The 144,179-nt window shown below is 40.2% G+C and overlaps 2 protein-coding genes across 4 annotated transcripts; both read right to left on the bottom strand.

Moving 5' to 3' along the window:
• Nucleotides 1-75,741: 75,741 nt before the first annotated feature.
• On the bottom strand, nt 75,742-91,390 carry prdm13 (PR domain containing 13). 2 transcript variants are annotated; one of them, XM_043685656.2, is made up of 4 exons: nt 91,279-91,390; nt 83,099-83,230; nt 82,851-82,971; nt 75,742-78,130 (listed from the first exon to the last, which is right to left on the bottom strand). In XM_043685656.2, the coding sequence occupies exons 1-4, from the start codon at nt 91,300-91,302 to the stop codon at nt 76,647-76,649; spliced, it is 1,761 nt and encodes a 586-aa protein (XP_043541591.2). In that variant the 5' UTR covers nt 91,303-91,390; the 3' UTR covers nt 75,742-76,646. The 2 variants fall into 2 exon arrangements, with proteins under 2 accessions (XP_043541591.2, XP_043541584.2); XM_043685649.2 differs by lacking the exon at nt 91,279-91,390 and adding an exon at nt 85,237-85,466.
• A 9,318-nt stretch (nt 91,391-100,708) lies between these two features.
• LOC122547043 (desmin) lies at nt 100,709-143,472 on the bottom strand. Of its 2 annotated transcripts, none has more exons than XM_043685644.2 (11): nt 143,162-143,472; nt 136,232-136,382; nt 128,200-128,349; nt 121,105-121,224; nt 120,590-120,685; nt 119,831-119,965; nt 115,394-115,504; nt 111,912-112,022; nt 108,722-108,846; nt 104,237-104,380; nt 100,709-100,987 (listed from the first exon to the last, which is right to left on the bottom strand). In XM_043685644.2, the coding sequence occupies exons 1-11, from the start codon at nt 143,386-143,388 to the stop codon at nt 100,984-100,986; spliced, it is 1,374 nt and encodes a 457-aa protein (XP_043541579.2). In that variant the 5' UTR covers nt 143,389-143,472; the 3' UTR covers nt 100,709-100,983. The 2 variants fall into 2 exon arrangements, with proteins under 2 accessions (XP_043541579.2, XP_043541574.2); XM_043685639.2 differs by having other exon boundaries at nt 100,709-100,992; nt 143,162-143,471.
• Between the last annotated feature and the right edge of the window lie 707 nt (nt 143,473-144,179).

Below are 144,179 nucleotides of genomic sequence, written 5' to 3'. Positions count from 1 at the left end.
CATCCACCCACCCACCAGTTCCTACAGCCGAACCTAACAGCCCCATCCTCCTGAACCACCAGACATGGCTTTTCTGACATCCTCCTTCTCCCTTCTTCACCACCTGATGAAGAGGCAGCACTTCATAAGATAGGGCCTCCAAATAAACCTGTTTGATTATAGCCTGGTATTGTGTGATTTTTAACTTTGTCCAACACCAGCTCTTCCAAATCAGGTCAAAAGAGGTGGCAGTGTGTTAGAACTGGTTGTTGTCAGTCTTCATATGAAACATGACTGTGTGTTTTTGAATGATGTCATTGAGAGACATTATGTGTATGAGAAATAGGAATAGGAATCAAAGATAGATCCTTGGGAACACCAGAACTGAGTGTCTGTGGTGGAAAAGCAAACCATTGGTAATTGTGGCATTAGTAATTCTTTTCATATTGGTGGTGAGCCATGTAAGGCTATTTGGTCGTACCATTTCACACAAATGCACTTTTCACAAAGAATTCATAGGACAGCAAGCAGGAGCAGGAAATGGAATATGGTTCTTGGCTGTGGTGCACAACTACCTGACCACATACCACCTTTTGTTCAAAGCTTAGTTTAGCAATCCAGGGCAGTACTGAGGAGTATTTCCTTTTCAATGTTACTTGTATACTGCCTGTGCTCTCAGGTGGATGTGAAAGGTGCTATATTATAAGTTAAATAAAACCCCTCGAGTAATGAGAAGCAATTCCCATTTACTACTTGTGCTGGCCTCTGCCGGGCTGACTGCTGAACAGGTCCCTGACTGTATTCGGTAAGATCTTCTGGCCTTGTACTCCCAAATAGACAAATAAATGGACCCCTGGACCGTGGTGAACTGTGCCTATAACTCACTGATAGACAGCACCCCTCCTTTGACTAAATGACTGTCTCCTACTAGGTCCTGACATGATAATTTGTTTGAGCGAATATATGGTGAATTTGTTGCTCAGACAGCTGACACATTGCCATCTTGGTGTGCCATATAGCAAGCTGTCCTGCTCAGGATATTCTAACACTGACAAGTATGATGAGAAACCTGTCTGTGTGTCTATGCTAAAGAGTCCCTTAAAACAGCAGAAATGTCTTTAGCTCAGGCTGAAGCACCAATATGCTAATAGGCATGGCATGGCAAAGCAAGGCAAGGGTGGTATGAGCATTCAGGTGGGCACAAAATGAGCGAGCACTAAGAGACTGAGCAACAGCCTGAGATGCATCCTAGGCCATTCTGTGAACTGTGTCCCTGTCTATGCACAAGACGTCCCTGCTGCAGTCTTCCCTATGATATTTGCTGGTGTGTGTCCTACAATGTATATCTGTGCCTCATGAGTGGCCTGACAGTGTCATAGAGAGGGGCCATGATGGTCATGATGGGTTGACAGAAGTCAGATGCCAATAATCGTACATGCAACAAGTGCCTGTGAATCATGGCCTGAGCTGTTGCTGCCCACTGTCCAAGATAGACGTCACTCAGAACAAGTAGTGAGTTGAATCTGCCACATACTCATTCTCATTTCCTTGTTGAGTTTTCCCATTGTCTCACTTATTTAGTCAAATATAGAAGTCTGAATGTTAATGAGGAGAGCTGTGGTGTGAACAAGGCAGTTAGCCAATAATGATTGTCAATTGCCATCTCAACACTGTCTTGCAAGAACCTCACTACACCACTTACTAAAGCATAAAAAAGGAGCAAGATGGTCATGGCATCCACGTGAGCCATGCTAGACTTGTTGTCACTTCTGTCACACATCTCACCATAGGCCACATCGCTCAGACCACTATAAGGTTCACCCCAAGTCCTTCTTTCTTTTCACATCCCACAATTTAGCTGCAGGCTGCTTTTACCATCAAACCATTTGGCCTGCACAAATTTACGAGTTTCCCCAATACTCCAAAAATGTTCAGTTTTGAAGGTGCACAGAAGAATCCTAAATGCAGCTTTACCATCTCTGAGGCTATTAACAGGGATATTTTAATGTTACAAATATTACATTCACATTTGGACCTTTTGTATGCATTGCTCACAATATTTATATTGAATGTCTTCTTGTATCTATGTAGTAAAAACTCAATGCAAACATAGCCTCTAGCAATTAGGCTTCTTCCATTATTAAGCAAATAAATAAAGCTGCTCCAATATAAAAAGACTAATATTTGGTAATATTTGTAGTGGTTATGTAAAACGCAATCATTTTAAATAAATGTGATCATTGTTACACCTCCATTTCTTAGTATCTTGGAGGAAGCAATTTAGTTTTAGTGCAAAATTATTCATGCTTCACGTTGAAGTGGCATGTTGGAGATTTATGTATTAATTTGTGAAAAACAGAATGTTCTTTTCAGTTAGCCTTCAGCTTGACTTCTGAATGCAAGCTTTAAGCCTGGTCTTTTGTCAGAAGTAAATGAAGAGCCTTGTTACAACAGGCTGCATTGTTCAGTTCAAGATATAACTCCTACTGCGAATGATTTTCATAGTCTATTTGTTCTTGACAGAAGAGTCGCAGGAAAAGCTGAACTTTCTGCTATAAGCTACCACAGGAGAAATGAGCTGAACAATATAGTCCCTTAACAATTCTTCTGTGGCTAATAAAGGCATTAAAAATACAAGAACTAAACTAACCAATTAAGCTACTCCCTGCAATCACAGCCGTGACAACTGAAAAACGGCTAAACGCTGTACAGGTTCTACATTACTGACATGGGAGCTGATAATCGATATGTTTTGATCCCTCCAGGAGTTTTTTTTTGCAAGGTTAGAATTTCATAAAATAAAATTCCAAAGAGCAAAACATACAGATTATTGTTTAGTTCTCACTTATCTTTTCAACCAAAGATAATTCAACAACTTACCTTTATAAGGTTTCGTGAAAACCGTAAAACGTCATAGATGTATAATTGGCAAACAATGACACCCAGCCGAAGAAATAGACATTAGAGCCGGTTGGTCAAATAGATGGATTCCAGGGAACTTTCTGAAGGAGGAGGCAGGAAGAGAGCTGGCAAGATTCACCAAGGGAATTGCACCTGAGAGGTTGAAGTTACAGCCCAACAGAGTGAGAAAAGCAATGGTGAGTACGTAAGTTCAAAGTTTTTTTTCAGAGCATTCAATTAAAGCAAGGATAAGAATCACCCTGAGAAGGTGTCCATTGGATTGTCTGCCACCTCCAGCGAGATGCCACCAACAGACACATTCTCCTCCCCTCCTATGTCAGACTTCTGCGGGACACTCTGGTCCATTCTTCCTTCACTCTCAACACCCTCCACAGCCCCTGCAATCGCCGAAGGTGTAACACTTGCCCATTTACCTCCTCCCTCCTCAGTATCTAAGGGCCCAAACATACATATACACTTTTTGGGGTACAGGGAAATTTGGCTGTCTGGATACAGAATTAGCTAACCCATAGAAGACAGAGGGTGGTAGTAGATGTAAAGTATTCAGCCTGGAACTCGGTGACCAGTGGTGTTCCACAGGGATCGGTTCTGGTACCTCTGCTCTTTGTGATTTTTATCAATAATTTGGATGAGGAAGTGGAAATGTGGGTTAGTAAATTTGCTGATGACAAGAAGATTGGTGGAGTTTTGGATCATGTGGTGGGCCATTGTAGGCTGCAATGGGACATTGACAGGATGCAGAGCTGGACTGAGAAGTGGCAGACGGAGTTCAACCTGGAAAAGTGTGAAGTGTTTCATTTTGGAAGGTTGAATTTGAATGCAGATTGCCAAGAATCCTGCCTTTAACTTTGTAATGTGGAGGAATAGAGGAATCTTGGGGTCCACGTCCATAGATTCCTCAAAGTTGCCACCCAAGTTGATTGGATTGTTAAGAAAGCATACGGTGTGTGGGCTTTCTTTAGCAGGGGGATTGAGTTTAAGAGACATGAGGTTATGCTGCAGCTCTATAAAGCCCTGGTCAGACCACTCTCGGAATATTGTGTTCAATTTTGGTCCCCTTATTATGGGAAGGATGTGAAAGCTTTAGAAAGGGTGCAGAGAAGATTCATCAGGATGCTGCCTGGACTGGAAGGCATGTCTTATGAAGAAAGGTTGAGAGAGCTTGGGCTTTTCGCATTGGAGCAAAGATAGATAAGAGGTGACTTTATAGAGGTGTACAAGATGGTGAGAGGCATAGAGTGGATAGCCAGACAGTTTTTCCCGGAGTGGAAATGGCGGTCATGAGGGGGCATAATTTTAAGGTGATTGGAGGAAGATTTAGGGGAGATGTCAGAGGTAGGTTCTTTACACATCGAGTGGTGGGTGCATGGAATGCACCACCAGCGGTGGCAGTAGAGTCAGATACATTAGGGACATTTAAGTGACTCTTGGATAGGCACATGGATGATAGTAAAACGAAGAGGATGTAGGTTAGTTTGATCTTAGAATAGGATAAACGGTCGGTGCAACATCGAGGGCCAAAGGGCCTGTACTGTGCTGTACTGTTCTATGTTAATGTTCTTCCAGGTGAAGCAGTGCTTTACACAATCTAATCTATTGCATTCGCTGCTCACAATGTGGTCTCCTTAACGTTGGGGAAACAAAGCATAGACTGGGTGACCTCTTCACAGAACACCTATGTTCTGTTCACAAAACAGACCTTGAGTTTCCAGTTGCCTGCCACTTCAACCCCCCACCCTGTTCCCTGGCCAATACCTCTATCTCAGGCTTGCTGCAGTGCTCCAGTGAAGCTCAGCATAAACTGGAAGAATAGCACCCTATTTTCCACTTGGGGACCCTGCAGCCTTGTGGACTCAATATTAAGTTCAGCACCTTACGGTTTGAACTCTCCTTTGTCCTAGCCCCCTCCTCCACACATCAGGCCTTGGAATCACATAATCTGCTATTACACACAACCCATTGTTAACCATTGACAGTCTCCGTTAACAGCTATTCACCCTCCCAGCCAGATCGTTATCTACTCCTTTGTCAGTCAACGGTTCTTCTCTCTCTCTTTGGGCTATATCCCTACCTATTGTTTACTTCTTCCCTCCTCCCCTCACCTTATTTTCTGCATTAAATACCGACATTTTCCTAGCAACCATCAGTTCTGAGGCAGGGTTACCGGACCTGAAACGTTAACTCTGAATTTTCTACACAGATACTGCCAGACCCACTGAGGACTTTCAGTAATTTTTGTGTTTGTAAGGGAAAAAGAGTAACTAGGGATAGAATAAGTCCTTTTAAAGAGCAACGAGGAACCACAGAAGATGGATGAGATACTAAATGAGTATTTCGTGTCAGTCTTCACTGTGGAGAAGGATATGGAAGCTAGAGAACTTGGAGAAATAAATTGTGATATCTTGAAAAGTGTCCATATTACAGAAGAGGAGATGCTGGATGTCTTAAAATGCATAAAGCTGGATAAATCCCAGGACCTGATTAGATATATCCCAAAACTTTGTGGGAATAGGGTGTAGATTTGCTCGCTGAGCTGTAGGTTTGATATCCAGATGTTTCATTACCTGGCTAGGTAACATCATCAGTAGTGACCTCCAAGTGAAGCGAAGCTGTTGTCTCCTGCTTTCTATTTATATGTTTGTCCTGGATGGGGTTCCTGGGGTTTGTGGTGATGTCATTTCCTGTTCGTTTTCTGAGGGGTTGATAGATGGTATCTAGATCTATGTGTTTGTTTATGACGTTGTGGTTGGAGAGCCAGGCCTCTAGGAATTCTCTGGCATATCTTTGCTTGGAAACCTTCACAAACCTTGCAAAACCTTTGTGGGAAGCGAGGGAGGAGATTGCTGGGCCCCTTGCTGAGATATTTGTAACATCGGTAGTTACAGGTGAGATCCTGGAGGACTGGAGGTTAGCTAATGTGGTTATGTAAGAAAAGTGGTAAAGAAAAGCCAGGGAACTATAGACTGGTGAGCTTTGTGCATGGGAAATTGTGTCTCACTAAGTTGATTGAGTTTTTTTGAAGAAGTGACAAAGAAAATTGATCAAGGCAGAGCAGTAGACATTGTCTACGTAAATTCAACAAGGCGCTTGACAATGTTCTACGTGGTAAACTGGTTAGCAAGGTTAGATCACATGGAATCTAGGGGGAGCTAGCCAATTGGATACAAAACTGACCTGAAGGTAGGAGACAGAGAGTGGCGGTGAAGGGTTGTTTTCAGACTGGAGGCATGTGGCCAGCAATATGTCGCAAGGATCAGCGTTGGGTCCACTGCTTTTTGACATTTGTGTAAATGATTTGTATGTGAATATAGGTAGTACAGTTAGTAAGTTTGTAGATGATACTAAAATTGCTGGTGTAGTGGACAGTGAAGAAGGTTATCTCAGAATACAACAGGACCTTTGTCAAATGGGCTGATGGGCCGATGGGCTGCAGAGGGGCATATGGAGTTTAATTTAAATAAGTGCTGCATTTTGGTAAGGCAAATCAGGACAGGACTTATACAGTTAATGGTAGAGGCCTGGGGAATGTTGCCAGACAAAGAGATGTAGGGGTACATATGCATAGTTCCATGAAAGAGGAGTCGCAGTTAGAGAGGGTGGTGAAGAAAGCATTTGGCGTGCTTGCCTCCATTGGTTAGTGAAGAGAGTATAGGAGTTGGGAGATCATGATGCAGCTGACAGTACATTAGTGAGGCCACTTTTGGAATACTGCATTCAATTCTGGTCTCCCTGCTAAAGGAAATATGTTGTTAAACTTGAAAGGGTTCAGAAAACGTTTACAAGGATGTTGCAGGGATTGAGGGTTTGAGCTATAGGAAGAGGCTGAATAGGCTGGGTTTTTTTCCCCAGAGTGTCAGAGGCTGAGGGATGACCTTATAGACGTTTATAAAATCATGAAGGGCATAAATAGGGTGAAAAGGTCTTTTCACAGGGTACGGGAATCCAAAACTAGAGGGCATAGGTTTAAGGCGAGAGAGGAATGATTTAAAAGGGATCTTTTTTCATGAGAGGGTAGTACATGTATGGAATGAGTTGACAGAGGAAACGGTGGAGGCTGGTACAATTACAGTTAAAAGGCATCTGGATGGGTATATGAATAGGAAGGATTTTGAGGGATATGGGCCAAATGCTGGCAAATAGGACTAGATCAGTTTAGGATATCTGGTCAGCATGGATGAGTTGGATCAAAGGATCTGTTTCCATGCTGTATAACTCTATGACTCTTTGGCCCATTCAAGTCTGTTCCTTTAATCTTCAGTTCTACCATCCAACATAGAATTCCGACCTGTCTGACACACTGTCACTTGTGACTGGTTTCAAATGGGAGATTTCTGCAGATGGATCAAAGGAAGGATCATTACTGAGAGCCACTGAGGTGGAGAAGCCCGGGTGGAAGTTCTCTCAGGTTCTGCTGAATTTAACAGCAGGGCCTGAAGAACATTTCTGACTGTCTGTTTCCTGGCCACAATTAACCAGGTCAATAACATTGCTGTCTGTTGAGCAGGTGATACCAGGCCACAGCTGGAAAGTGAAGAAGATGGAAGAAATGATTGGAGTTGGACAGTGTGGAAGATTGAATTTTGAGGTGGAAGTGTCTACAGGTCTTCAGTGTGTGGGACGGTTGAATATCAGCAGCTAGGAGAGGACAGTGGGAGGCAGCAGATCTCAGTGGGAGAGATCAGAGTGCTTTGGGGCTTAGTGTGGATGTCAGTGAGTGTGACCAGAGATTGTGTCTGATCAGACATTACTGGTGGGCCAAGTATTCTGAGCTCAGTAGTTCAGTGAAAATACAATTACTTTGTCCTCCCCTTCCCTCCAGTTTCCATCTTGAAGCGAGGCAAATCTGGCTGATCAGGACTGAATTTAGAACTTTGGACCATACCAGACTACCAGCCTCATTATGAATATTTAAATTGACAAGTCACCTCTTTTATACGGGTTGTTTTCCTATTGCCTCAGTTCCTGACTTGTTAAATTTTGAGCTTGTTGGGTTGTAGGAAGCTTGGGGTTAGGATTCAGATATTTAACATTACACCTTCATCTGACTCAAATTAGTCCTCATTTTAAAATTACCTACAAATCTGCATGACGTCCTCTACGAAGGTTAAAATGGCTTTCCACCCAACTCCCACCTCATGTCAAAACCAGGGCAGTGAAGTCATGAAATTTCCCTTATAAGCTTTTTCCTCACAACTATATTTCCAGGAATCCATAAGCTGTTTCAATTCTATATGCCTACTGCACTGATTTGGAATGTCATTCTGTTGTTAAACAATTGTTACAAAGTATCACTGACAGCAGTGCTTCTAGGTGAAGATCCCCTATCAATTGCTGAGGACAACACTTTAACTCCCCCACCCACTCCACCAAGGACATGCAAGTCCTTGGCCTCCCCCACGGCCAAACTCTAGCCACCCGACGCCTGGAGGAAGAGCGCGTCATCTTCCACCTTGGGACCCTCCAACCACACGGGATCAATGTTGATTTCACCATTTTCCTCATTTGCCATGCCCCAATCTTATCCCGGTTCCAACCCTCTAACTCAGCACTGTCCTCTTGAACTGTCCTAGCTGTCCACCTCCCTTCCCACCTATCCGCTCCAATCGTCTCTCCGACCTATCACCTCCACCCCCACCCGACCTTCACCTATCTATCGCATTCCCAGCTACCTTCCCCCCAGCCCCATCCCCCCCCCTCCCATTTGCCTCTCAGCCCCCTTGGGCAGCCCCCCCCCCCCCCCACCCCCATTCCTGATGAAGAGCTCATGCTCGAAACATCGACTCTCCTGCTCTTCGGATGCTACCTGACCTGCTGTGCTTTTCCAAGACCACACGTTTCAACTCTGATCTCAAGCATCTGCAGTCCTCACCTTCTCCAACTAGGATGACAGTCAAACAAGGCCTTTCCTGATTGTTCACATTGTGGGAACAAAATCAGATACACCAATAGACCATATATCCATCTGAAAATTTGATCCTTTCAACAGTGTTTCAATATTGTAGTATGCCACTAGTCTGTTACTGTCTAAAAGTAAAGAGCATATTTTAATATAATTATGTCACAGAGAAATAAAGGCAGAATTCAAATCTTTGTACTCAGATGACATTCATACATAATAGCATAGATGAAATTACTTTATTATAAGGGACCGTGAAATCCTCCCAGATAGCTGAAATCTCTTTCATGAATTGATAAGTGAATGACTTTAATGAACAGTTACATCTACAAGATACATGTTTGGGAAACTTTTAAGAAGATATTTATGTTCTTTCATTGCTGTTAATGGAATTCATTGTCTTTGAACTACCAAGCTGCTTTTTTTTTGTTTCTTCAATACTTAACAGTCAATCTAATAAGCCTCCTGAATTCAAAATGTATTAATAAAACACTCAGTAAAAAAAGCTTTTCAAACTAAGAAGAAGCAAGATCTAGAGTGAAAGGTGATACATTCAAAGAATGCTTTTTAATTATAGTTTGAGCATAATGCACTCAAACTCGAGGATGTGCAGACAGAACCACTAGAAAACAAAAGGTGTTTATTAATTAAGGGAATGTTACAAGAGAACTAGAGAAAAACAAATGTACTGTCTATAAAGGACTTTAGGGAGCTGTCATTGAAGGTCAGACCGGATAATCCCATATTAGGATAAAGAAAAATCCTTGAATGATTGCTCGAGAAAAGCAGGTGGGAAATTTAGTAAAATATTAAATAATTGGCATGGGTCTGCAAAGATTTGAGAGGTGAGGCCAAGTTCATTAAATTTTCTGACAACCTAACTATAGCTGGTGATCTGGCAACAGATTTATGTAGGTTTGTTTTAGTTTTAGTAACATTTTTGCGAGTTTTGTGGAAAGTTCATTGATAACATTTTCAGATCTGTATTATCAGTCACTTCTAGAACTGAGCAACTCGCAAGGTCACGTCAAAGGCATTAGGAGTTGGTCAAAAATTATGTGGATGGAATCCTGTGTAGACAAGACCAGTGAGAAGTGACAGGTTGCAGTGGCTATATAGTTGATTCGATGGCTGATTTGCAATGCAGAGTGATGTCAACAGCGTGGGTTCAATTCCCACACTGGCTGAGGTTACTATGAAGGACTCTCCTTCTCAATCTCTTCCCTCACCTGAGGTGTTGGGTTAAAACACCTCCAGTCATGTCTCGCTCTCTCTGATGAGAGAGCAGCCCTATGGTCTGGTATAATAATGGTGACTTGACCATTATATATACGCTAACACACACTTGACTAAATCTATTCTTTTCCTCATAGAAAACATGCAACAATGCAATAATGGTCCCAGGTTTCACTGTACTCATAGAGTCATAGAGTCAGAATGAAAACAGACCCTTCAGTCCAACTCAAACATGCTGACCAGATATCCTAAATTAATTTAGTCCCATTTTCCAGCACTTGACCTATATCCCTCCAAACCCTTCCTATTCATACACCAGATGCCTTTTACATGTTAAAAATCACAGAACACAGGTTATAGTCCAACAGGTTTATTTGGAAGCACTAGCTTTTGGAGTGCAGCTCCTTCATCAGGTGATTGTGGAGCAGCGCTCCGAAAGCTAGTGCTTCCATTAAACCTATTGAACTATAACCTGGTGTTGTGTCATTTTTAACTTTGTACACCCCAGTCCAACACCAGCATGTCCAAATCATGACTTTAAAATGTTGTAATTGTACCAGCCTCCACTAATTCATCTGGCAGCTCATTCCATGCACATACCACCCCTTTTATGAAACGTTGCCCCTTAGCTCCCTTTTAAATTTTTTCCCTCTCACTCTAAACCTCTAGTATTGGACTCCCCCACCCCAGGGAAAAGACCTTGTCTATTCACCATATCCATGCCCCTCATGATGTTATAAAGCTCTATAAGGTCATCCCTCAGCCTCCGACGCTTCAGAGAAAACAACTTCTCCCTATAGCTCAAATCCTCTGGCAACATCCTTTCTGAGCCCTTTCAATTTTCACAACATACTTGTGATAGGAGGGAGGCCAGAATTGTATACAATATTCTAAAAGAGGCCTTATCATTGCCCTGTACAGCCACAACATGGCCTTCCAACTCCTACACTCGATGCTCTGACCAATAAACGAAAGCATATCAAATGCCTTCTTCTCTATCCTATCTACCGCAACTCCACTTTCACGGAACTATGAACCTGCACTCCAAAGTCTCTATGCTCAGTAATACTCCCCAGGGCCTTACCATTAAATGTATAAGCCCTGCCTTGATTTGCTTTTCCGAAATGCAGCACCTCACTTTATCTAAATTAAACTCCACTTGCCGCTCCTCAGCCCAGTGCCCCATCTGATCAAGATCCCATTGTACTCTGAGGTAACCTTCTTCGCTCTCCACTATACCTCCAACTTTGGTTTCATCTGCAAACCTACTAACTATAAACCTTCAATGTTTATATCCAAATCATTTACATAAATGATGAAAAGCAGTGGACCCAGCACTGATCATGTACTGTAAAGCATTATTAGTTGTGCATGTGTTGTTATACGGGATATTTTTAATGCTGTATCATCATGATCAAGGATGGACTATACTGCATGAATGTGCAACTAATTTTGATCATTCGTACAAAAGAATTCAGATGTACCTGCTACTGTGCCTTTCAGTTTATGACAATGCCTGCTCCATTCTTACTTAATAGGGACAAGGAACTGGACAACTAATGGTTAGAAAATTACTGCAACCAGATTTGTTCCCAGCATTCGGAACATCTCTCATTGGAACTTCTGTGCCTTGGAACAACAAACAGAGTTAGGCTTAGGATTTAAATGCTTGCATCTTATCATATATAACAAGTACTTGCACAAAAGATGCATGAGAAATTCATTGCAGGGCCCAAAACTCTGACTTTGTTGATTTGGATGTGACAGTACCTGCCAGGTGTCAAGCACCAAAGAACAAGTTGCTGTCTAGTAAGTTTAGAATAAGCCAGGAGGTGTTGCTGCATGGCACTCCATGGGGTGATAACAACCCCATTTATAAGAAGGTTTATTTTACAGGGGTTAAACACTTGCTTCTAAGTGTCTTCTAAGCTCTGATCTCTGAATCCAACCACTCCCCCTACCGTCTCCACTGGACCCAAGAACCCATGTTAACCTGCCTGATGGGCCCTACACCCCTAACCTCCAGCTGGATCCTGACCCAAAATTCTCTTACCCCACACTCACCAGATCCAACAATCTCTGATGCAAACCGACATTCCCCTGACATATTCCCCACAAGGCCACTCTATCCCTCATTCACCCCACTTTACCCAACACACAACCCTCTTGCCACCCTTCATAACTGATCTGACGCCTAGGCCCAAAAACTCCTAGTTCCAAGTTGGACCACAATGGCATTTCCCATTCCAACTTCAAACCAATGCATCTGACCAAACCTACCCTCAACCTAAAAATCCAACAAATCCAACATCCATTTCCCCCCAACTGTCTGATCCCATCCTTGATCCAAATTTCCTCCTCCCCCTTCCAAACTGACCAATTCCCCCAATGCTGAACCGAAGAACCTTCCCATCCGTTAGAACCGATGCACTCTGCCCCTGACACTCGACCCAAGCCGCAACCTACCCCAAGCACTCATTCATTTTCCTGGCACTGGAAACCTAGCACCCAAACCATCTGATACACTAATCCCCTCACACACCTGACACTCAAGCTCATCAACCTACCTTATATACCTTTCACAGGATCCATCAATGTGTCAGGCTGTATTACTAGACATTTAAATCCTCCAACGATCAGAACCATCTTCCTTGACTCCAACCAGCAGAGATTTTCCCAATTTGCGTTGACTCCAGTTTTGCTGGAGCTCTTCAATGTCACGCTCAGTAAACTGCTGCCTTGATATCTCATTTAACCTCAAGAGTTCAGGTGTTTGTCCATGTTCAGACTAGGGCTGTAATAAGGTCAGGAGCTGAGTGGCCCTGACAGAATCCAAACTGTACATCAGTGAACAGGTCATTCCTTATGCTGGAATCCAGTTGTGCTGCTGATCAAGATCCACAGAATTTCAAGAATCCTCAGTTTTGAACTCTTCTGAATCTGTCACATTCAGCAAAGTGGTGCTGGTATTCAACATGAAGGAGGATGTCCTAGCTGAGAAGGCAGGGTTTCCCTTCCATGGTGATCGCTCCTTCTAATCTGTGACAGGTAGATCAGTGGCCGAACTGGGGATTTATCCGCATGCTTGTTTTTCTTACCACTCCCACAAGTCCCAGTCTGGCATCTACGTTCTCTCAGATTTGGCTACCACTGTCGGTAGTGGTGCTATCCTGCTGATGGACATTTGAATGCCACAGTACATTCTATGCCTTCAGTACTTATTTGAAATGATGTTCAACATGAAAGCATGGCAATTCATCAGCTGAGGGAGAGTGTGAAGTAGAAATCAGCAGAATTCATTCAAAAGAGGACCAAAGTGCTACTGAGCACTGATAACTTAGCACCGTAAATTAGAATTTAAAAAAAAATTATCAGGAAAAGAAAAGCTTCTGTTAATTTCAGGTTTATATTATTGTGCACTATGTATTCATTGTAGGTCTGCCATACCAGTAATCACCCAAGATAAATTAAGAACAGGATTCTGATCACCTACAGCAGCAAAAGAAGGCTATAAGCACATACATTTAGCCACAATCAAGTCATCTCAAACTGGCAGACTTCCCATATGCTATCCCGCCATTCTTCTGTTCAAGGGAACTGGATTTGACAGCAAGAGAATATGCCAGCTGGCTTACAAAGGACTATCATTCATTAGCGTTATGAAGAGTTGTATAACGTGTCAGAAGATGTCGGCTCATATCTTCACAACCAGCACTGAAAGTGCAAGAAAGAACAAAAACCCAAATGAAAACACCTAGAATTTCCAGCAGACACAAAAGGCGGTCATTATGGGTACTGAGAAAGTTCATTCATAGCTATAATTACATGAAAATTGGACATGGATGTAACAGTGTAACAAATTCATTTATTTCTTCTGTTGGTCAAAATGCAATTGCTGCAACTATTATCCAATTACAGGTCCTCTTCAAAGAAAGTAGTTAAAAACTTAACCCAAGAATGAATCGCATTGCACATTGCTTGGACATTAACTCACAAAATAATATGCTGATCATTCAAAAAATTGAACTCGAGGTTTCTTCTTTTACTTTCAAAATCTTTGGGTGTCATTTACGGTAGCAAAAGCAGCCATATAACAGCTAAGCAACCATTCGGTCTATCAAACCTATACTGTCTTTCACAGAGAAATCCACTCAGTCCCAATTCCCTATTCAGTTACTGTAACCCTTACTTTCTTAAGATGGCCATTCAATTTTGTTTAGAAATCATTGATTACTTCTGCTTCTACCATCCTCGTAGGCCATGGGTTCCAGCTCATTACCATTCTGAATGTGAAACCATACTTTGTCGGATTCCTACTTCATTTCTTACCCAAAATCTTGAAATGTGCCCTCCAATCCTTGTACAATTAGCTGATTGGAATAGGAACTTGGGCCTTATTAATGGGGCACAGTGTACAAGAGTAAACAGTTTATGCTAAACGTGTATAAGATATTAGTTAGACCTTAGCTGGACTATTGTGTCTCGTTGTGGGTGCCACACTACAGGCAGGATGTGAATGTATTCGAGTGGAGAAAATATGTTCAAAAATTATTCCAGTGATGAAAATTTGTGATGCTATGACAGTAGATTATAGAAGTTGGGACTGTTTTTTATGGAGAGGAGAAGGATAAGCAGAGATTTGATAGAAGTTTCCAAAATCATAAAGGGTGACACAGTCGACAGAGAGAAATAATTTTTTACTTGTAAAATGATTAAGAACAAGAGGGAACAGTGTTTTGCAAAGTAAGCAAACAGGCAATGAGACAACAAATTGCATAAGTAATTAGTGTCAAGAATGCACAGCCTGGAAATGTGGCGGAGGCAGCTTAAATCTAGTTAATAGTGAGGGCCACTGGATGATTATTTGAATAGAAACAATATTAAGGGTTACAATTGCAGAGAATGGCACTACGTCATAATGCTCACTTGGAGGGCTGGCGCAGAGAAAATGCAATGAATGGCTTCTTTCTACTATATAACATTTCTGTGATTCTGAGTTTTTCCTTGTAAATTTATTGAAGCCTGTTCTAACCCCTACACCTCCCTCAGATCTCCGCTCATTGTCCTTTACTCCAACAATGAAATTCCCAGCATTCCAACCTATTCTACAACCAAAATTCTTCACTCCAGAAACCATTTTGTTCAATCTCTACAATCTCTCTCTCAAAGGCCCTCAAATGCTTGTTAAATTGGCTGCACACTGTAATTGAAGCCTGGCTCAGTGCTGTATAAAGGTTCAGCATAACTTCCCATTCTTTAACTAAAGTAAAATTTCCATCAAAAACCTAATCTGTCTATTTTCAAGCGTCCACTAAATTCCAAAAGCATTATTCGTTAATGTTCTATAGCTTACTCTCAAATACACTCAGCAAAACTAGGATTGATGCTTACCCATGCCCAACATTAATTAAGTTAACATTATCTGGAATGCTTACTTGATGGTAATATTGAAGGTGCCGGGAGTGGAGGTCCTTCCATATCCACCACAAATTCACCTGCTACCTCTACTCCCGGCACCTTCCCCTTCAACCGCAAGAAATTCAAAACGTGCGCCCACACCTCCTCCCTTACTTCCCTCCAAGGCCCCAAGGGATCCTTCCATATCCGCCACAAATTCACCTGCACCTCCACACACATCATTTACTGCATCCGCTGCACCCGATGTGGCCTCCTCTATATTGGGGAGACAGGCTGCCTACTTGCAGAACGTTTCAGAGAACACCCCTGGGACACCCGGACCAACCAATCCAACCACCCCGTGGCTCAACACTTCAACTCCCCCTCCCACTCCACCAAGAACATGCAGGTCCTTTGACTCCTCCATCGCCAGACCACAGCAACACGACGGTTGGAGGAAGAGCGCCTCATCTTCCGCCTAGGAACCCTCCAACCACAAGGGATGAACTCAGATTTCTCCAGTTTCCTCATTTCCCCTCCCCCCACCTTGTCTCAGTCCCAACCCTCGAACTCAGCACCACCTTCCTAACCTGCAATCTTCTTCCTGACCTCTCCGCCCCCACCCCCACTCCGGCCTATCACCCTCACCTTATCATCCTCACCTTAACCTCCTTCCACCTATCGCATTTCCAACGTCCTTCCTGCAAGTCCCTCCTCCCTACCTTTTATCTTAGCCTGCTTGGCACACTTCCCTCATTCCTGAAGAAGGGCTCATGCCCGAAACGTCGATTCTCCTGCTCCTTGGATGCTGCCTGACCTGCTGCGCTTTTCCAGCACCACATTTTCAGCTCTGATCTCCAGCATCTGCAGTCCTGACTTTTTCCACTCAAGATTAGTCAGACAGTAAATCATTATTTGTCTCCCATCTTTTTCACACTGAATTGTTGATGGAAGAACAATTGGGCATCTATTTGGATGTTGTATCTGAATTCCGTGAGCACATCATTTGTTCCTCTTTTTCAACAAAAGAAGCTTGGGCAGAGATTGGGGAAATTAAGAAAATGCTCCTCAGAATGTTGAGTCATGCAGTCAAACTCCAAAGCAACAGCATATGTCAACTGGCTCATGTAGACTCTCAGTTGGTGAAAACAGGAATAAAGACAAGAAGAGTCTTGTTTTTCAAAGAACAATGATGTTATGACAAATAAATATTGCTGTCATCATTGGACAGCATATCTTTTGGTTTTCAGCACTCAAGACTAAAATAACAGAATTCCTTAGCCACAGACAGGGTTGTGTTAGTGCAGTGAATTAAAAGTACTAAATTCACAATGTCACATTGTGATATCGATCATTATATTATAATTTTTGTGCATTGTTATTAAAACCATTTGTTTGCAAAACAGGAATCATTTGCATCAAATTGAGAATCTGAATCTTACGATTGTGCATTTTAGACCTCCGTGGTCAACAAATTTAATCAGCTCCTAAATGAAAGAGAATTGGATTTTTTTTTGTCAGAGACAGAAAGAAGCAGCACTGTGAAGCAGCAAGTAAAATGAATGCAGAACCAACAGTAATAATGATATAAGATTTCTGAACCATTGAAGTGACTGTGAGAAAAATAACTCCAGAAGCTAAATCAAGAATTAGCTGAAAGGAGCACAGGATTTCAATAAGCATTAGTTCATATGCCAGCTTGGTTGGCAGCTGGCAGCAGGAACTGGCAGAGACCAAAAGGCTGTTGGGTCCAAGTGACATCACTTACCTTTATTTGCATGACACTGTAGCCCAGAAGTCAGCAACTCCCCATTTTGGAGCAGAGTGAAGCTCTTGAACATCTCATCTACATTGTCCTACCTTTTCCAGTTGTATCACACTATCTTGTAAAAGGTTTAAAATAACTAAGTCAAGAAAATAAGTATCCATTCTGACAGACCTTGTAGGTTTCTGCTATGGGATGAAGGTTTAATGTCAACAAAAAAAAACAAATTCTCCCCAATAATTGCTGTCAAATCTCAAAACCTTTGCTGTGAAATATCCACCAAGAAATGAGAGAATGTGCCTTTGTGGTTCTTCAGGATAAACCTTTGAAAGCAGCACCAAGTTTCTTCAACTTTGAATAATGGTTTTTGCCTATTGCAGATGAAATAACTCGACAGCGGTCAGTATCCTATCACCAAATCACCCTTTACACATTAAAAGTCCTTGACTCCAGTACTGCCTATACAGAGTCAGCTCTGAGAGTCCTAGAATCTCTGATACTCCTCTTTCATTTGTTATGAGTGTGGCATTGGAAAAGCACAGCAGGTTAGGCAGCATCTGAGGAGCAGGAATATCTGCCTGACCTGCTGTGCTTTTCCAGCACCACACTCTCAACTCTAATCTCCAGCATCTGCAATCCTTACTTTCTCCTCTTTTTTTCTTTCTTTTTTTTAAACCCCCACACTACCGCCTAACCGCAGTATTTTTTCCCCAGCACCCATAGTGTGTGTGTGCAGGTGTGAGACACAGTGAAAGACACAAGGTGCACAAATCATTATTCAGTTTCCACCACCAGGAAGACAGGAAAACACCCGAGTGGCCAGTGACAAGCAGTGCCCTTCACATCAAAGGGCACACACTTTCTCCTCTTTTATCTGTCAGCCAGGGCTACATGGTTGGACTGGATTAACTGCACCAATCAGTGAACTCATATTGTATGTGGTCCAATTGGCTGACCTCATTACAATCATTACACCCTCCCCGTCTGTGTCTGAGGACATAGGCCAGTCCTTTCTCTTGGAGAACCTCCTGGGGCATTTTAACATTGCATTAGGTTCCTCCAACTCGGCATCTGATATGGGTAACATATAATGTATGGAAGCTCGCCTCTTAAGCCAGAAGTGCCTGGCACAAGAATTTTACTTTCTCCTTCCAGAGGCAAAGGTATCGAGGCAGCTACAGCCATCTTGATCATCCTTGATACAGAGGACAAATCAACGCTTGACAGAGAGGCTGGACCCATGGGTTCTAGCAGCCTTACTCACTGTTCCGAAGGGAAGGACGTGTTTTGCTCTGGCACTGTTTGCGAATTTGCGATTTTAAGTGGTTCACATGCCTATTCAGAACCATCACTCCTCCCCGAATCTTATATGTCACTAGTGCCAATGTTGCTTTGAACATGACTCTTACCCATGTGGGTCCATTTCCATGGTTCTTACAACAAGCTTCATCCCGTGTCACACTGTCTCTCACTTGGTGGAGTCTTCTGTCTGGCATTGACAGTCCTGATGCCGTTTCACCCTCCCCGCTCCCCCCCCACCCCGTTAGGGGTATTAATAGGAGAATACTTCTGGGAATCCTCATCTAATCACAATTGCTAGTAAGCATAGCTCATGTCCCCCTGCCAGCTTTGCATATAAATCTGAGGTATTGTGTATTTATCCAGCTGTGCAAAGCAGTTTACTATTTGTTTAAAATCCCAAAAAAGGCGAACAAACACATCGGGCTTCAAAATTGATCTGACTGGTGCTGCCTGCAAATTGGACTGGTTTGATGATTTCTTTACTTTCCAGCCTTCTGATTTCTGTCTCTACTTAAGTGGCACCAGGTGGTCCTTGCAAAATTGTGGAATTGCTTCCTGTTCAACATGCAGGGTGAAATTAGCTCCTCTGAAAGTCCCTAAAACTTCCTCGAGGGCCTACAGGTTTTACTAAGTACTTCACTCAAGCAGCCATGTTCTAATTGAAAAATGTTGAAACAATCTAGGTGAATCTCTTGCAATCTATTTTGCCCCATGAAACTTGGGCCCAAGCCTTTTATTACAGTCACTAGTAACTGAACCAGCTGTTTCTCATAAGAGACATTTTGACACTTTGAGAACTGTACCCATAATTTGTAAAGGTTCCACGGTATAGGTTCTCAGTCTAGTTGAGGTATGCAAAAACTAAATGCTGGAGTCCAGAGAGAGTTTTGTTGAAAACTGGTTCTGCAATCACTGATACGGGTATTGACCTCCATTAGAACTAGGTGACCATTTAACCAGATGTTTATTTTGATTGGCTCTGATTTGGATGTAGCTAAGCAATTTAACTGTTCCAAACCAGATATAAGTGAACTTTCCAGGGTGTGAACTCCTCTGAATACCTATGAGTCATCTTACTCAACATAGGTCTGACAAGACTGATAAGCTGTCTTGAATCTGCACACTGTCAGCAACTACAACGGCTTGCTGGCCAAGATCCTGAAGAAAGATTCAACCATTTGGCTGAGGCCTGGTTTTTTTGGGGGGTTTTGCTGTGGGCTAACCGAGAGTCCCTCTAATCAGGATATGTCCTGAGTGAGGCTTTGCAATTATCTACATTGAAGTGGTGTTCCCCAAGCTCAGCAAGACTGCCGAGGATGTCCACTCCCTTTGGAATACCTTACAACTCATATGCTCCACTTGCCACATTTTCCAATGATAAAACTAGTTGTGGTACCTTTTTGCGGTCTAGTTGGGATTCAACTAGTAGGTGCTTTTGCACAGTTGCATTATTAATCTCAAATACCAAATGGTCTCTAACATTCCATTAAGGGCTACATTTTTCTGCCAGCCATCTTAGCCTAGCCAAAAATCCTGATATGGACTCCCCTGGTTCTTGAGTTGCCAAGTAAAAATGATAGCATCTCAGAAATAGAAGAGGCTTTGGGGTTGCCATACCCCCTAACTATGTCCATCTATTCTTGAAATGTGACAGTATCTGGTGCCTCAAGGAAAGTTAAGCTCCTAATAACAGAAAATGTTGCAGCCCCACAGGCTGTCAGGAGAATTACTCACCACTTTTCATCTGTCACAATATCCAGAAAAGAATAAAAAAACGCATCTCTCTACACACTGGGCCTAGTCTTCAATGGCAGGTGAACGAGTTAAGCTTGCTAAACAAAGGCACAAAACAAAAAATGCTTACCCCAACTTAAAGGTGGTTGTTTCAAGCAGGTTTCTTCAGGAATATGATTTACTCTCATTGCCACTAAAATAATTCCACAGAAGTTGATATCCAATCACCAAGTCACCCTTTATCTACACATTGGAAGGCCTTGACACTGGTCCAGTTCCCTTTAAGCCAGCTCTCAAAGTGTCAAAATGTCTAACACTCCTCTTTTTATCTGTCAGCCAGGAATCCCTGATTGGACCAGATTAACATCCCCAATTAGGGAACTCATATTCTATGAAGTCCAGCTGGCTGGCCTCATTATAATCACTACAACAGACATGTAGAACCTGAATGTTTTGCCCAACCTCTTATCAATATTGAAGTTTATTCTTATAAGTATTAAAGAGGAATTAAAGCAAATAATATATCATCAGATCAGTGCCTAATGTTCTTTCAATTCATAATGAACAACATTTTCCTCTTGAGGTATGCTTATGCAATTTTCTTTTCTCTCATCGTATTATGTCCTTTGGCTCCCAATAGGTTTTATTGTTGGCATTTTTCTTTTTATAAATTCATCTTCAGGTAAAATGTTGTTCACCCTTGCTATGATTGTTCAGGCTTATCTGGGTTGAATATCCAAAACCCAGAAAACATGCGAAAGCAGCAGATATCAGCAGGACTGACATTCACTTCATTCTGGTTCCATTGTTTCTGTGCATTTTTAAAGATTTCATTTAAGCTAAAAACACATGATTTATCATGAAACTTCAATGGTCCAGCATCAATAATAAAATTGACTTGATCTTTCATATTACAGTTTATTCTATGAGGCGTCACAGGGATGAAATTAAGCGTCAGAGAGGGTGCCAAATGAGCATTTCCTGATTACCATTCAATTTGCACTGTGCCCAATTTTCCTTTCATTCAGGGGGTGTGTAGCTGGCAGTCAATTCATTAGCAGCAGTCCTGTGCTCCTTCCTAAGTTGCATCTCTCACTAATTCTTTATATAAACATGCTAGCTGCTGAATTAAGTCATGAATCATTAACAGGAATGAAACATCAAAGTCAATTACATTAATTCCATTATGTTAATATAATGAAAGTTTATGTGCTGAGTTTCAATTATAACATTTTAGAATGCATGTGTATTTATTAAACATTTGCACAAATAAAATTTTTTCACATTCAATTATGTGTCGTCAAGTGAGAAAATGTGTAAACTGCCCTAATTGTTAGCTATGGAGTCTGCAATATACGTTTTAGACATACACTTTGTTAATACGAGCATCGAAGAGTTACAAATGTTCTTGTTTCTTTGACCTCAAGATGTTAAGAACTATAATTAAATGGATTCCCTCCGCAAATAGTTTGTTTTTTTTCTCTCAAGCCCTATTAATTATAAAACAATTGTAAACAGATGTCCAATCAGACAATGGTGAATTAAAGTGGTCAATAAATCCTTGCCTTAACTGATTTGAAATCCTTTTCTGTTAAGTCTTTCTCATGCTGCTAGTTCCTTTGATCTGGCTGCCATAGAATTCAGACAACTTCTGTTTAAAGTGTTCCAAATACAGCTAGAGAGTTTCATTTTTTTAGGTTCTAACTGCATTGTAACTGATGCACTTATGTTAAATATCATGGGATAGATAATTTTCTTACCTTCAGCACCAAAATTGTCATTTTCCACCCTAGCATTTCTGGCAAAGAGGAGCCGGATGGGGAAGAAATGCACATCAAGAACTTGGGCCCATGCTGTGTGTGAATTTCAGCCATTTAAATTAATGACTACAAAGGCAAAGACAGCAATGCCAAATTTCCATCACATGCTCTAATTGTAACTCGGGTAGAGAGGTTCAATTTACTCTTTCTTACCAAATTTTCCTGTTCACTACTCCAAGACAGTTATTATCAGGTTTATTGGTTTAACTCTTAACAATTAAAGCATGGGCATGGAAATTTGGACCAAATCTATTAAGTAATCATAAGTAGTGAAATGTGCTATTTATAACAGATGTTTATGATTTTACTACAAATAGTGCACAGAGAAAAATGCCCAGTTCATGTTCATCAGATTTTAAACAAGTTAATGTGGGGCTCATCATCTTTTATTTTACAGTACGGTTATGGGATCATTGTCATAAATTTGTACAGTACAGAAGAGAACTATTTGGTTATCATGTCTGTGCTCCACTTTGATATAGCTTCCTTATTAATCTAATTCCCTTACTCTCAACTCATAACCTCTCAATTTTCATTTCAAGCTTGTATCCAATGCGTGTTTGAAAATTACTGTTGAATTTACTTTGCCCATTCTTTTGGTTAATGAATTCCAGATTGTAATGGAGAGCAAAGAGGTTTTTAGTCAGCATGGACCATACGGCTGCTCTCTAATAGAAAGAGAGATAACTGGTGGTAGATTACCCTGAGGGTCATCACAGAGACCCGGGTTCAATTCCCAACTCAGGCGACTGACTGTGTGGAGTTTGCACATTCTCCCCGTGTCTGTGTGGGTTTCCTCCGGGTGCTCCGGTTTCCTCCCACAGTCCAAAGATGTGCAGGTCAGGTGAATTGGCCATGCTAAATTGCCCGTAGTGTTAGGTAAAGGGGTAAATGTAGGGGAATGGGTGGGTTGCACTTCGGCGGGTCGGTGTGCACTTTTTGGGCCGAAGGACCTGTTTCCACACTGTAAGTAATCTAATCTAATCTAATCTAATCTCAGGTGAGGGAAAAGGTTGAGAAGGAGAGTCCTTCATGTTAACCTCAGCAGGTACAGGAAGGAACTACATTGTTGGTGTCACTCTGCATCACAAACCAAGCATCCAGCCAACTGACCTAAGTATCTCCCTGTCAAGTGCATTTAACAAATGAATATTTTGTGGAAAATTTTGTTTTTATTATTCTCTAGTGGGACATGGAATCACTGGCTGGGCCAGCATTTATTTCTCATCTCTGGATGCCCCTGAGAGAGTGGTGGTGAACTGCCTTCTTGAAACACTGTAGTCCAGGTGCTGTAGAAAGAGCCACAATGCCCTTAGGGAGGGAATTTTTTTGTGCAGCATACATTTACTGTTAGTATTGTATTAATAAAGATGTTCATAAGAACAAAAAAAAAGTAGATAACATGGCCCCGTGAGCTTGCTCCTCCATACAATGCAGTCATCGATCATTTTTGTGCCTCAGCTCCAATGTTCCCTCTAAGCTGCACAGCTGCACATACACACAGGCATTCCTATGTTCTGCCCATAGTGATCAACAACAGCACAGCATTGATTTCCAGTTCTGGAAGTCATTGCCACACATGGGCCTCAGAGGTGGACACAGCCAGTAAGAAACTTAGAGGAAATGCTGCTCAACTCTATTTTCCTGCCGTCTCCCCATGTCATGTGATTATCTCAGGAATCAGAGAACTACCTACCCTTGCATGGAATATGCTCAATGGTAGAGCATCCACAACCCTCCGGGGTACAACATTGCAAAGATTCATAAGTCAATGAGTGAAGACATTTTTCTTCATCTCAGTCTCAAATGATCGTCCCCTTATCCAGAGACCATGTCCCCATTCTAGATTCTTCAGTCAGGAATAAAAAGGGTGAAATTTAACATCCTCCTCCAAAGCATGTTTGGAGGAATGGGGCACTTAATCAGTCTGGTTGGTGTTATCAGCACATTTCCACAATACATTAAGAACAAAAGGGTAACTAAAGAGAGAGGGTAGGGCCTCTTTAAGATCAAGGAGGTCACCTTTGCGTTGAACCGCAGGAAACAGGAGAGATACTAAATGAATATTTCACATTAGTTTTTATTGTGGAGAAAGAAATGCAGTTGAGAGAACGAAGAGAAATAAACTTGGATATTTTAAAAACAGTTCACATGACAGAAGAGGACATTCAGGAGGTCTTAAAGAATATGAAAGTGGATAAATCTCCAAGATCTGATCTAATGTATCCCAGAACATTGTGGGAAGTAAGGGAGGAAATTTGTAACCCTTTGCAGAAATATTTGCATTATCTATAACTATTGGAGAGGTGCCTGATGACTGGAGGTGACTAATGTTGTAACTTTTTTTAAGAAAGGTTGTAATGTGAAAACTGAGAACTATAGACCTGAGTGTGTGAGTTTGGTTGTGAGTAAATTGTTGGAGGTGATTATAAAAGATAGGCTTTATGGACATTTAGAGAGGTAAAAATTGATTAGGGATAGTCAGCATGGTTTTGTGCAAGGAAAACCATGTCTTACAAATCTGAGTATTTTTTTGATGAAGTTACCAAAAAGATTGATGATTACAGAGCAGTGGACATTGTTTATTTGGATTTTAGTAAAGCCTTTGACAAGGTTCTGCATGGTTGACTAATTAGTAAAGTTAGGTCACATGGGATTCAGTGTGAACTTGCCAATTGGATACAAACTTGGCACAATGGCAGGTGACAGAGAGTAATGGTGCTGAGTCACTTTTAGGACTGGAGACCTGTCACCAGTGGTGTTCAACAGGGCCTGGTTCTGAGTCCTCTTTTGTTTGTCATTTATATAAATGATTTGGATGAGAATATAGAAGGTATGGTTAGTAAATTTGTGGATGACACCAAAATTGGTGGCATAATAGACAGTGAAGAAGATTTTCTAAGATTACAAAGGGATCTTGATCAAATGGATCAATGGGCTGAAAAATAGCAGATGGAGTTCAGTCTGGATAAATGCGAGGTATTGCATTTTGGTACAACAACAAAAGTAAGGGCTTATATAATTGATGGTATGGCTTTTGGGTAGTGTTGAGAGTATGGTGCTAAAAATGCATAGCAGGTCAGGCAGTCCTTGGTCCTTCTGTTCTACAATATTACCCAAAGAGGAGAAAGTGAGGACTGCAGTTGCTTGAATCAGAGTCAAGAGTGTGGCTGGAAATGTGATAGGTAGATGAAAGTGTGGGGGGGTGGGGGCAGCGAGAGGCTATAAGTTCGACAGGTTTGGCAATGGAGGAGGCCCAGGACCTGCATACCCTTGTGGAATGGGAGGGGGAGTTAAAGTGTTCGGCCATGGGGTATTGGGATTGATTGGTGTGGGTTTCCCAGAGATGTTCTCTGACCAAGGACATGCAGATTCTGGTCTCCTCCATGGCCAAATCCTAACCACCCAATGCCTGGAGGAAGAACACCTCATCTTCCACCTTGGGGCCCTGCAACTACATGGAATCAATGTGGATTACACCACTTCCCTCATTTCCCCTCCCTCCACCTTATCACAGCCGCAGGCCTCCACCTCGACACCGCCCTCTTGACCTGTCCACCTTCCTTCCCACATATCCGCTCCACCCTCCTCTCTGATCCATCACCTTTCCTCCCCACCTTCATCTATCATTCCCAGCTACCTTCCAACCACACGCCCTCTCCCATTTATCTCTCAGTCCCCCTGGCCACAAGCCTCATTCCTGATTAAAGGCTTATGCTCGAAACATCAATTCTCCTGCTCCTCTGATGCCACCTGAACTGCTGTGCTTTTCCAGCACCATGCTCTAGACACTGATCTCCAGCATCTGCATTCCTCACCTTCTCCTCTTTAGGTAGTGTTGTAGAACAGAGGGACCTAGGGGTGCAGATAAATAATTCTTTGAAGTTTGTGTCACATATATACAGGGTGGTTAAAAAGGCATTTGGCATGCTTGCCTTCATTGTTCAGTCCTCTGTGTATAGTAGTTGAGAAGTCATGTTGAGATTGTACAGGATATTGGTGAGGCATCTTCTGGAATACTGTGTCCAGTTCTGTTCACCCAGTTATAGAAAGGATATTATCAAGATGGAGAGGGCTCAGAAGAGATTTACCAGGATTTTGCCAGTGGTGGAAGATTTGAATTACCATACATACACTTGTAGAAGTCGAGTTTTGAAGACTGTGTGTTAAGCAGAAATTAAGGGATCGACTTATACATGAGATATTGTTTTCGAGGTGATGAAGTTCATGCTTGGCATGAGTCAACAAATGGATAAACAAGAGCCAATAATAAACAACAAAAGGAAAAAGAATTATGGCCATTATTGAATTTGGAAGAGTTTTACAATAAGTTCAGAACACAACTGTATGCGACACCTACTTCTAAGAAACTGAGTCAAAGCAGGAAGTTAAGGTCGAGAGCTGCCATAACGTACCGTAGTTTTTTTGCATGCACAGGTACTGCATAAATTATTATTTATCAACATTCAATTTAACGATGAAAATCGCATTGTGCAATATACATTGGTGCACGTAACATGTGATGATGCAGGTATTGCATTTGAATCAAAAATGTGCATTATCATACCCATTAAGGCTGCATATATTGTCAGAAAGAGACCCCTGACAACCTAAAGTCAACTTATACATGAGGTGTATGAAAAATACCAGATTTTTTAGCCAAAAATAAGGGGCCAACTTATACATGAGTTTACCCTATACCCAAGTATATATGGTATAAATAAAGGCTGGATAGGCTGGAACTTCGCAGGTAGATAAGAGAGTGAAGAAGGCATTTGGTATGCTTGCCTTTCTTGGTCAGTGCATTGAGAAGAGGAATTGGGAGGTCATGTCACTTTTGGAATACTGCATGCAATTCTGCTAACCCTCTTATGGAAGGGTGTTATTAAACTTAAAAGGGTTCAGAAAGGATTTACAAGGATGTTGCCAAGGCTGGAGGGTTTGAGCTATAGGGAGAGGCTGAACTGGCTGGTGCTGTTTTTGCTGGCGCATCTGAGGCTGAGGGGTGACCCTATAAAGGTTTATAAAATCATGAGGGGCATGAATAAGGTAAATAGACAAGAACTAGAAGGCATCTGTTTAACGTGAGAGGGGAAAGATTGAAAAAGGGAGCAACATTTTCAAGCAGAGGATGGTGCATGTATGGAATGAGATGCCAAAGGAAGTGGTAGAGGCTTGTACAATTGCAACATTTAAAAAGTATCTGGATGTGAATAGGAAAGGTTTAGAGAGGTATGGGCCAAGTGCTAGCAAATGGGACTAGATTATTTAAAGATATCTGGTCAGCATGGATGAGTTGGACCGAACAGTCTGTTTCCATGGTGTACATCTCTATGACTCTATGACTGTGTAAAGACCTTACCTTTTGATTTTCTATATTGTTAATTGTGGAATGAAATGGGTAAATACCTGTTTTAGTAAGCAAGGATTGTGTAAAGGATTACTGCACGCTTTAAGATCAGCTTACCTGACACTCATTGTAGGTGCTGATTATACTGCCGCTTGTTTAACCTGTGAGAGTCTAGTTACAGATGATCCACAGCCAAATGAAGATCCAACCAACACCAAGTAGTTAATTAGTCTGGGGAATGCTAACCTGTGGTCAATGGCAAAAGCCTTCTGCCTGCCATCAATTCTGTGATTTATTCCCAGGCAGCTGAAATGCCTACAGGTGTGAATGCTTGAACAGAAGCCACCCACGCTCACAAATCATGTGAGCTTTAGGAAACTCTTCTCTGAGAGACCCAAGTTTCTCTACCATTATCATTTAGAAGTTATACATGTTTTAAAAAATGTCTTGTTTTCCTATTCTTATGATCAAAGTAAATAACTGATAAATCCATGCATTATATTCCACCTGTGATCTTGGTTCCCACTCACTCGACCTCGGTATTTCTCTTTACAGTTTCTTTGTTTCCTCCTCACAACTTATTTTCCCACCTAGCTTTGTATAATCATTAAACCTGGATACATTATTCCCTGTGGCACTCCATCGGTTTCCCTTTGTCACTTGAAAATATATCCTTACTCTTTTACTTGCTCTTTCCCATTCCTCCATCCATACTAAGATGTTGCACTAAACTCTTTGAGCCATTTTATTTTATTTAACCTTTTTTTAATACCTTATAAAATTTCTTTTAACATCCAAATATATGACATTTACTGGCTTCCCTTCTTTATCCTTCTTGTTGTATGTTTAAAAACCTTAGTAAAGATATGAAAAACTATTTCTCTTTTGTAAAACCATATTGATTTTGTCTAATCTCACTATTTATTTTTACATGGATTGTTAGTATTTCTTCATTTTCCTGAAGACAACGTCAGGCTGGCTTCTGACAGCTCTTGTAGCACAGTAGTAGTCCTATTGACATGATCTAGTATCCCAAAGTGAAGTGACTTCAAGGTTTTAACACAAAGTTAAATCTGAGCATGAGTATTTACCTGATAACTTTTGTCTGCTGAGTTTAAGCTAGTCAATTCTACAAGTGCCTAGTTCTGGGATTTTAAGAGTTACCTAATTATCCTACAGGAGAAGAAGGTGCCTGAGAAAGTTCTCTTCATCTAAAAGGCATGTCTAATTTTGACAGCCTTAATCATGTCATAAACATATCTGATTTCGTAAGGGTCCAGGATTCCTTGCGTTAGGGTTTATTTCAATTCCAACAGAAAAACTTTAATTAGATTATAAGTTAATGTCATAATTTTATTAACAGAATTCAAGCAAAACACTTTCAAGAATAAATATACTAGTGTGTCAAAACCTATCAACAATGTAATACCTAATCTAATAGAATCCAGTTTGGTATTATTTATAGCTATTCAAGAATGTCTTAGAACATCAGGAATATCTAGGAATAGCTAAGAATGTAACATCTGGTAATATCTAAGAATACAACATCCATCAATACCTAAGTTACAGTTTTATCTTAAAGACTCAGGCAAGTAAGGTATTTTCTCCTAGTGAGAGAAAACATCTTTTGAGAAGTGTAATCCGAGGGTTCCTGATACTTCTGAAAATTCAGTGAAAGAGTCTTATTTTATATATTATTTGGACTTCTCTGGCTTTGCAAATGTAAGTGTTAACCCTCTATATACGTTGCCCTTACTTTCAAGTAATGCTGTAATGCTATCGTTATTCCTTCATTATTTGGTGAAGATTCCTTTGTGAATTTATGATGTTTTAGCAGTCAATTTATTTACAATGCTTTATACTTATATCTGGATATTCCTTTAATCTTCCCCTTATTCTTGCGATCTTATTTTTCTGTTTTTATGAGTGTTGTCTTATTCTTGTTTCTGATGGTATTCATGAGATAAGAATGTTTTCCATTCTCATCATTTGGGTGGTTCAAGTATCCCTTCTGTAATTAAAATTTTACTTTCATGCCTAAGTCTGATGTTTCCATATATCTTTCCAGGTCTTATTTTCAATAATTAAAAAACTGTTTATACCTTTTTGTTGCTTGTGCTGAGAGCTAATTAATTAATAGCATATGTATATCAACTCCATGTCCCCTTCTTTCTTTTTCCACTAGCTGCAATGGCATCTTTCATAGTTAACACTTACATGAATTTTTATCTTTAATGCTTTTAATATCTGTGTATGTTCTACCTTATTAGTTATAGTTATTTCTCAATCAAACCCATTTTCCTAATCAAATATCATTACAAGAGGAGCCCAGAGAATTTAAACGTTGCATGAAGGATAATGTTGTGGAAGACCTTCAGAATCCTAGAGCAACCTTGTGATGACATCACAGAGCTATACATCACTGAGTATAAACACCACAACGTGAACAGAGTTAGGTCACACTAGAAGAAATTAGACAAGACTGCAACATGGGCATGAACACACAAAGCAGATAGATTAATTTTTACATAATGTAATTATAATTCAGAGTTTGATAAATTCTATGATTAGCATGGCCAGCAGTATTTAATATTAATATATAATTAATAATGTTACTTTGAAGTCTAAATCACTTGACTTCATTTTCCCCGAGAATAGCCTATAAAATAATCCAAGCTCAGAGCATTGCATCAGCCACATGGTAAAGGAATAAAACCTGTCTATTTAAATATTTCATTATATGCAGTTATGTGCAAGATTTTGATAATACTAGATTTTAGTGTACTATGTTGGTTTGAAAGATCTTTTATGATTTTTGGCCTATATTTTTAAATAGTTTTGCTTGAACTTACTAGTGAAACAATGAAGTTAGAGCAGTTGCTTTTGAGGAACTGATCTTGCTAACTTAAATTGCCTAAAGGTTTTGAAGAGTCTGCATTCAAGCATTGTGCCTGTTTTAATTACACTGAATGTAATTCAAGGCCTGATGGTCAGGATTAAAGAAATAACTGGAAAGACCATAAGTCTTAGCTGCAGAAGTAGGCAATTTGGCCTATTGAATCTACTCCACCATTCCACGAGGTCATGATGGATCTGCTCATCCTCAAATCCACTTTCCTGCCTTCACCTCATAACCATAAATCTGTCTGCCTCAATCTTGAATATAATGACCAGTTTCAGTAGTCCTCTACAGTAAAGAATTCCACAGATTAATAATCCTTTGTTTTTTTTAGAACAGAGGACATTGAGAGGGGACATCACGTATAAAATTGTGAGGGATATAGATATTGTAGCTAAGAAGAAACCTTTACCCTTGATGGGGGAACCAATGACCAAGAGGCTGAGATTTAAGGTAAGGAGCTTATCTTTTCACCCTTTTCACCCAGAGGATGGTGGGAATTTGGAATTCACTATCTGTAAATGTGATAGAAGCAGAAACTCTCATAAGAAGTATTTGGATGTGCAATACCAAGGCATCCAAGGTTATGAGCCAAGGACCGGAAAATAGGATTAGAATAATTAGGTGATTGTTTTTGACTGGCATGAATGCAATGGGCCAAAGAGCCTTTTTCTGTGCTGTCTATCTCTATGACTAAATGAATTCCTCCAGATCTCTGTCCTAACTGGCTGCTTCCTTACTTCTAGACTCTCCCAAAATGGAAACAACCTCCCCATGTCTACCCTGTCAGGTCCTCTAAGAATCTATGCCTCAATAAAGTTACCTTTTATTCTCCTAAACTCCAATAGGTCAGCAGCTTGAACTGAGTAAGGATTTAGTTTGCTGTAGCTGAAGCATTTGAATTTTAAAAGGGCATCTTGTCATTCTGCTAGAAACACTTGTTCTTGGCATTCAGGTAAATCTTAGGTGAATGATTTGTGATAGTTGGCATCATATATAAAAGGACATGTCATTTATTCGCACAATGACATGGTGACTCCTGGTGCCTTGGAAATGCGAGATAGACATTGTTTCATCTGTATAGTTACAGAGGCAGGGAGGCACCTGATGACCCTCCTCTTAATTAAATGGAAAACATTGATTTGAACTATTTCCTAATAAGGAATAAGAACCCTTGAATTTCAGCACAGGAGTTGAAGACTCAGAATCTTTTTGGTGCTGTTTTACCTTGACTTCTATGAAACATAAAGAAACAGCATTTCAAGGAAAGGAGAGAAGTTGCACCACCCATGCAAACACTATTCAAGGAATTCTGGGTCCTAAAGGATAAAAAGCTTCCATGAAGTTGTTAGTGTTAAATATTTATAAAATCTTGCTTGATAGATTTGGCTGGATTCATGAATACTGGTTGTTTGCATTTTGTTAGTTCAAGCAAAACCAAAGACTCCATGTTTTAAATTAAGAATTCAACACTTAGAGTATTTAAGTAAAAGGGTTTTGTATCTCAAAATCCCAAAACATACAAATGGGCTGAGCATGTTCTTGGAAGAGAACTGGACATGACTGGATGTAAAGAGCAAAGAAGACAAATTATCTTTTCGGAAGTTGATCTGTAAGTTCTAATGACACAAATTTACAAAGACAATGAGATATTGTCAATGTTGGTAACCATGAAATAGGCTAACACTGACAGTAGAAGACTTGGCAGATGCAAATAAGATTTTCTGTGTTCTTAGTTTTAGTAGAATTTTAATAAGTTCACTGGGTGAGCAAAGTTAAGAGTGCTTTCAGAAGAATATAAGGCAAGGTAACTGAAATATAAATCAGTACAAGAGTATTCTCTGGAATAATTGTCAACAATTGTATGTTAGGCAGTTACTTGATTTGACATTGTCCCAGAATTAAAGTAATCTGGCAGCACTTACACTAAGTGCTACAAATCCCTGACATAGTGAAGTCTTGTCCTCTGGCAAATACCATATTATCATCAATTCTACGAAGTCTGAGTGCTTAGGACTCCAGAATATGGCTTCTCCCGCATCCAGTTAAGAAGACCATTACTCCCTTCCTTCAACTTCTATGCCTTATACAGACTTATATGGCTGAGGATCCTGGGATTGTATTCATTTGAGTTTAGAAGGTTGAGGGGAGTTCTAATAGAAACTTACAAGATAATGCATGGCTTAGAAAGGGTAGACGCTGGGAATTTGTTTCCATCAGGCAGGGATACTGGGACCTGTGGGCACAGCCTTAGAATTAGAGGGAGTCAATTTAGAACGGAAATGAGGAGACATTTCTTCAGCCAGGGAGTGGTGGGCTTGTGGAATTCATTGCCATGGAGCACAGTAGGGGCTGGGATGTTAAATATCTTCAAGGCAGAGATTGATAAATTCTTGATCTCGTAAGGAGTTAAGGACTTCAACAGCGGGTAAGTGGCATTGAAATGCCTATCAGCTATGATTGAATGGCAGAGTGGACTCAATGGGCCAAATGGCCTTAATTCCACTCCTATGTCTTATGGTCTAAAAGAGAAAAGTTCACCATGGCAAAAATAAACTACGCGTTTAAAGAATGACATGCCCACAACTGCCAATTAACATCAAATAAAGAGGAAGTAATTAATATGATTGATTTCCATTCTACGATGACAGTTGGAGATGAGATGTATGAATTTCTGGAGTATAAGAAGCTATGCAATCATTGGCCCTTCAGCAGGTCCTTGTATTTTTCAATCTTTTTTATTAAAATATGTCTTCCTGATAAGAAATTCACAAATAGCTGATGAAGCTGGAAGATTGCTTAAGCACACCAAAGTTAACAGTACTGTTTTCCTCTTCAGTGATTACAATCCTGAAGGCAATAGAGAATGTTGATGTAACACAATGTCTTACAGTGCTCTTCGACAACCATTCATCCACCTTATTTACTTTGCATGCAGCAGCATACAATAGGCACTCACTTGAAGAGATACAGAAAAATTAAGTGAAGATTTAACACAATGTGAGAAACAAGCAAGGGATGCTACAGAATGCAAAGGTCAAATTGGAATCTGATGTAATTGAACAGAAGTGAAAGAAATGCCAGCCTCAGCTGCACAATAATAGGATTATGATTTCAGGAGCTCTCCCATATGAGCAGAACATTAGGCATTTATATTATGAGTCAGGATTAGGAAATAACATTCAGCTTTGCAAACCAAGGATTTTCAATAGATCTCTGAGAGTTTTATTCAAAGCAGTATATCTTCAATGGATTGAGATGCTGAATTCATCTGTAAGGATATGCCAATTAATTTCATTTTGCGAGAGTCCAGTTACTGTTGCCACTGTACATGCTTCCTAATACTCATATGTCTATAGCTCTGGTGTGATCATAAATTTTCAAACATTCCCTGAGATATCTGGTGTCAATTCTTTACTGATTGCAAAATGTTTAAACAATTAAACATTAAACAATTGTAATCACAATTTACAAGCCAATTCTGGGCACACACTGGAATACACTCAGGTATATTCAGGACTGCTGAAGACTTTTTCTCAGGTTCCCGTCGGCTCTGAACTCTTGGTGTTAGTCAGAACCAATTTGGAACCAAATATACACCTCTCCACAATTTTCCATCTTCCCTCAAGTTTACCTTAAGTAATGAAGGGTGTATTTACACATTATGTTTTATTTTTGCATTAAAATTTACAATTGCATCTTCAATGTGACCTCGTGATATTGTTGGGAATCCCAATCTCTCTCAATTCCAGTGGAATTATGTGAATTCCCTTCCCACTACTTTCATTTACATCATAAATAGATTATATTAAATGTATAACCTCAGAGTAAGGGATCAGCTATTTAAAGCAATGATGAGGAGCAATTTCTTCTCTCAGGCCATAGTGAATATATGGAATTCTCTACTACTGAAGGCTGTTGAGGCTGAGTCATTGAGTATATTCAACGCTGAACTAGATAGATTTCGAATCATTCAGGGAATCAAGGGTTACAGGGATAGAGGAGTTGAGGATTTTCAGGTCAGCCTTGATCTTATTAACAGACAGAGCAGACTCAATAGACTGAATGACCTACTTTTTCTCCTGTGTCTTATGTTGAGTTCACTTTTCAGCTTGGCAAGTGGAACTTCTGGTAACTGTAGGATTGTGACATGCTATTGACAATGCCTTTCATTTTGTTAACTGCTAACGTAAAGCTAATGGATTTAAATCTTGTTAGAGTTACATTAGAGTATCAATTTGCTTGTCACTAGATTATTTAGGAATTATGTAGATGAAATCTGACTTGGCACTGGATTCCAGTTAATAATAGATATAAAGAATCTAGTTTGTTTTCCTTAAATCCCATGTCCTTGACAGATTTTCACCTACAGCAAGAGCATATGAAGAGGGATGCATGTAAATTCACTAGAAAAATTGTTTTTTATTTTAAAAATACACTTCATTCACAGAAGTATCTTTATATACATACATAGTCACTAAAGTTCTGTACAGTAGCTTGTGAAGAAAAAAACAAACATTAGCATTTGACTCTATCCAACAAACAAACCAAAGGCATTTCTTATTCGTACAAGACTGTGCATATATATATTTGAGGCACCAGGAGGGTGTGATGATAACTGAACAGACCCCCATTTAACTTCATCTGAAATACCTTAAATGAGTGTCTTTTCCCACTGCTTCTTAATGGCAGCTGCCCCAGGCTTTAGTGAGTCCCTCAGCACATAGTCCTGGACCTTGGAATGCTCTCAGTCTGTAACACTCAGTTGAGGTTAACTCCTTGCTCTGAAAGACTAACAAGTTTCGGCCAGAGCAAAGACCATCTTTCATCAGGTTGATGGTCCTCCAGGCACAGTCGATGTTTGTCTCAGTAGGTATTTCGGTGAACAGACTATAGAGCACAGAGTTCTGCATCATGGAGCTACTTGGGATGAACCACGACAAAACCACTGCATCTTTCTCTAGACTTTCTTTAGAAAGGCACATTCCAGAAGGAGATGTATGACAGTCTCTACCATCACCCCTCACCAGCTGCTTCCAGGGCAGTGTGTTGGTGGCGCAGACAGACCAAGCGTACACGAAGGATCTCACAGGTAGTGCCCTTTTCACCACCAGCCAAGCTATGTCTTGGTGCTTGTTAGAAACTTCAAGAGATGAAGCGTTCTGTCAAATGACTTTGACAGCCTGTTCAGGGAACCACGCGACAGGATCCACACTCTCCTTTTCCCGCAGGGTTTCTGGGATGGTAAATGCTGACCATTTCCTGATGGAGTTGCAGTTCTCTAGTCAGCATCGAAACTTCCTTTTGGAGAGAATTTTGTCAGATGTCTCAATGACCTTCTGTTGGATCTCTGTCTTAGTTAAGGATTCAAATAACTGTTCATACCTCCAAGCAATACTTACATATCCCAATCATTGTCCTGCATGGGTCTGCTCTCCAATATGAATGTGGCAACAAGGAAATTGTGCTTTTACGAGAACTGCTACCAATACAAGTTCTGTAATTTATGCGGGGCCCATGAGGAAGTCCCAGTAAACGGATACTAAATAGCTATCAGTGAACAATGAAAGGACTCCTGTGGAGACATGATTAACTGCACTTCTTCTTGAAAACCTTGGCGCAAAAGCTGCCACTTTCTACAAAAAGTGGCCTCAGATACAAAAAGCTTGCTGGATGAGGTTGAAAAAGAATTTAAATATATAGCGTTCAGATGTTGTGGGAATAGAAATTTCTCAAAGACAAGGGAATCTGTTCAACTCTTATCATAAAAGAAGCCATCACGGTAACAGGTTCAACAGCAAAGCCCACAAACAAAACAAGGAAAAGCTGTACAGTTATAAAAGGCAAAGCCTAAATTTTCTACTGGAATCCTTCAGCTTTGTCCTATTAATCAGGCAAGTGTAAACAGAAAATAGATGGAGATCCATTATGCTAGTCTCCATCTAGTCTAATGTCTGACCCACTTTTAAATTCAAGTAACTGGTGGGAGTGCCCACCTCTAATGGTTGAGAATAAAATGTTAGTATTATTTGGGCCATTAGAATGGATGCATCCAGCCTTTTCTGCTCTTGTGAAGAAAATCAGGTATAAATCGTGACAATATGAAGACAGTAGCAAAAGGAAACATAGATCACTTTGAAATTGTGGTAGGTCCCATTTTAGTAATGGATAAGGAAGTGGCAGAGATATTAAGCAAATGTTTTTGTTTCTGTTTTCACAGTGCGTTAAACGAATCATTAATAGTGAAGAACCAAGACTGTGAGGAAAGTGAGGAATTTAAAGTGATTCAATATTGGCTTATAAAAAAAATTTACTGGAGAAATGAATGGGACTAAGTACTGAAAGATTCCCTGGGACTGATTGTTTCCATCTTAAACTTCTAAAAGAGGTGGCTGCAAAAATAGTAGCTGCATTGGTTATAACCTTCCAAAGTTCCCCTGAATCTAGAATGATTCCAGTGGGCTGGAAAATTGCAAATTTAACACCACTTCACAAGAAAGGAGAGACCATTATACTATAAGATATGGAAATATATTTAGACCACTCATCCCATCGAGTCTGCTCCACCATGCAATCACGGCTGATATATTTCTCAACCCATTGATCATTTGTAACCTTTCATCCCCTTATTAATCAAGGACCTATTTATTTCTGTCTTAAATACACTCAATGACTTGGCCTCCTCAGCCTTCTGAGGCAATGAATCCGTAGATTCACCATTCTCTGACTGAAGAAATTCCTCCTTACCTCAGTTCTAAAGGATTGTCCCTTGACTTTGAGGTGGTGCCCTCAAGTCCTCGTCTTTTTTTTTAGATTAGATTAGATTACAGTGTGGAAACAGGCCCTTCGGCCCAACAAGTCCACACCGACCCGCCGAAGCGAAACCCACCCATACCCCTACATTTACCCCTTACCTAACACTATGGGCAATTTAGTATGGCCAATTCACCTGACCCTGCACATCTTTGGACTGTGGGAGGAAACCGGAGCACCCGGAGGAAACCCACACAGACACGGGGAGAACGTGCAAACTCCACACAGTCAGTCGCCTGAGGCGGGAATTGAACCCGGGTCTCTGGCGCTGTGAGGCAGCAGTGCTAACCACTGTGCCACCGTGCCGCCCGCCACCGTGCCGTCTCTCCTACTATTGAAAACATCTCTTCAATGTCCACTGTCTCCAGGCCAATTAGCCTGACATCAGTGTTTAGGAAAATGTTGGAATCTATTGTTCAGGAAGTGGGCATGCAATATTTGAAAAACCATATGATAAGGGACAGTCTTTTATAAAAAGTGTAATAAAAGGGAAAATAGTTTGACAAAGACATTTGAATTTTCTGAGGGTGTGGCTAGCAGGCTTGGCTGATGCAAAGATTCCTGGCTGTTTTTCAGAAAGGGATGACCGTCATTTTTGCCTTGTCATCACACTGGGCATTACATCCAAATGGTCAGTGGTTGTAGGCTAATGGAACTAATGGAACTAATGGCACAAATGAGATTACTGAATCATGAAGCAATGTATGATACTCAGCTTCAAATTTTGGAAATCTGATTACAATACTGAACACATTCCAAAGATACATCATTGTAAAATATTTTGGGAATTCTGAAATCATGAGAAGTGTGATATAAATCTTAGTTCCTTTTATTTTAGAATAGAGAACCCTACAGTAGTTTCCTAATCTACTATTTGCCAATCCCCTAAAGCCAGCAATTCTAAAGATTTGAAGAGCTTCTTCTTCATAATGAGTGAAAGTGTTGAGGTCTGCTGACAGTCTCTCTCTCTCCCCCTCTTTCTCGCTCATTATACAGTAAATGGTCTACTATAACTTCACTCTAGTACTATCCACTTAACAGGTATACAAGAAACTGTGACATAGAAATATCAGATCACACAGAACTGAAGCCTTTCTCAATAGAGGTCCAGAAGGTGTCCCCTTTTATGGAGGTGTATTGCTCATGGTTTATGTGTTATAGTATATAGTCTTTATCTTCCGGAACCACCATCTTAAGTTGAATCACCTTGAAGTCTATTGCACTTAAAAGATTGGAGTCAAGTTGATTTAAGAGGTTAAAAGCCAGAAAGTTAGATTCAGAAAAAGAATTGGGTCTTCTGAGCTAATAATCTGGTGTCTCCACTGCTTGCTGTAAAGGACAGTGAAAACTGTTGATTATTTCTTTTGGAGTTAAAATTAAAATGTTTTAAAGCATTGAGCAAAGTGTGAAAAGCTTTTAACCCCATTCTCTTAACCTGAAGAATCTATAAGTTAGAGATACCTAACCTAAAAGTCATGTTAAATATAGCTCATAGAGGGGGGATCCAAGATGGCGGCGACCCAGTAAGACTGAGTCTATAGTGCTCCTCCCAAGACTTGGGCACAGTGGGTCACCTACCCCCTACCAAGCTCACCAAATAATTTATAAATCATTTATAATAGTTTAGTAACTGAATTAGTGGTTTAATATTACATTTAAGCTACATTTAAGCAACTTTATCCTAAGTTAAAATGACTAAAGGGAGGGGAGCCCGCAGCTCTCAGCAAGCAGCAACCCCTCCCCCACACTCTCCAGCTGCAGCAGAGGCGTCCACAGCCGCCCCGGGGGACTTACCAACAGTAGCAAGCCTTACAGAAATGATTTCCAAGCTTGACTCGAAGATCGATGCCTTTATCGTCGAATCCAGGAATCGTTGGGAGTCGCTGTCGGCCGCGCTGAAGAAGCACGACCGTGAAATTGATGAAATTCAACGCCGAGTCGGAGGGGCGGAGCTAAAGGCCGCGACCTCGGAGACAACCGCTCAATCGGCCGTGGATCAGGTCCGGACTCTCGAGCAGCGAGTCCGGACCTTGGAAAATCATATTGACGACCTCGATAATCGAGGTCGTCGAAAAAATATTCGTTTGCTGGGCCTTCCCGAGCAGGAAGAGGAAGGCCAGCTTACAGCATTCCTGGAGCAGTGGCTGCCACAACTTTTAAATCTGCAAGCTGGATCAGGCCAGGTAAGGGTGGAATGGGCCTACCGGGTAGCAATACGCGGGCCCGGCTCGAACCAGCGCCCACGCCCGGTCCTGTTCCGGCTGCAGAGCTACAGGGAGAGGCAGATACTCCTAGAAGCCTCTAGAAATCTCGGAAAAGACCCCCAAGCTATGATCTACAAAGGATCCAAGATCATGCTATTTCAGGACTTTTCCCCGGCTCTGGTTCGAAAGAGGAAGGCATTCGATGAGGCGAAGAAGCGTTTAAGGGACTTAAATGTACAGTACTCCTTACGCTACCCAGCGATGTTACGCTTTAACCATGAAGGTTCTGTATATAACTTTGGATCACCAGAAAAGGCTAAGGAATTCTTGGACTCTCTTAGATAAACTGTAGGACATAATGGATGTTGGTCTGCCTTCCCCCCCCCCGTTTTGGTTTATATCCCCTCCCTTTTTTTTTCTTACCTTATTGCTTAATATTATTATGGGGGGAGGGGAGAGGGATTTGATTTTCTCCCCCCCGCCCCCCCTTGGAGTTGTTTTCTGTTATTATTTTATGTATATATGAGGGGTGTATGTATATGTGTGTGTATGTATGTATATATATATATATATATATGTATGTGTATGTATATATATGTATATATAAGTTGGGGGATTTGGTTAATGTTGGTGGGGGGAGGTGGTTACCTTATTCGATTTTACCTCTGTCTTTAGGAGCGGGGTTGTTTTTCCCTTCGTTATTTTGTATTATCATATTTAATTATTATTTGTTGAACTGGTAATTTTATAGTTATATGTTTATATATGGTATTAACATTACCAAATATACCCAGGTGTTGGTAGGGGTGGGGGTGGGGTGCTCACTGTTAACTCTAGCTTTGTATTATATTTGAATTTTCCTCACTTTATTGAGGAGTGCCTGGGTCAAGGGTGGGGCATTGGTTGGGAGAGGATATGAGGGATTTTTGGAGAGGAAGTGATGCCCCCTGGGAACAAGGGGGAAAGTCTCCACTTAGATACGTTTTATATTTTTTTTATTTAGAAATAGTTTTTTACTGTATTGTTGTGGGTGTATTAAAGAGGGTTTATTTTTGTAAATTTTACATGTTCCATGCTCGGGATGTTCTGGATAGGGTTCCCCCTCCCGAGGGGTCTCGGATTGGCCCAGAGGATTATGGTTGATCAATCGGTTAAGTGGTGCACCTGGAATGTCAAAGGGAGTAATTCGCCACTTAAAAGGAAGAAAATATTATCAAATCTTAAGAAGGAAAGAGTTGATATAGCTCTCCTACAGGAGACGCATCTGTCAGATAAAGAACACTTGAAATTACGACAGGGCGGATTTGATCAGGCCTTTTTTTCTTCTTTTAGCTCAAAAAGCAGGGGAGTTGTTATTCTTGTTCGGAAGAATTTCCCTTTCAAAATCCTAAAGCAGATAAAAGACGAATCTGGACGATATATCTTGATTAAAGCTCTCATAAATGGAGAGGAATATGGGATTTTAAATTTGTACTGCCCCCCGGCACACCCCTTTAAATTTATAACAGAAGCCTTCTCAAAATTGATGGCTTTTGATGCCCGTCATATAATTATAGGGGGAGACTTTAATTGTATTATGGATCCGGAAATAGACAGGATTCCCAAGAGTACTGCAGGAGTATCTCCCAGATCTAGACAATTGATGGATCTGAACAAAGAATTAGGATTAGTAGATGTATGGAGATGTCTTCATCCACAGGGTAGAGATTTTTCTTTCTACTCTAATCCACATAAATGTCATACCAGAATTGATATGTTTTTTGCCCCCTCAATTTTTTTAAATTCCATATCATCCTGTAAAATAGGTAATATAGCAATTTCTGACCACGCTGCTGTATATATGGAAACTAAGGCGAGGAACAGTGGGACATCCCCTCGGCATTGGCGTATGGACCCCTTCTTAATGAAAGATAGTAAATTTGTAAAGTACTTCTCTCAAGAATTTAAAACTTTTTTAGAAATTAATTCAGGTACAGCTAGCAACCCGTCAATGATGTGGGAGACCATCAAAGCTTACACGCGAGGCTTGATCATCTCCTACTCAGCGACCCAGAAGAAATTAAAAGGAGAACAACAGCGTTTGCTTGAAGCCCGCTTAAAAGCGGCTGAAACAGCATACACTGATAGACCCTCTATTATTAAATTGCAAAGGATTACAGCTCTTAGGACAGCTCTAAATACTACACTTACTCAAACGGCTAAGAGGGAAATATTATTTGCAAAGCAAAGATTATATGAATATGGCGACAAACCGGGTAGATACTTAGCATTTCTTGCAAAGAAAAAAAAGGCCCCTCAGACGATTATGTCTATTAAGGAAAGTACGGGTATTTTGACTCATGATCATAAAAAGATTAATGCGACCTTTAGAAAATTCTATTCTGAGTTATATAAATCACAGGATTGTGAAGATAGGGCGAAGAGGATGCAGTCATTTTTTAAAAATTTGACTTTTCCAGACCTAACTCCGGAACAAGTATCGGTCCTAAATGCTCCTCTTACACCCCAAGAAATAGTTGATGCAATTAGGCACCTTCAAAATGGCAAGACGCCGGGCCCAGATGGCTTTCAAGCTGAATTCTATAAAGAATTTACAGAAATACTGGTTGGTCCACTTATGGACATGTATAACTATGCATATAGTCAGGGCTGTCTCCCACCTTCGCTGAAAGAGGCAAATATCTCTCTTATCCTCAAAAAAGGAAAGGACCCAGAAGATTGTACATCATACAGACCAATATCCTTGCTAAATGTAGATTTTAAAATCCTCTCTAAAACGTTAGCACTGAGATTAGAAAGGATACTGCCACATATTATAAAGGAGGATCAGACGGGGTTTATTAAGGGCCGTAGATCATCCAATAATGTTAGAAGGGCTCTGAATATGATTCAAGCTTGTCATCAGGGAAAGATACCAGGAGTAGTGGTTTCATTAGACGCGGAAAAGGCATTTGATAGGGTCGAATGGTCATATTTGTTTTACACATTGGAGAGGTTTGGTGTTGGACAGGTGTTTACCAAATGGATCTCAACATTGTATAGTGATCCCAAAGCAGTTGTGGTTACCAATGGATTAGGCTCGGATAGCTTCAGTGTGGGTAGGGGCTGCCGTCAGGGATGTCCCCTCTCGCCATTGTTATTCACGCTAATAATTGAACCACTAGCAGAAGCTATACGAGCTGATCCTAACATAGTGGCCCCAAGGATTGGTACAGGTAAACATAAAATTACCCTTTATGCAGATGATGTTCTTCTATTCCTCAGTAACCCTTTGATGTCCATACCTCGCTTAATCCAAGTTATTAATACATTTAGTGCATTCTCAGGCTATAAAATTAATTTTTCAAAATCGGAAGCTATGCCAATGGGTGGCCTTGCTGTGATACCCCGCTTAGCGGACGGTTCCCTTTTTCCCTTTCGCTGGTCCCTGGAGGGTTTCTTATATTTAGGCATTTTTATTACTCCAGTATTTGGTCAGTTGTATAAGGCTAATTTTGTGTATTTATTGGAAAGGATAAGGCAGGACCTCCAGCGATGGGGAGACCTGCCAATTTCCTGGCTGGGTAGAATAGCATTAATCAAAATGAATATCCTGCCCCGTCTCCTATATCCTATGAGAATGCTTCCGGTGATGCTGCCGAGGACAGCTTTATGTAAATTATACGGCTGGCTGAGTTCCTTTATCTGGAACCATAGGCGACCCCTCATTAAGCTGAAGAAGCTACAGCTTCCACAGGCAAGGGGTGGATTGGACTTCCCAGATTTTAGGAAATATCAATTAAGTTCCCTATTAAGTTATATAGCTGATTGGGTCTTGTCTGATCCACAATCAATCTGGTTGGACATCGAGGCTTCTCAAGTAAAATACCCACTTATTAACCTTTTATTCTCAGACAAGAGGAAAATCATTACAGATCACTGTAAAAACCCTATAATACTGAATACAATCAAGGCTTGGAATATAATGCGGCAAAATGAGGGCAATTCACATAAAACATCCCCCTATGCACCGATAGTGGGAGCATGGGGATTCCAACCGGGGTTAACAGATGCCACTTTTAAACTCTGGAGAGCCAGGGGTATCTCATGTCTTGGGGATTTATTTAAAGATGGGGTCCTGATGTCTTTCGGACAGCTGCGTCAGAAATTCGGATTACCCAATGGAGACCTCTTTCGATACTTCCAAATTCGAGATTTTATACAGAAGAAGACTACGTTATTAGATAGTCTTTATAAATCCGATAGAGAATGTAGTGTCCTACGACCAGTGGGGGTATCTTCCGTCAGTAATATTTATCATTTGCTACATGATGAAGTATCGGGAGATATGGATAATCTGCTTAAAACATGGGATCAGGATCTGGGACTAGAAATCTCCACAGAAACGTGGAATGATATCTGGGAAAATGCTAGAAGAATTACTATTTGTAACAGAACCCAGGCTATCCAGCTGAAGATACTTCATAGGGCCCATATAGCACCGGTTCGATTGGCAAAATTTAAGGCAGGAGCATCTCCAATGTGTCCTAAATGCAAAATAGAGGTGGGCACTCTTGTACATTGCTTATGGACCTGTCATAAGATCCGTGGATATTGGACTAAAGTAGCAAGTACCCTGACAGAAATTTTAGGAACGGAAATAAAAGTGGACCCCGTATCTCTCCTCTTGGGCTTTTCGAACTTCCCCTCCCTGGACACGTACGGGAAGAGACTATTTTCTATTCTTTCTTTCTGTGCAAGGAAAAATATTCTGATGAACTGGGTGGCGGAGGGCCCCCCTGGACTTTCAAATTGGCACAGACTAATTATGGAATGTATTCCCCTTGACTTCCTTACAAATATGGTGCACCGAAAGACCGAATTATTTTATAAAATATGGCAGCCCTTTTTGAATTACATAAATACAGATATTTCGGCTATCCTAACAAGGGCTTTTATTTAATTGAGACTACGAACCTGGCTGGTCCGCGGCCCCTCGGGGGAGGAATCCCGCACGAATACGGGTTTTATCATATCTGATGTTAACACATCCCGAGCATGTAAGAGACTTAAATATACACCCTGGTTAGTTGTAGGTTAGATTAGTAGATAGTTGAGTTTTGTCTGTTTGTTTTTTTTTGTTGTTTTTTTTTTTTGGATTTTTTTTTTTGTTGTTGTTTTGTTTTGTTTTGTTTTTTTTTGTTGTCAAATCTTGGCTATTGTATATTTGAGCTAATTGTATATCAATGTTTATATCTGAGAGTTTTGTTTATTTTTGTAAACTTGTAAAAATGTTAAATTTCTAATAAAAATATCTATATAAAAAAAAATATAGCTCATAGTAAGGTACATCAGCATGATGATGTGTGGAAATTAAGAAGGTTTTCTGGTTCCAGTTTAGCTGTGTGTGAGTTTGCTAGGAGAAGTTGGTTACAGTTTGGAGCTATGAGAGCTGAAGCAGAAGAAGAGGCTAAATAACACAAGGAGTTATAGCTCAGGAAGTTGTAGGGAGTGGTGGTTCCATGCTGTGGTGAAAAGGAGTGATATAGATGTAAGCCAAGATTAAAGTGGTGCTGGAAAAGCACAGCAGGTCAGGCATTATCCAAAGAGCAGGAAAATCGACGTTTCGGGCAAAAGCCCTTAATCAGGAATGAGGCTGGGAGCTTCTGGGGTGGAGAGATAAATGGAAGGGGGTGGGGTTGGGGAGAAGGTAGCTTAGAGTGCAATAGGTAGATGGAGGTGGGACGAATGTGATAGGTCGGAGAGGAGGGTGGAGCGAATAGGTGGGAAGGAAGATTGGCAGGTAGGACAGGTCATGAGGTTGGTGCTGAGCTGGCAAATTGGAACTGGGGTAAGGTAGGAGGAGGGGAAATGAGGAACTGGTGAAGTCCACATTGATGCCCTGGGATTGAAGTGTTCCGAGGCGGAAGGTGAGGTGTTCTTCCTCCAGGCGTCGGGTGGTGAGGGAGTGGCAGTGGAGGCGGCCCAGGACCTGCATGTCCTCGGCAGAGTGGGAGGGGGAGTTGAAATATTCAGCCACAAGGCAATGGGGTTGATTGGTGCGGGTGTCCCGGAGATGTTCCCTAAAATTTTCTGCGAGAAGGCGTACAGTCTCCCCAATGTAAAGGTGACCGCATTGGGAGCAACGGATACAATAAATAACATTCGTGGATGTGCAGGTAAAAATTTGATGGATGTGGCAGACTCCTTTGGGGCCTTGGATGGGGGTGAGGGGGGGAGGTGTGGGCGCAGGTTTTGCATTTCCTGCGGTGGCAGGGGAAGGTGCCAGGAGGGGAGTGTAGGTTGTTGGGGGGCGTGGACCTGACCAGGTAGTCACAGAGGGAATGGTCTTTGTGGAAGGCGGAAAGGGGTGGGGAGGGAAATATATTCCTGGTGGTGGGGTCCGTTTGGAGGTGGCGGATGATACGGTTCATGCAGAGGTTGGTGGGGTGGAAGGTGAGGACCAGGGGGGTTCTATCCTTGTTGCAGTCGGAGGGGTGGGGTTTGAGGGCAGAGATGCGAGACGTTGATGAGATGTGTTGGAGGGCATCTTCAACCACGTGGGAGTCGAGATTACAGTCTTTAAAGAAGGTGCCTCCTGGCACTTTTAGCTACCTTCTCCCCAGCCCCACCCCCCTCCCATTTACCTCTCCACCTCGGAGGCTCCATGCCTCCTTCCTGATGAAGGGCTTTTGCCCGAAACGTCGATTTTCATGCTCCTCAAATTCTGTCTGACCTGCTGTGCTTTTCCGGCATCACTCTAATTTTGACTCTGATCTCCAGCATCTGCAGTCCTCACTTTCGCCTAGTTGATATAGATGTAAAACAGGTATTAATTGCAGAAAGTGGGTAAGTTCTGCTGAGGGCAAACACAATAAAAAGAGGTTATAATTCTTAATATCTGAAAGGAAGAGAAAACATTTATTATTATTGAGACACAGAATGAGATGAAAAATTAAATGAACTAGGGACCAGGAGAGCTTTGATATGGTGTGAGGATGTGCTGCTATTGAGGGAAGTTAAGAGTTTATATGTGGTAGCGCATGGCATTGAATGTGAATCTCAGGATGAAGTGAGAATAGGAACATTGTTTGAGGAGCATTTTATTTCTTGAGATACCTGTAATCCAGCTGGATTGGAAACATGAAGGATGCAACTTTAATTGGAATCCATGGAAAGATTTAAGTTGAAGTTGGAGGCAGTCACTGAGGAAGGAGATGTGGTAGGAAAGCAGACTTTAGTTAACACTTTATCAAACACTAGGGGAAAATGCAAAGCAATGAAAATGAAGAAGCTGAAAGATTCAAGTAGAAATTCTATCAAAGAGAAGAGCAGTTCTTCTTCATAGTGGGTATACCTGAAAGAGAAGTGACAGTGAACTAAACACTCAGTTAAAAATGAAATGCCTCGGTTGCTGGAGATCTGCAATAAAAACAAAAATTTCTGGAGAAGCTGAGTTGGTCTGGCATCAACTTTCAAGAGGGAAATGGAACTATGAAGAAAGGTTGAGTAGGTTAGGTTTATTTTCATTAGAAAAAGGAGATTGAGGGGAACCTGATTGAGGTTTAAAAATCATAAAGGGTATAGACAGGGTGGATAGAGACAAGCTTTTTCCCAGGGTGAAGGATTCAATAACGAGAGGTCACGCTTTCAAGGTGAGAGGTGGAAAGTTTAAGGGAGATACATGCAGCAAGTACTTCACACAGAGGGTGGTGGGCGTTTGGAACGCGATGCCAGCAGAGGTGGTCGAGGCAGGGACGGTAGATTCATTTAAAATGCATCTGGATAAATGCATGAGTCGGTGGGGGGGTAGAGGGATACAGATGCTTAGGAATTAACCAACAGGTTTAGGCAGTATGTTTGGATCGGCTCAGGCTTGGAGGGTCCGAGGGCCTTTTCCTGGGCTGTAAATTTTCTTTGTTCAATTCCAATATGAACTGAAGGGACTGGAAAATGATGCTTTTTATACAGTTGACATACTTAGAGGAGGAACAAGTAGAACAGATAGTGTGGGTCCCCAGAGCAAAATGCAAAGGAAATGTCAGTTGTAGTGATTGAAATATGTAGGTGAGATATAGGTGTTACTAGCAGACAATGTCCAGACTTGAGCTGGCAAGTACTTACTCTATACAAGTCCCAAGCAATGATCTTCTGTAATAAAAGAGAATATAACCCCATCTCAACTTGACATTTATGGCATCATCATTGTTGAATTCCCTACTATCACCATCCTGTTTTTACTATTGACCAGAAGCTGAATTGCACTCGTTACATAAATTCTATGGCTACAAGATCTGGTCAGACCGTAGGAACCCTGCAGTGAGTAATTCACTTCCTGACTCTCCAAAGTTGGTCCATAATCTACAAAGTACTAATCAGGAGTGTGATGGAATACTGCCTATACACCTGGATGAGTGTAGCCCCCAAAACATATCCAGCACAAACAGCCTGCCTCATTGGCACTACATTCACAAATGTCCACTCCCTCAGCACCAATACAAAATAGTATATATCATTTTGGGCGGCACGGTGGCACAGTGATTAGCACTGTTGCCTCACAGCGCCAGAGACCCGGGTTCAATTCCCGCCTCAGGCGACGGACTGTGTGGAGTTTGCACGTTCTCCCCGTGTCTGTGTGGATTTCCTCCGGGTGCTCCGGTTTCCTCCCACAGTCCAAAGATGTGCAGGTTAGGTGAATTGGCCATGCTAAATTGCCCGTAGTGTTAGTTAAGGGGTAAATGTAGGGGTATGGGTGGGTTACGCTTTGGCGGGTCAGTGTGGACTTGTTGGGCTGAAGGGCCTGTTTCCACACTGTAATGTAATCTAATCTAATCATTTACAAGATGCACTGCACAAATTCAACAAGGCTCCTTAGACACTATCTCCCAAACCTACAACTACCATCTAGAAGGGCAAGGGCAGCAGCTACACGAGAACAATACCACCTGCAAGTTCTCCACCAAACCACTCTCCATCCTGTCTTAGAAATATATCGCAGCTCCTTCAGTGTCTCTGGACCTCAGGATTTGAGAACACCCTCCACATTGTGAATGTACCTGCACCAAAAGGACTATAATGGTTCAAGATGGCAGATAACCACCATCTGTTGAAGGGCAAAAAAATACTAAACAACTGCAGATGCTGAAAATCGGAAACAAAAATGGAAATTGTTGGAAAACTGAGCAGAGCTGACAGCATCTGTGGAGAGAAAGGAGAGACTAAATGAGGCATAAACTAATTTCCAAGTAGGGAAAGGCTTTCATTTCAAAAAGGCCAGATTACAAGAGCAGAGATGTAATGCTGAGGCTGTATGAGGCTCTGGAATATTGTGAGCAATTTTTTTGTTTAGATTTCCTGCAGTGTGGAAACAGGCCATTTGGCTCAACAAGTCCACGCCGACCCTCCGAAGAGTAACCCACCCAGACTCATTCTGCTTCATTTACCCCTGACTAATGCACCTAACACTATGGGAAATCTAGCATGGCCAATTCACCTGATCTGCACATCTTTGGATTGTGGGAGGAAACCGGAGCACCCAGAGGAAACCCATGTAGACACAAGGAGAATGTGCACACTCTACAGACAGTAGCTCAAGGGTGGAATCGAACCCAAGTCCCTGGTATGGTGAGACAACAGTGTTAACCACTGAGCCACCGTGCCACCCTAATTTTGTGTCCAGTATGTAAGGAAGGATATGCTGGCTTTGAAGGAGCTCCAGAGGTGGTTTACAAGAATGAAGAGCTTGTGATATGAGGAGTAGTTGAGGACTCTGGATTTGTACCCGATAGAGTTTCGAAGGATGAGAGGTGTACTGATTGAACTTTACAGAATACTGGATACAATGAACATGGTGAAGATATTTCTATTGGTAGGAGGAACTAGGATCCAAGGGCACAGCCTCAGAGTGAGGGGATGACCATTTATAACTGAGATGAGGAGGATCAGCCCGAGGGTGGTGAATCTGTGGAACTCATTGCGGCAGAAGACTGTGAAGACCAAGTCATTGAGTGTTTCTAAGAGAGAGGTAGAAAGGTGTTTGATTAATAAGGGAATCAATGGTTACAGTGAGAAGGCAGGAGAATGGAGTTGAGAAACCTATTAACCATGATTGAATGGCAGAAGAGACTTGAAGATTCAAATGTCCTAATTCTGTACCTAAATATTATTGTCTTATTGTCTAATTGTGTAGAAATTATAAAGGCCTTGGTGGAGTAGATAGGAAGGACCTAGTTTGCGAGAAGAACTAGAGAGAGTTGAGGTGAAATATTTTCAGCCAAAGGGCAGTGAGGACCTGGAACTCACAGACTGAAATGACAGGAGAAGCAAAAACTACTACGGCTTTTGAAAAAATAAGATCTGCCACATGAAGTGCAATCCCCTGTTGTAACCAAGAGCTGAAATGAGGCTGGATAGCTCTTCTGCTTTTTGCTGACACAGCGACATTGGACCAAGTGGCATCTTCGTGTTCTATATGTTTACTACCTTTCCAATGTTAAATCCCACCTTTGGATTCTGTATTAAGACTGACTAGTTATCAAGTGTCAGATGGTCTGGTAAGCAGCAGGTACTAAGTACAGCCCACACCAGCTGAGGAATACTGGTAGGCACTTTTACAGGGCAACAAACACATGCAAATGAGATTCACTTTGCAATTTAACTAGAATGAAGGTACATTCATTTGTAAATGAGTTTTTTTCTCTGTTTGATGTAAGAATAATGCAAAGCATTTTATTTGAGCCCTCAGAGAGATGCACATGGTTTCTCAATGCATCTTACTGTACAATGTCCTTTTATAGAAACTAGGTATCACGAACTAAGAAAAAGCTATTTTTACATATTATTCAAGACTCCACTATATTATCATTTAATCAAGTTTATCATTCATAATTTTGAACAAAGGTAATTGAAACATTTTTCTACCTCAGAATCGCTAATGTAAGTTGCCAAGCTTTTAATTTTGTTTCAGAATGTACCATTTCAGACCCTGAATTGAACTAATCTCAGTGTTATTGTTTTGCTGGGTTTGATTGAAACTGTCGTTTTGAATAGAAAAAAAAGTCTCTGCTTTCATCTTTAGTTGTTCACCTCAAGTGATATGGCAATTCTGTCAGTTGGCATGAGTCCAGTTGGAGAGTTTATTAACATTTGATGTTATTCCCAGCTGGGACCTGTGAACTGGAAATTAGTCCAGTACACTAGTACTGTGAAAAATCTCTTCTTTGTGGGAGTTACATCTTTTTAGCTCTCTGAATGACAAAGGGAAATTTATTCAAGGAATTTTGTTCAAAAATTGTACCAATTACAGTACAGTTACCATTTTGTATGGAAGACCAACTTTGGAAATAGAAACTTTAAATAAATCCTAATTAATCTTGCTGCTATACTTTGTTTACCGTGTTTCCATTTGTAACATTGAGAGAAATTAATGGACACACATGATAATCAGCATGAGGTTTCGTTGCTCTTATTTGAGCTGATACCGTGGGACTTCATGGTTTTATGTCAGAGATTTACACATTTCCTGTTTTCCTATGGACGCAAGAGCACAATTTTGGCAATTGAAAATGGCTAAATTGATGTTGAGCTAACTTCAACAATAATGTAACTGGCTCTTCATGTCAATGTTGAAGATAGAGATAGATGACATATTGGATGCTTGGCTGTACCCATAAAGGATAAATTAACAGCAGTTAGTATTAAAGAGACACCCTGTAACAATGTTAATTGAATATTGGGTAGAAATTGGCAAATGAGAAGCTATTGAAAATATTGTCCGTGCTTACTGATCTGAACAAGTATTAGTGTGTTTCTTGTGACATGGAGCTTCTGACAAATAAATCATTGTCCTCATCCAATGAGGTTTCTGTTATAGTGTTGATTCCCTACTGCCTTGTTCATTAACAGCAGTGTCACAAGTTTGATTAGCCAGCATTGAGTTAGGATTGTAACATTTTTCATGAATAGGAATTGATTGTACTGTTATCCTTTTGTAATTTTTTAACATTTTAATCCTATACCTAACAGTTGGATTAACAGTTTACTGAAGACTTGTAAACTAATAAAAATAACAGTGTTCTGTGAACAAAAGCATATCAACAGTTATAACCCATGACACTAAGGATATAAACTAAATGTGCAGGGAGCAGTCATAACTTAAAGCACACAATAAAGCAGGATTAACTCAATTATATTTAAAATTCTTAAATAGAGCGAAGGGATAAATGCTTAGTTTATCTAGGATTTTAGGATGCTGATTTTGATGTGGTAATAACATGGCCAAGCAGCTTGTTTGCCAACCTGTATATCTTTCCAACAGGCTATTGTAGATGATAAGAGTGGAGGAGTTTCCTGGTCAGCCAGAAACATGTGGTAGCTGCAGCACAAAAGCTTCACCACTGGAAAAAGAGATGACATGGATGGGTTCTTGTTGAGGAAGTATCATCCTTGTTCTGAGGGACTACCACATAGACACACAGACACACAGAGACACAGACACACAGAGACACAAATAAATCATTGTCCTCATCCAATGAGGTTTCTGTTATAGTGTTGATTCCCTCCTGCCTTGTTCATTAACAGCAGTGTCACAAGTTTGATTAGCCAGCATTGAGTTAGGATTGTAACATTTTTCATGAATAGGAATTGATTGTACTGTTATCCTTTTGTAATTTTTTAACATTTTAATCCTATACCTAACAGTTCATGAATAGGAATTGACAGAGACACAGACACACACACACAGACGCACACAGAGACACAGACACACAAACACACACACACGCACAAAATTCCTTCCACTGACCTCAGAGAAACCACTAGCCAACTGCAGGCACAATAACCTGTGTATTTTCTACCTCTTTATCTCAATTCCACAATAAAAAGTGTCAAACTTGTTTTGTGACCTTTAATAAAGGCTTTACAAATCATGAAATGGTTTATTTCATTACTCTCCTTGAATCCATTTCAGCCCCTAAGCAAAACAGACACATGATGACAAAAGTAAAGGAGAAAGTAAGAACTGCAGATGCTGGAGATCAGAGTGTGTGGGCCTCAAAAAGCACAGCAGGTCCGGCAGCATCCGAGAAGCAGAAGAATTGACATTGAGGGGCATAAGCCCTTCATCAGGAATGTGGGTGGGGGGATGGTAGCTAGAAAGGCAATAAGTAGATGCAGATGGGGGATTATGGTGATAGGTCAGAACGGAGGGTGGAGCGGATAGGTGGGAGTGAAGATGGACAAGTGGGACAGGTCAAGAGGGTGGATTCGAGTTGGCGGGTTGGACCGAGAATAATGTGGGGGGAGGGGAGATTAGGAAAATGATGAAGTCGACGTTGATACCGTGTGGTCGGATGGTCCTAAGCCTGGGACCCTTCAACCATACGGCATCAACATTGACTTCACCAGTTTCCTAATCTCCCCTGCCACCAGCTCATCCCAGGGCCAACCCTCCAACTCAGAACTGCCCTCTTGACCTGTCCCACCTGTCCACCTTCCCACCTATCCGCTCCATCTTCGACTTCAACTTATCCCCATAACCCCCCAACTGCATTTACCTATTGCCTTCATAGCTACCTTCCACTCACCCCTTCCCCTGCCCTCTTATTTACTTCTTAGCCCCATCCCCGCCTCTCAAATTGATGAGGAGCTGAGATGCAGTGTTCCCATACCTTCTACAAGGGCCACAATAGTACAGACCATAAGCCTCCCTAAATTGAGGCAATGCCTTATAGCCCAGAAAGGGTTTGTTGCATCACTTTGGCCTACTGTGCCTTCACATCTGGACCTGACATTGAGGGCTTGTCCAAGATGCTGAACAAGTGGAGACCAATAGCAATTCTCTGAGAATGAGGATCAGGACATTGACCCACATGGACATCCAATTGACCACAACAGAGCTCTGCACTGTTGGTTCAAAAGGCCAGACAGAACTTCATTGAATCCTGCTTCCAGAATGAATGAGCTAGGTTTACACTTCCTTTCATTGAATTGTTTCCTATTGGCAAGAAGCACCTGGTCAGTCCACAATAATGTGTAACAGGTCGTTTCTGAGCTCCTTGACCTTTGTTATTGATGAATAAATGTTTACTTATTCATATAAATGTATGCCTGGTCTCTTCAACAAATCCCCTCTTAAATCTTCTCTCTGTTTGGGAGCAAGCAGTAGTCATTAAGACAGGGCAATAACATCATATAAAACTGATGTTATTTGGCTTTAAGTCTTCAGTCAATGGGTGACAGCCAAGTACAATGCACTGTAATTCCTCCCAACAGGCAGCAGTTTGGGAGTAATCTTGAATCAGCTCATTTGACTCTTCCATCATCAGTTGGTCTTGGATGTTTCAGAGTTCACACAGTCTGCAAAACTACCCTGAAATTCTTGAGCATCCTGAAGCCAGCTTTCAACCTGAGAGAGGCAGCACTGTGTGCATCCTCTTTTGGCAGGCTACTGAGCTACAAGAGAGAGTGCAAATGTAAACTTCCCAATGTACATGTGAATGGCAGTGCGCCCATATGAAAAGCTGAAAAATAGAATGAAACATTGCTATGTGTGGATGAATCGTCGATTTCATCCTCTGATTTCAGGGTTGGTGTAAGTGTGGGTGATAAATGCAGAGCAGGTCCTCCTAATATCTCTGCATATTATTCATAGCTCAGTGCTGTCCACGTAAAAGTGCAACAGCTTCTCTGTAGACATCAGCGCGACGGTTCAATGATGTCTGATTCTGAGGCTTTCTGCAGTCAAGGAGCCAGTTGCTTGTGATAGAAGAACAATCTTTGGTTATTGTAACTTCTTTTACCCTGGGTATACAGTCAGTTCTGCAATAACACATTTTTCATTAATGTGAATAGCTGTAACGCCATTGATGAATAAGGAGCACTGTTTTTAAAATGCGAACTTATAAATCATGTGTTGTTTATAACATGATTAGATCATTAACACTTTAAGGGTTATTTGTATTGTGCAATTTTTGTTTAGTGTGGGGTTGCACAGGAACACGACTATCATGTTTTAGAAGATATGACTATATCTGAAGAGGCTGCACATCTCTTATATAGATACAATTTTACAGATGCGAAGGCACTACAGCTGAATTTTAAGAATGCAAATCTACATACACATATAAAAGTGTGTGGTTAATTACAGTTACATGTCATCTGTGGCACCTTTGTGCTTTGAGTGAGTTTGTTTTCTTCCTCTCCCGTTATGTATAAGCGTAAACCTGACTTCCCAGCTGAGGTATAGGGAGCCTGCTCTGTAGAGTCATAGAGTCAGAGAGTCATAGAGATGTACAGCATGGAAACAGATCCTTCGATCCAACCTGTCCATGTCACCCAGATACCCCAACCCAATCTAGTTCCACGTGCCAGCATCCGGCCCATATCCCTCCAAACCCTTCCTATTCATATATCCATCCAAATGCCTCTTAAATGTTGCAATTGTACCAGCCTCCACCACATCCTGTGGCAGCTCATTCCATACACGTACTACCCTTTGCATGAAAACGTTGCCCCTTAGGTCTCTTTTATATCTTTCCCCTCTCACCCTAAACCTATGCCCTCTAGTTCTGGACTCCCCAACCCCAGGGAAAAGACTTTGTCTATTTATCCTATCCATGCCCTTCATAATTTTGTAAACCTCTATAAGGTCACCCCTCAGCCTCTGACACTCCAGGGAAAACAGCCCCAGCCTGTTCAGCCTCTCCCTGTAGCTCAGATCCTCCAACCCTGGCAACATCCTTGTAAATCTTTTCTGAACCCTTTCAAGTTTCACAACATCTTTCCAACAGGAAGGAGACCAGAATTACACACAATATTCCAACAATGGCCTAACCAATGTCCTGTCCAGCCGCAACATGACCTCCCAACTACTGTACTCAATACTCTGACCAATAAAGGAAAGCATACCAAACGCCTTCTTCACTATCCTATCTACTTGCGACTCCACTTTCAAGGTACTATGAACCTGCACTCCAAGGTCTCTTTGTTCAGCAACACTCCCTAGGACCTTACCATTAAGTTGATAAGTGCTGCTAAGATTTGCTTTCCCAAAATGCAGCATCTCGCATTTATCTGAATTAAACTCCATCTGCCACTTCTCAGCCCATAGGCCCATCTGGTCCAGATCCTGTTGTAATCTGAGGTAACCCTCTTCACTGTCCTCTACACCTCCAATTTTGGTGTCACCTGCAAACTTACTAACTGTACCTCTTATGCTCGCATCCAAATCATTTATGTAAATGACAAAAAGTAGAGGGCCCAGCACCGATCCTTGGCTAGGATAAATAGACAAAGTCTTTTCCCTGGGGTTGGGGAGTCCAAAACGAGAGGGCATAGGTTTAGGGTGAGAGGGGAAAGATATAAAAGAGACCTAAGGTGCAAATTTTTTACGCAAAGGGTTATACGTGTATGGAATGAGCTGCCAGAGGATGTGGTAGAGGCTGGAGGACACCAAAATTGGAGGTGTAGTGGACAGCGAAGAGGGTTACCTCAGATTGCAACAGGATCTGGACCAGATGGGCCAATGGGCTGAGGAAGTGGCAGATGGAGTTTAATTCAGATAAATGCGAGGTGCTGCATTTTGGGAAAGCACATCTTAGCAGGACTTATACACTTAATGGTAAGGTCCTAGGGAGTGTTGCTGAACAAAGAGACCTTGGAGTACAGGTTCATAGCTCCTTGAAAGTGGATTCGCAAGTAGATAGGATAGTGAAGAAGGCGCTTGGTATGCTTTCCTTTATTAGTCAGAGTATTAAGTTCAGGAGTTGGGAGGTCATGTTGCGGCTGTGCAGGACATTGGTTAGGCCACTGTTGGAATATTGCATGCAATTCTAGTCTCCTTCCTATCGGAAAGATGTTGTGAAACTTGAAAGGGTTCAGAAAAGATTTACAAGGATGTTGCCAGGGTTGGAGAATCTGAGCTACAGGGAGAGGCTGAACAGGCTGGGGCTGTTTTCCCTGCAGCGTCGGAGGCTGAGAGGTGACCTTATAGAGGTTTACAAAATTATGAAGGGCATGGATAGGATAAATAGACAAAGTCTTTTCCCTGGGGTTGGGGAGAACTAGAGGGCATAGGTTTAGGGTGAGAGGGGAAAGATATAAAAGAGACCTAAGAGGCAACCTTTTCACATAAAAGGTAGTACGTGTATGGAATGAGCTGCCAGAGGATGTGGTGGAGGCTGATACAATTGCAACATTTAAGAGGCATTTGGATGGGTATATGAATAGGAAGGGTTTGGAGGGATATGGGCCGGGTGCTGGCAGGTGGGTTGGGATTGGGATATCTAGGTTGGACCGAAGGCATGTTTCCATGCTGTACATCTCTATGACTCTATGACTCTACAGAGCAGGCTCCCTACACCTCAGCTGGGAAGTCAGGTTTACACTTATACATAATGGGAGAGGAAGAAAACAAACCCACTGGTCATAGGCCTCCAGTCTGAAAAACAACCCTCTACCACCACCCTCTGTCTTCTACCGTAAATACTGATGCAAAATACTCATTTAGTATCTCCCACATTTTCTGTGGCTCCACACAAAGGTTGCCTTGCTGATCTTTGAGGGGCCCTATTCTCTCCATAGTTACCCTTTTATCCTTAATATATTTGTAAAAACCCTTTGAATTCACCTTAATTCTATTTGCCAAAGCTATCTCATGTCCCGGTTTTGCCCTCCTGATTTCCCTCTTAAGTATAGTTGGTGCTGTTGGCTTAGAAGATATGGACAGTTCATCTCTGCGGTCTTTTGGACCGAGAGGGCTTAAGCCCACTGAGAGTGTCTTGTCTAGGTATAGGCTCAAACTTTTTGGCTGTAACTTTGACTGGAGCAATGAGATGAGTCCATGTGCATATCTGGCTGACACTGAGTGTGCAGGAGCTGACTCTCTATGGCATTCACCAGCCTTTAGCTGGAGACATCCAGACACAAGCATGATGGAGCCAGTAGGGCACTGATAACATTGGTGGACTCCTCCATGCTTCAATCCAATGTACCCACAGTTTCTGACTAACCTGGTTGCTGCTCTCTCTGTGTGTTTTCACCAAGACATAAATCAAATAGGCTAGCATACTAGTTCAGGAAGTAATAGGAAAGGCAAATGAAGTGTTGATATTTATTTCAAAGGGAATGGAATATGAAAGTAGGGATGTCTTGCTGAAATTATATAAGATACTGTTTAGATCACATCTGGAATACTGTAAATAGCTTTGGTCGACTACTCTAAAACAAGATATACCGACATTGGACGCTTTCCAGAGAAGGTTTACTCGGTTGACCCCAGGTATATAGGGATTTTCCTATGAGGAGAGGCTGAATAGGCTAGGCCTATGTTCATTGAAAGTTAGAAAAATGAGAAGTGACCTTATTGAAACATATCAGATCATGAGGGCTTGGCAGGGTAGATGTAGAGAGGTTGTTTTCCCTTGTGGAAGAGTCTAGGAACAGTAAGGAGTTATCCAATTAGGACAGAAATTAGGAGGTATTTCTTGTCTCAGAGAGTAATAAATCAGTGAAATTCTTCCTTCCAGAGGGCTGTTAAGGTTTGATCATTAAGTACATTCAAGGCTGAGATAGACCGTTTTTTTTACTTAGTAAGGGAATCAAGGGTTATGGAGAAAGGCTGGAAAGTGGAGTTGATGATTGATTGCCAAATAGTCTTCTTATTCTCCTTTATATTATGGTCTTATGGATTCTAATGGGCAAGACCACAGGATTATTTTCTGCTGTCTGGGCTGAGCAGGTGCCTGTTCTATGATAGACATCTGAGTGTGAGAGACCTATGACATTTGCTCCATAGCCAGCAGTGGGAAACATATCGATGATATGCTCACCCAGGTTGTCCTCCTGAATCTATTTTAAAATGAATGCCCATTGAGCTGAATGTCTCTGAGCTGTTGGAATGTGCAGGTGAAAGACTTGCTCATGCATCTTCTGAGGTTTCAGTGACTCAGAAGTGGCGATCCCTGTATGAGACAATAGAGGAAATTAATTGCGTAGAAGAAGTAAAATCTTGTTGAGGATAAGAATGAGTTGGCAGTGGTGCCAATGGGAGAGCAGCACAGCACAATGAAGCCCAAATCATTTGGTTGTTCATTCCCAGGTCAAGGCATTCCCTATGAGTGGTCGCCCTCTCCCACAGCCAATTCCAGTGGCTTTTCTTCATATGTTGTGGGCAAACTGATATTCACCCTCAGCCGCTGGTCTTTAACCTCACCGCTTGGTTATGAGTCATAATTTCCTTCAATGAGACAAAGGGAAAGATTGACTATGAGGGAAGTGGATAGGAGAGCCAATTGTTGGTGATGCAGAAGTATTACATGTGTCCGCATTGAATGCGAAGGAAGTGCATAAAGTGTTGGATGAGATTGGTGAGATCCATATAGTGGTTGTGCTGCATGCAATGCATGAGCCTTGGTGGGAGGTATGTGCAGTGGAAAAGTTAGGGTGATGTGGGTAAAGTAACAGAAAGAAGATAGAGGCACTTGCCCTTAGTCATGCACCTTTTTGCTATTCAGCTGAACATTTCTCTCAGACCACAATATCTCATGTCACTATTGCCATCAAAGCTGAATGTACCCAGTGGCACAGCAATTTTTGCTGATCAGCAGCAGTCCTCCTTTTAACCACACCAACCAATCCAACTCGAGGTGCTTGCTGACAAAAAGAGAAGCTAACTTGCCTTTCTGGGCCATTTCCTTCAGGTAACACTGCAGGAACAGAGTGAAGGCCACTTCCTGGCTTGCATTGTCCGAAGTGCCATGGAGCTGGGTCTTAAATATCATGACAATAGTGTGAACATCGCAGAATCCCAGCAACCATCTCTTCTGCTGCACAATTCCATGAGCCAGGCACTTTGGAGGCCAGATGCATCAATAATAAGGTGAAATGCAGAAGACTGGGTGAGAAACGTCAACATAGGCCATGGCAGACTATCTACCATTAATCTAGCCAAGCAAACACTTTATTAAAACAACATGGAAACATTCAGTCTCATAAGTTTAAAAAAAAGGTTTAGCTTTAACTGGAGACAGACTTTCCAGCAAGCTTCAGAATCAAACTCTACCAGCTACTGGAGGAACTGTATTATATTTCAGTTAAGCTTACTTTTTTGGAAGCTCCTGCTAGTGGTACAGTGTGCACTAACGATTATCTCACGTGGACCTTTGTTCTATAATGTACACAGAAAACAATGCTCACTTAAAACAGTCTCAAAACCTGAATTCATTCAAATTATGCAGCTCTGCAAAACAAGTTGTTACCTTTCCAATTCTATATACATATCAGCAATAAACCAGTAACCTTAAAGCATCATTGTAAAACTGACAGATGAATGATGACACAGGAGAAAACAAGTAGAACAAGCAAACATTTGCTCCAACTGTTGTTTAATCTCCTATGAAATCAAAGTGGCAACAATAATTTAACATATTACTGTTATGAAGTACACATACAGATTTAAATAGCCTTGAATGGCCGAGTACTGCTTTCTGACCTGTGACCATTAATCTACACCTGCCACAAGGTGATTAGTGACTGGTTTCATCCTCACCTTGTGAAATACCTCAAGGAGTTTCTAAATTGTTGGTTCCATTATCTGAAACATGAACTGTCTCTACTGAGATATCCGTCATCACCTCTTGCTTGTACAGATTGTGGATCTTGCCTCGAAACAAAAGCTTTAGGTGTGCTGGAAGTCAGCAAACTAGCCTTAATCCCTACAGTACATTTTCTCCTGGAACATAAAACCACCCAAGTCGACAGTCTTTATTTTGAGGTGATGCGGCAGAGTCATTCTTGGAACTGAAGCTGTTGAAAATCTCGGCCATAATTTTTATGTCAGCTTCATTAGTTTCCTGATTCTAAGTCATTTATAAATTTTCTTTTGCCTCAGACTTATAGCATCGAAGCAATCTTTCTTCCTTTTGGTGCTAATAGATTTAAAGCAATAATCCTATTGGGACAGAATCATTGTTATGGAAGACTCAGCAAAGGCTGCTTTATGTATACTTTTAAACTAAATTTATTGGAGTTGCAGGAAGTTGTTCTTGTCCAGCATTTGGCAGCTTGACCTAACTGAGAATTAAATAAAATGGCCTGTTTTTTTGATGGTCCAATGCAAAAATGTATATTAAAAGCAGAAGAGATGTAATAATTAAAATTTAAACAGTTTCTAATTTCTTGATTGAAGACCAAAATCCTAAAATTTCTGGCAGGCAGCAACAGCATTTTTAGATTACATTCCCTACAGTGTGGGAACAGGCCCTTCGGCCCAACCAGTCCACACCGACGCTCTGAAGAGTAACTCACCCAGACCCATTTATCTGCAACGAATGCACCTAACACTATAGGCAATTTAACATGGCCAATTCACCTGACCTACACATCTTTGGACGGTGGGAGGAAACTGGAGCAAACCCACGCAGACGCAGGGAGAATGTGCAAACTCCACATAGACAGTCACCCAAGGCTGGAATTGAACCTGGGACACTGGTGCTGTAAGGCAGCAGTGCTGACCACTGAGCCACCGTGCCACCCTCACTTTGTTTCATTAACCAATACCAGTGTTCTCATTGTCTTAAATATATGAGACAGAATCCTTAATATTTCGAATCAAGCATCTTCTGTGTTGAATGCATTTGCCAGGCATCACTTCTGCGATGTAATAAAATTCAGAATAGTGCCTTGCTGCTTTAACAGGAGATGAAACCAAAAGTGGAAGTCTTTCAAATAAAGCAAGTGTGATTTACCATTTTTCTTAATGTCAAAATATTTTTCCAAAATGAAAATCATCAGAAATTGACACAAGTCCCAGGCAGCAGTAACAGTGTTAATAGGACCCGCCATGTCAATTTCCAATGACGGTCTATTCAGAAAAATTGATTATTCAGTTCACCTTAAAAAAGAAGCCAAAGACATGCTGTAGTTCTAACTTTCATACAATTGTCCTAGTTTTGCAAGCATCAACGGTTGTGTTGAGAATTGTAACAAAGAGAGCAGGTGGAAAGGTGTAGAACAAGAGTTGAGAGGACAAACAACAGCAGTGAATGTAGTCAATGGAGTGTTGGTACACTGTGTAATTGGAAGAGGAGTTTGATAAGGATGTTGTTTATTCTCAGTTGTTTTTGATGTCTATACAAAATCAATCATTAAAGAAGTGTTTAAAGACATTGAATTGGCATTCCGATTGAACACATCAATTAGATTTGCAATGACAAAGTGCTTGTAGCAAGCACAGTAAAACGATTACCAGAACTACAGGATTGACTAGTAACAGCAGGCAGGAACTTCGGAGTTAAAGTGAACAATGGCAGAAAGAGTGATGCATATTTCAGAACCACTAAGAAATATTCATATATTAATAAAAGGAAAGAAACGTAGGTGCAAAACATCATATATTTAGGAAGTAGATGGAAGGTGCAACAAAGAAATAAGAACCCAAAGTTGAATGGAAATGTATTTTGTAGAAAGATGATTGGAAAGTGGAAAGCTGACAAATATACAACTCATGAAGTGACTTGATTTTAGAGCTTGATCTTGCACGGATGTGAAACTTGCATCTTACAGAAAAGGAGACCAATTTGCTAAATGGCTTTCCAATGTGAGTTTGAAGGAGAATGGAAAGGATCTGCTGAACAGAAACAGTCTCAAATAATGAAGCGCTAAGGGTAGAGAATTGACAAAGAAATTTGCTGAAGATAATTTTAAAAGAGACAAAGAGTGGGAAGAGCAAGTCTTTAGAGGAAACAGGTAACACTTTGTGGAGGGAAGATTTAGCAGAAAAAAGGAAAGTGAATGCATGCTGGATAGCTTAAACATTGAAGCATTTTTTTCAAAAATGAAAAGATTGGCACAGGACAGAGAGATATAAAGATAACATGCAGCAACATTACAAACAACATGAAAATAGCAAGTATTAAAAGTATTAATTAAGGGCTGAGTGTTAGCCCAGAATCTTTCTCTGTTCTTAAAATATCCCTGGAATGTTTTTATGTCCACTTAGGATGGCAGACAGTTCTCAATTCATCACTTCATATCAAAGTTACCTTCTCAATATTGTAGCATTTGGTAAATTGTTGGCACAAATTTTGAAAGGCCCTTTAAGCAATCACTTTCTAATGCAAAAACAAGATTGCAACTACTGAGTCAACGCTGATATTAAGGTGAATGTTTGTTTAATGAAGGTAGCTAGAGCAAATAGTTTTATTTGGTAGGCATGTCACTGACACTGTAGAACTTTACACAATATTCTAGTCTGCAACTTAATATCTTGCAGATGCAAATGTTCTACCTCGAGAGCTGGCAAGAGTAGATCTTCAGTAACTCTGTCCTGCAATAATACATTGAACAAAGGCATCACCTCAACACTAGCAATCCCCTTTGGTCCACCATGAGAGATCCCATGAGCTCTCCATCTGGGAATCCTCCAGAAGATGCATCCCCTGGCAATCCCCAGAAAAATCCTGAAACCCCATGAGATAACAGAATTGATGGTTCTAATCTTGAAAGAGCAATGATGTTCTTGTCTTTTTCTTAGCCAAATAAAATTAAATAATAGGTTATTTGATTATCTTCATACTTGTAAAGTTGCTGCTCCTGTTTGGGAGAAAATAAGTAGCCCTGGTATTTTTGTTAACAAATTAAAAACCATTGGATTCACTAATTGACAAGCTTCATTCCAAATTCCTTCAATGAAGATGTACAACACTATCATTCCCAATCCTCACTGTTAGAAAAAGTGCTAGCCTCAGACAATTGCTACCTTTGACTGATTACTTATGTAATAAGTCGTTGGAGAATCGCAAGCATAAACAGAAAAATAAGTTGCACATGATACATTTCAGGGAAGCTATTATCATATTTATTCATTGAAACGTTAACAACAAACAACTCAACATGTTGAGGAGGAGGTGGCCACACAGCAGTTTAAAGAGCATGATTGCATTCTTTCAAATAAATATCAGTGGAACGGTATACTCCTGAGACATATTTTGCAGCTATTAAAAGTCCCAACCAGTAGTCCGTAAATGAGCCTCACAAAAAAAATTGTTTTTTATTCCCAGTGGACTCAGGTAGAGTTACTATTAAACCATGGATCAGCCCACACAAAGTCCCTTTGGTCCCTTTCTCCTTGGTTCCCATAGGACCACCAGGCCCTATGGTCTACCTCAGAATGGGAACTTGCTTATTCCCATCCCTGTCAACAAGCTGTAAAGTAGCAAACACTTGCTATCAGCAGCTCACTGGTAACCTGTTAATGAGATGTGAGCCTCAAACTAGATTGTGTCTCATGCCAGCACCAGCGGGCCGGTAGCTTTTCAACAGTGTTGACTTTGCACCATTCACCACAATACTTGGATATAAACCCCACCCAGCCATCCCCAAAACCTCAGCATACCCTCAACTTAAATGTCAAACTTTGTAACTGCAGCTTTGTAATTTTGGCAATCACCATAAAATTAATCATTCAATGATGCAAGTCAGTTATGTATTACTAGTTTCTTCTGACCTCAAATTGACCTCAGGAAAGCAGAACAATACTTGGTAGTTTTACAAAGAAAGACTTGGATTTATATAATCGCTTATCAGATCTTTAAGAACATCCTAAAAATGCTTCACAATAAATTATTTACCTTAAAGAACAACAATGGTGTTTTCCGGGTGAATGTGATATCCATTTTACACACAGAAAAGTCCTGCACTCAGCGATAAGATAAAAGATCAGTTAAATCTGTTTTTGGTGGATATCTTTAAAGAAAACAGGTGGATAAGCCATACTGGGTTACACACAGCTGCACCTGAGCAACTACCTGGTACATTACATGATATAATGTTCCAGTCAGACAGATCATTTGGTGTACTATAAGCAGCAGCACTGAATATTGTGGAACTATTATTTTTCAAATTTGCCAGTTTATAATTAAAGCCAAATTTCTTTCTAAGTTTATTTTTAATTTTTGTGACCTGCTTCATTAGAAAACTAGTAGCAAAATAGCCAGCAAAAATACAGCAAAATTGTACTTTCCATCTATAGTGGTGCTGTTCCTCCAATTTAGTGTTCATTTTGTTCACTTTGGGTTTAGTGTCAAGATTCTAGTAAATTACAAGCAAAATTCAGCGAAATATTTATTTGTCCCTACTTTATATGTTTTCTATAAAGTAATCATTTGACAATACCTATTGACTAACTGCAAATACAATTATTAATGCTATTTTATATAACACCCTATGAGATCTATAATTTGTAAAACATATAAGATAGATTGATAATTATTAACATTCTCTGAACTATTAAAGCTTTAATAACCTTTTAAACCTTATGTTTATTTAAGCTATTTTGAATTATTGAAAAACTTTTATATTTAAAAGTGGGACAGTTTGTTTTAGAATCAGTAATGTTAATATTTACTTGAAGAAATATTTTGTTATATTTTCTACATAATGATAGAATATCTTAAATCTTTTCTGAAAAAGTATTATGTAATTTCACTCTGTTTAGGCACTTTTAACAATTGCTTTCTTCAAGCTAAATGACCATCAGATCAACCAGTGTTTTTCTGTCTTCAGAAGAAAGGAAACTGTAGTTGGATATTTGTTAAGATAAATTAGTGTCAGAAATCTGTAGCTTTGAGAAGAAGAAAAAGAATGCTATAGAGACAGATTTATTTGACAGATTATCTTCCAGAGCATTTGTTTTATGCAACACTTAAGCTTTGGTGGCATTTTGACCCTAGATAAGCTTGAACCTGACCATGAATTGTTGTTTATTCAAGGACAATGACCCAGGAAGCAATTCCTCAGTCAAGTTTACAATAATAATGTCTGTCATTTTAACAAAGAAAGAAGTTAAAATGATCTTTGACCCTTACACAAACCTTACCTCTTGCTGACAGGCTTATTGGCTGTTGATTTGCAGAAACAGCAAGAAAAGTACACACTGAAACTTACCAGTCCATCTTGATGTACATCCTTTTTATGAGCAAACCCTAATTCATTCTTTATTATTTTTGAGGCTGGTACTAGACAGCACAGTTCTTTATGCATATTGCAGCAATGTTAAATAAGAAGCATGCATATAGTTGGTTAAAAAAACAAACTGTTTAGAGAATCAACAATGGGAACAAAACAAGATATTGAAAAGAAAGCTATGGTGATAACTAGCAAAACACCAGCAAATGAATAAATGATATAGATGAGTACATTGCATACAGCTAGAGTTATTAATACTGTGTTGGTTTATTTGATCGAATAGATTATATGCAGAACTGCCTAAATATATTTGCACTATAAATGCTACTTTGCTACTGCAATATATTCTTTATTATTATTGCATTCATGCTGGTAATTTGGATGTTTCATTGGAATCATTGCTAGATTTTTAGTGACTCTGTTTCTCTGCTATTGTTCACCTGCTGTCACAATAAGTCTTTGCAATAAGTCTATAAAAGATGAGGGGTGAAAAATTGATCGGCACACAGGTCTAGCAATTAGCAATCTGTCTGTCCCAGTGTGCATTGAGGGAGGTGGCACATAAACTTTGTGTTGCCTTTTCATTCAAATGATTTCAGTCTGCAGCCCTGCATAACCTACTCTGCTAAATGGATCAACACAAGACAGGCGGATTAATAATATATTGGGTTAGTACAAGTTTTAGCTAGACTCCATCCCTTATAGACAGTGCATCCCTTTTAAAGGGAAGCAACAATAATTTCATTTCTTTGGAATACCTTTAATGCAACTGCAACCAAGGGAGATGAACTTCTAAGAAAAGAGAGGGCTCCACGGTTCACTAATGCAGCAGTGGATGCCCTAATCATAGAGCTGGGAACTAGGTGGAAGGCTCAATTTCCACAGGAATCAGGAGGCCCTCAAAGACCAGCCTCTGAAGGGAGTCAGAGGAGGTGGCCATGGAGAGTCAATTTCCTGAGTGTATATCTGAAGACATTAGCAGTGCCATAAAAGGTTTAATGACATTGTGCAAGTGGTCAAGAATAGTGCATGTATTTTCGAAGGATGTAATGTGGCCATCACACCACCATCCTTTCACACTGCTAACTGTAAAATAACCCCATCTGTGCTGATGACACAAAGACAGGTGGGCAAGTGAATTGTGAAGGGTATATAAAGAGCCTACAAAGGAATATGGATAGGTTAAGTTAATGGGCAAAGATCCAGCAAATAGCGTACAATGTGGAAAAGTGGAAAACTGTCCATTTTGTCAGAAAGGATTTTTAAAAATTCTAAATGACACCATAGAATGCAATTGCATGCCTAAAAAATGCTGGATATGTTAGAAGGAAAAAACTAACCAATAGTTTCATGTTTAAAATTCAGAAATACTGACTGATAAACTATGGAGCTACCTCTCAAATTAGATTTCACAGATATTATGCTCACTTTAACCACAAGCCTCAAATGTCAAAACAATATTCAAGTGACTCTGCAGTTCACCAAATGACCACATTCTGCAATAACCTGATTAGCGGCCTTGCAATTATTTCTGATCAGATGGACTGGAGTAGTCAACTGATTCAATATTCAACACATCTGCATGACTTTCTGTATTCTTACTTTATTTATGTCCGGTCCACTTTGTCATTGACAGAATACACATTGGCTTGGCCATTGTACAAGGCATATTGCAGGAGGCATAAACTGTCTTTAACAAGGCCCTGTTATATAGGGAAATGCACCATGGTTATTTCTGCTGTTGGTGGCAGATGTGTCAATTGATTTTTAGTACAAAACATTAAAGAAAAATGCAATGGCAAGATCAGTGGATCAATAGGCTGTAGTATTTCCTAACCAATTGAATATTGTTTGGTGTGAATAGGACATAATCCTTCCTCATCAAGAACAGCCCTGCTTCCTCTCACATAAGCAATGGATGCAACTGGGCAGGCAGAAGCACAGCTGAAACCATATATGAAGACAAAAGAACCAATATGCCACCTATCAATCAAATGCAGTGTGTGAAATCGGACACAGCATTGGGCAAGAGATTTATAGATGCAAATAAGATACAACTGTAAACTTCTGTTAAAGATCTCCATGTATGTATTAAAGGTTTTGTTACTAGTTTACTATTAAAACTACATTCATGCAAAGTGATTTTTCTATTGATTTTGAAACACTGTGAGACGAAAGAAGAGACTCAAATTTAAAGTGCTGGTGCATTTGGATAGATATTTGAGCCTGGCAAATAATTTTAGAGATCTTTGCAATCTTTCCCCGCAGCCAAGTTCAACATTTGTTAAGTTGATTCACACCTTGATAATGTCCTTTGAGAATTAATTGCCTTTCAGCTGTACACTCCAGATTGTTTCTTTTCACAAATCCTTTCAGTTTGCTGATTCTTATCTGGCAATTTTGTACCATTTAAAGTATCTCCTGGACTGTTCGTTTTTAACCAGCATTATGCATGTGTTTGTGCTTCCTTTGGGGGCTGACTATTCCAAAGAGTGTCTGTTGATATTTGACAAACTAATGGGAATAAATAGTTCAAGACAAAGCAATCTGTTTGTCTTTTGCCCTGGTTTTAGTTTTGCATAACTTCATTGAATAGTATCACATGAATTTATATCTCTTACTTCAAAGCACTTTGCATAAATTAATTCACAGGTTAGTTTTGAATATCATCACCAACATAAAAACATATAGTACATAGCATCAAGGCACTTCACAGAATTATCCTTAAACAAAGATGACACTGTGCAACATAGTTGATCTATGATAAGTTGACCAACAGTTTAATCAAAGAGATTGGGTTTAAGGAAAAACCTAAAGGGAAAAATGCATGATAGAGAGCTGGAAAGTTTTGTAGAATGAATTTTAGAGTTTGTTGTCGAGGTAACTGAAGGCTAGTTGTTACCTAAGGAACATTAACACCTGCAGAATCCCATAACAGTGTTTGTCTACATAACTTATTTGACACTCCAGTAAGGAAGAGTCTGTGTTGCCAAGGTCTTTATTTTATGCAATTCTTCGGATTCGGCATCCTCTTTCTTTCAGCTGTTCTGGATAAAAACTAATCAGTAAAAACACCGAACCAAGAGGTTTTAGCTTTTTTGCATTGATCCATTGGCATGGTGAGCTTTCAACATATTCTTCAATTAACAATTTATCCAATTTAAGTGTGAATTGATAACCCTGCGGATGCATAGTATTGACAAAATTATCCTAGGACAAAAAACCTTGGCTATTCACCCTATCTATGCCCCTCATGTTTTTTTTAAACCATTATGCAGTAACCCCTCAACCTCTGACACTCCACAGAAATATGCCCCAGCCTATTTAGCCTCTCCCTATCACTGAAACCCTCTAGTCCCAGCAATGCGCTTGTAAATCTTTTCTGCACCCTCTCAAATTTAACACCACCTTTCCTATAGAAGAGCAACCAGAATTGTACACAGCATTCTGAATGTGGCCTCACCAATGTCCTGTACAGCTGCAACATGGCATCCCAACTCTGATACTTAATGTCCTGACCAATGAAAGTAAGCATGTCAAACGTCTTCTTCACCGCCCTGTCTACGTGTGACTGCACTTTCAAGGAACTATCCATCTGCACCCTTTGGTCTCTTCATTTGGCAACATACCCTAGGGCTGCACCAATAATGGTGGTGGACAATTAGTAAATTAAATACAGAGCACTGACCTACTCCATTATTTAGTAAAATTATTGCTGATCTCATTGTCTTCTTAACTCCATATTCCTGACCACTTCCAATAATCTTTGAGGCTAACAGGTAGAGTACAAGGCTCCATAAAAATTCCATCTGCAACGATATGGCAGCCCACATCACTGGGCACATCTGTGCACAAGAAAGACCTGAAGCATTTACAACCACACTCAGCCAGAAGTGTCAACTGGATGATCAATTGTAGCCTCCTCCAGAAGACCCCAGCTTCCAAGAAACCAGCCTTCAGCTAATTTGATTTACATCACGTGATGTCAGCAACAGAAGGCACTGGATTCTGTAAAGCCTTTGGACCCTGACAATATCCTGGTAAGAGCCTTGAAGATGTGACTCAATACTTAGCAGCCAAATCTTTGAACCAAGCTTTTCCCGTACAGTAGCAACGCTGGCATTTAAACTGCAATGTAGAAAACTTGCAATGCAAGTACCCTTTGTCCACAATAAAAGAGGACAAATCCAATCAAAGCAATCACTGTCCCATCAGTCAACTTTCAATCATCAGCAAAGTAATAAAATACATCTTTAACAGTGCTATCAGGCAGCATTTGCTCAGCAACAGTGGCATCTGCATCAATGACTGGCAGCATCGGCAGCATTGGCAGCATCAGCATGGTGGGCCCAGCAGCAAAGAGATGGCATCAACAAGTACGGTGCTACAAAAGCACAGCCAGTCTGGCAGCATCCAAGGAGCAGGAAAGTTGATATTGCGAGCATACGCTTATGCTCAAAATGTCAACTCTCCTGCTCCTCGGATGCTGCCAGACCGGCTGTGCTTTTTCAGCCTGCACGTTTTGACTCTGATCTCCAGCAACTGCAGTCCTCACTTTCTCCCCAGTGAAGGGATGGCACCTGAAGATTGGCACTTCAGCATTGAGGGTCTGGCACAAGTGGCAGCGAGGTTGTGGAAGAGGGTAGTAGTGCAGGGATCACTGGTGAGCTGACTCAGGACTCATGGCAGAGATGCAAGTGAAGCTTTGACCTGGAGTAGTGGATAAGAAAAAGATGGACTCTTTTTCAGTTGTATCTTTTTCTTATTTTCTTTTTATTTCTAAGTTATTCTAAATGGCATCACAGCATGGCAACAATTGAAGCTTTCTGCTGCATTTTCCCTTTCATTCAAGTGACAATAAATTATTCAATTTAACCTCTTGACAACATTCAGTGTTGGTTCCAGATGGGTCACTCAGTTCGTTGCCTTATTACAGCCTTTCCTCCTATTAGGAGACAGTAAGAACTGCAGATGCTGCAAATCAGAGTCAACAGATTTGAAGCTGGAAGAGTACAACAGGTAAGACAGCATCCAAGGAACAGGAAAGTCAATGTTTTGGGCTGAAACTTTCCTCCTATTAGTTGTTTTATTGTTTATTTATGACTGAATACAGAAGAACTTCAAAGCTTATATCTGATTCTTTGTTTGTAAGATTGCTTTTGCTATCTATTATTCAGTGCTCTCACTGTTTTGCATGTAAGCAGTGCTATGTTGTAGCTTCACCAGGATGCAACCTTATTTTTAAGTTGCTCATAGCATTCTCACCTACACTCTTCATTGAACCAAGGTTGATTTTCTAGATTGATGCTAATGATACCTTAGAGGATATAGTTGGAGATGAGATTGTGACTGAATACAGTTCTGCAATCACTAAATGCCCATTTTTGAATTGCATAGAAACATAGAAATGTAGGAGCAGGATTAGCCTATTTGACGCTTCAAACCTGCTCTGACATTCAATACAATTATGGCTGATTTTCCAATTCCGTTTCCACTTTCTCCCCATATTCTTTGATTCCTTCAGCCCAAATACCCAAATCTAACAACTTCATGAAAGCATTCCTTGTTCTGGACTCTTGGCTATTGCTCTTCCTGAGTTTATCCTGTCAAGTCCTGTTATGTTTCTGCAAGATCCCCCCCCCCCCCGCTCCTCCAATTATGTGAATTCCAGGGAATATAGTCCTCACTGATCCAAACTCTCTTCATAAATCAGTCCTGCCAACTCAGAAATCAGTCTGATAAACTTTTGTTGCACTCCCTGAATAGCCAGAACATCCTTCCTCAGATGAGGTAACCAAAACTGCATGCAATACTCCAGTCGTGATCTCACCAAGGCCCTGTATAATTTTAGCAAGATAGCCCGTTTCCTGGACTAAAATCCTTTCACTGTCTGATACAACTGCGTGCTTACTTTCAGCAACTGCTGTACAAGAATACACAGGTCTCTTTGTACCTCCACCTTTCCTAATCTATGATCACTCAAATAATAATCTGCCTTCCTGTTTTTGCTACCAAAGTGGATAACCTCATATTTATCCACATTATACTTCATCTGCCTTTCATTTGCCCACACAGTCAATTTGTTCAAATCACATTAAATCATCTGTACATCCTCCTCACAGTACACCCTCCAACTCAGCTTTGTGTTAGCTGCAAACTTTTAGTTCTCTCATTTAACTTATTAATATATATTGTGAACAAGTGAGGTCCAAGCACTGGCTCCTGTGTTACCTCACTAGTTATTGCTTGCCACTCTGAAAAACATCCATTTATTCCTACTCTTTGTTTCCTGTCTGCCAACCAGTTCCCTATCCATGTCAACATACTACCCCAAACCATGTGCTTTAATTGTATATGCTAATCTCTTATGTATGACATCTGGCCTTCTGAAAACCCAAGAAAATCACATCTACTGGCTCTTCTTTACAACTCTGCTATTTTCAAGCGATCTTTTAGAACTCTGTCCCAGTTAGAACAGTATTTGTGCCACACAACATGTAAGAGGGTATCCTCATTCATATTGTGAAGACAGAACTTTGTCTCCACAATGACAGTACAATGATCACTCTTGCAGATACCAACATGGGCATACACATCTGTGAAATTTTGTTTGATAAGTAAGTACAAGATTTAGTTTTCTCTCTCGTTCATTCACTCATCAAGTGACTCCGATCCAGATCAGCCATTAAATTGTTAGGATTGGGTCAACTTGGTCAGTAGTGGGACTACCAAGCTGCTCTTGGTACAAGACATTAACAAGGACAAAGTGAGGACTGCAGAAGAGACCCAACTACTCTGCCAACAGCAACATAATAGTATATGGAAAAACTTTAATTTCTACTATCTGTCCCAAACGTTTTATATTTAATCTTATATCTATGCTTCTTCATTCTATATCTGTTACTCACTCAAATGGGCTATTGTACTGAAGAATTTAGAAATTAATTTCAAAAGTAATATTTTAAAGACTAGTACAGTTAATTAGAGTAACAGCTATCTTTAAACCTATATCTCCCTATTTCAATCTCATCATTTAATTTCAATTAGATTTCTAATTATCATTTTCTATGTCTGTTATTATCTTACTTACCGACATAAGGTAATGTGTCAAAATTCCATGCTGAGACCTGTTAGTTTGTTTGATGTTTCTGTTATTTCAGGGCTGTTGCTTCCTTCCTTCAATGCTATTGCTCTTATATGTAAATTGCCACTTACAAACGTGACTAACTTGCGGATAGAGACATTCGGCCTCGGATCTTCAGGTGACCATTCTACAAGGCAGGCTTCAGGAGAGGCAACGACACAAAGTGGCTGAGTAGCGGCCGATAGCCAAGTTCGGTACTCATGAGAATGGCCTGTTACCTTGGGTTCATGTCACACTACAGGTGACCCGGCCACACTGTACACTCTCTATCTCTCTCTCTCTCTTACACACACGCGCGCGCACATACACACATACACACACGCATTCTTACATACTCACACAATCACACAGACCCTCTCTCATTCACAAGCTTTCTCACATACACACACATACACCCCCCACACTCACACCCACACACACCCTCTGACAGGTTTATACGCAATCACACCCACACACACTTTACCAATCTTTCACACACACAAACACTCACTCTCTCACTTGCATTCACACACACACATACACTCACATGCACACACTCTCTCATGCAAGCACACAACATATAAGTCTATGGCGTAAATTTGTATTTGCAGAATTATATTTGCAGATACATTCTATTTTTGTTCAAAAAGTGCACGATCTGCAGGCAGTCAATGCAGGCAGTCCATACATGTAATATTTTGTAAATTTCACATTGGAAATAGAAACAGTCTGACTCAAAATTGGGATACAGACAGACTCTAAACTCACACCTGTAACGCATTGTTTGAGCTACGATGTCACCTTTTGTTATAAAACCTCAAGTTATTTTGAGAGGGTGACTTGAAAGAAGTTCTTGATCTTACATGTTAATGAAACGAAACCCGCAACCCATTCTAGAAGATGAAAGACTGAACAACAATCCAGGTTTGTTCAATATATTATTTCAGTTGCATGTCACTGTGATCTTTTGCTATAAATTCTGTGTCTTACGGTCTTATGCTCCACAACCACCTGATGAAGGAGCAGTGCTCTGAAAGCTGGTGCTTCTAAATAAACCTGTTGGACTATAACCTGGTTTGTGTGATTTTTAACTTTGTCCACCCCAGTCCAACATTGTTTCCTCCACTTCATGAAAATTAATGGACATTCCTTTTTTGATTGATAAACCTTTTGAAGTGATTTTATTGATCTGAAAGTTCATTTATAAATGCACACTCTCCCACCCACACAAAAAAATATTCTGCCCCATCCATCAATGTTTGGCATTATTCTTTCAGATGTATTCTTTGTCTTCTATGAAGACAAATGAATGTACTTCTTCAATCAATCTGTATTAACTTTCAACTTGGCTCCTTTTATTTGGTAAAAATTAATCAGAATCCTCTCAGTGCCTAACGTGAGAATATGCCAAAGCATGTGATATCCTCTGTTTTTGAGTTCTGAGTCATCATTTAGGACTCTTACGTTATTTCACCCTTTTTCTCATTGTATGTGTTTGGGTGGACAATGCACATTGCCTCAATACACAACACTTGTGGTACACTACTAGCAGATCAGGTAGGCTGTAGTTCACCTGTCAAGTCACTTGATCAAATATCTATAAAACCATCTTAACAACAAGCATCACTGTGAATATAACAATTATTTTTCAGGGACCATGTGAAAACTTTCGATCTATTAATTCAAATTTCAAACAAATCCAACTTATATACATTGAAAGATATTTTGTTGAGCATAGCTTTCCAGTCTATTTTAAGAGTTTACAAGAAGTGCCTTGGAATGTCCGTGTGCCTTACATGAAGCTTAATTTATAAATTAAGAGAACCCTAAACTGTACAGAGGTTGAAGTTATTACTTTTTTGTTAAATTCTTTGTAAGATAGATTTACCAGTTTGACGAAAATAATCCTCCTGTAAAATCTCTATTGTAGATTACCTTTGGGGATCACATGTCTGTTTTCCACTGTCTACCACCTCGCAAACATTGCTCTCCTTACTGGGGCGTTATTCCATCCAAAAGATTGCTAGACTTCTTTTTCACAAACAAGAAGCAAATGGCTACATCCTGACTTGTATTCGTGCTTTACAAAAACCAAAAACTGAGAGCGAAGAGAATCCCTGCTATTTTAAGGATAATTTGACTTCATCACTCATGAACCATACTGGCCGAAGGAAAACGTCAGACTGTGTACACCCCGATAATAATTCACCCGTTCTTCGCCGAACAATGGCTCACCAAACATACACTGGCCTTCACAAGCATTCAATCTGTGATTAATCACGCCCTATTTCAGCGCCTTTCCTCTGGATTTCTTTCACATCACTAAATTATAATAAAAGGCTGGGTTATTTTGAAAAGGATGTAAGTTTTTCCAATCTATTTGACTGCATACCGGGGCAGTGGTTTGATCGGGGGGTGGCATTCGGAAGCTGTGCTTTATTCCCATAGAGGCTAAGTAACCAACCATCCAGTCCTCTCGATCTTTCTTACAGCGCATACAACCCGATGCGTGAAAATGTCAACGTCCGCCAAGTGCTGCAGCGCATGACGCCCGACGAATTCTAGAGCTGAATGTTAGCAAGGAGCAGAAGCTGTAAATAAAACGTTAACGCTTCGACGCTTGACATGAAACAACTGCAGATGCGTGAGTCTCTGAAAGAGGATCAAAGAATGCTGGAAACGCTCAGCAGATCAGTCAGCATCTGAGGGACCTTGAATAGATTGAAATTTAGAGGGAGGTGGGACCAATTGGCGAGAATATATTTAACGAAGTTTCCTGGTGGAAGTATTATCCCACCGGATGATAATAGTTCGACACAATGTGTTACATATTCCAAATGCTAAAACACTTGTAAAATTGTTTTTCTTTTAAATTTATGCTTTAAAAATGTTTGTTTTATAATTGCGAACGGCTTTTTTAAGAAAAAAATCAATACTATACATTGACAATGATTATGCCACGGTATCACAGACAAACCTTTTTTTTTGATCAATTGGCGAAAAATTATTCGAATCAAACTCGTTAGTGTATGACCGAACTACAACAGGATTCAGTTGAGTTACTATATGCAGCATTCATTAATACGAATCTGCACTGTTATCTCACTTACTATTTAGGTAGTAAAATCATTATTAGTGTGTATTACAGTTTTAATGGGATCTTACAAAATGGGGACACACGAAAGGGGAAAATGTTCTGTTTAATTATGTACAGAAATTTAGTAACATTCTACTGTGTCGTTACCAAATGTAAGTTCGAATTCATAGAGTTATTTCAGATTTTAGAACCCTACAGCAGAAAATGTGAACAAACTTACTCAGAAACTTTCGCAAAAAAATAGATTTGGTGAACAGCAAATCTTCAAAATGTTAAGTGAGTTTATTCGGAAATTCTCGCACAACGCGATGCAACGAAAAGGCGAATACCAAGTGCACTGTACATCATTCAATATAAAAACAAAAAATACACAACATATTGTTCTACTTCACAAAAAATTATATCGTCTCTGAAATTATATATAGCATTATCACATACTTTCGATTCATGCTCCTAATATGTTTCCTGAAAACATATGTACATAAAGATGATCAGAACAATAATGGATGCCCTATTTTAAATAGTTTAAGTACTAATCTATCAACAAAGGTCCCTTTGTCATGTTTTGCGCGCGTCTTATAGTGCTTTAATACTTGTCCCTTTATAGACGCGACTTCACACAAAATTGAGTAATTGCTCCCAGCTCTACATCATAGGTCACTTTTAGCTTTGTCTGCAAATTAAGTTTGTTGACCCTCATACATTTGCTTAAATGATTGATATTCACTCCGGACCTGTCAAATTATTTGTCACCATGATTTCTAAATGAGGGTCATTCCATTTATTGAAATGTTTCGCTGATATTAACGTTGCATTATGACAAATTACTACATCGACGGATTAAAAACTGAATGGAAGAGCACTGATGATTTATTTTAATCATGCTTGTGATATTGAATTTGAGTTTTTTTTCACAGATGCGTTCATCTTATTTGTAATTCCATAGTCATTTATTAAGCGACGATCACTTGGCATTCATACATTGCATTAGCCGGAGCTATGGATATTGCTCAGCCCTAATAAATATCCTTTACTATCACAGTCACCGAAAGGCACAATTCCTATCATCTTATGTACAAAATAGACAGGCATTTATAGATGCTTCAAGCATTTTCTGGGTATTTTTTTTGGCAATTCGGTGTTTACTGGCATCAGTTCTCCAAACTATTCATTGATCGTTGTTCTTTCCTGAATCTTGATCACTTTGATCATCTGTAAAGCAGACATCTACGTCGCTCTCGTTACTGTGGTCACTTTTCTGCTCAGGGTCGTCGAAAGATGATTCCGTTTTGCTCTCTGTTTTGTGTAGACTTTGCCCCGGGTGCCTTGATTTAACGTGCCTTTCCAAGTCTCTGCGACGGACAAGTACCTTGCCACAGAACTCACACCTGTAAGGCGTGTTCCCCTCCGCGTGCAAACGGATATGTTTGTTTAGGTTGCTGGGATCCCCAAAGGGTCGAAGGCAAACTTTGCATTTTAAAGGTTTGTACCCTGTGTGCGTCCGCATGTGGATTTTCAGTCCGTATTTCCGGGAGTAGAGTTTCCCACAGTACAAGCAGAGGTGACCTTTTTTGGGCTTGCCACTGGACGTGCTGCTGGTGGACATGGACTCCAGGCGGGACCTGCTCTTTTCTGCAGCGATACTCGACAGTTGCTGCGTGTGCATGGCGATCTCTCTGTCGATGTTGGTAATGGAACCAATTTCTGGGTTGAGAGATGGAGCTCCAAAGTAGGTGACGGATTCGGGGTATTTAATTAAGTTGCTGAAGTGGAACTTGAAGGGGTAATAGGGAGGACTGTACAGAAGCTCGCCATTGTAAACCGTTAAGGGCATAATGGGAATGTTGCATTCTCCTGCGAAAGGTTTACCTCCTTCAAAGGGAGGAATGGAGAACCTCTCAAAGTGAACGCTGGTTGGGATCGGGGTGTAACGGCTAGGAGACAAGCTGGCGTGCAGGCCCCTCTCGACATGTTTGAACGCAGATGTCTCTTCAAAACTGGGGAAGAGAGGGAAGCCTCTGCTGGTGTTGCTGCATGGCCATGCAGGCAGCGGCGGCTCGATTGAATGGACACATTTGGCTGCGTGGGCCCCCGCCATGCTCTCTCCAGAGGAGCGGGGTGATTTCAGACTGCTCACCACTTTATTGAAACCCAATCCAATTGCTTTAGCGCCGCTGTCCCCGCTTGGATCCGACGAAATTAATTTCGATAATCCCGTGGGTTTAAACGCGGATCTAATCCCGGGGTGAAAGCCCATGGCTTTGACAAGTGAGGAGGTGCCGCCGCTGATGGTGGTCAGAGCTCCATGACTCCTGGCTGAATTAACACTCATGTCCAGGGCTCTGTCCTGTTCCTCCTCAGGTCCCACTGCCTTCTTGGTCATAATCATTTTGGTCAAAACTGGAGACGCAGGTCGTTTAGCCCCTTCTGTTGGGCCAGAGGAGATATGATGGCCATTTCTCGACGGTGTTGATGAGCTGGATATATCGGCGGTTTTCGGAGATTTGGTGAAAGTCTCTGAAATTCGGCATTGTTCGCTGTTGATGAAGCCCCTGCCGTTGCTCAGAGCGCAGTGGAAGTGGATATGAGCTATTAAAGTGTTCGGATATTTGAACGTTCTCCAGCAGTACCAACAAATATAACGCTCCTCCCCTAAAGAGATGAATGAGAAGAAGACTAAGTTTGCGATAACATTTCCACAAAGAAAACCAACAAATAACATCTGCAAGTTACTGTACCCAAAGGGTACTGTCGAATACAAAAGGGAAACAACGTTTCAAACTATTACCCATTTCTCAGCAATAATGGACCCAGTGATGCCCATATCCCAAGAACGATCTGTGTAGCTAACTTATCGATTGCAAAGAAGGCCGTGCGGTTATTAAAATGACACTTAAACGGTGATACACTGCTCACGGTTAGAATACACTCCCAACACACCAGCCCAGTTTCTCCGACCCAAGTCGATAACTTTCCAAATTAAATGGTAATAAATGTAAAAGGAAGTCAATGAGGCAAATGAGCTTGGTTGGATAATTTATATGTAATTCCTAGCCCTGTTATTTCATTATGCAGTTCTCTAAGGAGGAAACGCAAGCCTGACCAGACATTAACAACCTAGACAGTTAATGCTTTGGCCTTTGCAGGCCTTGGAGGTGATAACAGCTGTTCCTTGAAATCATGGGGCGCTTGAAACAATGCACTTGGCCCATCTGTTGATGTTGAAGAAAGGAGGCGTATGGCAAGGAGTTGAACAAACTGGTCAAAGAACAAACTATATATCATAAGCTTCGCATTAAAATCGGAACAATGCCGAGGATATAAACGTGCTATCGGAAGACCAGCAGTCAGTTTAGGTGCTCACAATTGTAACGGGAGAATGACATCCATCTATTCATTTCCAACTTAAAGCACGGTTCTGTATATTGCACAATCATTTTTAATCTTTACCGTTGCTTGATCTTTTTGCTTTATCTTTTTGTGTAAATGAATGTTTTGATTTCTTTCAATGTTTCTTCCTGCAATTCTTTCTAGTTTTTTTTCTTAAATTCCGCTCTTTCTCCTCTCTTCCCTTACTTTCCACATCAGTTTCTTTGCTTGCTCCTTTCCAAATAGGGTTCCTTGATGAACGTAGCTTAGTACCATTAACCGTTAGATTTCTTACATTTTGCTCCTCCACCATTCTCACATGTATGCGATGTCAATTGTATTTGTGGTTCTCGAACCAATACTGCACGTATACTTAAAATTTAATCGACTGTTTTCCGGCATTGATCTTAACAATATAGATTATTTCTGAACAGTTGCAAAGATCAAACTTTGTTCCGAAGCTTTTCAACTGCAAAGATGTCTAAAGGATCAAAATATATCAGTCCTCTGATTATTAGCTAAAAATTAGTGCGAATCAAAGGCATTTGGTCTGTTTAATGTATTGATAATTTCGTTTTGATTCTACCTTATTGAACCCATTTAACAAAAGTGTGCATCAGATATTTTTGAACCCGGATAAATGGTTCTCATGTGTGTAGTTAAAATACAATATTTGATACTTCATTCAATATATTGTAAGTTATTATTACTTGCTATTTCAAAATCAGCATGAACTCCAACTGTTTACAAATATCAACCTTTGTATCAATTAAGAATACAATGGAAACTTGAAACTTAAAAAAGTTTAATTTCGAAAGCTTAATTCCAAACCCGTGCCGGCAAAACAAGAAAAAAAAAATCGATGTACATTTCCCCAAAATATTCAGCTTGTTTAAATGTATTTTAAAAAACAAAACTTCGAATACCTATCTGCTTACAAACTTCAAAAAGCTGCATTTAAATAATTACAGTCTAAGTTCACACCGATAATGTATTGATTAGACATCAGTTCATGCTAGCGCCTTTGAAACGAGTGAACTTTATCCCTGGAACATGAACTGTTCAATATTTGCTTTTATGTAAAACGTTTTCTCAATAATTATGTTGTGCGAAGAAGAAATCGTGAGATCAGATCAAAACACAGAGATTGCATTGCAATATAACATGTTGCATTACAATATTTTAAAATGATTTTATCGTTTTAAATTAGTATTAGGTCTAAAATAATCTTTTGAAAAGATTGTTATGCAAGGTGGATAATCAATCAGGTAGAGCATTTCCAATCGAAACTTTAAAATGCAGAGGCAATTAGATTCAGAATTGCTCATCGAGTTGCCCATTCTCTGGCAGATTGAACTGCAAAGCAAGCTAGTGTTTAAGAACATAATTATCCCAGGTGTGGGCAGACCGTTCAGAAGAAATTGTAGCCTATTGCATTCAAAGTCAGCAAGAAACTGGGTGTTATATCGTCACGCTGAAAGTGAAGTACTTTTTAAGAGTGTTCAGAACAGGTAATGTAAATGACCTCAACATTACTAACGACCAACAGAATAGTGTCCGAAATATTTACTATTTCACTGACATAATTAGTGATGAATTGATTTAATCTTACCTGCTTAGTTAACTCTTATTGAAATATATACCTGTAAATACTTCAGAAATGAACACTTATATCCTTTCCAACACTACTTGTTAGCAAGCATCTGTATTATACCACAAAAATGGAAAGCAGTTGTCGTTCTGTTATGTGCTACATCATGCCAGCATCCTGCATATACAATCTATCCACGTTGAACTCCAGGAGGTGGTCTTGATATGATCAGAACTGGAAGCCTGAAGCAAAGGGTCTACATGCTATCTGTTGACTTTGGGAGCGTTTGCAAACCTGACTTGTAATTGCTAAACCACTTTGGCTGAAGCAATGTCTTCAGTAATCTTTTCACATTAACTACAACTTAGTTTAGAGACCAAAGAAAAGTGTCGATCCTCCCCTTCCCCCAACCGAGACCACCAGCACCTCTTCCTTTGAAAAATAAGATTAAATAGCTGAGTTCACCAGTGGATCTTGTTATTAATCCTTTGAGGAATGCAATGTTGCATCCACGCAGAGTTTGGAATCAGGATTCCTTTCAACATTCCGATCTGGTATAAATAGCATCTATCCGAGACGTGAAATCGTGGAATGTTCATAAACTCCATTTTTGAATATTTCAACTATAAATTATCTACTATTTGTTTGATCAATTATTCCTCTACGAAACACAGTTAGAATTTAACTGGAGTAATAATCATAAATCAAAACAAACTGCAATGAAACAATGTACAAAGTTCCTCGAAACGTCCGTACTGTATGTTATATTGTGTTACCTCTTTAATCTTACCTTGTCCCTAAATATGACCTGCATATGAATATACGAAATAAACTGCAAAAATGCGAACATGGATTGTGTTAAGTTCTGGAAAAATGTACGTCTATCTTATTGTCATGGTTCAAGTCTTTCTATCAATTCGAAAATAGGTTTGTGCAGCGGTCAATAAATACAAAGGTATATAACTTCAAAGAACTGTATGTGATAAAATGGTGGCCCGGTAACAATTTCAGTCTATTTTGCAATTCGAATCAAAGAGGTATGTTTTTCTCCCATTGGGCTTTTGCTAAGTTTTGCCAAGTTCGTCAACATAGAAATGCTGAATACATCTCTCCGACAAATTAGTAGAAATCCGTTTTAATTAGTTAAAAAGACTGTTGCCATGCTAACATTTTCAATCGTATTCTTAAATTCAAACCTGAGCAGCGAACTATATATTTGCAGTGCTTTTCCTCTTCTACTTTAAGGTGAATAGAACCAAGGACTATCTGCTCAGAGGAGATGTTCAGTTGTTCGACGTCAACATTGTACTAGTGTGTCATTAATTGCTTCTGCCGGTGGGATAGAAACGTTCTTCATTCACAACGCGACTCAGTGAGTCAGATTCAAACCTCAGGTTTGGTGGCTGAAGCTGAACGTAGCAACTTGCCATTCGACAATCCATTTCTTGCAAATACAAGTTATTATGCTATTTGGTTGAGGCATATTGTATTATCCCAAATGTTTATCGAGTTCAACTTAGTTTTTTGAATACACTGTGCCAATATTTTGACTCTCGTATAGCAACAGGAGTCCAGAATAAGTTAATGTGTGTAATTCACTGCTTCTTACGGGTCGGCAATGAATTTAATTCTCACCCACCCCCGCCCCCAGATCCATTGACAGCTCATTGCAATCAATTTTTAAAAAATCACAGAAAGTGGCACACCAACACCTCTCAAAATTCCAGTTAATTCGGCCAAGCAGAAAAAAATGCAAAATAATTTACCAAGCAGTAGTCTGTAAACGCACATGCTGCGTGTCACTGGGGAAACACGGACTTCACAACATTCAAAATGATCAATGCAACGATTGCAGCACTTTCATTTTTACAAATAGTAAGCAAGCGAACTAGCTTGTCGAACAACATTTAAAAGGACCCACGGAAACATTAAGATCACGCATAGCATATTTGCATAAATCGCAGATTACTCCAACAATTTTAGGATTGGGCATTTGAAAAATTCATTGGTTCATCCACGGTAACTTAACTCGAACAGCAAATTTCGTTATCCATTAAGAGAAAATGTAATAACTATAATTGTTAATCATACTTTTCGTTATACAGCGACAACTCACTGAAATCCTGTAATAAGCCTAGATGTTTGAATAAATATTGATGACTATCACTCTGCCTTCACCTATCAACTATATCCATGTTCACAGGTACCTTATCTTTACAAGCAATCTGTGTTTATATTGTCCACACATTATGCACCTTTGTTTTTACGTACATAAATATTTCTGCAGAAAAAATCTTTCAACCAAGTTACCTAGAAATGTTATTTAATTAAATGCATATTTTTCAAACTAAAGAAATGTTTTCAGCGCTCCTTTATGCTCTTATCCAGTGACACTCAGGTGCTACTTCCTACCTTTCTCATCGTGTGTCGGTGTGGCTGTAGTTGGTATATCGAACCACTGAGCCAGAGTGCTGGAATACCATGCTGCTAACTCCTCCCCAGGCTGGATATCCCTCAGCGTTCTGTAAAAGATCTGCGGAGGAGAGCAGATACAGTAATCTAAGGATACTTTATGATTTACTCTTTTGTGATATACACTGTTAGTTTGATTTCTTTATTTTAAAAAAGACAAACCATGCCAGAAAGGTCATGTAATGTACCTGTCCCCCAGGAAGGTCAGTGATCGCTTCCAGGTTCTGCTCTTGAATGTGTCTGGCAGCTCGGATTAACTCTATCCATTCCGGGACGGAATCGCCAGCTTCATCAACCAAATGCCCTCTGACAAAGCGTACCTGAAATACATCCCCAGAACCGCAATTTAGGAAAGGTCCTTCTAATTTCATTGCGTTATTTTTCAACGCTCTTTTAACTCGCACGCAGTGATTTCACTTGCCTAGTCTGCTTGCAACAGAAGCAATCCCCATCACATTATGTAGTTACATTCAGAAAGGGCAAAGGGTATCTTTTAAAAAGATCTAAAACTAAATTAGAAATCTGACGTTTTGGACGAAAGGCGTGCATCACTTTAAGTCTTGTTTGTTATTGATTTAGCAATCATTAATATGCTAGACAGATTGCGCGGCTGAAAATTGAAATTAAAATTATCGAGTAAAAATTCCATGCTATGCTAAAGAAAAAGTGATCCGAAGATATCTGGCGGTGAGCTGATTCCGCGACAAATTATAATGACTGTGGGGAAGTTGGGAAAACATAGCTTTGCATAAGGTAGAAAAAAATTGTTTCATAGAAGTTCCATCTAACAGTTTCCGTTTATTCCATATCGTTGGAAATATTTTTTAAAATCACACCTTTGAATCTTCAGTTATTTCTCAAATGTCTCTAGTTCAATTAAATTAAAATTTAATTTGCCCACGTATTAAGAATTTTTAACTTTAAAAGGACAACAATGAAAAAGCCTTGTTTTGTTTATTAATAAAGCGTCAACTATAAATTCGCGTTGAAAAGCATGTTCACAAAGTAGACTATTTTCACGCGGTTAATATAGCATCAGTGTACAAAGAGCTCCCATTGACACATGTTTTACTGACACCTGTTCACTTTTGGCAATTGACCGATTGGATAATTGAATTTTAAGGAGCAGCCGGCCTTATCTCCTCACTTATTTTACACCTTACATTATGTTCGCTAATAAACATGCTGGCTTCTAAACAGATAACCCCCAACTAACAGACGTTGAAATATTCTCTATGCAGCGGGCTGGCCAACAAAATATCGGGGTGGGGTGGATCAATTGCGGCCATTGAGAGTCGCTTGGGGAAAGTGAACTGTAATTAGGCAGAGCGACTATTAGCACAATCGAAACCGACGAGGAATAAATAACATGGCTCGTCAGAGCGTGTAGTGAGGTGGGTGGGTGGGGGCGGGTAGGTGGCAGAGGGGGAGAGGGTTGGATAAAAAATCAAAAATCTGACCATGACATACGAAACGACATCTGCACCTGTTTAAGGAGGTCCATGAGAAAATGCGGAGTTGGACAGTGGAAACAATCAACCTGAATAACACTATCTGGTCTGTATGTTTCTGTTACCAGACACACACATACACAACCATGTCCGCAGTTAAACTGCATGCATCGTGATTGTGAAAATGCGGTTCAACTATTGATAACTAACTACAACAAGAGGAAGCACTGTCTAGTTAATAACAACTTGTTCTTCTCAATTTCACTGCTAAATGTGTATTAACTGAAAATAATCCAATTGCTTATGATTCGATTAATTTAACCATGCTAAAGAAATGATACCTGGATGTTCAAGAACACGATTTATACCAAGAAAGGGATTACTAAAATTCCAGCTATATGAATGCAAGATCACCTACAATAAGCATTCTCAATCTCTCAACAAAAGCAGAATACGATCATTAATAGAAGCCTGGCCGCGCTATTAATTGCAGTCCTATCAAACACGAATGCAGGAATTGGATCCAATTGAAGCAGTTTGTCAATAACTCGGACAGAAGTTATCAGACTATGGTAATTCCCAGGAAAATACAATTAGCTAACAATTAGCGAGCAAGTGATACAATTAGACAAACCTAAAGCAGCGCTCACAGATCCTAAAGATTATAGACTTGTTATTTTGTCCAGTAATATCCTTTCATAAAGAATTGGCCTGTAGTATCGTTTTGCTTGTTTAATTATTTGTGAAAAAAAAACACCTCGCATTTCTCGCAGCTGCTACGAAACTACCAACTGAGTCGAAGTTCCCAAATTTACAAACTACTAGGGGAACATTTGTATTTGAAATATTAACAGTGATGCAACGAAAACTGTTACCTTTTTCCGGTTGAAATGCTCCTTGCGATCGGACATATATTTTCCCAGCCTAAAAATGCCCTGCACAGGACCCAAGCGCAGACCGGCTGGGATGGTGCTATCCGCGGTCACGGTGATCGCCGAGCTCCGGGGGGTTTGCATGGCTCCGGGGATACAAGGGGGAGGAAAAGAAGGAGCGAAGGAAGAGGGATGGATTGACAGCGAGATGAGACAGATGAGAGAGAGAGAGAGAGAGAGATGGACACAGACTGGTCTCCGCCTGCAAAATGACGCGATGGAGTCCGTGCGCTGCGCTTTTTCTATCCAAAGGGGGGAACGCTGCGTTGCAGCAAAATGCACAGAGTGCCTCAGTTTGGTGAGAGAGTTTTGGTGCGATCACAGCTGCAAGTCACAGCCAAGAGGGTCAGAGAGACACACATGGAGACTTTCCCTACCCAACTGAATAATGAAGTGCTCGAAATGGCCAGGAACAATGGCCCAGGCGACCTTCCCATTCCTAAAATCCAATTTGTCAAGGGCGCAAAAAAGGCGATTGTGAATCAAAGGTCTGGCGGGACCATTAATCGTCAGCTTGTGTTATTGTCCGGTCGACAGTTACGATATTTTAAGTGACAAATTCACTGTATAATTTCTCCATAAATTTTGCCTTCTTTTATTGCGACCAACAAAACTTTGGGAAAATAAGTGACTAAAGTTAAGTCTACTTGGCTGATTCTTTTCAGGTTAAATATACTTCAAAGATTTTACTCTCCCCCTTGCTTTTTTTTTATTTTCTCAGAGGAGTGGATCTCAGTTAAACAAAGAGAGCAGGAATGTTTGGAGGACTTGTTAACTTCTATTGATTCGGCGTGTGCCGCATAGAAACGGGGCAGGTACTTGATGGTAAAACACCAGAAGAAAAGTCGCTACCGGCTCAAGATAATCGCCATCTACATTTGTCCAGCAATCCAGTTAAAGTCCTGGTCCGTACAGTGGGGAAAATTATTTAAGCCCATTGATTCCAAGTAACCTTTGCCAATACTGGGCATTCCAAAGTCTGTTTTGATACTCTGATTGGCAAATTCAGAGTGACCCGCGTTGTTAAAACAAACAGGGGTTGTATCAATTCAGCTTTCCTTGTCCAGTTCCTAGAGGGACAATTACAAGAGCTCGAATTTTAATCCCCCTTTGTTCTAGTAAAACATTGCCCTTCTACAGAATTAGAAAGCTTGAGGTGACATCTTATCCATTTGAAAATCAATTTCAAAACAAAACATTGATTTTCTTCCACAATGTTTACTTAATCTTGTATCAGGAATATTTTCAAATCTAGCCGTTTTAGACAAGAAATAAAATGCCCTGGTTATAAACATTTTCCACTTGAAGATTTGAAAAAAATGTTTGAGGTCATTGGAACGATTCTTATCATTTGGTGGTCAGGAAGTGAAACGATGTTTGAAAAAGCGAAATAAATCATCAAGCTGTTTAACCTCCTATTGAAAGTAAACCCGTCTCTCCATCTGGAAGGCTTATTAAAATTACGTTATTTATATTTCATTACTAAGAAATATATTATTTCCTTATTTACAATAAGATGCAACAAAATGCGTTCTGAATTGCTAACAGACAGAACTACCTGTGTTGTGTTCATGTATTTAAATTAAGGATGTGTCCCATGCACTATACGGAAACAGAATAAGTTGTTTTATTCTTTTAAAGGTATAATTTAATACCTTGTCAAAAGTATATTAAATTGTAACAGTAACCTTAAGGCGGGTGCGATTTAATAACACGGAAAGGCAATGCAATGATCCTTTGATTTACTTACTACACATCATCCAATTAATATAACGTCTGTGGGCAGCTTGAGATCTATTTTATAAAGTCGCCAAATAGCATAATAAATTTATTTCATACACTTGGGGAAAGTATGGATTATCTGTGTCCAGATTTAACTCATAGAATTGGAATGCAGTAACATTGATAGATTCAAGCATTGTCAATGACCCTAAATGTTGCCACTGGGTTGCATGTGTTTTATTGTGAGTGATACCAGAACGGTCAACTATCCTTCGTGAAATTGTTTCTCCGCCGATTTCACTATGTAGAAGGGAGCTTGTTTGCTGCAGATGAAAAACAAGTTTTAGAAATGTTAATTTGCAAAACTTTGGCCTTTTTGTAAGGAGCTAAAATCTTAATCATCGGCGTTTGTAAAGATGAGATTAATTTGATATAATCAACAGACATATAATTACCAGTACAGATTTCTTCGAACAATGAAACAAATCATATGGATTCAATTGTTAACCATACATCAAAACCTAGGACGTAGAGAAGTATTTCTATGGATTTCGCCAACGTCGAAAAAATTACAATTTATTAGGAATTGCGTCCGACTACATATTAATACATTTTTGGAAAGAATTCTTAGTTCTCTTTGCATTCATCGTTATATCAACATTGGATTTAATATATCAAATGACAATACAGGACTACAGTTCTATGTGCGTGAAGAGAAGTTTAAAAAAAAAACAGGATTTGACCTCTTTGATAGGTCTTCATTGGCATTTCTCTCAATGGCAGAAAAAGGAACAAGAAGTTCGGGGCAATAAATTTAAGCCATGAACATGTCCCTGTAACCTCTGGCCTGGCGACTTTAGGATGACACCAAGTTAAATTGGGCAAGCAGAGGTAGATGGCTTTGGACTGCAAGGTACCCCATTGCTCCATTTATGGAGCCTTTCCATACTTTATTTAATGATCTCAAAGCGTGAACGACACGCGAACAATTTTATCAATAGGACCATGTAAAATCTGACTGGGAGGAAAGTTATTTATTAATGTCCGCCAATTGTGACTGGTTCCCAGCCACTGAAAATAAAGAGCCCTGCTCTGAAATCATTCACCCTAGCACGGTACTTTTCTTCCACTGTGGCTCAAAGATGCACTTTTCCAAGTGAAATAAATTTGGCCAGAGGAGAGGGAAGAAACACGTTTTCTTTTATATTTTCCTCCAAAAGAAAGAAAAAATAAAACGCAAGGGTGAAACCAATCTAATGTGTCCACTGGAGCAGGAGCCAGAATGAAAGCTGGGGTGTTAAAAGTAAAAGCAGTGTTCGAAGCAAATGGGATGGAAAATTAAATGAAATTAAATAGCTTGAACGACTGTATTGTGTCTTATAAAAGGACACATTAATTACATGGTTTCAGCTTTATTCCAGGACAATGTTGTGGACTGGGAGATAATCAAAACATTCCAGGGCTCGCTGTCACAGACTTTTAACTGGCGACAAAACAATATTTCGCCCGCATTAACGAAAGATGATCGGTTTGCACCAAAATATAGTTTGATACGAATTCCTGCATCAGCTTGATCTCTTTTGCGCGTGCCGTTGAACTGTCATTGCCATCAAGTAACATTTTTGGCATAATGTTCTTTTTGATTTAACAGGTTGCCCGATAATCAGCCATGAATGTTGCAGAACAACAGACGTCCAGAGCCACAGCAGCCTGGGCCAATGTCCCACCAGGGAGCTCCATTCAACACATCAAAATGCTTCTGGCTGGAGAAGATTCAACATTACTTTCAAACCAGCATGAATGCCTGTATATAGAGTCAACTTAATTATGGGCAAGCAGTGGGGTAAACAGAAGTTTTCGCAAACTCTTGTGCATAAGGGATTTTTTTTAAAATTATCTTCGGGAAACTTTGTTTATGTATAATTTCTATCGGGGTTCTTCAATTTTTAACATAAAAAGCAAATAAAAGTTGTGTATTAATTACAATTGCATCCAAAGTTAGGTATTTTGATTTCACAGATTATTATTACTCTATTTGTGAGCAAAGAGTATTACTGGAAGTACCAAAGGTATTCAATGTATTCAAAAGCGAAATCTCTATGGGATGTATGGGGAACGCCTCCCTATTGTAGCCTGATGCGGTAAGAAATAGCGCCAATAGGAGATAAATCCACCGTGAATTGATGTTATTCTTTGTTTTAATTTTTACATTAACTACAGCGGTATAAACAGAAACAATAACAAACTTTGATGGTGGCTAGGCATTTATTAAAATTATGGCAAAATTGCGATTATTAAAGGATCCCACCTAATGACCTACTTACAAATTAAACATAATAATTTGCCCATTCGAATTATCTTATCTCGGTTGTCCTTGTTTATTTTCCCGTTTAAGTGAAGCCAATCTAAAATTAAGATTTTAAAATCCCTATCTAAGGTTGAAGATATCTTTATGCCACGATTTCAGTATGCAAGAAGTCAACTGCCCCCTTTTTTAAACTGAATTCTCCAACTTTTACTTCATTTTCGGTTGATGTGGTGAAGATAAAAGGCGAGAGACTTGTGGCTGAATTGAAATGTTTCGGTGTACCTTATAAATTCATACCTTTTCTCACTCGATCGCATTAGAATGAATTCTCCACTCAATTCGATTTTCCTTGCTGTTGGGCACATTTAGGAGAGAGTCTATTTATGAAGTTCATTTCTAGGCAAATGAATTCAGAGCCTGGGCCTTATGAATAGGACCGTGTGTCAGCCGCCCCTAATTGGGATTAAAGCACTCGGGACCATATGCACAGAGTGACAGAAATTCTCAGGTCTCATTGTATTACAGGACAAGATCAGTAACCAGCCAATTTCCAACCACCCTTCTGAATAACATAGCTGCTTACAATACAGTCTAAAGGCTTATTTGTTGGCATACCTTGGCCGTTTTTTTCAATGCTATTGAAAAAAAATCAAAAATAAAATCACCTTTTGAATAAAATATACTAGCGTTTTATTGTTTCTATTGTAACTAAATATTGACAAAATAGCACAATATCTTTTCACAATATCGTGAAAAGTACAAAGCAATTATTTCAACATACTAGCCTTAGAAATTAAGATACTGCTAAATGAATCCATGTGCACAGAAGCTTTTATTTGTGTTGTATGGAGATGAAGCAAGTTTGCTCGAAATGGTTAGAAAGGATGTTTGAAGCAACAATAATTTTGTGCAGTTTCTGCTCGAAATGTTGATTGCCGCTCTTTTTTCTCTAACAAACTAAGGTTTTGGAGACACGAGCTACGTTATTTGATACTCTTGTCATTTACAAAGTTTGTAGAGTTGGGGAACTGCTCAGAACAGAACGACTTGCTTTCAGAGCCTTGCTTTGAGTAGCACATGTCTGAGAAGACGAACAAAAGGGACCGCAGCCTTTTAAATGTCAGTACGCTGTAGACCAATAAACAAACCTGATTATGCCTTGCAACTTGAATGACATGCAAGCGTTCTAAATGGGGCCTGGTAGTTTTGCCAGAAAGTAACTTAGAAAACCACGAAGTTTGTCACAGGGTTTTTATTCTATGTGTCCGGTGTATAATCAGATGGGGCTGCTTTGGCTAATGCTGTTATTTGGTCTGTAATAAGTGCAACGTGAAATGCTTTAAAACGTAAGTATAAATTGCATGAGGGCAATTATATCAAATTTTAGGTAATTGTGAGATCTGGTTCCTCGGGCTCTGTGATCATCTTGAGTGATCTCAAGGTGTACAGCTACATGCAGAGAAGTGTCATACCTATCAGATAGTCCCATACCCGGTTAATATCAGTACCCTTCCCCTTCCCAATTACAAACAATATTATATCATTACACTGAAAATAAAATACTGTTGGCGCGAACATCTATAGGACATGTGAATTTCAAGAACTGGTAGCTGGTGTGAGATGCAAGTTCTGTTCGCTATGGGTACAATCATTTGAACAATCGATACCCTCAATAGGATACGTCCATGGTACAATAATTTTAAAATAAGGGGAAACAAATGACCCAGGCACGTTTCGTCACCGAGACAGGGATGTCAATTCCAAGCACGGATCATAAAAATATGAGATTTAAATGATGTATTTTCATGCATTGGTGATAACTATAAATTAGTATGATTGCACGTACTCTAGATGCAGCACTGTATTATATCATAGTTATCATCTAATTAAAGATTAAAGATAAAATCCCGTGTTTTAAAGATTTGCAAAAATAAAATTAGCATGGTCAGCGTTACCGTCAGGGCGAGGTTCCAGTACATTCACGGAGCGGAATGGGGGTGTTAGTAGATATGACTGCATGGATTTATACGAAATTAGTTCGAAGACGTGACTGCTGGGCTACGTATTCAGTGTGCACTCCAACTGAATGTTGATAAAGGTGGAACTGTTGTATAAAATGTTGTTCGTAGGCCTTCCATATTCCGCAGGCAAGAATAGTAAGTTGTCAAAGCTTTGTACAGTACCGCAACTCAATTTTAATAATCAGTTCAACACCTAATCAAAGAAAAAAACAAATCACTTAACAAAAAAAAAACTCAATTTTGCACGGACGAATTACAATTCAGAAATGTCCCGCTGGCTGTGAGTGAAATTTGGCGGCGAATTGAGCATTTTCAGTGTGCTGAGCATAACCTATCGGATAATTGGAGGAAATTTTATGCTTGAATAAGGATCTTGTATTTAACAATTATGCTTGGATCAGGAATTCTATACAATATGAGTGAATGGGAAGTGGTTTGGTGCTTCAGAATTGCATGCTGAATCAGAATTAGGCGCGGATCACGCATGCTTTATATGTGTTTACTGTGTTTTGCGTTTTATCTTATTTAGTTGCATATATAGATATGGTAGTTCTGTGAATGATTAGAAAGCGACTATAATATGTGAGCTCCATGCGTGCAATGAAAAACCTGCAATAATTTGATACAGATAACATTACATTATAGTTTTCTTTACGTTTTATAAAATCAGAAACGCTGATTTCCATCTTGTCTGTACATGAAAGTGCATCAATATTTCTATGAGCTCTCTATGTGTTGGTGGTAAACATTTTGTTGTGTTACATTGTAAACTTTGTGCGGAACCTGCGTGCATGGAACACAAAATGTAGTTGTGTTAATCATGTTCATCTCATTGCACCTTGATACGACATTTGGAGTATTGTTAACAGTATTGGTGACCATATGTGTCAAAGGATATTAATTCACTGGTGCATTTCAGAGAACTTTTACGAAACTAATACCTGGAATCAATGGATGACTTTATGCAGAAGGTCTATGCAGACTAGACCTGTATCTACTGAAGTTTAAAAGTGTCTGAACCGTTATTGGTCAGAGCATCTGAATGGGTACACAAATAGTAAGGCTTTGGAGGGATATGGCCAAGTGCTGGCAAAAGAGACTAGATCAATTTAGGATATCTGGTCGGCATGAACGAGTTGGACTCAAAGGTCTGTTTCCATGCTGTACATCTCTATGACTCTATGACTCTGAGTGATTTTTCAAAACATCTAAGAGCCTGAGTGGACTCGACCTGATGGATTTCAAAAAGATGTTTAGTATCCTAAAATAGGGGGTCTTAGTTTGAAAAAAAGAGCTACTCATTTAAAACAGGGATAAGGAAAAGTTTCTCTCTCTTTCAGAGGGTTGTGGGTCTTTGCAATTTCCTTCCTCAGAATTTTTCAATATTTTGAGGCTGAGATAGACATTTAATTACCAAAGAAATGGTAATTAAATATTACTGCTTAAGTCCTTTCTGGGTATCTCAGCAAAACGCAAGTTTTTAAAATGTAGCTTCCCCCAACCAAGCAAGTTGAACTAGGTATACGGAGGAATATAGATTTGAGGTTACAATCACATTAGCCTTGATCTTGCTGAATGGTGGCGCAGGCTCGAGGGGCTGCGCCACCATTCTTTCTATTCTTCCTTGTTCCATGTTCATATTCAAGTAAAATTCCCTTATTGTATAGGAGGATCTTTTTCAAGAAATGTTGAATGGAAGACCTTTTAAAACGGAGATGAGGAGAAACTTCTTCAGCCAGGGAGTGGTGAATCTATGGAACTCACTGCCACAGAAGGCCTGGAGGCCAGGTCATTGAGTATAGCTAAGACTGAAATAGATAAGTTATTGAATGTCAAAGGGGTCAAGGGATACGGGGAGAAAGCGGGAGAATGGGGATGAGAAACATATCCGCCATGAATGAATGGCGGAGGAGACTCGATGGACTGAATGGCCTTAATTCTGCTCATATATCTCGCGGTCTTATGGTCTATTCTATTACAGATACAATTGTTTTTAGGGTAAACGTTTCGAATAGAATTACGTTACACAGAAAATGGACCCAAAGGTTAAATGACACGATGATGCATTTACATCGCCACATTTCTCCGAACCGTAAATTAGACAGCTGGTGCAAAGTAAATTCACTTCTTCTTCATAGAGTACAATATTACTGCTTAAGTCCTTTCTGGGTATCTCAGCAAAACGCAAGTTTTTAAAATGTAGCTTCCCCCAACCAAGCAAGTTGAACAACTTGAAATTGATTATGTTCATCTGCATTATCTTACCAGCAGTTTATCTCGAAATAATGTATTTGAAAATTGAGATCCGAAAATACATTGGATATATAAGACGCCGGAGAATTTAAAGAACTGCGAATTTTTGAGCAAAATGGCGTTTTTTTTAAAAAAAAGTGCTGTTGCTTATTGAGGCTAGTAAGAAGAAAATTTTATTCCGTTTCAGAAATGAGATTTTTACTCTGGGTCAGACCTGACCTTAAATTTACTGAATAAGGACATTGTAAAACTATCCACAGAAGAAATGGAGTTAGATTTCCTTTAATTCTGACCTGTAGGCAGATAAATGTATTTCCATAAGGAATCTCTGCTCCCTGGCAATGAAAATCCAGCTACTACCACCGTTGCATTTACAGTTGGGATCACTAATCTAATGTTGGGGAACCTTTGTAAAAATGAAATGTTGAATTGACCTAAATGAAAGCATATGGGGAATCCTTTGAGTTAAATTAGTCAGTCTTTGTGCAATTTCTGGGCAGAAGTTGTCAGGTTTTGGTGACACATCAGGTCCTGCGTGGCCTGGGGACCTTGAATAAGATCCCTCCTCTCTCTCACTCTCTCTCTCTCTCCCTCTGTCTCCAAACGGAACTGCATGAGTTGCAGGACACCGAACATGAAAGCAAGTTTCCTAGCATTTGTAATATTACTCTCCCCTTCAAAATAAAGTAAATTACTCCCTAAACTTTCACCCTTTGAATCACCTGCCTTCCTTGACCAAATATTATTTCTCATAATTGTAATTACAGTACACTCGGGCAAACTCTAGGGGCGGCATTGTAAAGATACACTGCCAATCGAACATGTGATGAAGTACAGGTTGTCAAGAGAAAGCAAATGGATACAAAACATAAAAGGTAACGAAAATCGGATAGATTTGGATAACGCGATTTCATCCTTCTCCCGTTTGTAAATTGAGAGTTGTCACCGATTTAAGAGCTATTCACACACCGTCTATGGGACTTGATGACACGTTGTAAACTCTGTCAACAATTGGAAACGCCATTCACATAAACCACCTGGTCAGGTGGGAAATCCTTTGGTCATGACATTGCACGCATAAATAAAGTTAGATCTACCTTGGAGGGGATCAATATTATTTGCTATTTTATCCCAGAAACTGATGGAAATACTGATTTCAGATATTAGTAGAAATCTTTCCGACTTCAAACTACTGACTTGCCGCTTTTGTAGACACATGCCAGGGTCTGAGATGTGAAACGGCCGGGCGCTGCGACGCTCTAAGGGCGGAGTGTGACCGGAGGGGTGTGTCCTGTGTCCACGCTGATGTGGAGTCTCCCCTCCAGGGGCAAATTAACGAGATACTCCGAATCTGCGGAACACCTCATTGGCTCGGACGAAGTTCCGTTCAAAGTTTCCCTTCAAGCTCATTAGCATAGCTCAAAGATAAACTCACGCGAATCAGCGCATGCAATCTAATGAAGTGTAACCAATTAGTGTCTGACAGTAGGTATTTTCCAGCATCATGGAGAAGTGGGATTGTCAGAAAATGGGCCATTCTTCATAACCATTTCTGTTTTTACATTAAACTTGGCCTGCGTTGACTTATATGAGAACTGTATATGCGACATGTATGAACTAAGGCGAATACATCACGCTTTGCAGTAAATACCTGGTTTTAGACTGATTTAAAGTGAACTGGAAGTCACTGGAGGGGGAAACGGAGGCTATCAGGCTTCAATGGAGTTCTGCTAACTGCGGTTCCGGTGACCAACACTGGCTTCGTGTTTCTACAGGTAACCGAGAACCTGGAGACCGCGCAAGGTACAGCCGCCACCAAATGGGCACAATCGGCAGGTACTCGCTGCTCCAGAAGCTGGGCGTGGGGCTAGTTTTGTGCCCAGGGTTTTCTTTGCTCCAGTTGAGCGATCGGAAGTTCTGGGCGCAAATTGCTTGCACTCAAATTTTTTTCAGTCCTACCTCAATAGCATTTCACTGCCTGAACCCCGCTGATAGAGAAGGTTTATGAATGCTTGGGTTGTTCGCAATGTGAGAGCTGTAACTTTGTCCAATTAATTGAGATTTTAACCTAAAACAGAGTACAGTACTTCAACAGTTGATAAAGGAATGTACGAACATTCTTTTGTTGAAGGAGTGAAATCATGTCGGGCGCTGCCAGCCTGGAACTGTTCGCTCACACTTAGTGCTCGTCCATTCTTGCAGAGGGTATGGAGTTTACCTGTATGGGGGTTGCTGGTCGATGGGCTGATGGAGAGAAGGGTGCGTTTCTTTTCCCCTAACGAGTGGCAAAGAGACACCAGACCCTCAGGCCGACCTGGACTGAGATAACAACTGCAGGTAAGTGCAATGCCCTGGGTAACACAGCAGGCAAAGCAGCGCAGGAAGAAGCTTAATAACCTGCAGCAAAGGTATGTGCCACCATTTTCTCTTTGCTGCCCCAGATTCTGTCACTTGCACATACTTCTCACAAAGGCTTAGGGACTACAGCTCTCACTATTAGTTGGAACGTGAGCACTCAATGGCTGCTCGCTTATGCACTTACACATTACTTGATTTCCCCCCCCCCCCCCCTTGTCATATTAGAGGAAGAAAGGGCCACAACCGGGTTGAAAGGGCCATGTCTAGCTGTGTGGCTGGGGATGTGTGTGTTGCGGTGAGGGGGGTGGGGGGGGGGGGGAGGGTGGTGGGATGCAGCTGGCAGGCTTCTCACTACACAGACATGAGGACATTATACTTAATTAGCTGGGAAAGTCAGAAGTCAGTTGACAGGAGGTTATAGTCCAACAGATTTATTTGAAATCACAAGCTTTTGGAGCATTGCCACTTCACCTAACAAAGGGGCAATGTTCCAAAAGCTTGTGATTTCAAATAAACCTGTTGGACTATAACCTTCTGTCATCTGACTTTGTTCACCCCAGTCCAACACTGGCACTTCCACATCATGGTTGGGGAAGAGCATAGCTACTGTTGTGGGAATGTGGAGACATCAATGGATGACTGATCTCATAAGATTCATTCCACTATATTGTTCTCTCGTTACCATCAATGCTAATTAATTCTGAACCTGCATATCTTATCTGGCTGACACTCTCAAAGTACCCAGCTTCCCCATCACCTGTAATGCCAAAGCTTGCAGAAGTTCCAGAAGAGGAGGCTAAGTTTGCAGCTGGGTAGGGTATTCTCAGCAGCTCTAGGTCTGGAGTGTCCAATCAACCTGGCAAAAAACAGCCAAGTCTTTCTGGCCAACAGGGCTAACTATTAAGCAAATTCCCTCCACTCCAACTGCAGAGGTCAGAATTGCATAGTCAGGATTGCATTTTAAATATATGTGAATTTGCCTCTTGAAATGGCTGATCCAGAGATTTTGGCACTGTTGGACCTGATTAAAATGCACCCATGATGAGAAATTGGCCAATGCAACTTCTTTCACAGTTAAAGGAAATCTAAACCCAGATCTTTCATCCTAATCGAGGGTTTTAATGAAACTTAAAGAACTCTGAATGTTGGAAATGTGAAACAAAAATAGGAAGTTATGGAGTACCACAGTAGGTCTGGCAGCATCTACTGAGAGAAAAACAGAGTTAATGTTTCAAGTACCCATTAACTCTTCTTTTCTCTCAATGGATGCTTCCAGACTTTGTGTTTCTCTGTTTTGTTTGCTTCAACTTGACTCTCCCTAACTTCCTGTTCTTAACAGCGCATAACTCTTTTAGATGGCACTCTCAGTAATGTCCTGATCTTTACCCTCCTCTTCATCATCAGAAGTTTGCTGTTGATAATTTGTTTCCTCTGTATCCACAACATCCCCACTTTTATCGGATCCAGTTGTGAAGGGTGCAGCCTGCCAAAATGATGAGGGGCACTTTTTCTGGCCTGTACTGCAAGTTTCTGGCAGATGCATCAAAACCTCATCCTGAACAGCCATATGTCTTTTCCATTAAGCCTCTGAGGAAGTGTGAATAGAATGTCCATCTCCATTCTCCAATGTATTTCCATCCCACATCAGCCTGAGGGTTTAATAAAGGTATCATGAGACACCTTTGGAAAGACTACATTTTTTGCTCCCAGCTGCTATTCCTGTTTGGTCCAACAACTTTGGCTTACTGGCAGCTCCTAGGGTGCCTAATACATACCTCCAAATTTTGGCATTGCTAGTCACACATAATTTGATTGTTGATGGAGTTCAAGCCAATTCTATTGACAAACTCTGCAAACTTTGGAAATATAGTACTCTAAAATGCAATGTAGGTGGAGACATCTGGGGGAAGCCAGCAATACATTTCATGCCAAATGGTTGTTTCATTTTTCTTTTCAATTTTTGCCATTACTACATGAAGGATGACTGTACAATGTAACAGTTGCATGGAAAGTGTTTTGTTTTCCCTTGCAACTATTTTCCTTGATAATACATTTAATTTGATTTGAGTCATTCATGTTGGCCTATTGGTCATGAAAAATGTCTTTATTATGATAAATGTGCATAATACATTAAAAAATGAATGTAATGCTCTTTGTCCACAAAAATGTAAATGATTTAATATTAGCCTTTTTTGTCTAATGTCCTTGGTGCAAGAATGGTTATCCTTCATATAAAGGTTGCAAATGTATTAATCGAATTCAAAGGAACTTAAATTGTTTTGTGTAACACATTACCATGGTCTATTTTCCAACCTAGCCCCAATAATTTTTCACTTCCTTATTTATCAAAGAAATATCCACCCCTTCCTGAAAAATATTCAAGGACTTTGATTCTACTGTCTTTTGAGGAAGAGAATTCTAAAGATTCATGACGCTTTGTAAGAAAAAGTTCCTCCTTATCTTTGCTTTAATCGGGCAACCTTTATACCAAAACAGTGATCACTAGCTTCAGATTCTCCAATGAGAGAAAACAACTTTTCCACATGCACCCTGTCTGGACCCTTCAGGATTTCATATGTTTCAATAAAGGTCAACTCTTACACATCCAAACTTAAAGTGATGCAAGTTTAGCTTGTCATTTTCTCATAAGATAACTTGCCATTACAGATAGTGGCAGTGTAATCTTTTTTTGCCAGTCTAACAACATATCTGCATCCTTATACATGTAAAGAAACTAATAATGTATACAATACTCTAGATGTGGTCTGACCAATTCTCTGTGTAACTGAAACATAATTACCTTAATATGTATTTCATACTTCTCAATAAACAAAACATTCTATTAGCTTTCCTAATTACTTGCTGTACCTGCATATTAACCTTTTTCATTTGCATCACAGAGCTCTGCAATCTCTCACTATTTAGAAATTATGCTATATTTTATTCTTTCTTCCAATAAGGACAATCTCATATTTTTCCAAATTATACATCATTTACCAGATCTTTTCCCATTCACTTAACATATCTACATCACTGTGGTATCCATATGTGCTCTTCACAAATTAATTTCTTACCTATGTTTGCATTATCAGCAAATTTAACAACCATTTCATCCTTTATCCAATTTATTTATATATATGGAAGAACTAAAAGTCACAAAGTTGATCCTTATAACACAACACTCATCACATCTTATCAACTGAAAATGGGCCATTTCTGAAGAACAGGAATCAGACTCAAAATCCCAACTCTGTTTCTCACTCCACAGAAGTTTAGACCTGCTGCGTTTCTCCAGCACATTCTGACTTTTTAAAATGGGTTAGTTGTGCATGTTCTTTGGTTCCTCTTAGCTATCCATTCTTCTATCCATATAATTACAAAAACAATGCGATTATTTTTCAGCTGCACAGAGCATTTGAGAGAACACATCTAGAGTACTGCATACATTATCCATGCCAATATGTTATCCCTTATACCATGGACTTTTATTTTCTGCATTTACTTTTATTATATAAATAATTGCTTGTTAGTTCAGATCTTGAACACATTTTAAAGGAGGCACAAAGTCATCATGACTAGGACACAAGAAAACAGAGTTGAAAAAGGAACACCAATTTGTAAGCATGAAAGAGGTGATGATTGATAGGGCCATCATTGGCATGGAGATGTGGGATAGTTAACTGTCAATCTTGGTTCTCAGGACAAACAAGTATATTCTGATTAATGCAACCATTTGAATCCAGCCAAGATAAGCAGTCTTCATGCATTTTTTTTCCAATGTAATAGGTGCAATATATGTAAAATTCCTTTTACCTACAATGTGGGTAAGTGTAAGGCTATGCACCTTATTAGGAAGAATATAGACATAAACTATTTTCTAAATGCGGAAAGGCTTTGGCAATCTGAAGCATAAAGAGACTTGTGAGTACGAGTTCATGATTCTCTTAAGGTTAACATGCAGGTTCAGTTGACAGTTAGGAAGGCAAATGCAATGTTAGCATTCATTTCGACAGGGCTAGAGTATGGGAACCGAGGTGTAGTGCTGAGGATGTATAAGGCTTTGGTCAGACAGCATTTGGAATATTGTGAGCAGTTTTGGTCTCTACACTTTCTCTCCATCTTCTTTCTCCAGGCCCCTCGTGATTTTGAACAACTTTATTAAGTCTCCTTTCAACCTTTTCTTCTCAAGGATAATAGCAACAGCTTCTTCAATCTGTTCATGTTACTGAAGTTCCAATCCCTGGAACACTGACCAGATATTTATTTCATTGTGATGTTGACTGAGGAATAGATTTTGGCCAAGGCACCAGGAATAGCTCCCTGCTGTTCTTGGAAATAATGCCATATGATCTTTTGAGTCTACATGAACAGTTTTATGGGCTCTCAGTTTAACACCTCATCTGAAAGCTAGAACCTCAGGTTGTGCATTATTTCTTCTGTCCTGCATTCAAGTGTCAATCTTGATTTTTGTGCCGGATTGGGTCTTGAACCCAGAACCTGACTCAGAGATAACCTAATGAGTTAAAAAACACTGGGAAACCATTGGGAACTGGTGAGTGTAATACAACCACAAGCTGTTTTGTGTTTTGTTAAGTTTCATAATGAGGGGGAAACCTTAGTTGACTGCTATGGTTTGTGCTTTTGAAAGTTCAGTTGAATGTTCAAGTTTCATTATAAATATCAGAAAATGCAACAAAGTTTGGTTTAAATAACTGCAGCTTGATTCAGCAGATATCATGACTTCTACACAGGCTCTGCTTTAATGCTGGTAGTTTTATTTGTTTAAAGAAGCAATTTTATAGACTCCCAAGGACAATGTCCATTACACTCTATGCCTTAAGTTGTTAACAATGTATCTGTTAAGAACGTCAAACATCAATTACTTAAATACTTGCAGTGTTTTCTTAAAAACTATTTGACCATCAACATTGTTTCTAAGACCTTTATTCTTCATCATTATAATCTGCAGCACCAGAGATTATAATGGTTCTCTCTTGCATATCATTTTGCAAAGTGTCTTCATCTGTTTTAACTGTTCTGAGGTTAAAAGAAAAGATTACAACATTAGTATTTCACAATAAACTGGATAGAAAATGAGGGAGGCCCCCTCCAGGTGTGCCATCTCCATGAGCCATGTCTAGGAAATTCAGTAGCCCTAGGTACAAAATCTGTACCCATAATGGTCACATGCAAATAAGGAGAGGAACATTATATTCTGTACCTTTCACAATTCATCAGTACCCACATTGAAGCCTATATGTTTTAAGTAATTGTGACATTTCAAAATATTGGGAAAAATTGAAGCTGTTAACTTAGTTCGCTGGTTTGTCATGCAGAGTGACACCAACAGCACAGACTCAATCTCTGTACTCACTGCAGTCACTATGAAGGTTCCACTTTTTCAAGTAACCTTTCGCCTGAGGCTTAGTGACCCTCAGGTTAAACTCACCACCAGTTGTCTCTCTCCAGTGAGAGTGCAGCTCAATGGGAATTATGGTGAACTTAACTTACTTACATTTTAGAATAGCATGAATGCTTTTAAGTTCGGAATAAAATCTTTTTCTTGAATTGTTAGAATGCCCTATATATTGGCTTATGGGATGGAGCGATGGCTAAATAAATGTAAGTTGAACATTCTTTCAGTCCGGGATAGAGATCAAGCTGCAGTGGTTGTATTGTCATTCTAGTGAATTTCAGGACATTTCAGGGATAGTGTTATGAGCTTGTTCATCCGATATATAGAGTCTTGCCTGTCAGAAAATGGTTGGAAAATCATTCAGGAGTGCATCTGAATTCCTCAAATATGCCCCAAGCATCAAACAAACATCATTAAAGTATCTACTTACTATTTTAAATAGGAGCTATGTTAAATAAAATATTGGCATTTATTTTTCTCAAGCATTTGTTAGCTGTATTAAGATTCATTGTTGTATTGATTACGATATATTTTTAAAAATATTCTTTCAGGGAATGTGGGCATCACTGGAAAGGCCAGATTTGTTGCCCATCTCTAACTGTCCTTGAAAGGAGGGTAGTTAAGAGTTAACCACATTGCTGTCAAATGTAGACCAGACCAGGTAAGGTCGGCGGATTTCCTCCCCTTAAGGACATGACTGAACCAGATGAGGTTTTAAGTAGTCACCAATTCTTTTATGGTCACCATTACTGAAACTAGTTTTCAATTCCTGGTTTATTTTTTAATTGAATTTAAATTTCACTAGCTGTTTAGTACGTTAGCTAGGGCCTCTGGATTACTAGACTGGTGACTATTTCTGTTCATACCTTGATATTTAAGCAATTTTTGAGAAGATTTGTAGCTCAGGTTGATGATAAGTATGTAAATTAGCTCGCTGAGCTTGAAGGTTTGTTTTCAGACATTTCATCACCATACTAGGTAACATCGTCTTTGAGAGTCTCCAGTAGTATGTCCTTCCTCTCAATCTACAGGTCTTGGTTTCTTATGGTGGGTGATGTCATTTACGGTTCAAGGGGAGATAGAAAGTCTCCCTACCTGGTACACCAACTTACAGACTAGCCAAAGTACTCCACCAAAAACTAAAACACCAAAAATATGCCACTCCACCTAAGAATTCCTGAACACAAAAGACACCAAGATAGAAGAGGATGAAATAATGGTCTCCTTTGACCTTACAGCCATTTTCACATTAATTAATGTCAACCTGGCCAAAGAAACACTGGCATCACAATGAGGAAAACCAGGACCACAAACACCAGACAGCACCAACTTCATCAGCAAAACCAACATCCTCAAGTTAGTTGACCTGTGTCTCACCACCCACTTCACATTCAATAATAAAACCTACAAACAAGTTAACAGAACAGCTATGGGATCACCAATATCAGAGCTCATAGCAGACGCAGTATTGTCGAGACTTGAACAAGCTGCTCTCCATCTATCCAACCCAAACTTTGGCCCCGCTATATAGATGACACTTTTGTCATCACAAAACAGAGCAAATTAGAGGAAACATACAACACCCTCAACAATATCCTGACTGGCATAAAAGTCTCAAAAGAGGAGGAGGACGACAACAGACTCCCATTCCTAGACATGACAGTTGAAAGTACAGTTAACAGAGAGCTTCAAAACAGTGTCTACAGAAAAACAACATACACAGGCCACATATTTAACTTCAGAAGCAAACATCCCAACACCCACAAGCGGAGCTGCATCAAGACATTTCAACAAGCTACATCACACTGCAACACCCAAGAACTACAAAAAGCAGAAGAATATCTATACAATATTTTCAAGAAAAATGGGTACCCAATAAACACAATCCACCAATTCCTCAGAAACAAATCCAAATAAGCAGACACAATGCAATCAAAAACTATAGCTACATCACCTTACATCAGAGGCATATCAGAAATGATTTCCAGACTACTCAGACCCTTTGGCATCATGGTAGCCCACAAACCTACCAACACACTTAAACAACAACTAATTAAAGGATCCATTAGATAGCACCAGTAAAACTAACATAAATTTACAAGATACCATGCAAGAACTGTAAAAACACTACATCAGACAAGCTTGCAGGAAACTTGCCACCAGGATACATGAACACCAACAGGCCACCAAATGACATGACCCACTATGGCTAGTTTCTATACATAGAGACAAAGAAGGATACCACTTTGACTGGGACAACACACACATCCTAGGACAGTTGAAACAAAGACAACACAAAAATTCTTAGAGGCATGGCATTTGAACCAGAACTCGATCAATAAACACATCACTTTAGATTCTATTTACCTTCCCTTGAAAAAAAGAACTGAAAGGAGTCACCCACCTTAAGAAACCAAGACTTATAAATAGAGAAGCAGGACATACCACCAGTGCATCACCGGATGATGTTACTTAGTATGATGACGAAACATCTGAAAACAAACCTTCAAGCTCAGTGAGCTAACTTACATATTTAAGCAATGTTTTAAGTTACCTGTATAATATAGATTATGAATATACGAGCCCATCAACTGAAACAAAAGGTACAATTTTGCATAATTTTGAATGTTTGTAACTCATCATCCTGATTTCCATTTTTCCACCAAAAGGAGAAAAAGAAAGTAAGCACGTTATTGAAACCAAAATTTCTCAAGCAAAGATTAAAATATTTCAGCATTTCTTTAATTGTTTTATCATTTATTGTGCTCTCATCAATAAGTAGGAAATGTTCTACTGCTGACTATACATAAAAGAGTACCTGATTTATCATTTGCTCCATCTGTTGGAGGACTGAATTACTTTTACCTGATGAATACAGTTTTCTTTTCAGTCACTTCCACAGCCTCTTCCTTGGAAAGGTTCTCAACAGCACTAAGATTCCCCTGTCCCATCACGCAGAATGTACCCATCAATGTTGACAAGCGAGAATCCTCTCCTTCAATCAACTTCCTGAAGATTGGTAATAAAACAAAACAAAAGGTTTGGTTAACAAGAACATATTCAGTTTTCTAACAAATATCCCTGAACTACCAGTGTACCTGAATTCAGCAAAGGTTCTGAAGAAGGGGCAAAGCTTATTTGATTCAAAAACATGGCAGAAATGAGTAGGTTTATTAACGAAACAACTTGCATTTATCCCACATGTCAATTCTCAATCAGTAAATTACCACAACCAGGAAATTATCAGATATCCAGTTTTTAAATTGTGTTGCTGTCCAGCAACTGAGAGGAAGTGTTTTGATCTTTGAATAGTGCATTGCAATCCTTTACATCCACCTGAAAAGGAAGATGGATCTTGGTTTAATAGAATAGAATCCCTACAGTGTGGAAACAGGCCACTTGGCCCAACAAGTCCACACCGACCCTCTGAAGAGTAATCCACGTAGACCCATTTCCCTCCGACTAATGCACCGAACACTATGGGCAATTCAGTATGACCAATTCATGGAATCTGCACATGTTTAGATTGTGGGAGGAAACCCGTACAGACACAGGGAGAATGTGCAATCTCCACACAGACAGTCGCCCAAGGCTGGAATTGAACTCGGGTCCCTGACACTGGGAAACCAGTGCTAGCCATAAAGGTAGTATCTCAGCCAATATAGCATTTGCGTAGCACCTCACTGAACAGTCAAAGAAAGTTACAAGCTTCTGCAGTCAGTTTAATGTCTCAACATTTTCCCCCTGTATACACAAATACCACCAAATTGAGCCAAACTGAAGAGTTAAAACAGAAAGTGCAAACAACAAAAGCTTGTCAACATTGATGCATTCTTATGCCTAATATTTCCCTTTGTAGCATCTAGAACTGAATTTTATGGAAGGGGGTATATTGATCACACCATCTCCCTGAAAGAAAAGTATCGTTTCTACAATGGCTTTAAGAGGTGTGTTTTGTCCTGGTTTCTTTTGAAGAGAGATCTTAAGGCAGAGGGAAAGCTCATAAAGTAAACAGCTTGAGAGACCTTGGGTTCTTTTTTTAAAAGTTGAAATAATAAAAGCAACCTGAGTGGGTGGGGTCAAGCTCCCACTGAACTGCGATTTCTAGTTTTAGATTTCAGTAGCAGTTGCGGGATCTTGAAGCTAGGTTTGGAAGCTGCAGTACATCTCTCCCTGCTACTCTTTCTCTTGGAGTTTTATCTTGATGCTTTTTCCTCCTTGACTTGCAAACTGCCTATGAGACAATCTAGTTTTCTGAACTTTCTTTTGCCAAGGATGTGTTTAAAGGATGTTACTATATTGGAATAGTTACTGATTACTAGTAAAATACTCTATTATTCTGTTAAGTTTTCCAATAGAGTTAAGTTATTTGTTGTGTTTTAACTATAGTATGTGAATAAAGTGTGTTTTTCTTCAAATCTGGTAGTTTGATCAATTGAATTGCATCCAGAACACAATACAATAAACTAAGAAAAGGTTAGGGTCTAGGTTATCTTCTTAATGTATTTTGAGGGAATTTGGTCTGGTCCATAACAAAAGTTAGTGGAAAATTGATTGACAGTTACAAAGGCAACAATAATTTGGTTTGATAGGCCATCCAGTTTAAGATTGGGCTTTCACCTTTGTAACTTTGTGACCAGCCGGTTGCTTGGATTTGCCAGCAGTTGTTACAGTCCCAAGAGTGCCAGAAGTGGACACTGTTGGGACTACATGAAGACACATCAGATTTCATGGACACAGGAGAAAGATAAGTTGGGCTTTTTGTGGATAGAGAGAGATCCACAGGAGGACGGTGGGGATGTTGGGGTGGCACGCTAACCAGGCCTGTTAGGGAGGCACAAAGAAAGGCATTATCTTAAAGGGGAGGTGGTGGTGGTGGTGGTGGTATCATGACACCAACAGGGTATTCTGCCAAAGATGCACCACCACACCTACCATTCCACCGACTGCAATGCAAAAACAATCCTCTTCTTTATTTCAATCATTCACAGGATTAGGGCATCCCTAATTTCTTGTCCAGAGGGTAGTTAAGAGCCAACCACATTTCTATGGATCTGGAGTCAAATGTCAGCAAGGCAAGATATGGACAGCTGTTTCCTTCCCTAAAGGAAATTAGTAAATCAGGTAGGTTTTTCCAACAATGGGCAATGGTTTCATGGTCATCATTAGACTTTTAAGTCCATATTTTTATTGAATTCAAATTCCATCATCCATCGTGGCAAGATTCAAATCCAGCTCCCCAGAACATTACCTTGGTCTCTGGATTTATAGTCTAGTGTGAATATCACTAGGCCATCACCTCCCCTATTGTCCACCTTAAACAATCCAGTATGTTTTGGCAATGAAGGAAGTGGTCATAGACACACAAGGGTCTTAAAGGACTAACAGCTGGTGGGCTTTTGGCTTCCTTACCTATTCAGCTTCCATATTATAGAAACTGGGTCAGGGGTGAGGGAAAAAGAAGTGAGTTACCTACCCCACATTTGTGAGGATACTGGATTTTTAATACAGAGACCCAGATTAATTAACTCTAGAAATTAATATAAGTTGCAGTAGCTGCACAATTTAAATTCAGCTAATTAAATAAAATCTGGAATAAGAACTTAGTATCAATAATAAAAACAGAAAATGCTGGAAATACTAACAGACCAGGCAGCATCTGTGGAAACAAAGAAAATTAGTGTTACAAGTTTTGATGACCTTTACTTAGCAACTGACTCTGGCTCTAACTTATTCCATGTGGATTACAACTGAAATTCCTCTTTCATATTTCAATTAGAGATATCTCCAAGGTATTTTGAATTCCTCAAATGGCTATTCTTTCTGTATCCTAAAGATCCATTCCCATGCCATGATGAGCACAGCCTCTCTGTTGAGCAGTACCATCACTCCATCTCAAATCTGTCTTGTTCCACAATTAATTTCTTCCCTTACCTCAGTGCCTTCAATATATCATTTCAGCTGAATGACAGTCTTTTGGTATAAATTCTGTGCCTTATCATCTTGCTCCACAGCTACCTGAAGAAAGTTAGTGATTCCAAACAAACCTGTTGGACTACAACCTGCTGTTGTGTGATTTTTAACTTTGTCCAACCCAGTCAAACACCAGCACCTCCACATTATGAACTGTTGTGCCATTTCTTATCACTGAAATAGCAGATTTACTAATGGATAATTCTTTTTGTTATGTCTAGACTCATGTCTCTAGATCAAAGTCAAATTTACTAGTCCAGTAACTATTATGCTACCTCACTCCTACTTGCTATCCTATCACTACAGTTTGATTTCGCAGTTGATCATTTACAACACAAAATGGGACCGAGGAACAATTATCCTAAATTTGTGGAACATGCTTAAGAGGCTGAATAATCAGATTCTTGCTGTTCTTGATTGCTTCAGACCTATTTGAGTAAGAGCCATAGGTATGAATTTAGCTTAGACTGGTATGGTGTTTGATCTGAAAACTCAAGTTGGGTTAGGACTAGTTTTAAAATACTTAGAACTGGCATATCCTATGGAATTAATTGCACAGAGAGGACTAAATACTACATACCTATCCCAGTACTAACTCTGGAACAGGAGCAATCCCATTTCCCTGCCCTTTACCTGTATCCTTTCATGTTCTTACCTCTCAAAACACATATCCATTTCCCTTTTAATTACATTATAGTGTACACCTTTATAGTCATGTGTGAAAAATAACCCATGTTCTAACATATATTTGTGCTAAGAAATCTTCCTTTCTTGCTCTTGTAAAACTTCAGAGTCTATAGGGATGAATTTATCCAGGGGTTCTGCAGTTTGTCCTTCCCAATTTGTGAATAAGGGTTGTGGAAACCTTACTTAAATGTTGTTTCCTTGTAACTAATCCCAAATTAAATCAATCATAGTAAATCCACCTGCACCTGAAGTAATAAATGATCGGCTAATACTTTAGCTAAATGCTTAGAAATTCATTCTCAGTGTATAATTAAATTTTCAAGATGTACCTGGACTCATGGAACTCTTAATTCAGGGCTAGATTAGAGTGGTGCTGGAAAAGCACCCTGCAGGCACTCTGCCTCTATTCCTGATGAAGGGCTTTTGCCCGAAATGTCGATTTTCCTGCTCCTCGGTGCTGCCTGACCTGTTGTGCTTTTCCAGCACCACTAATCTAGAATCTGGTTTCCAGCATCTGCAGTCCTTGTTTTTACCTCTTAATTAAGGGCACAAAATGGATCCATCTGCTTTACCACACCTGAAGAAGGGTCACTACTTTATACATTAACATATCATATTTATTTTCAGATATGCATGGATCTGCTACTTATTTACAGCTTATTATATTTTCATCCCTCTACAGATCCTTACCTGTATGTAGTAATTTCGACTTCCAGCGCCATTTTAATATTGAGCAGATCTTGATATTCACGTAAATGGAGAGCTATTTTTTCTTTGATGGTACTCAGTTGTTGTTGCAAGCTCTCAATTTTGTTCTGTAGGAAAAACATTCTAAGTGTAACTTTCTACTTGCTAATAAAATTTCTGATGACTGGTTTCTGATGACAGCAATGGCTGGTTCTGATCAGGATTCCTTTTCACAGGTATTCTATATAAACAGCTTATCTTGCAAGGCAGGAATCATTTAATACATTTTGGCAGCATAAATACAATAACCTGAATTTTATAATTGGGACCACTGAGTCTGAATCTTCATTGCAGTTTTGAGATATTGGGAGGCTTCCAATTGACGTCAATCACCAGACGCTGCATCACTGTTAGTTTTCCAAATGCTGTCATGGAATTTGCAGTGGTGGAAAAGATAGACTCTGAACAAAACCCTGTGCCAAATTGAAGCCAGACTTCTTTATGATACTTGTCAGCAGATTTTCTGGTGTATTTGCTCATGCACTATGCAGCTTTCTGCCAATATCCATCAATATTGTCCGGTAGATTGTACCAACAAAATCTTCATCTGAATCACTTTCTGCAAAACGAGTCTGTGACCTTGCCCTCTGTTGAGTTGAAGGCTTCAGTTTGGCACAATGATTTGCACTGAGCTTGAAGTCTGTCTTTTCCAGTGGAGAGGTGCTGCAAATTCCATGACAGTATTTGGAGACCCAACAGTGATACAGCATCTAGTGACCGATGTCTCAGCTTCCAGTGCAGCACACGTGCAAGCCTCCCAATGTCTCAAAGCTGCAGCGAAGGTTCAGACTGACAACAGGAGCATCATATTTGTTTCCATGCAAACCCTTCTTTATGCAATGCAAAGTTCAGACTGCTGCCGTCATGGCAGCATATGGCCAGCATTTAGAAGGGTATGGCAGCTAATCTAGCAATCCAAATAACTGAGACAGTTAAAGTGTTGCCTGGAGGAGTGGCATTAGTTTAGCAGAAACTTGCTGTTCTCTTGGGATGACAGTAATCCTGGTCCTATTGCTGCTATTCTGTCAGTGCCCTTTTTGCTGCCTTCAGGTATTCAAGTTGATGCTGCCCATGCTGCAGTGAAGCAGCCCAAAGCTGAGGCCTGAAGGCAAGGAGCTGCTTGAGATCACCTCGCAGAGCTATCTGCAAACTTTTTCAGTCTAAGTTAGCACCAGACATGCAACAGCCACTGGGATACCACAGCGTTGAAGCGATAAGATGGGTAAAAGCACTCAAGACAGGAATTGAGAGAATGTACATGTGATTAATTAATTAGTGTGTATAAGTTAGTTTCTGTTGAATAAACATGTTATTGAATGGGATTGGTAAGGGAATCAAGGGTTATGGGGATGCAGCACTATTAGATCAACCATGAGTTCATTGAATGGCAGACAGACTTGATGGATTCACTTGGCCTGCACATCTTTTTGGATTGTGGGAGGAAACCGGAGCACCTGAGGAAACCCACGCAGACACAGGGAGAATGTGCAAACTCCACACAGTTACCCGAGGCTGGAATCAAACCTGGGTCCCTGGCGCTGTGAGGCAGCTGTGCTTACCACTGAGCCACCATGCCGCCCTTGAGCCATTGTGCCGCCTTTGGCTGATTAGCCTTTTTTTCCCTACATCTTATGGTCTCATGGAGTTTGGTTATGACTGACTAAACAGTGGGTACTAACTGGACCTGTATGATCCAAAATGATAGTCCAAGCACCAACAGTGGCTCAGACGTTGGCACTGCTGCCTCACAGCACCAGGGACCTGGGTTTGATTCCTGTCTCAGGCAACTCTCTATGTGGAGTTTGCACATTCTCCTCATGTCTGTGTGGGTTTCTCCGGGTGCTCCTGTTCCCTCCCACAGTCCAAAGATGTGCAGGTTAGGTGAATTGACCATGATAAATTGCCCATAGTTTTCAGGAATGTGTAGGTTAGGTGCATTAGTTATGGGAAATGAAGAGTAATAGGGTAGGGGAATGGGTCTGGGTGGGATACTCTTCGGAAGTTCAGTGTGGACCTGTTAGGCTGAATGTTCTGTTTCCACACTGTAGGGGTTCAATGACTTCTATAATAATCAGCATTAGTGGCTGTTAGACACCATTACTCATGCATTCTGCATGGTGCTACAGAGCCTAGTTTCATGCACTACATGTCACAATGAGGGCTATTTAACATGATTGGTTGAGGGGTACTATTGGTTACTCTGCTTGCAAACTCCTGTGGAAGGTGTTGCTCTAGATTAGACACTCAAAGGCAGAAAGGAAACACTCAACAGCCCAGACAAACTCTATGGGAGCTGTCAGAATAACGAATGGCTAACATCATTTCTTTATTGTTGATATGCAATGTTTGAACCAATATATATTTGCTAATAAGAGCGGCATGTTGGCTCAGTGGTTAGCACTGCTGCCTCACAGCACCAGGGGCCGGGGTTCAATTCCTGCCTCGGGTCACTGTGTGGAGTTTGCACATTCTCCCTGCATCTGCATGGGTTTCCTTCGGGTGCTCCGGTTTCCTCCCACAGTCCAAAGATGTGCTAGCCAGGTGAATTGGCCATGCTAAATTGCCCATAGAGTTAGGTGCATTAGTCAGGGGTAAATACAGGGTAAGGGAATGGGTACGGGTGGGTTACTCTTCAGAGGTTTGGTGTGGACTTGTTGGGCTGAAGGGCGTGTTTCCATACTGTAGGGAATCTAATCTAATTAATGAGTCTGGGGCGGCACAGTGGCTCAGTGGTTAGCACTGCTGCCTCACAGCACCAGGGTCCCAGGTTCAATTCCAGCCTCAGGCGACTGTTTGTGTGGAGTTTGCACATTCTCCCCGTGTCTGTGTGGGTCTCCTCCCACAGTCCAAAGATATGCGGGCCAGGTGAATTGGCCATGCTAAATTGCCCATCGTGTCAGGTGCATTAGTCAGAGGGAAATGGGACTGGGTGGGTTACTCTATGGAGGGTTGGTATGGATTTGTTAGGCCGAAGGGCCTGTTTCCACACAGTAGGGAATCTAATCTTCTCTAAAGAGAGAGATCATCCTTATTAGCTGTCCTTTTACTATCTGAAGAAATAATTGGAAATGCTTCTAAATTAATTATTCAGATTTTCAACCCCAACCTAAGGGAAAGTAATGTCACTGAGTACCTGGTATTCTTCAATCTCTTGCTTATATTTACTTGCTGCCTCTTTATTCTGTGTCTCCAGCACTGCCTTTCGGGCCTTCAGAGCATCCAGTTCCATCTCACTGCTCTTAAGCTGGAAAAAGTAGAAACATTTGGATTTTTTAAAGGAGACCTAACAAGTAAAATAATAAACTGTCTTTTTCACAAAACCACAATATGATTTCAATAACACAGTGACACTTCAGTATGGCTGAGAACTCACTGGAAACAATGGGTCCTTAGGAAGCCATGATGACTGCCAATGACTTAGAGCATTAGGTGTGTTTCCAGGTTTTTTTCCAGGAATACTAACTGTGCTTTTTTTTTTCCAGATACTGTCTGACATTTCGGTTATTTCCCAGATTTGCTATTTTTATTTTGGATCTGTTATTTGCCATATTTTTGTTTTATCTCAGTGAGGAAGCAGGCATGTGTATGTTTCCTGCATCAAGGACTTTAGATTATCTTGGGGAGGGAGATTAACTGAAGTTTAAATATTGCTCATTTTGTCTTCAGCATGACCCTGCGACCTCCCATCAGACTCCAGTCTACAGGGTTCCAGGGAAGGTCACTGACCACGTTTTGTCTGGTGCAGTGCAGAATGAATATGTTCAGAAAAGGCTAAGAGCAGGAAAAAGGTATAAAAAGGTTCTGCTAAGTTTGCACACTAGGGAAAGTCTCAGGGAATTCTGGTGGCACACAAAGTAGTTGGCGAGGATAAGTACCAGGATCCTAGCATCCTCCTCATTAAAATGAACAAGAATTTCTGACTTTCAAATGCAGCAAAAATGACCACCTACCGTTAAGGGGTTTTGCTGCAAAGAGATGGATCTGACAGTGTTGCCTCATTTGTACAAACTAGGTAACTTTAGAAACCCAGATAAACAATACAATATCCAATAATTCTGATCTTGTTTTAAAAGGAAGTAGTCATGTTATGAGCTGAACTAACCTGATTTTCTTCAAGTTGGCCAGGACATGTAGACTTTCAGGAAAAGACTGTAGATTGACTGATACTATCAGACTCCTAGGTAAAGTTCATGACATACCCACTTTAATTGGTTTAAATTCTATTCGGCATGGGCACATTGGGTAATAGCCAACATCATTGCTGAGCCGGAAGTTTGAACCAGCTTCTTTGACTGCTGGGTGAGAGGCAGCCTTCCATTTTGAATCATTCAGCAGGTATCCCAAGAGGTGTGATTTCTGTTAGTATTCTGGTTACATTTCATCCAGTATTATTAGGGATACAGTCGTGCAGGGAGGACAACAACACAGCTAACTGAACTAATGATGCAGAAAGATGCATTTTAATTCCTCTATGTCTATGATGGAATTTAAATTCAGTTCACAATAACTTTAAAATCTGTAATAAAGAAATGTTGTTTTCAATATTATTAAATGTTTAATGATCAGATTATTATAAGTGAAATTGCTGGATAAATTCAGCAGGCTTGACAGCTGTGGAAAAAAAAAGGAGAATTTGTGTTTCGAGTCCAGTGACCCCTCTTTAGAACTTCCTCAGTTCACTAATGTTCTTAGGGTGATGTCCTTATGTCCTTACTTGGCTTGTCCTGTATAGGATTCCAGATGTGACAGAACTGTCCTCTCAAATGACTCGGCAAGCTATTTAAATGTACCAAACCACTTTGAGAAAATACCTATGGGAGTACTTTCACCACTATGGAAGCAGCAATTCACACCATGACCTTCTCAACAGCAGTCAGGGATGTGCAATAGAAAATGCTATGAATGCTACCAATGTTCATATCCCATGAATTAAATAAATAACTTGATTTATCCAATTGTTATTTGTAGAATCTTAACATGTACAAATTTGGTCATCTTAGTCTATATTGGTATCCTATTTGGTGCGGAGTTTCTAACCTCTTAGCTTTTAATCCTCTCCATTTCTGCAGCATTATTCATGTCTTTCCTGTGGCCTTTGTGCTCTGTGGACTTCAAATATGCCTCTAAAGTCAAGTCTGCTGGCCAACATCTTTTCATTAATTTGAGCTTATTTCATGCTCTGCTGCCATATCCTAAATCACAATAAATCTTCACCTTCACTCCTGACTCACTTTGAATCTTGGTCTGGCAATGCTCAACTTCAACATTTCAATATTCTCATTTTTATTTACAAATCTCTTCCAGGCCTCACCTTTCACTATCTTTGAAAGCTCCTCCAGCAATTTGTATTATTTTAATTTCAGCTTCCTATGTTTCTCAATATTCATCAACCAACTCTAGAATTTTATCATAAGCCTGTCCATCTCATTTTCACCCTTTAAGAGCTACTTAAAGCATATCTCTTTGACAAAACATCTGGCTACATGTCCTTATATCTATGAAGCCCAGTGTCAAACTTTGATAGTGCTCCTGTGAAGCACATTGTATTGTTTTACTTTGTTAAAGATATTTGAAAGTATTGGATAACGCAACAGCAACTGCATTTCATAAGTACTTCATTGCTTTTATAACGTAATGAAGATATGAAAGCTGTTGTTATATAAAAACAGGTTATTTATTTCATAAACAATTGAGAGAAGCAATTTAGAAACTATCTGACATGACCGATCCTGTGATTTGCCTTTGGTTTAATACAGCAGGAACTAAAATTATAAGCGGAATTTGATGCCCACTGCCCCCCTGCCCAGCAACAAGTTTAGGAACAGTGGAACTGGGCTTCAGGGTGTGGGGTGGCGTTAGGGACATTTGCACCTTGCACCTCCACCTGATTAAATCCAGCACAGGAATGTCTCTAGTTGAGGCCCTTAAGTGGATAACTAGTTCTGGTGGGCTTTCATTAACAGAGGCAACATGAGACAGGATCCTACAAGACCCCACCACCAACATAAATTGAGTCCTATATGTAGGTGAATCATGGCTCTTGACGCGAACTCCATAAACTCCAGCATATTGGATCATTGTGCTGCAATGTTCTCTAATAAGGGGGTTGGTTAGTTGGACAGTTGGTTTGCAATGCAGTAATATCAAAAGCACAAATTCAATTCCTGTACCATCTGAGATTACCATGGAGGTCCCACTTTCTCAATCTTGCCCCACAGATTAAAATCACCACCACTTTAATGAGAGAATTGGTCTATGGTGGCTCTACTTTTCCAAATCTCTAATAATATTCTTTTCTTGTCTGACTGAGGGACCATTCACATATAGTTATAGAAACATAGTCGTACAGCGCGGAAACAGATCCTTCAGTCCAAATAGTCCATGCTGACCATAATGCCAAACTAAACTAGTCCCACCTACTGCACCTGGCCTGTTTCCCTCCAAACATTTCTTCTTCGTGTACTTATCCAAATGTCTTTTAAACCTTTTAACTCTACATGCATCCACCACTTCTATAGTTGGTACGTTCAAAGTGAATTTTTCAAGCAGCATAAGTTTATTTTAATTTCTCAATAATTGGGTGGACAGATCTGTGTTAAGATGAGGACTACTTACATTCCGCTTACAATCTGAAAGTTGCTCTCTTGTGATTCGCATATTTTCCATGCGTTTAGCAGACGTGTGATTCAGATCAACAAATTTGCTTTTATACCATTCATCCATTTCCTTGGGGAAACATAATATATATTAATTATTAAGAATAGTTTGTAAATAAAGGCAAACATAAAATAGTATAGACTACTATGGCACAGTGGTTAGCACTGCTGCCTCACAGCACCAGAGACCCGGGTTCAATTCCCACCTCAGGCGACTGACTGTGTGGAGTTTGCACATTCTCCCCGTGTCTGCGTGGGTTTCCTCCGGGTGCTCCGGTTTCCTCCCACAGTCCAAAGATGTGCAGGTCAGGTGAATTGGCCATGCTAAATTGCCCGTAGTGTTAGGTTGTAGGGGTATGGATGGGTGGCGGATCGGTGTGGACTTGTTGGGCTGAAGGGCCTGTTTCCACACTGTGTAATCTAATCTATTCACCATCAACATTCATCTTTAATTGTTACTCAAAATCAGTACTGTATGGAAACAGGCTATTTGGCCCAACAAGTATACACCAATCCTCCCAGACTCATTCCTTTCACCAATAACCCTACCTTTTCAATGGCTAATGCACATAACCTACAATTCCTTGAAACACTATAGGCAATTTAGCATGGCCAATTTACCTAACCTGCACATCTTTGGATTGTGGGAGGAAACCCAAGCAGACATGGAGAAGAATGTGTAAACTCCACACAGACAGTTGCTCACGGCTAGAATTGAACCTGGGACCCAGGTGCTATGAACAGCAGTGCTATCCACTGAGCCACCATGCCATTCTGACAGTTTATGACAATTTCTCGACTCAACAAGAAAATAACCAGATAATAAACACTGAGTTATTCCAAAGTGATGAACAGCCTGTCACCTGATGGCATGACCACCTTATCAAAAAGATATTCTACTGCTTTTATTGTTGGAAAAAGATGTTTTCACAATTTTATTTCATACTTTTCATCTTTACTCACAGTCTTTCAAAATACACAATAGCAAAGCACAACCACCTAGAAAGACCTTGAGCGTGCATTGAACAAATGCAAGACAAAGATATATTCAAACTCTCTGTCAGTAGCCTGACAAGTAACTGTACTCGCATGAATAGAACCAGATGGTTTATTGTGTTCCTCAAGGTCAGGAATGATAATGCTGCAGAATGGAACATTCTCCACTTTGCACTTCCTGATGGTATAAAGCAAGATCTTGGTCAGGTAAGGCAAGGGATTGATTCTAAGTATAAGCGCCCCACAGATTTACTCTTACAATGCATCTTCAATCGAACTGTCGAAAAATTGAAATGGACAGAGATCGCTTCCTTTCTCAATATAGAGCATTCATCATTTGTTAAATTTAATTTACCAGATTATTAATAATATGTTTTCCTTTCTGGTATTCTAATTTAAATAAATGTCATAAATGATTGAAACATAACATTTTTCAGCAGAGAAAGAATAGTAAGGAAATTATTTTGGATAATGATCCCTTAATTTTCTTGATAAACATGGATTTATGAAAGCATAGCATCGTTTATGTTAAATGCTGTATAGATAAATATGGTTGACTTGTATTACTAAACCTTCTTTCTAAATGAAATTTTTCTAATTTTTCTCTAAAGCCCTTTATGATTTTTTTTTCTGATTTGGATATCTATGTTAATTAAACTGAGGGAAATTGACTAAGAGCTACTTATAACTTTGATTCACTTACAGCATTAAAATCTAACAATTCAATCAGATAGTCCAGCAGTTACATCATAAATCATCTTCAACTAAAAAAACACAGATGTCCTTCTACAGTGTAGTATACCCATTCCATACATCAATTTAATCCAGGTTCTGTTCTGCATCCATTAAATTGGCAATGTATTACCAGCATTACTTATGAATGAATGTAACCAGAAGCTGTTCAGTTTGAATGGTTGATTATAGTAGACTGTCTATTTTCTTAAATAAAAACAGAAAGTGCCAAAATACTCAACAGATCTGGTAGCATTTGTGGAGAGAGAAATACGATATGAATTACTGACTAATGAGTCTGTTGGCAATTTCTTCAACATATTAATCTCAGCATACAATGATACTGTATTAAAAAAGGTTTGCCAAACAATTCATAGGTCATTGAACTGGAGAATCATGGAATGGTTAAAACTGAGGAGGTCACTTGACCTTCATGTCCAAATCAGTCCTCTGCAAGGAGCTAGTCTCATTTGTAGACCAACACTTTTTCTCTTCAGATAATTATCCAATCGCCCTTTTGAAATCCAGATTCCCAGGCAATGCATCCCAGATCCTAACCACTTGCTATAGATGGAATATTTTCCTAATTCATCCTGTGTTCTTTGGCCAATCAGTTTAAATTAGTGTCCTCTGGTCCTTGACACTTATGCTATCAGGAAGGGTTTCTCCCTGGAACCCTCATGAGTTTGAACTCCTCCATTAACTCTACACTAAAGACAACAGTTTTTCCAATCTATCTACATGTTTGAAGTTCCTCATCCCTGGAACCATGCACTTAAATACTTTTTGCACTCTCTTCAATGACTTCTCATTCTTGTTATGTGGCATCTGGATTTGGATGCAATACTTTGGTTAAAGCCGACCATGTATGTTATTTAGATTAGATTAGAGTGGTGCTGGAAAAGCACAGCAGGTCAGGCAGCATCCGAGGAGCAGGAAAATCGACATTTCGGGCAAAAACCCTTCATCAGGAATAGATCTCATTGGAGCAGAGGAGGATGAGAGGTGACTTGATGAGAGTCATAGATAGAGTGAATAGCTAGAGACTTTTTCCCAGAGCGGAAATGGTTATCATGAGTGGGCATAATTTTAACCAGATTGTAGGAAGGTTTAGGGGAGATATCAGAGGTAGGTTCTTTACACAGAGAGTGGTGGGTGCATGGAATGGATTACCAGTGGCGGTCGTAGTTTCATGTACATTAGGGACATTCAAGTGATTCTTGGATAGGCACATGGATGATAGTAAAATGAAGGATATGTAGGTTAGTTTGAACATAGAGTAGGGTAAAAGGCACACTATCAAGGGCTGAAGGGCCTGTACTATGCTGTACTGTTCTATGTTTTTTTTTCACCATTCCTCTCTTTCACCTCTTCAAAAAACTCGATCAAATTATTTAAACATGATTTGCCGTTGACACGTCTATGCATGGCTGAGTTAATATACCTTTGTCCAGCAGACGGCTTGTTAATTTGTCTCAGATTATTATTTCTAAAAGCTTTCCCATTATGGAGGTTAAACTGACAGGTCTGTAGTTGCTGATATTATTCTTAAAATCTTTTTTCAACAAAGGTGTAACATTTGCAATTTTCCAGTTCCATGCCAACACCCCTTTATCTGAGAAGGATTGGAAGAATGTGCTACCGTTTCTGCAGATTCCACCCTTAGTTCCCTTGTCCAGTCCAGGTGGTTTATCTATTGCCTAAATTACCTTTTCATTCACTGATTTTCTTCCTCGGTTCAGTATTTCAGCTATAGTCTCTGCCTGTAAGCTAAATCCCTTTATTAATTCCTAATTGAATCAATAGTATGTATTTGGCCACACTTGCCAACATACCTCAAATAACTTCTAAATACCTGAACACATTTACCTGGAACTGATAAGGAAATTACCTGTTCAGGATCTAGATCAGCATAATGCAGAGGAATAGCTGTGCCAGCTGCTCCAATGCTGTGTACCACCTGCAGTTCTGAAGGGACAATAAAGATCATGTGTAACAGGAAATTATATATTTCCTTTCCGGAATATTGCAGAATAATGTATCAGATTCTCCTGCACAATATCGCAAGGGGAAACTTCCTTACAAACTCTTCATCAGCAGCTCCTCAAAGTAATCAAAAGCTGGTTTTCATTGGCATCTCTTCAAGAGGTGGTCAGGTGCAGGACTCTGCTGTCAATACTCCTACAACATGAGATCCCTTTCTGTTCCTGATTTCTATTGACCAGCACCATATGAAAGTAAGCCTTTGACTTTTTAAATCTCTCAATCAATCTAAATCTAAGACAGGCTTTCTAGTCATTATCACATCCTCATTTGTCATACCTTGCTGTCCACAATTTAGTTGCTCATCTTCAACATTACAACAGTGACCACACTTCAAAAGAACTTCAATTGTTGAAAGGTGCATTGGAATGTCCTGAGATCAGGAAAGGAGCTATGTAAAATACAAATCATTTTTTCTTCTCATCCCTTGATATCCAAACATGTCTTAAATCAGTGAAAGTTAAAGTAGAACTGATTTATATCTGAAGATGAAATTCACTCCCTGTCGATTAGAATTGCGGTCCAGTGTATGTGTTCACTATTTTTCATACAAATACTTCATGTAGAACAAATTACAGCTAACTAGAAAATGGAAAATATTTCACTTTTTTTAAAACCACCTCACCTGCAAATTCTTTGCTGATATTCCTTCATACTGCAATTGAATGTCTTTAAGTGCAGTGGCCAGGTCTGGAATCGAGTATGTCATATCAACACTGGCAGTAACATTTTGGATCTGTTTCATTAGCTCCTCAATTTCCTATTTAAAAGATACATACTATAAATTGATAATTTCACAAATGATGATTCATGTTAGTCATAACATGCATTAGAATTAGAATGGTGGAGTGTCAGTACTTTGACACTTATCAACTCTCTAATTTGCTCTAATTATGCGCAATAATAGGGTTTTTAAACAAACTTTTGAATGCAATTTTGTCAGTGGGATACGTTTACTTGTTTAAATAATTCAATCAAAGGTAAGATAATATACACTGCTATTGCTTATCTGCATATTTATGTCCGTATTTATTTCTATATGTATTTCTATATGCAAGGAACAGAGGGATATGGACCAAGGGCACGAGGAGGGAATTAGTTTAATTTGGTGTCATGTTCAGCACAACATTGTGGGCCAAAAGATCTGTTCCTCGGCTGCACTGTTCTATGTTCTATGTTCTATTCCATATTATACTTTTGGAGAACTAAAACATTTGAATTCACCAAATTTTTTTACAATTGTATATATGCCATGATCTACATAATCTTTAACTTTGTATTTGTTTTCTTTAATTCTTCCTCCTTTATAACAACGTATTTCAAAATTGGCATGAATGTGAGGTTTATAAATTAGATGTATGTTTTGTTGAATATGAAACTATACCTCTTTGTGCACTCTCTGGAGGAATTCTAGTTCAACTTCAAGATTCTCCAACTGCTTTTCAAGATCCATTCGTGCTGTTGTGGCAGCATCTACACCCTATTGTAATTATAAATTATATTACTTATGAACGATATAATCGGAATTTTAAAAAGTAGTAATCTCTACATATGTCATCATTACATTATGTAAAGACAGTAAAGCTGAATATGAATGGTGTTATCTCATCCATTAATTTTCTGTAACTTTGATGGAAGAATTATGAAAATGCCAGAAAAACAGGATAAAGCACTTCCACTGAAGTTATGGCTGATGGGTCAGAGAAGGTTCACAGAAAATCAGCCTCTATGTTTGCAATAAACATTTATTATAGTTTCAAATGTCAATATTTTAATGCAGAGCTCTTTTGGTAGAAAAGAGAAAAGCAAAAGGTAAAGGAGACTGTAGAAATGCAGTAATGAGATAAATACTATAGACAGGCAGACATGTAGGAAGATAAATGCAACTGGTTTATTTACCGGGCGGAAAGTTTCGATTTCATCTTCTGCCTTCTTCCGAGCTGCAACAATTTCTTCATATTTGACCTTCATAGTCTCCAGCTGACCAGTCATAGCATCCTTTGCAGCAACTGCCATATCCTTGTATGTCCAAAATAAAATTGATTTTTTACATTATTATACTGTTAGTCTTGCACCGATAAATTCACAAAACCATGAAGACGTATAACAGTTTTCTACAAGCTAACTGGATCTTCAACATGCTTTAGTAAATAACCCCAAAAGTCTGTTACACTTCTATAGATGAAAACAATGCTCTTCAACCTAAGATAACAGAATAAATATGGATGCTGCTTGCGAAGATACACATACACCTCATTGCAGTACACATCATCAAGCTGCAAATTTCTAAGGAAATCTATATCTTTACTATTACCAGAGTTTGGACATTGGTTCATATGCCGAAACAAGATTTCCAAAGCAACTGTTCTATTTGGAATTTGGATACAACAAGATATTCCCAGTGGAACAATATAGATACTTTAGTCCAGTCCTCAAAATACCCTTGGAAAGGTCCAGCATCTCCTTTAAATCAGGGCAATCCTCATCTGATAAGTGATAAAAATGGAAAATATTCATTAATAAAGGCACTGAACACATTGAGAAACTTCATTGGGAATATGCAGAGATGAATTTGAAGTAACAGAGAGTGTGCATGAATCTCCAACCAATTCAACTACCTAACCCCAAAAGCACTGAATGACCTATGTGTCACGGAATCTGTAGATCTCATATTGGACTCAGTTATCTCAGAACTCTTCAAATCATCCACAATCCTGAAAGACTGTTTAAGATGGAAGAAGACTCTAGAGTTAGATTTTCCTTAAAACATGGTGTAACCACCAGTGGTATCCATCCAATCACATGTGAATCTGTCTATTTTTCCTGCATTGAGGACAATTAAGCTAAGAATGAACAAAAGGGTAGAAAGCATAAATGGGAGTGGACTATAGACCTTCCATTAGTAATGGTGGTGAGGGATGACATTAAACAGAAAACTAGATTTGCATACTATGCCACAGTAGTCTTGGTTGACTTTCATCTAAGTATAGACTGTACAAATCATGTTTTCATTAATCCTGGGCGGATGAATTCCTGCAGTGTATACAACATGGATTTTTAGATGACAAAGTTTGGCTGGGTGATTGAAACAAGGAAAAGGTCTTAGATTACAGAAAGATATAGATGGATTGGTCAAATGTACAGATCAGTGGCAGATGAATTTAACTCTGAAAAGTGTGAGGTGATGCACTTTGAAGGAAGTAACAAGACAAAGATTTATGCAATGAATGGCAAGACGCTAGGAAGCTCAGAAGTACAGTGGGACCTTGAGGTGCATGTCCACAGATCACTGAAGACAGCAAGACAGGTTAATTGGGTAGTTAAGAACCATACAGGACACTTGCCTTTATCAATAGTGCCATAGATCATAAAAGTAGGGAGGTTATGTTTGAGTTGTTAAAAACTTTAGTTAACCCACATTCTATGTGCAGTCGAATCACCATACTCTCGGAAGGGTGCGATTACTGTGGAGGGGTATAGACAAGATTGACCAGGATATTACCTTGGATGATGTGTTTTATTTATGAAGAAATGTTAGATAGGTTTGGGTTGTTTCTTTTCTTTGTAATTCGTTCACAGGATGTGGGCATCACTGGCCAGGCCAGCATTTATTACCATTCCTAATTGCCTAAAAGGCAATTAAGAATCAACCACATTGCTGTGAGTCTGGAATCACAGGTAGACCAAATGGTTTTGTCTGACAATTGACAACAGTTTCATGGTCACCATTAGCTTGTTAGTTCCAGATTTTTAATTGAATCCAACTTCTACCATCTGCCATGATAGGATTCAATCACAGGTCCTCAGATCATTAACGGAGGTCTCTGTATTAATAGTCTGGTGCAAATATCACTGTACTATTGCCTCTCATTTAGAACCGAAAAATGAAAGGAGGGACCTGATTGAGGTATGAGATTATGAGGGACATGGACATGGCAGATAGAAAGCAGATGTCTCCTTAAAAGCTGAAAGTTTAGAGTGGATTTGAGGAACAGAATTTTCACCCGGAGGGTGTATATGTCAGAATACAGCAGAATGTAAATAGATTGGAGAGATGGGCAGAGAAATGGCAGATGGAGTTCAATCTGGGCAAATGCAAGGTGATGCATTTTGGAAGATCCAATTCAACAGCGAACTATACAATAAATGGTCAAGTCCTGGGCAAAATTGAAGTACCGAGAGATATGGGTGGTCAGGTAAATTGCTCCCTGAAGGTGGCGACGCAGATCAGTAAAGTGGTCAAGACAGTATACAGCATGCTTTCCTTTATTGGATGGGGTATTAAGTACAAGAGCTGGCAGGTCATGTTACAGTTGTGTAGGACTTTGGTTCGGCCTGGAACGCATTGTCAGTGGAGGTGGTAGAGGCGGGCACAATAGCGTCATTTACGATGTATCTAGACAGACACATGAATGGGCAGGGAGCAAAGGGATACAGATCTTTAGAAAATAGGCAGCAGGTTTAGATAGAGGATCCAGATCGACGCAGGCTTGGAAGGCCTAAGGGCCTGTTCCTGTGCCGTAATTTTATTTGTTCTTTGTTCTTTGATTTGGGTGAGGAATCAAATATAAGACCATAAGACCATAAGACATAGGAGTGGAAGTAAGGCCATTCGGCCCATCGGGTCCACTCCGCCATTCAATCATGGCTGATGCGCATTTCAGCTCCACTTACCAGCGTTCTCCCCGTAGCCCTTAATTCCTCTAGACAACAAGAATCTGTCAATCTCAGCCTTGAAGACATTTAGCGTCCCGGCTTCCACTGTACTCCGTGGCAATGAATTCCACAGGCCCACCACTCTCTGGCTGAAGAAATGTCTCCGCATTTCTGTTCTGAAATGACCCCCTCTAATTCTAAGGCTGTGTCCACGGAAACAATTTCCTAGCATCCACCTTTTCCAAGCCATGTATTATTTTGTATGTCTCTATTAAGTCTCCCCTTAATCTTCTAAATTCCAACGAATACAATCCCAGTATCCTCAGCTGTTCCTCATATGTTAGACCTGTCATTCCAGGGATCATCCGTGTGAATCTCCGCTGGACACGTTCCAGTGCCAGTATGTCCTTCCTGAGGTGTGGGGACCAAAACTGGACACAGTACTCCAAATGGGGCCTAACCAGAACTTTATAAAGTCTTAGTAGTACATCTCTGCTTTTATATTCCAACCCTCTTGAGATAAGAGACAACATTGCATTCGCTTTCTTAATCATGGACTCAACCTGCATGTTTACCTTTAGAGAATCCTTGACTAGCACTCCCTGATCCCTTTGTGCTTTGGCTTTATTAATTTTCTCACCATTTAGAAAGTAGTCTATGCTTTTATTCTTTTTGCCAAAGTGCAAGACCTCGCACTTGCTCACGTTAAATTCCATCAGCCATTTCCTGGACCACTCTCCCAACCTGTCTAGATCCTTCTGTAGCCTCCCCACTTCCTCAGTACTACTTGCCTGTCCACCTAACTTCGTATCATCAGCAAACTTCGCTAGAATGTCCCCGGTTCCCTCATCCAAATCATTAATATATAATGCGAACAGCTGTGGCCCCAGCACCGAACCCTGCGGGACACCGCTCGTCACCGGCTGCCATTCTGAAAAAGAACCTTTTATCCCAACTCTCTGCCTTCTGTTAGACAGCCAATCCTCAATCCATTCCAGCAGCTCACCTCGAACACCATGGGCCCTCACCTTGCTCAGCAGCCTCCCGTGTGGCACCTTATCAAAGGCCTTTTGAAAGTCTAGATAGACCACATCCACTGGGTTTCCCTGGTCTAACCTACTTGTTACCTCTTCAAAAACTTCAACCAGACTCTATAAAAGATCTTAAAGTAAGGGAACCCTTAGGAAGTAGCGACCATAATATGGTAGAATTCAGTCTGGAGTTTGAAAGGGAGAAGGCAAAATCGGATGTAATGGTGTTACAGTTGAATAAAGGTAATTATGAGGGCATGAGAGAGGAACTGACTAAAATAGACTGGAAGCAGAGGCTAACCGGGAAGACAGTAGAGCAAAAATGGCAGGAGTTTGTAGGTATAATTGAGGACACTGTACAGAGGTTCATTCCCAAGAAAAGAAAGATTAGCCGGGGAGGGATTAGACAACCTTGGCTGACAAAGGAAGTCAGGAAATGTATTAAAGAAAAAGAGAGATCCTATAAAGTGGCTAAGAACAGTGGGAAATCAGAAGATTGGGAAGGATACAAAAGCAAACAGAGGATAACAAAGTGTAATAAGAAATGAGAGGATCAAATATGAAGGTAGGCTAGCCAGTAATATTAGAAATAATAATAAAAGTTTCTTTCAGCACATAAGAAACAAACGACAGGCAAAAGTAGACATTGGGCCACTTCAAACTGATGCAGGAAGCCTAGTGATGGGAGATAAGGAAATAGCAGGAGAACTTAACAAGTACTTTGCGTCAGTTTTCACAGTGGAAGACATGAGTAATATCCCAAAAATTAAAGGGTGTCACGGGGCTGAGTTGAGTATGGTTGCCATTACGAAAGAGATAGTGCTAGAAAAGTTAAAAAGTCTTAAAATTGATAAATCTCCTGGCCCCGATGGGATACACCCTAGAGTTCTGAGAGAGGTGGCTGAGGAAATAGCAGAGGCATTGGTTGAGATCTTTCAAGAGTCACTGGAGTCAGGAAAGGTCCCAGATGATTGGAAGATGGCTGTTGTAACCCCCTTGTTCAAGAAAGGATCAAGGCAAAAGATGGAAAATTATAGGCCAATCAGCTTAACCTCGGTTGTTGGTAAAATTCTAGAATCCATCATTAAGGATGAGGTTTCTAAATTCTTGGAAGAGCAGAGTCTGATTAGAACAAGTCAACATGGATTTAGTAAAGGGAGGTCATGCCTAACAAACCTGTTGGAATTTTTTGAAGAGGTAACAAGTAGGTTAGACCAGGGAAACCCAGTGGATGTGGTCTATCTAGACTTTCAAAAGGCCTTTGATAAGGTGCCACACGGGAGGCTGCTGAGCAAGGTGAGGGCCCATGGTGTTCGAGGTGAGCTGCTGGGATGGATTGAGGATTGGCTGTCTAACAAAAGGCAGAGAGTTGGGATAAAAGGTTCTTTTTCAGAATGGCAGCCGGTGACGAGCGGTGTCCTGCAGGGTTCGGTGCTGGGGCCACAGCTGTTCGCATTATATATTAATGATTTGGATGAGGGAACCAGGGGCATTCTAGCGAAGTTTGCCGATGATACGAAGTTAGGTGGACAGGCAAGTAGTACTGAGGAAGTGGGGAGGCTACAGAAGGATCTAGACAGGTTGGGAGAGTGGTCCAGGAAATGGCTGATGGAATTTAACGTGAGCAAGTGCGAGGTCTTGCACTTTGGCAAAAAGAATAAAAGCATAGACTACTTTCTAAATGGTGAGAAAATTAATAAAGCCAAAGCACAAAGGGATCAGGGAGTGCTAGTCAAGGATTCTCTAAAGGTAAACATGCAGGTTGAGTCCATGATTAAGAAAGCGAATGCAATGTTGTCTCTTACCTCAAGAGGGTTGGAATATAAAAGCAGAGATGTACTACTAAGACTTTATAAAGCTCTGGTTAGGCCCCATTTGGAGTACTGTGTCCAGTTTTGGTCCCCACACCTCAGGAAGGACATACTGGCACTGGAACGTGTCCAGCGGAGATTCACACGGATGATCCCTGGAATGACAGGTCTAACATATGAGGAACAGCTGAGGATACTGGGATTGTATTCGTTGGAGTTTAGAAGATTAAGGGGAGACTTAATAGAGACGTACAAAATAATACATGGCTTGGAAAAGGTGGATGCTAGGAAATTGTTTCCGTTAGACGAGGAGACTAGGACCCGTGGACACAGCCTTAGAATTAGAGGGGGTCATTTCAGAACAGAAATGCGGAGACATTTCTTCAGCCAGAGAGTGGTGGGCCTGTGGAATTCATTGCCACGGAGTGCAGTGGAAGCCGGGACGCTAAATGTCTTCAAGGCCGAGATTGATAGATTCTTGTCGTCTAGAGGAATTAAGGGCTACGGGGAGAACGCTGGTAAGTGGAGCTGAAATGCGCATCAGTCATGATTGAATGGTGGAGTGGACTCGATGGGCCGAATGGCCTTACTTCCACTCCTATGTCTTATGGTCTTATGGTCTTATATTTGATTCCTCACCCAAATCAAAGAACAAAGAACAAATAAAATTACGGCACAGGAACAGGCCCTTAGGCCTTCCAAGCCTGCATCGATCTGGATCCTCTATCTAAACCTGCCGCCTATTTTCTAAAGATCTGTATCCCTTTGCTCCCTGCCCATTCATGTGTCTGTCTAGATACATCGTAAATGACGCTATTGTGCCCGCCTCTACCACCTCCACTGACAATGCGTTCCAGGCCGAACCATGACCTGCCAACTCTTGTACTTAATACCCCATCCAATAAAGGAAAGCATGCTGTATACTGTCTTGACCACTTTACTGATCTGCGTCGCCACCTTCAGGGAGCAATTTACCTGACCACCCATATCTCTCGGTACTTCAATTTTGCCCAGGACTTGTCCATTTACTGTATAGTTCGCTGTTGAATTGGATCTTCCAAAATGCATCACCTTGCATTTGTCCAGATTGAACTCCATCTGCCATTTCTCTGCCCATCTCTCCAATCTATTTACATTCTGCTGTATTCTGACATATACATACATATATATATAAATACACACACATAAACAACAGTGGTCCCAGCACGGATCCCTGTGGAACATTACTGATGAGACAAATTAAGGTGGGAATGTGAATGCTGTGGAGAACGCAAAGAGACTTCTAGGCAGTTTAAAATGGGTAAATACATGGTAGATGTAGTATAATATGAATAAATGTGAACTTGCGCCTTTGATATGAAAAACAATGGTAGAGTATTTTTAAATGGTTATGGATTGGAAAATATGGATGTAAAAAGGCATCATAGTGGTTTAAATGCTGAAATAGATCATGAAATAATAATGTACTTGTTTCAAAGAACTGATTCATGTGTTACCCGCTGGATTTTCATTTGATCAGCTGTTCGGCGTAGATCTCTCAGTTGTTCTTCATACAGTGCCCTCAAGCCTTGTGGATGCAGACAGCGACTCTTCATGGCCTCAACCTCAGTCTCCAGAATTTGGTTGCCCTGTTCTAAGTTCCGCACCTGCCATGCACACATTACAAAACAATCAAGAACCAAATCCAATGCGTGTGAATATTACAAGGTGTAATTTCAGCTTTTATATTATTCCTAAAAAGACTCGGTAGTGCGTTATCTGAAATCTGATATGATATCTCAAATAAAAATTGAAACTACTTGAAACACTCCAGATTGGGCAACTTGTTAGAGAGAGAAACAGACAACTTTTAAGGTCAATGACATGGCATCAGATGGTCTTTTGGAAATAGGTGGAGTAAGTGGATCAACTGTCAATGAATCAGCAATCCTACCGTCAAAAAGCCAAGTTAACAATGGCAATCAGCTGGGAGCAATCAAAAGGCAAAATTCTTCATTGCAGGAAAGTCAGTTTTTGTCCCAGGTAAATTTGAATCAAAGACAAGCAAGCATAGGTGTGGCAGAGAAAACTGTGACAGAACTGGACTGCCTTTAAAGGGAAATGGTTCAAGTACATTCACATAAGGGGGTAATGTTAGGGGACCAAGGCCAGAGTTGTTTGGAAGATAAGAATGAGAGAGGGTAACATGAGCTGGCCAGAGTTTATGTATGATGGAGATCAGCTTGGTGGTATAAGTGACAACCACATAGAATTTTGAAAATTTTCAAGAGTTCTCCAACAGACAATAGGAAAGGAGAAAAGACTAGTAGCTTACATAATAGGAAATCTAAACATCTTCTACAGGTATATAATAAAAAGAGGATCATAGGAGGAGGTATGGGTCTGTTGAGTTACCCTGAAAAGGGGATTTATTCATGGAGGCAGAGGGCATGGATAAGCGTTTTTATCTGCAGTTACAAAGGAACAGAGCGCTGTCAAAGTCCTAGTGAAAGAACTTCTGAACAAGAGTCATATCAGATTCAAAATGTTTACTCCGCTTCTCTCGCCACAGATGCCACCAAACTTGCTGAGTTTTTTTATGTTTGTTTCACATTTCCAGCATCTGCCATACTTTGTTACTTTGCTAAGCTCCTCATGAAATATATTGAATAGGCGAGCAATTTATAAAGTAGATGTGTTAGAAAGACTGGTTGTACTTAAAACTGATACATCACCAGAATAAAGTAAGATGGAGCTCAGGTTACTGAGGAACTAGAGGGCAGACATTGCACTGCCACTGATCATAATCTCACAAACATTTTTCAATACAGACTTCTGCCAGAGGACTTGAGAGTTGCAAATATTGTGCCATTGTTCAAAGAGTAGGGATAAACTCAAAGTGACAGGTCTGTCAGGTTGACCTCAGTAGTGGGAAAGCATGAACAACTTATAATTCAAGACAAAATGAATAGTCATTGAGATACATATTAAGTAATTAATTAAAGAAAGCTAATGTATATTTGAACTATTTTGAGTTTTCTTGATGATGCTATGGACGGTGTTGATGAAGGTACTATTGTTGATATGGTGTACATACAGAGTCATAGAGATATACAGTATAGAAACGGACCCTTCGATCCAACTTGTCAATACCCACCAGATATCCTATATAAGTCTAATCCCATTTGCCAGCATTTGGTCCATTTCCCTCTAAACCCTTCCTATTCATATACTCATCCATTAAATGTTGTAGTCGCACCAGCCTCCCATCAACTTCTCTACCTCCTGATGCTGCATGGCTTGCTGTGTTCTTCCAGCCTCATGCCTATCTACTTTGGATTCCAGCATCTGCAGTTCTTTTGTCTCCACCACATCCTCTGTCAGCTCATTCCATACTCACACCACCCTCTGCATGAAAAGGTTGCCCCTCAAGTCTCTTTATATCTTTCCCCTCTCACCTTAAACTCGTTTTAGACTTCCCCACCTCATGTAAAATACCTTGTCTATTTACCGTATAAATGCCCCTCATGATTTTATAAACCTCTATAAAGGTCACCCCCTCAGCCTTCAACAATCCAGAGAAAATAGCCCCAGCCTGTTCATCCTTTTCCTATGGATCAAACCCTCCAACCTTGGCAACATTCTTGTAAATCTTCTCAACCCTTTCAAGTTTTGCAAAATTCTTCTTTTATTAGGGAGACCAGAATTGTACGCAATAGTCCAAAAATGGCCAAACTAATGTCCTGTAGAGCCACAACATGACCTTTCAACGCCTATACTCAATGCACTGACCAGTAAAGGCAAGTACACCAAACACTTTCTTCACTGTCATATCTACCTACAACTCCACTTTCAAGGAATAATCAACCTACACTCCAAGGCCTCTTTGTTCAGCAACACTCTCCAGGACCTTACCATTAAGTGTATGAGTCCTGTACTGATTTGCCTTTCCAAAATGCAGCACCTCACATTTATCTAAATTAATATATTAATGCCTATGGAATAACATGGATAATAGCAGCATAGGTACAAAGTTGACTAAATACTAGGGAAGAGATTAGTGTTCAATGTCTATTTTCATGCTGGAGGAGAGCTTTTACAGTAGGATTTTCCAGGGGTCTGTCCTAGGACCTTTGCTTTCCTAGATTTAGAACTAGGAGAAAGTGAGGACTGCAGATGCTGGAGATCAGAGTCAAGAGCGTGTTGCTGGGAAAGCACAGCAGGTCAAGCAACATCAGAGGAGCAGGAGAATCGACATAAGCCCTGATTCCTGGAACATCAATTCTCCTGCTCCTCGGGTGCAACCTGACCTGCTGTGCTTTCCCAGCAACGCATTCTAGATTTAGAACTAGGCTTGCATGTACAGTGCATAATTTCAAAATTGCTGATGGCACCAAACTTGGAAAATGGTGAAGTGTGAACAGACAGGAATAGACTTTAAAAGGACCTGAAAGGGTTGGTGTTATGGGCAGACACATGGCGCTTGAAACTTAATGCAACGAATGTGATGTGATACATTTTGGTAGGCAGAGTAAAGTAATTATAGACAACTGGTAGTGGTTTAACCTGAAGATTACCACATCTCAGGTGAGGGGAGATATTGAGATGGAGAGTACTCCATGATCCTCTCAACCAGTGTGGGAATTGAGTCTACACTGTTAAGAGTCACTCTGCATTGCAAACTAGCATTTCTAATAGGGCTGCAAAATAAAGCAACGCTGGGGATATATGTATACACATCATTGCAGGTGACAGGACTGAATGAAAAGTTCAAAATTGAAGTGTCGGATATAATAAATTGAGACAGACTGTTAGCATTGGTCCATATTTGGAGCACCAAAGGACGGTTTCTTTGTCAAATAAATTACTAAGGGCAACTTGGAGGAAACTTTATTTCACCACAGCCAGTGGTTAAGGTTCAGAATGCATTGCCTCGGAATGTGGTGGATATAGATTTAACTGTGGCTTTCTGAAGGGAATTTGGCAAATACCAGAAGGGAAATAAAATATATGACTAAGGGCAGGGTAATAGGAGTGTCAGCGAGTAGGAATCTTCCAGTTCATCTGGCAAGCTGGCACCATAGATTGGGTTGACCTCCTTCTGTACTTAACCATTCTAGGATTCATAATATCATGATGTAACATATCTGCCCTTCTACGATAAGGCTTCTTCGGATGTGAACGGCAGCAAGGAGGTGCAATCTATAAAATGTAAATTTCAATGCATCAGGAAGAAATTGAGGAACAAATATGTTGAGAGATCTTAGATGTATGTAAGAATAGAGCTGAAAATGTGTTGCTGGAAAAGCGCAGCAGGTCAGGCAGCATCCAAGGAGCAGGGGAATTGACGTTCCGGGCATAAGCCCTTCTTCAGGAATGAGGAAAGTGTGTCCAGCAGGCTAAGATAAAAGGTAGGGTGGAGGGACTTGGGGGAGGGGCATTGGAAATGCGATAGGTGGAAGGAGGTCAAGGTAAGGGTGATAGGCCGGAGTGGGTTGGGGGGGTGGAGAGGTCAGGAAGACGATTGCAGGTTAGGAAGGCGGTGCTGAGTTCGAGGGATTTGACTGAGACAAGGTGGGGGGAGGGGAAATGAGGAAACTGGAGAAATCTGAGTCCGGGTGTCCCAGAGGTGTTCTCTGAAACGTTCCGCAAGTAGGCAGCCTGTCTCCCCAATATAGAGGAGGCTACATCGGGTGCAGCGGATGCAATAAATGATGTGTGTGGAGGTGCAGGTGAATTTGTGGCGGATATGGAAGTATCCCTTGTGGCCTTGGAGGGAAGTAAGGGGGGAGGTGTGGGCGCAAGTTTTGCATTTCTTGCGGTTGCAGGGGAAGGTTTTGGGAGTGGAGGTTGGGTTGGTGGGGGGGTGTGGACCTGACGAGGGAGCCATGGAGGGAGTGGTCTTTTCGGAACGCTGATAGGGGAGGGGAGGGAAATATATCCCTGGTGGTGGGGTCCGTTTGGAGGTGGTGAAAATGACGGCGGATGATATGCTGTATATGGAGGTTGGCGGGGTGGTAGGTGAGGACCAGTGGGTTCTGTCCTGGTGGCGCTTGGAGGGGCAGGGCTCAAGGGCGGAGGAGATGTGGTGGTGGGCATCGTCGACCACGTCTGGGGGGAAATTGTGGTCTTTGAAGAAGGAGGCCATCTAGGTTGTCAGGTATTGGAACTCGTTTCAGAGAACACCTCTGGGACACCCGGACCAACCAACCCAACCATCCCGTGGCTCAACACTTCAACTCCCCCTCCCACTCCACCAAGGACATACAGGTCCTTGGACTCCATCCCTAGACCTTGGCAACACGATGGTTGGAGGAAGAGCGCCTCATCTTCTGCCTAGGAACCCTCCAACCACAAGGGATGAACTCAGATTTCTCCAGTTTCCTCATTTCCCCTCCCCCCACCTTGTCTCAGTCAAATCCCTCGAACTCAGCACCGCCTTCCTAACCTGCAATCTTCTTCCTGACCTCTCTGCCCCCACCCCACTCCGGCCTATCACCCTGCTGCGCTTTTCCAGCAACACATTTTCAGCTCTGATCTCCAGCATCTGCAGTCCTCACTTTCTCCTGTATGTAAGAATAATAAGGTTGTAGTTAGAGGTGATTTTAATTATCCAAACATTAACCGGGACAACCATAGTGTTATAGGCTTGGATGATAAAGAATTTGTTAAATGTATTCAAGGATTTTTTTTTATCAACATGTAACTGTGTCTAGTACAGACGGAACAAAACTTGACTTTCTCTTGGGTAATAAGACAATTCAAAGTGACTGAAGTGATAGTCAGGGAATAATTTGGGTCTAGTGATCACAGTTCTATTTATTTTAAAATAGACATGGAAAAAGGATAGGTCATCCTAAACTTAAAGTTTTTAATTGGAATAAGGTAAAATTATTTGGTATGAGACAAGAACTCAAAAATTGATTGGAATAGGCTGTTTGCAAGTAAAGGGATGTTTGATAAGTGGGAAGTATTCAAAAGTGAGATAAGGAGAGTTCAGAGTCATTATGTTCCTGTTAGAGTGAAAGGTTAGGCTGGTAGGATTAGAGAACAATGGATAAATAAAGAAATTAAGGTTCTAGTCAAGAATGAAAAAGACTCATGTTAGGTATAGATGACTCAATTCAAATGAATGTCTGAACAGTACAAAGACTACAGGAGCAATCTTGAGTGAGATCAGGAAGGCAAAGAGAGAGGATATAAAATAGCCTTGGCAAATAAGATTAAGGATAATCCAAAGAGATTCCACAGAGAGTACATTAAGAGGAAGAGAGCAACTGGAGAGAGAGTAGGGCCTCTTAAAGGTCAAAGAGATCATCTATGTGTTGACCCTCAGGAGATGGGAGAGAAATTACATGAATATTTAGCATCAGTTTTTACTCTGGAGAAAGAAATGGAGGCTAGAGAACTCAAGGAAATAAATATTGTGTTGATAACAGTCCACACTGCAGAAGAGAAAGTGCTGAGGTCTTAGAAATTATAAAGTTGGATAAATCTCTGGGAGCTGATCTAGTGTATCCCAAGACATTGTGGGTTGTTAGAGATGAAATTACAGGGTCTCTTGCAGAAATATTGGTATCATCTGTAACTATGGGTGAGTGCCAGATGACTGGAAAGTGGCTAGTGTTATGCCTTTGTTTAAGAAGTGATATAAGGAGAAGCCTGGGAACTATAGACTTGTGAGTGTGACTTCAGTGATAGTAAGTTGTTGGAAGTGATTCTGAAAGATAGGATTTATGTGCATTTGGAGAGGCAAGGAACAATTAGGGATCGTCAGCATGGTTTTGTGCTAAGGAAATCGTGACTCACAAACTTGATTGAGTTTCTTGAGAATGTAACCAAAAAGATTGATGAAGGCAGAGTGGTAGACATTATTTACTTGGACTTTCATAAAGCCTTTGACAAGGTTCTGCGTGGTGGACTAATTAGTAAAGTTAGATTACATGGGTTTCAGGATAAGCTTGCCAATTAGATAAAAAATTGGCTTAACAGCAGGAGACAAAGAGTGATGGTCGACTGTTGTTTTTGGACTGGAGGCCTGTGACCAGCAGCGTTCCATAACAATTGGTACTGAATCTACTTCGGTTTGTCATTTATATAAATTATCTCAATGAGAATATAGAAGGCATGCTTAGTAAGTTTGTGGATAACACCAAAATTGGTGGCATACTGGACAGTGAAGAAGGTTATTTAAGATTACAAAGAGATCTTGATCAATTGGGTCAATGGGCTGAAAAGTGAAGCAGGTGGAATTTAATTTGGATAAATTCAAAGTATTGTATTTTGGTAAAACAAACAAGGGCAAGTCATATAGAATTAAATTTAGGGCCTAGTAAAACAAATAGACCTAGGGATTCAGGTATGTAATTTTTTGAAGTTTGTGTCACACATAGAAGTAATTAGGGTGGTTAAGAAGGCACTTAGCATGCTTGCCTTCATTGCTCATACATTTGAGAATAGGAGTTGGAATGTTATGTTGAGGTTATCCAGGACGTTGGTGAGACCTCTTCTGGGGTATTGTATCCAGTTCTGGCCATCCTATTTTAGGAAGGATATTATTAAGCTGGAGAGGATTCAGCAGACATTTACCAGATTGTTGCAGGGAATGGAGGGTTTGAGATATAGGGAGAGACTTGATAGGCTGGGACATTTTTCACTGGAGCATAGAAAGGTTCCCAGTGACCAAATAGAGGTTTGAGAAAACGTGAGTGGTGGCGATAAAGTGAATAGCAATTGTGTTTTTCCCCTAGAGTGGACGATTTCAAGACCAGGGAGCATATTTTTAATGTGAGGAAAAAGATTTTAAAAAGACATGAAGGGCATTTTTTTTTTTACACAGAGGGTGATTAGTCTGGAATGAACGTCCAGAGAAAGTGGTGGAAGTGGGTACATTTTCAACGTTTAAACAAAGTACATGAAAAGAAATGTTTGGAGGGATATGGGCCAAGTGCAGGTAGGTGGGATTAGTTTAGTTTGGGATAATGGTCGGTGGACTGATTGGACTGAAGTGTCTGTTTCCGTATGACTGACTCTAAAACTGATTATAGGACTGTTCTTGAATGACAGACGGAATGCGACAGATACTAGAAATTCCAGCGTCTTTCATTATTAGATATATTGAAAATAATCTCGAAATCAATCGTTTTGTCTTTATTTTATTCCTTTGGGGTTAATTTGCTTCCTATTCATGATACTTCCTTTGTATATTTAAATTGCCTTTCGAGGTCTATCCTTATGTTAAAATGTTCGCTTTTGTTACTGTAGCTAAATTAGATGATCACAGATTCTGCTTGCTCTGTTATTTTCGCCAATTTTTAAATGTTGACTCGACCGATTTCGGCTAAGTGAAACTGGTAGTTCTTGGAACCTGAACTATCAGCTTCAATGCTGCGGAATTTCTCGTTTGATCATTTTATTTCAACTGATAAGATTTACGATGAGAAATGAACAACTGTCCATAATATTTAACTCTATATGGATTTAAGGATGGAGACCGCTGTTCGGTTCATGAATTATGTCACGGATGTTACTGCTTTAAGTGTTTCTTACTTTCTCAATGTAAGCAGCCAGCCTATCGTTGAGAATAATCATCTCTTTCCTCTCGTTGGTTCGAGTGCTGAGGAATTGCTGACTGGTTGCAGAAGCGGCCTCCAGATCAAATGCAGGTTCTATCCCCGCTCCCAGGTAGATTGCACCCATTCTGAAACAGTGAAGAGTTCAGGACGTGAGCATTCAAACTGTCCCTTGGTAAAAAGAGGTTCCAAAATAAAATTGACCTTTAAGTATTAGCGGCTACTGATGAAATGGTCAAACCAGTTTTTCTCGAACGCTTGAGAAAATTGGACTGAGCGCAATTTCTGCGTATCTTAACACCGCATGCACGCTTGAAATGGAAGGCTGGAGAAAGGTATTTGACAGACAATTCAACAGTGCTTCGCTCTACCTGTTCTGAGGAAGCTTTAAAATGTAACACTGCAAACTGTTTAATAAGAACAATGTAACTGCGGCTACATAAAACCTACACCCCAGGCCACTGAAAACAAATACTGTATCTGCAGATCCTTAACATTAGCTTTTAGTGACAACCTACTCCCTATGTGTCGACTTTAAGTCGAAAGCATTGCTTGAACAGAGTAGAATCCATTCAAGAGCACTCATTTTCTTCGGAGATTGGGTATCTGAGCGACACTTGTACAAATCGGATCTGGTCTGCAGGAAGTAGAGTTAGATCGCATTCAGTGTTGTATTCTTGCAATTATCTGAAACCATTTAAAAGTAATTTATTATAAACATAACTTAAAGCTAATGTTCTTTCAACTGATCAGGTAACTGATGAAATAATAAACACACGATCATTTTCATCAGAATGAAATTTCTGTGTCGCCGCGAAGACATCCAACTTTTACTCCACAACCACCTGATGAAGGAGCGGCGCTCCGAAAGCTAGTGCTTCCAATTAAACCTGTTGGACTGTAACCTGCTGTTGTGTGATTTTTAACTTTGTACACCCCAGTCCAACACCGGTATCTCCAAAATCACAACTTTTACGTGTAAGTGTCACAGGCGATCCCGAGCCCTCTCCACTAGTGTCAATTAGTGGACAATGTAAAACGGAGTCTTAAACATGGGTGCCTACTTGCAAAGGTCCTCTAGCCTATGGATGTAAACGTAGAAGATTATATTCCGCGTTACTGCTGTTTATATCTTGCAAATGTAATCTTCCACTGTAAAGAGTGCTCGAATCGCATTACATTCTGAATACTTAGTGGTGGATGATGTCATGTCCCAGTCATTGGTGACAATAAAGATAATTAATTATTCAGTTCATAGCTTGTCGAACTGATAATTCCCTCAACGTTTCCTCCCTTTCACTAGACCAATAGCAATAATGAGTAAACTTCAGAAAATAAAAGCAAAAGCTACATAATTTGACTCCCATTGCGCATGGATGTGTCAGCGCTGCCAATGGGTTTATGACACTGGCATTTCTTCACGCCTTACAGATAATTCTAGTGTAGCTGAGACAGGGGAGCATTCGAACTCCAATGTAGTTTGAAGCGCACAGTTGCAAAGGATCACCCCGGTGTGAGCTAAGAGTGCATGTAGATGTGATATTTCGAGTAGCAGTCAGGTTCTCGATCCATAAGGTTTACACCTCATACAAATTCACGCCGTTCTTTTTGGAATAATCGGAAGGCCTCTCAGTCTCACAGAATACCGCTCTTTCTGTTAAAAAAAACTAAACACAAGAGGAAGCAGGGCAAAAAAAAAACGAATTGACCCTTCAAAATTATTCTTCAAAGTGTTTGTTTGAAAACAAAAGAAAAACTTTCTGGAACAGGATCAATCAAGTGTTCATCGTGCAATATCATACAACAGTGCCTTGTCGCCTTTCTGTTACTTGTGCATTTCATCCGCTCTCTTCGCTATCTGTGAACTTTCATTTAGCTGTTTAATCGTGGTTTAATCATTTCGATTTTTAACAGTGTGAGAACACCGCGATCCCATTTAACCTCCACTGGCCTGACGCTTTCACTGAGGCAAGCTGCGAAAAGCCACGAACCTGCAGTTGTTTGTATGCAGTCTATCGCCAGAGTCGTTTTGACATAGAAAATAGATGAGCGCTGATAATAATGAAACTTGAGAAAATATGTTCTCGCTGCTTTTATTCACAGATCCATCCCCTCACCGACCATGCCTACGCCCACACCAGTCACTGCCAGGGTCCTGCTCACAAATAAGCCGTATCTATGATTTAATCAAATTCGTACTTCGCTGAACGAACTTGATTGGGGAGAGAGTTAACACTCAGTCTAGTCGATCTTTACGTACTAACAGTGAATTATGAGCAGAATACGTTCCAGGCTGCAACATTTCGGAAATGACATAACGCTGATTCAATTCTCCTTTCCCTCCCATTCTAAACTAAATAAACAACAGAGCCTTTGTCCGAATTTTCCTCTGGGCTGATATTAGCCGGAGGTTTTGATTGCAACTCATTGGTGTTAGAAAAAAAAATAGGATGACAGAGGATAGCAAGGACCTGCAGCAAACCCAAGCAACCCAGTAGCTGCAGTCACAAACAGGCATATAGTGAATGATGCAAAACCTGTTCGAGAATGTGAAATTGTAGAATGTAGCGCTTATTGAAAGCCTGAGCACACTTCTTTATCTTTCCCCATCTTCCCTGAATGGCGCAGTCTACTTATTCCGCCTCAACAAAACAGTATATAAAATGAATGGGTTTAACTAATTCTCCATCGATGGCAGTGGAGAGAAAGGTAACATTTACTTTCAAACCGGAGCAAATATTGTTAATGCGTTATTTAAGAGTTACTTATTCTTCCCATTGTCACTATGTAGAATTTTTAATAAGTAAACTGCGCCATCACAAATTCTCAGCTCCCCAAGCTTTTGATGCTGGAGTCAGTGGATCGATTTGGTTCCAGATGTAACGTTAATGGAGGGAGGGAGGAGACGGAACAAAAAATAATCCAAATCGACATTCCAATTGTACATTTAAAGGAAAACATACCTAACGGTCAATAAAGAGACAATAGACCAGACTCTTCACTGAAAATGTGACGTTAAACCAGGTTGAACTACAATAGAATCTCGATTGTAGTGCATTTTTCATTTAAAACCAATATAATGCAGTTGCTTTCGATTGAAACTAAAATGAACCCAGCCCAAATCACTTAACGCTATATCGCCATTCAAAGTCAAGCTCAAATGGATATCATACAAAACCGTAGTAAAGGTTATTTACACTAGCATTCATTAAATAAAATGCAATTACATACCAAGTACTCGCGAAAATAACTCGCTTGCAAATCTCTATAAATACAATGCATGCATTCTTTTCATACCAAAGGACTGCTTTTACCTAAAAGTTATATTAGTGATAGCGAAAGAGACGAGCAGTCGGAAATAAATAGTGTTTTAAAGATAGTCAAAGGTTAATGTAGGCTTCATGGGGTCAAACGGTTCTACTGAACTGTATTTATACAAATAACACATAGGCTTTGATAAATTATAATTCCTGCATTAGACTTGAAGTAATGGATAGAACGTTGTGTTAAAAAACCCAGAAATTGCTGGAAAAACTCAGCAGGTCTAGCAGCATATGTGGAGAGAAATCAGAGTTAACGTTTCGGGTCAAGTCACCCTTCCTCAACACCCTTTAGTGTTGGCGGACGTTATATTGTTCATAATGACAACACATCGGGCACTACCGGGAAACTATTACGTTATTTTGGGTTTGCTCTATTGGTTTGGCGATATTACTGAACTAAATGCATATATTAAATCCTTCGGGGGTCACATTCGAAAAGATCGGTTCCTCAAACGATTTTAGCGATTAAAACAAACATTCGACTAAAGTTGCCAGGGTTTTCGTTGGTAAATATACCCACGTCACAAATCAGGGACAATGGCTGTGTGACATTGAATTATGTGAAACAATGACAAACCAGCTCGCTGCATTTCACTTGTGTGCACTCCTTTCGAGTTCAGGAGACTACAGTATATGGACCGACTTTCTGCGCATCTGAAAGTAATAGACCCCACCCTCCCATTCAATCCTAAAAGGATGTAGCAGAGAGAAAAAAAATCTCTTGATGAAGTGAAAGATGCAAATGACTCAATAACAAATAGACAGTACCGCTAGGATCACTTCTAATTCAGGTTGGAGCTTCGAGGAGTTATTCCTAGATTTTCCCTCCCAAAGCATATTTAATTGCTATCAGATGTTCGCTGTGACTCATATGATCTATCAATTGTCTTCTAATTCGATATCGCAATCAATTTCGAGGGTTCTTAATGATGTCCCTCATATTCTAACATGGATCATTCCACTAAAAATGCATACGTGTGTAATGTTGAGGCATTGTTGCTGTTACATTCAAATATAGGTATCGTTTTTCATGAGGCCGTGCAATACCAAAGGAACAGTTGGAAGAGGAACCCATTCCCTCTTTCGTCTTTTAATTAGATTATGGTTGATCTATACTCCAGCTCCGTTTTCCTGCCTTATTCCAGGGCCTTGGTACCTGTAACTTAGAAAAATCTATTGGTTTTAGATTTATGGGTTTCACGTGACCCAAGCATGCACATCCATATGATGATTGTATTGTGTGTAGGGGGGAGGGGAGGGAGGAAGGATGCTTTTGCGAGGGTGGGGGTGATGTGTGTGAGAGAGAGATCCAGATTTGTACTTCCCCTTGGGTTAAACGTCTCTTTGGATTTCACAACAAAATAAAAGGAGCTTTAAATTATAGGTTCTTATGTAGGTTTCAACAGTCCACTTAGCAATAACACTCCCTCTAAAGTCAGAAAATTTCTAGGTCCAAATTGCGCTCCAGAAATTTGAATAAGAAGTCCATACTAACTGTGATGTGTTGTTTTGTCAGAGGTGTTGATTTGTGGAAGAGAAGTTAAACTGATGCTGCAGTTGTTCCAGAGGTATTTGGTAAATATCCCTCGGCATTATTCTGATGAACATCGACGTCCTTCTCCCCATTATACTGCCCAGCATTTATCACTCAACTAACACCATTAAAACAGAGTAACCGGACATTGGCATATGGCTGTTTGTGTCAGCATGCAATGCACAAGTTAGTTGCCACATTTCCCCACGTTACAACCAGGATTACATTGCAAAGCAGTTCTAAAGTGTATTGAAGCATGCTAAGATTATAAAGGCCATTCAAGTTTCTATTTCCTTAGTTTCCCGCCCACCCTGCTTTTTCTGGATTCGGCCATAAACTCCCCACCCCATTACCACCAGCAACTCTCCCACCCCAAGGGAAAACACTTAGTGTACTTAATCTCTTGAACATTTTCAAATATTCAATTAGATTAAACCTATAGCCAGTAGGTCTCACGATTTCCACTTTATACTTACTCATTTCCACAGTTCTCTTAACTGTACTTACTCCCCCTCCTTACTTCCAGTAAGCATTCAACTCAATTCTTTGAGTTTTCCTAGTTTCTGTCATACCTTTTCTGAAGCCATTTTCTGTTTGAGTCTTCCCATTTGTTTTCTTTTTTTTATTCACAACTTAGGATTCAGCTCTATCGTAGTTCACAGAACTTTGACCTGTGTCCATCCCATTCCACCACCTTCAATGGGATGCCACTAAACACATTGTCCTTTCTTCTCACAACATTATAAGTTCTTGTCCGATTCTGGTCCATTCCTCTATGACATCCCGCCCCTCCACCTCACCAAAAAAATATAATTTCACTCCCTTAAACATCACGCAGAGGGTGGTACGTGTATGGAATGAGCTGCCAGAGGATGTGGTGGAGGCTGATATAATTGCAACATTTAAAAGGCATTTGGATGGGTATATGAATAGGAAGGCTTTGGAGGGATATGGGCCGGGTGCTGACAGGTGGGACTATATTGGGTTGGGATATCTGGTCGGCGTGGACGAGTTGGACCAAAGGGTCTGTTTCCATGCTGTACATCTCTATTACTCTATGACTTTCACACGGAAGTAAAGGGTGGTGCAACACCTGCATTTTTCAGTGTCCTTGACCCTAAACAGTCCTTGCCGGAGAGAAAAGTATTTGTACTTCTAAAATACTTGATATTCTATATTTGCTGCTGCAAATGTGGTCCCTGCTATGTTGGGGTGACCACCAATGGTAAGTTGGTCATCACTTTGCAGAACACTTTCATTCAACAGACAACTATGACCAAGAGCTTCTGGTCATCTGCAATTTTAATCCTCTATCTCCAAACCACTCTGGCTCCTCTATCTTCAACCTCTTACACTATTCCATACACAGAATTGAGGATTATGGCCAGATACTTCACAATTTCTGCCCCCATTTTGAGATAGTGTTTGGAGACAATAATTCTGCTTTCCTCCTTTCCAAGGCCTATCTTTTGTTTCTTTACTTGTCCCACTGTCGTCACATTTTGCCTGCATTATTATTCTTTTGTTATTAAGTTTCATCTACTTCACATATCTTTCCTTTTGTTTGTGTTACCTTTCTCTCACTGTACTCCATTTGACTTAAAACCCGGTTAGTGAGTTAATCGACCAGGAACATTAATTTTGTTTTTCTCTGTCTAACCTGCTGAATATCTCGAGAACTCGCTGCGTTTACTCCAGCTGGCTACCATCTGCTGTATTTTGCATTTGTCAAAATTCAAGGGAACTTTCTTCTTTGTTTAAACTTTGTTCCCTCGTTTAACTCTGGTGGATCTGCACATAACCTCCGTCTAGTACTATGTATAGTGCAGCACCCAAATCTCAATGCAGCCAGCACTTTAGGTAGAATTTGATATCAACTCTGCAGTTAAAGCACCTCATGACCGATCAAATTGTGTCATATCAAATTGAAGAGTTTTTTTTTGCAAGGCTCTATTTTCGTTTCATGTCAAATTAAATAATTTAAATCTCTTTCACAATTCATTTGTTTTAAACAAGAATTCAAGGGGAAAAGTCAAACCCTGCACTTTACCTGGTGATGCGAGGTTCATATACAGCCGAGTTGGTCCTTCTGCTTGCCTGCATCCCTCCTCCCCCTACCAGCCGGCCAGTGATGCGGCTACAACTGGACGAGCGGGGTTGTGCTGGGCGGCGAGATGGAGATGAGCTTGACACCCGCACGCGGTACGAGGCGCTGCTGGTGCTGTTATCCTGAAAGTGGCGGCGGTAGGAGGACATCCTTTCCGGGCTGCGACTCATGTTGTTGGCTGCCTGGTTGATTGACCTTCCTTTCGGTTAGGCTGATCCTATGCTACTTCCTCGAGCGGCAGTGGGACATTTTATACATCCTCTGAAATGCCAAATCAGCGTATGCTTTGAGACTGTTTGGAATTTTTTTTAACCTAAGATCAATTTGTAGGCGGGCCATCTCCCTTAATATTTGTCAAAGTCGTGTTAAGCGGCACAAAAGAATGCGCAATCTTAAAATAGAACGTTTAAGCAATTAGACACTACATTGATGTAATCCCTATGGATGGGACTGAAGCCTGGAAAGTGAAGCAAATGCACTTTACAACATAAATGTATTTAATTAGCTGCAATGAAAAATCGTCTCAATACTTTCCCCCTACCAAAGACTTTGTGTAAAAAAAAGTTTTAGTTTTTTTTGAAGGATGTTTTTGTTAATTTATTTTCAAAATTCATAGCATTTCTGCTAGAATTATTTTGGATTAGACTTTAAGAATGTGTAATATCTCCGATAATATTTAATATTAAACAATGTAATCAAATTAATGACATCTTAGTGGACACCTAATTAGCTTCCAAGATGGGGTTGCATTAACTGCATGAGCAAAAGTTTATTTGAATAATTCTGAATATGCAGGTTAGCAGAAACATATTATGGCTCACTATATTACTAACACATCCCTATCTAAATATAAGATTTTTAATAATTCAGACTTATGTATCATGATAAATAATTTGCTTAGTGATATAAATTGTTCCCTGATAACCTACCCAACACAGAGGCTACACTATAATTATGTTAT

Source organism: Chiloscyllium plagiosum, unplaced genomic scaffold, assembly GCF_037043375.1.
Source record: "Chiloscyllium plagiosum isolate Xiang-an unplaced genomic scaffold, Cpla_swu_hap1 HiC_scaffold_3, whole genome shotgun sequence".
NCBI classification, from domain to species: domain Eukaryota; kingdom Metazoa; phylum Chordata; class Chondrichthyes; order Orectolobiformes; family Hemiscylliidae; genus Chiloscyllium; species Chiloscyllium plagiosum.
This window is presented reverse-complemented; position numbering and strand designations above follow the sequence as displayed.

What these genes read in the sequence shown, in the direction of transcription:
- prdm13 (XM_043685649.2), bottom strand. Translation starts at nt 85,377, where the DNA reads ATGCAAACCCCCCGGAGCTCGGCGATCACCGTGACCGCGGATAGCACC. An exon ending in AGCATTTCAACCGGAAAAAG is followed by an intron (nt 83,231 to 85,236) that starts GTAACAGTTTTC and finishes GATGTATTTCAG; the next exon opens with GTACGCTTTGTCAGAGGGCA. An exon ending in CTGACCTTCCTGGGGGACAG is followed by an intron (nt 82,972 to 83,098) that starts GTACATTACATG and finishes TCTCCTCCGCAG; the next exon opens with ATCTTTTACAGAACGCTGAG.
- LOC122547043 (XM_043685639.2), bottom strand. Translation starts at nt 143,388, where the DNA reads ATGAGTCGCAGCCCGGAAAGGATGTCCTCCTACCGCCGCCACTTTCAG. An exon ending in AAATCGAAACTTTCCGCCCG is followed by an intron (nt 120,686 to 121,104) that starts GTAAATAAACCA and finishes TAATTACAATAG; the next exon opens with GGTGTAGATGCTGCCACAAC. An exon ending in TATCAGCAAAGAATTTGCAG is followed by an intron (nt 115,505 to 119,830) that starts GTGAGGTGGTTT and finishes TGTTTCCCCAAG; the next exon opens with GAAATGGATGAATGGTATAA.